Raw genomic sequence first — 144,179 nt, forward strand, 5'->3', positions numbered from 1 at the left:
TCTGTGTGTGATTGTGTGTTACTGTGTCTGTGTGTGATTGTGTGTTACTGTGTCTCTGTGTGTGATTGTGTGTTACTGTGTCTCTGTGTGTGATTGTGTGTTACCGTGTCTGTGTGTGATTGTGTGTTACTGTGTCTCTGTGTGTGATTGTGTGTTACTGTGTCTCTGTGTGTGATTGTGTTACTGTGTCTGTGTGTGATTGTGTGTTACTGTGTCTGTGTGTGTGATTGTGTGTTACTGTGTCTCTGTGTGTGATTGTGTGTTACTGTGTCTCTGTGTGTGATTGTGTGTTACTGTGTCTGTGTGTGATTGTGTGTTACTGTGTCTGTGTGTGATTGTGTGTTACTGTGTCTCTGTGTGTGATTGTGTGTTACTGTGTCTGTGTGTGTGATTGTGTGTTACTGTGTCTGTGTGTGATTGTGTGTTACTGTGTCTCTGTGTGTGATTGTGTGTTACTGTGTCTGTGTGTGTGATTGTGTGTTACTGTGTCTGTGTGTGTGATTGTGTGTTACTGTGTCTGTGTGTGTGATTGTGTGTTACTGTGTCTCTGTGTGTGATTGTGTGTTACTGTGTCTGTGTGTGTGATTGTGTGTTACTGTGTCTGTGTGTGTGATTGTGTTACTGTGTCTCTGTGTGTGATTGTGTGTTACTGTGTCTGTGTGTGTGATTGTGTGTTACTGTGTCTGTGTGTGTGATTGTGTTACTGTGTCTCTGTGTGTGATTGTGTTTTACCGTGTCTCTGTTAGGAGAGGGGTTGATAAAGCTATTCCTCACACAGCAGCAGCAACAGGGCTGCTGTGTAAATTCTGCTGAGCTCTGAAATCACTCAGGAGAATAACAAGCTCCCAGGGGCACTGAGAAACAGAGCTGACATTTATAAAGCTCACCACCTGCGTGTGTGTCTGTGTGTGTGTGTGTGTGACTCACTGTGTGTGTACCAGTGTCTGTATTTTGTAAAGTGTATCTGGGATCTAAATAAAGTAAAAAAGAAAAAAAAATGCCCTCAGGGCGAGTCTCTGTGGCTCGGAGTTATGAATCACGAATTCTGATATGAGTGGAGTCAATGCAGTGTCTCTAGAGACAGCAGTAGAGACGCGTGTGCATGTGCATGTGCGTGTGCGTGTCATGATCTTCAGTGGCAGTGCAGACAGAGGCACTGCAATCCAATGGGACGGTTCATTACCTACAATGGGAGGCTGCCACTGGTAGAATGGGACCACAGCAGCAACACTGGTGTAGCAATACTGCAGTTCAGACAGACAAGAAGGGACCGGTGTCTATACTGTCCTTTATATTAGTTTTCATTGCTGTGGTCTGCTGCTGGCTCTCCTCAGAGTCTGTCTCAGTGAGTGCATTTGCGTGTGTGTCTCGGTGTGAGTCAGTGTTTGTGTGTTGGTGTGTGTAAGTGTTTGTGTTTCCAGTGCAACTACACAATATCTTAAGGGCCTCTCTGTCTCTTGGTCTGATGGCTGTCAGTGCAAGAGGAGCCTCCAAGTGTTACAAAGAGCACAACACGGGAACACGGGAACACGGGAACACGGGAACACGGGAACACGGGAACACGGGAACACGGGAACACGGGAACAAAAGCTGCTGCTGAATGATCCAAACACAAAGCAGGAGGAGGAAGCAGAACCAAACATTGTGACAAGTGTTCCGTTACTAGAGAGAGAGAGAGAGAGAGGGAAAGAGAGAGAGAGAGAGAGAGAGAGAGAGAGAGGGAGAGAGAGAGAGAGAGAGGGAGAGACGGAAAGAGAGAGAGAGGGAGAGAGAGAGAGAGAGAGAGAGAGAGAGAGAGGGAGAGAGAGAGGGAGAGAGAGAGAGAGAGGGAGAGGAGAGAGAGAGGGAGAGGGAGAGAGAGAGAGGGAGAGAGAGAGAGAGAGAGAGAGAGAGGGAGAGGGAGAGAGAGAGGAGAGGAGAGAGAGAGAGGAGAGGGAGAGAGAGAGAGAGAGAGGGAGGGGAGGAGAGAGGAGAAGAGAGCTCAGAACATCAGTGGCTCCTGTCAGGATGATCAGGGGATAATTATAGGACTTTTCATTCTTTATTATTTTTTTAGCACATTATTTCATGTGCATCTCAGAATGGAAGATGTTCCTATTCTTGTTTTCTTTCTGCATTTGTACTATGGGGGCACAGAGGGGTACACTGAGGGGCAGCCCTCCAGGAACAAAATAAAGGACTAGAGAGGAAGGGGGTCTGGAGGGGGTACCAGCATAGAAACCTGAGCAGGGCCATGTAGCACAGACTCACACAGAGGCGCGCTGGGTTTATACTGGGGTAAGCACTGGTTGCCCTATAGACTGTTATAAAAGTTTCCCAGTAAAAGCACAGCACAGGAAGCATTGTAAAGCACAGAGAGGAATGGTAAAGCATAGGGAAGCATTGTAAAGCATAGAGAGGTCTGGTAAAGCATAGGGAAGCATTGTAAAGCACAGAGAGGTATGGTAAAGCATAGGGAAGCATTGTAAAGCACAGAGAGGTATGGTAAAGCATAGAGAAGCATTGTAAAGCACAGAGAGGTATGGTAAAGCATAGGGAAGCATTGTAAAGCACAGAGAGGTCTGGTAAAGCATAGGGAAGCATTGTAAAGCACAGAGAGGTCTGGTAAAGCATAGGGAAGCATTGTAAAGCACAGAGAGGTCTGGTAAAGCATAGGGAAGCATTGTAAAGCACAGAGAGGTATGATAAAGCATATTAATAAACAGACTGTGGTAAACCCTTATAAAAGCAGGACTGGGCTGCTGGTTTCTCGTGCCAGTGACACACAGTCGCGGTGCTGGAGGGACTCGGCGGTAGGGGGCAGTTATTCGGGGCGGTTTGGTGTTTTTCAGGAATGTTCTGGAGTTCACGTGGTGTTTAAAGTGTTCTGTACCTCCGCTCAGAGACTCTCTGTGCTGCTGTGTGTCTTCAACAGAGAATCCAGCGAGTCTGGAAGAAGCAGGACGACGGAGCGCGGGGCGGGGCGGGGCGGGTTTTTAATAACGTTCGGTAACGTTCCTTCTCATGTTGAGACTCCACTGGAGTAAACGAGGGCACGGACCTGGGTGCAAAGCAACCCTCTTAAAGCAGATTAGAATGGAATTAGTCCCGAGTCCCCAGGGGAGCATGGCAGGGCCCTGAGGGTAGGTCGAGCAATGCACCCTCCCCTCCTCCATCTATCCCTCTTCTCTTCCTCTCTCTCGTAAAGGGATTTTATAAATCTGCTTATCAGACAGAAGCAGCTTCCTTCCTGACTCTGTGACACTGTGAGCGCAGAGAGGGATTAAGCACACAGAGAGTGTTTAATGAATTTATATCAGTTCTTTTTCCCTTCTTTCTTCTCTTGAACTGATTGTCAGAGAGAGCCCTGAAACAGATTGTGTGCCAGAGTGAGAATGTGTGTTTGAGTGTGTGTGTGAACGTGTGTGTGAGAGCCAGTGTGTGTGTGTGTGTGTGTTTGAGAGAGTTCCTTTATAATCCCCACAAGGCAGGAAAACCCGCCCAAACCTACTTTAGGACAAGGAGGACACAGGCCATGTCCCTGCCATATTTAAACACATTTCAAACATAAACAATCCCTCCAAAAACAAACTTTCAATGCAGGAGTTATTCCTTCAGCTCCTGTAATTTTCATTAAAATTTTGACCCCCAGGCCCCTGTGGTGAATAGGTAATCAACACTGTACGGGAGTCAATGCAAAATCCCCATAAACAAACGTGTGTGTGCGCATGTGCGCGAATGCATTAACCCTAACCCATTGAACCCAGGCCTCCAGAGAAAAGTGACACGCTGGTCTAGTGCATTGACAAACAACCAGATTTAATTAAAATCATTTTCTAGATGCAAAAACAAAGCGATGTGCGCGCTACAGCTCAACTGTATGACGTGTGAGGAGTGGGACTAAATATAGCAGCAGCTCTCCGCCTGTAAACAGCGCGCCCGCACTCCAGCGCTCCTCAAATTTCATTTCATATAAATAGTTTAAAACTAAAATAGCTCTTATGAGATTACAGCCTTCTCGAGCAACGAAATGACAGGCAATTAACAATGAGTCCCTAGCGACGGAGCGGCGAACTAGGACACGCCTACCTGCTTACTGGTTTCTGAACTGGGACACGCCTACCTGCTTACTGGTTTCAGACGCGGGTACACTAACTGGACCCCTTGCAGGTTCCCAAACTCTTCTGGGTCGGGATAGTAGAAACAGGTCCTTACTGACAGTGTGAAATCGTGAGATTAGGTCTGATACTGTTTATGAGATTACCTGTGACCATGTATTTATATCAGTCTGTAACAATATTCAAGAATTCGTGAATTAAGGTGGGGGTGGAGGGGAGTGTAATAATTGGGGGGGGGGGGGGGGGGGCGGGGTAAGTCTGTCACGATAAAGGGGGGGGGGGGGGTCTTAAAATTGGCCAAAATGTGCCGCTGTTTCACAACCCCCTCAACCCGTACCGGATTTATCTTCATTGCTTGTGAATCAGACTGCAGCGCCGCTCCAATATATAGAATCGCACAAGGGCGCCACCTGCTGGACAGATCAGAGACTTTCCTCCCTAAGAACATCCCCCAAACGAGCTCGCCCGGTTCCGAGCAGCTGGTTGATCTCAGAACTTTATCAAATCCGGTCTTAAAGGATCCCAGCGATTCAGACTCAACGTGGCTAGGTAACCCTTGGTAACCCATTCCATCCCCTCCCCACTCTCTGTGTGAAGAAGTGTCCCCTTCCCTCTGTCCTCAGTCTGTCTCCTCTTAATTTCCACACTGCGTGTCCTCTGCTCCTGGTTTCTGTGCTGCGCTTCAAGTATTTTAAGATTTTAAAGACTTCTATGTCCAAGTCGTCGTTACCGTCGTGTGCCGCCCCCTCCCTCTGTTCCAGGCTCAATGGACTCCGTTTCCTCGATCTCTCTTCGGAACTCAAACAGAATCCTGCATCACAAAACTCGGTTTCTTTTCGTTCTTTTTACTTTTTTCAGAAAAAAACCCCAAATAATGAAGAATTTAAAAGTAAAACAATGATCTTCATAACAACAACAACAATAATAATAATAATAAAATAATAATAATAGTAATAATATAGTTATATATTTATATATTGATTAATTGTAATAAAAAAACAACACATTTACAATAACAATAGTTGTCTTTGCATCGCGCTCATTCTCAGCCCCCAGTTCCAGTATGCACACTGAACCAGGCTGCACTACTCCTTCTGACCCGATAGGGGGCAGTAGTGAGACTGAAGCACATTGCACCTAAAGTTAATTTTCCCTCAAAACAGATCATTGGACCATATTATCAAAGCGTTTCCTCCCTTCTTTAAATTAACTCGTAGCTGTTCCGAAATTAGATAATGAGGGCTTAGAGCAATATATTATATTAAAGACTGGAGTAAACGCTTTAGAAATATGGCTGGTTGTGTTTTACCATCAGAGACCCACATTTATTCATTCATTCAGTCATTATCATTATGATTATTCTGGGTTTGGATTCCTTGATTGAGTGTGGTTGTGTTGATTTCCTTTTACAGTGAGAACAAGGGCTATACTATGGGAGACAATGATGAAAGTGCATTCCCTGTCTGCAGTTTGGCATGAGTTTCACAACCTCCTTCCCTCTAGGGTGGCAGAGATTACCGCTGCCTGCATTTATTAGACCGGACCGGTCAGCAATCAATGTTCACTGATAAACAAAATGAGGAAAGAACATCCAAGTTCGTTTCAGGGGTCAGTGGGAGAATGGAAAATATTATTCCTATTGCTTGCTCCCCTAGTAATAGCATTTATGAGCCGGCCGCTCTCTCTTCTATCAGGGGACCCCCCAAATACTATATTATTGGGGTTCGGCAGGGGGTGTACTGTGGCCTAATCTGGGAGTTGATTCTGTCAGCACCCAAAATACATAGAAGACCTAATAAAAAACAAAAATAGAGGCGCCTCCTTCACTGTGGATTTGTGTTTTCTTAGTGAATAGCGCCCTCTGGTGGCCTCACACAGTCACACCCACATGCCTCTCAGTTAGTGATATTCTTAGTGAATAGCGCCCTCTGGTGGCCTCACACAGTCACACCCACATGCCTCTCAGTTAGTGATAAAGGAGGTGTTTTGGGCCCCATTCTTGTGCCTCTCAGTAGCTTTCATCTTTCTGCTACTTCTTAAACTTCTTAGACTCAAGTCCACTTCAGTCGAACTGCAGCTGAATTAAGGAACGCAACAAGATGGAAATCTATACTTCTGTTCCTCCTCCTAAACCCTGGACATTGAAGCAGTGTGGGTTTGACTGTGGAAGCACACAGAGCTTGTCACATTCCTATAATGTTATTCATTCAAGAAGCCTGGACCAGCTGTCTGAATCAGTGCAGCTCTGCTTGTCAGTCAGAGTGCAGGATGTGAAACAGCGACCATTGTGGCTCTTACACGAAACCAGCCTCCTGTATACACCACAGAGGACTCGGAGCCAAGATGGGAGCCCCAGGGGTGCAGTTTTTCACAGAGCGCTGAAGAGGCTGGTCTGAAAGACAGTGTTAAAGGCAGGTATTCAAGCCTGGACGCAGGAGTCTCCGCTCTGTGTGAGTACACACAGTGACCTTTGAACTCCACTGACCTCCCTGGGGTCAGAACCAGGCATGCTCAGTTCAAACTCCATGACCTATGACCTTCCAAAGAAACTGGGTACTCCGTGACCCCTTAACTCTTGTCAGTTTGTCTGTCCAAAATCCAAAGACTGCTCACTTTCCTCCCCAGTCTGTCTGTCTGTCTGTCTGTCTGTCTGTCGGGGTGCCAGTGTCCAGGGGCACCCCTTCTCCCAGAGTGCACTGGGGCTGGGCTTCTGGTCTCTCTCTCTGCACCTCTACTTTTGAATCCACAGACGTGTGTGCGTGTGCGTGACATGCTGACCCACGCATGCGTGCGCCTGCGTGTCTGTGTGCCAGAGACATTAACCCAGTCCTGAGAGGAGCACACAATCCCAGAGTCTGCCTCTTCAACGCTGTGCTCAACCAGGTCTTTAACAAGAATGCACAGAGCAAAGTGAGAACGTGCTGGGAACTGCGAGTCGAACCCAGACCTGTGCCAGTGCTGCTGGAACCACAGTGGGACAGACGCATCATACAACACACACATGCACACCGACACAAACACTGACACAGACACACACACACACTCAGAGTGGACTAATAGTTGTAGTATATATATATATATATATATATATATATATATATATATATATATATACACACACACACACACACACTATCTGAAACATGCAAAATTTGGCTTTTTTTCTTCTTTGATTAAATCTGCTCTTTCATAAAAAAATATATTCATTTTCACAAGTAGTGTGGAGGTTAGGGAGGTGGATATGAATATGAAGAGCTTGCTAGACCGTTTCCAACACGGTTATAAACAGGCTGCACACGAGAGCTTCAGCTTGTCATGACTACAGGCGACGCACAGCAATGCTGTTTTGTATTCAGTATGTTTTACAGCTTCACAGATCTGCTGCATATTGAGACTGGTCTTAAATGCACTTTTTTTTTTTTTTAACTGCGTGAATTCTTTGGGAATACAATGTCTGAATGTACAGTGTATCTATAATGATGAAAGAACTACACTGAATACAAAAATATTTCTTATTTAAAAGGTACGTCACGGTGAACTCGCACTAAAACCTGCAGCGGCTCAAGCTTCAACGCAATGAGGGAGTCGACATGCTGTATACAGAGACAGACAGACACGCACACACACAGACAGACATAGACAGACAGACAGACAGACAGACAGACAGACACACACTCACACACAGACACAGACAGGTAGGCAGGCATCTGTGGAATGGTGCGTTCGAGGTCCAGACTTGCACAGCTATACATTATTTCTAGATATTGTATACAAAGTCAGTGTTGCTGCTCTGACATCATAGCAGGACGCAGCAGCGGCAGAACCTCTGACGACTTCCTCCCACAGAGGGGGGCGGGGTCACTGGAGCAAAGTAGGCGTGGACTTTGATATTGGGGAGGTGTGTCTGAAACATAGAGAGAGAGAGAGCGTGAGAGAGAGAGAGAGGGAGGGGGAGTGTGAGAGAAGGGGAGCGAGAGAGAGCGAGCGAGCGAGAAAGAGCGAGAGGGGGAGTGTGAGAGAGAGGGGGAGGAGGAGTGTGGGAGAGAGTTAGAGAGATGGGGAGGGGGAGAGAGAGAAAGAGACAGAGAGAGAGGAGTGAGAGAGGGGGAAGGGGAGTGAGAGAGAGAGAGAGAGAGAGAGAGGGTGTGTGTGTGTGTGTGTGTGTGAGTGGGGGGGGGGGGCGTGTGTAGGTACCCTAAGTCTCTTGATCCCCGCTCTGGTGATCTGCTGGCAGTCATACAGCTCGATCCTCTCCAGGCTGTGGCAGCTCTTGAGATGCTCCAGAGAGGCGTCTGTGATCAGGGGGCAGTTGTCCAGCTCGATGACCTCCAGACGGTCGTGAGCGCAGGGGCCGCTGCCAACGTGCCGGATCCCATCGTCTGTGATGAGCTCACAGTGAGAGAGGGACTGCAGGGAGGAGAGGAGAGAGGGAGGTGGGGGTGAGGAGAGAGAGGAGAGCCTGACTGGAGACAAGCTAGAGCTGCCATGCCTTCAATCACGATGAAGTGAAACCCCACCGCAGACTCACCAGGACCTGCAGCCGTGGACAGTATATAGAGAGCTGGATCAGGGTGCTGTCTGTGATCTGAGGAGAGAGGGGGAGAAAGAGAGGGGGTTAGAGAGGGAGAGAGAGGGGGGTAGAGAGAGAGGGGGGGTAGAGAGCGCGAGAGAGAGAGAGAGAGAGAGAGAGAGAGAGAGAGAGAGAGAGAGAGAGAGGAGAGAGTTCAAGTGGTGGAGTTAGAGAGACTAATACATGCTTTTATTTCATCATGGCTGGACTATTGTAATGCTCTGCTTTCTGGTGTCTCTTCAAAACTAACTCATAGGCTGCAGTAGCAAAATAGTTCTGCACGGGTTCTGACGAGAACAAGAAAACATGGTCACATATCCCCAATCTTAGCATCTCTTCATTGGTTGCCAGTACAATTTAGAATTGATTACAAGCTCTTGCTGCTGATTTTTAAAATCTTACACGGCCTTGGTCCAACCTGTCTGAAGGACGTGCTCTGTGTTTATGTGCTGCAGCGGAGTCTGCGGTCTGCTAGTAGTGCTCAGCTGCTTGTGCCGAGGACACTGTGGGCGATCGGGCCTTTTGTTCTGTGGCCCCTTGTCTCTGGAATAACCTGCCTGGACATACTGTGAAACTGCTGAGGCTTTTAACTCTCGACTAAAGATTTTACAAGGACACGGTGGATCAGGGTCTGACCTGCACACACTCTTCCAGGTCCATCTTCTCCAGCTCGTGACAGTTCTGACCGAGACACAAAGAGAGAAAACTCTTAGCAAACACACACACAGACAAACAGATGCACACAGACAGAGACAGGATTCACACAGGCATATGCACGCAGACAGATGGACACAGAGACAGATGCACACAGACAGACAGACAGACGCACGCAGACAGACAGACAGACGCACGCAGACAGACAAACAGACGCAGACTCTGTTTCTGTCGCTCCAGTGATGTGTGCTAATCAGAGACTCACCCGGGCCAGAGAGGTGAAGCCGAGGTCAGTGAGCTGCGAGCAGCGAGCCACCTCCAGGATTCTAGAGAGAGAGAGACAGTCAGCACCTGAACACCACACAGCAATACCAGGCTAGAAATAGAGTCTGCATTGCCCCTCAGCCCCCTCACCTGAGCCGCGGGCAGTTCTGCCCCAGGGCGTTGAGGTTTGCGTCGGTGATGTTGGCACAGCCGGACACACACAGGGACTGCAGCCGGGGACACCCCCGGCAGATAGTGAGGAGACCCTCGTCTGTGATCTGCTGCTCGGAGAGAGAGAGAGAGAGAGGACGAGGGAGAGGTTAGCTAGCCACATTCACAAAGCATTCACCGTAGTGCTAAGGTTGCAAAACTGTTTCTCAGCGCATCGCTGAGTTTGAAAGTCCTGCGAGTTTCTCCGAATGTCTCTCAGAGTCTGTCTGTCTGTCTGTCTATGAGTCTGTCTGTCTCTCTGTGAATCTCTCTCTGTGTGTCTCTGTCTCTCAGTGTCTCTCTCTGTGAATGAGTGTCTGTCCGTGTGTCTCTCTGTAAATCAGTCAGTCAGTCTGTCCGTGTGTCTCTCTGTGAATGAGTGTCAGTCTGTCCGTGTGTCTCTCTGTGAATCAGTCAGTCAGTCTGTCCGTGTGTCTCTCTGTGAATCAGTCAGTCAGTCTGTCAGTCAGTCTGTCTGTCTGTCTCTCTGTGAATCAGTCAGTCAGTCTGTCCGTGTGTCTCTCTGTGAATCAGTCAGTCAGTCAGTCAGTCAGTCTGTCTGTCTGTCTCTCTGTGAATCAGTCAGTCAGTCTGTCCGTGTGTCTCTCTGTGAATCAGTCAGTCAGTCTGTCTGTCCGTGTGTCTCTCTGTGAATCAGTCAGTGTGTCTCCCAGGTACTCACGGAGCAGGTCTGCAGGTTCAAGGTGAGCAGTTCTGGGCAGTGAGCGCCGATATGTTTGAGAGCTTCATCTTCCAGCTGAAAAAAAGAAAACTGTTAAGAACATTCATTTATGTGTGGATATGTGTTTAAACAAAAAACAAAAGAAAAACTGCAGTGTGTAGGGGATGGTGTGTAGTGTGTAGTGTGTAGGGTATGGTGTGTAGTGTGTAGTGTGTAGGGTATGGTGTGTAGTGTATAGGGTATGGTGTGTAGTGTGTAGGATGCAGTGTATGGTGTGTAGTGTGCAGTGTGTAGGGTATAGGGTGTAGTGTGTAGTGTGCAGGGTATGGTGTGTAGTGTGCAGAGTGTAGGGTATAGGGTGTAGTGTGTAGGGTATAGGGTGCAGTGTGTAGGGTGCAGTGTGTAGGGTATGGTGTGTAGTGTGCAGTGTGTAGGGTATAGGGTATAGGATGTAGTGTGTAGGGTATAGGGTGTAGTGTGTAGGGTGCAGTGTGTAGGGTATAGTGTGCAGTGTGTAGGGTATGGTGTGTAGTGTTCAGTATGTAGGGTATAGGATGTAGTGTGTAGGGTATAGGGTGTAGTGTGTAGGGTGCAGTGTGTAGGGTATAGTGTGCAGTGTGTAGGGTATGGTGTGTAGTGTTCAGTATGTAGGGTATAGGGTATAGGATGTAGTGTGTAGGGTATAGGGTGCAGTGTGCAGTGTGCTGGGTACCTGAGTGCAGCCCTTCAGGAACAGGCAGTGCAGGGCAGGGCAGCAGCGCACCAGAGCCTGGATCCCGTCCTTGGTCACCTGATCACACCAAGAGATGTTGAGCTGCTCCAGCAGGGGGCACCCTTCACTGCAGACAACACAGTAAACGTAAGCAACACAGCATAACGCAACAAGAAAACATAATGCAACACAAGAGGGACAGCGATGAGCGGGACAGCGCAGAGAGGGACAGCGATGAGGCTCACCTGAGCGCTTTGAGGGACAGGTTGGTGATGGAGGTGCAGGAGGCCAGGTCCAGGTGCTTCAGCTTGGGACAGAACTTACTGAGACTGCTGCAGGTACTGTGGATAGGAGAGAGAGGTAGGGAGAGGAGAGAGAGCGAGAGAGACAGCAGTAAAGAAAACAGGGGTTTTGACATTTCAAGTGAGAGCCACCCCCCCCCCCCAATTCCCTCCCTGCCCTCCCCCTGGTCACACTCACGCGTCCGTGATCTTGGTGCAGCCGTTTAGATTCAGCAGCTCGATGTTCCTGCAGTTCTGAGAGAACGTCCTAGAGAGAGAGAGAGAGAGAGAGAGAGAGAGAGAGCAGGTGAGCAGTGAGGTAGTAATCCTGATAGACTCCAATGGAAAATATCTGGACCAGAGGTGGCTGTTCCCAGGCAGGAGGGTGACCAAACTGCGCTGTCCCACCACAGAAAGTGCCCTAAAGATCCTGTCAAAAGCAGAAACTTGGGAGCCCGAAGTATCTCATCATACACACGGGCCCCAACAGCTTGGGCTCCCAGGGAGGCAACGTGGCTTCCGTGCTCCAAGTTCATGATCTCCACCCTGCTGCCCAGAGTGGACGTGCCCCAACGCATTATCAAGGGCATCAACGCAGGAGGTGTCCCAGGGCATCGCCCCGCTGCCCAACATGCACCTGGCACACCACCGCACCACCAGGTGCACCTTATTAAAAGAGGGAGTGAGGGGGTCCGGTATACAGAAGTCCAGCCAAGCGTGTATAATGCAGATGAAACAGGACTGTACTGGAGCAAAACACTTGCATCCAGAAATGAAAAGCATGCCATGGGGTACAAAAAGTGCAAGGATCGCGTTACTTTGCTGGCGTGTGCCAATCCTGCTGGAACACATCGACTGCCTCTGATGTTGATAGGCAAATCCAAAAATCACCTAGATGTTTTAAACACGTGAACATGAAAAACCAGTGGCGGAGATATGCAGCCCAAAAAAAAAAAAATCAAGGATGAATAAATAACTTTTTAAGGACTGGTTTCACAACAATTTTGTGTGTGCAGTACAAGTTAATCTAAACCCACTTAAACTGGATAAGAAAGCTGTGCTGCTGCTAGATAACTGCCCAGGACATCCCGAGGAGCTTCGATCACGGGATGGGAAGATTCGCTGCATGTTTCTTCCCCCGAACACAACCAGTAAAATTCAGCCAATGGATCAGGGAGTCCTACCAGCTTTGAAAACGCTGTACAGACGCTCAGAGCCCACACCAGACAGCAGTTCATCAGAAAGCAGATCACTGCAAAGTGTTACCTTACGTGATGTGGTCTACACTTGTACTTCAACATGGAGTGAAGTGAAAGCCGCAGGCCTGGCAAACGAGTGGAAGAACGTGTCAGTGCACACGCTATGGAGAATGATGATGATGATGATGATGATGAGGAGGATCCACCGGTGAAAACCACGTGGGTTTGTAGTGGGAAATGATGTTGATGTGGCTGAAGTCGATGAATGGATAAGGTCTGGTGACAATTTAGACGGCACTTATTTAACTGAAGAAGAAATTGTGAATTCTGTTACGCAGCCAGCTGTAGAGAACAACGATGACTCCAGTGTTGAAGAGAACGTTCCAATCCCAACTCATGGAGAGGCAGAGGTCATGCTGGGAAAGTGTTATTGCCGGCAGAATCCCAGCCGGACACTTCTGATGGAACCTTTGCTACTTTGAAATTTGCAGCACAATGCTGCATCAAAGAGAACGTCCTCACTGACACAAACATCTATAAAAGGACACTTCTACCCTAGGACATGAAAACAAGGTACGTGCTGTAGTGTTGTTTTTCTAGCGGACTGTACTGTGTATTAGGCCTTTTCTATTTTTATTCTGAGTGATGTAGCCTGCTCCTATAAACTCTGAAACAGTTTCAATACTGTTTTTATCTGTACTATGTACTCAATCGTATTGTTGTTTTTAACTTAGATAACTGTGTTAAATGTGCAGTACTGTTTCTTTCTTGAATAAGTACGATGTGTTGTAAAGAAAATACACATTATATATATATATATATATATATATATATATATATATATATATATATATATATATATATATATATATATATATATACACACACACACACATATATACACACACACACACACATACACTGCTGTGCAAAAGTCTTAGACATGTTGCATTGTTCTACTCTGATGCATTATGAGCATCAACAATTTACTCAAAGCCTCCACTAGTGTTTTCTACTATTATAACAACCTTGACTTGCATAAAGAAGGAAACACATTGAGTGAAATCGCTCGCATCACTCGATTTTCAAGGTGTGGAACCCGAAGCATAATCAACAAGTACAGAGAAACATCACCTGTAATTGACAAACCCAGGACTGGAAGACACAAGAAAGCTGTCTAACAAGGATGAGCTGTACCTGAAGATTCCTTAAGGAATAGGAAGAAGACAAGCGTTGAATTGACAACAGAACTGGCAGAAGGCACAGGTGTCGCTGTCCATCAAATCAACAGTCCAAAGCACCTTTGACCATTGTTCCATAGTCCAATGTCTGTGTTCTTGTGCATATTTTAGCCTTATAGTCTGGTTCCCCTTTCCTAACAGAGGTATTCTTACTGCAACACATCCTTCAAGTCCTGATTTCAAGAGTGACCTTCGTACTGTTGATTTGATGGACAACGACAAAAATAAGCCAAATTGAGGAATCCATTGACCAAAACTCCTTTTGAGAACTATGGAACAAATTAAATACAGTACTGGAGCTGAAAGATAAACTTCAAGCCCTCAAGCCTGCGGGTCTGACAGCACCAACAATGAAATGCTGAAACAGCAGCCCCGGGCTTCAGGAGGCCCTGCTTAAATTATTCAACCTCATTGAAACAGCAACCCCAGGCTGCTTCCCTGCCATATGGAACCAAGGGCTTATAACCCTAATTCACAAAAGTGGAGACAAACAGCAGTACTGTCAGAACTGGGCACTGACAGTAAAGCTGGACAAGACCAGAGTTATGGTATTCCAGAAGAAAGCCAGATCTGTCCCCCACCCCAGGCACTCCCTCACCTGAGCGCGCTGTCCCCAACCCCCAGACACCCCCTCAGGCTCAGCTTCCTCAGGAACCCCCCGCAGCGTTTTGAGATGTTCTCCACGACACGCCCCTGAAACAAACAGACAGACAGACAGAGAAACAGCTGTTAGGGAAAAACAGAGAGGAGCAAGGGGAGAAAGAGAGGGGCGAGGGGGAGAAAGAGAGAGAGATGGAGAGGGGAGGCAGGGATGGAGAAGGGAGGCAGGGATGGAGAAGGGAGGCGGGGGTGGAGAGGGGGGGCGGGGGTGGAGAGGGGAGGCAAGGTTGGAGAGGGGAGGCGGGGCCAGGCTCACCTCGATGTCTCTCTGGAAGTCAAAGAGGTCGATCCTCTGCCAGTTACTGCCGTCCAGCGCCAGCACATTCCAGGCCTGTGAGAGACAGCGAGAGAAGAGACACAGACAGACAGAGAGAGAGATAGAGAGAGCATAGAGTTACGTCACTGGTTTCAGAGCAGGGATGATGTTAGATTATGTTTAATTTCCTAAACATTGTTCTTTAACATGTTAAAGTTTAAATCACTTTATAAATGATGCACCACTTACTAAATACATATTGAATAAATAACCCTGCCCTGCTGCCCCTATCCCACTGCACAGCTGATCTCTGTATACTTGAAGGCACCATTCTAAATGTTTAACACATTTAATCAATTAAGCTATTAACTTCCCTAGTTCAGAGAGAGAGAGAGAGAGAGAGAGAGAGAGAGAGAGAGAGGAGAGAGAGAGGTTCTGCAGGATTCTGAGACTCACCCTGGAGACCTGGGCACATCGGCAGAGAGTCACCACGTCCAGGAAGGAGAATATCCTGAGAGAGAGAGACGGAGAGGGACAGGGATCAAACGAGGTATCGTCAAAAGCTCTGCCTCCAGAGCAGCAGCTGCAATTCCATGCAGCTCTCCCAATCGTTGTGCTGCTGAAGCGTTTGTTTTTTTTATTTTCATTTGAAGGGCAGTGTAAAGCTGAGGGAACACGGGGCCATTGTGGTTTGAAACTTGGCTTCAGGAGACTAGGTTTCAGCCCCCTGCACGACACACCAGGGGAGACTTGGGGTTTCATACAGCCACCTCAAACTAAGTCTCCTGGAACCAGGTTTGAAGCCTCTGTTCCTGAAAAAGTGGCTTTGTGTCCCCCCAGCTTAACAGCATCTACTCACATGAGAAAACAAAGACACGCACGCACACACAGACACACACACACCACTGTACTAATAAACACATACTGTATGGGAAGGAGGTCCCACAGATACAAAGCAGAGCGCTCCATCACACACACACACTCTGTACATCGACAGACTAGAAACCATGCTGGGTAAACCCCTGTTAATAAAGGTATGAAACTAAAAAGCCAAATCACATAATTACTGAAAACAACTGAACGAAAGCGTGCAAAACAGAACATACATTTTAGTGGAAAAGCAAAAAGGAAAGCTGAACACGTTCTAGAATTCTAAGAGAGCAAACTGAATCCACGTTTTGTAAATACCCTCCATGGTGTGGTGTACTCACTGTACTCTCTCTCTCCGTCTCTCTCTCTCACTCACACACACACACACACACACACAGCAGACTCTCTCTCTCTCTCACACACACAAAGCACTCTCTCTGTCTCTCTCTCTCTCACACACACACACACAGCAGACTCTCTCTGTCTCTCTCACACACAGCAGACTCTTTCTCTGTCTCACACACACACACACACACACACACACACACACACACACTGACTGACTGTGTGAAGGTTTCCTGCGTGTGGTTTCTCAGTCTCCTGTCAGCGTTGTTAATTACAGCAGCACTTTAAACTCTGCAGAACCCAGAGACCTGCACCTATTATCTTGTTACCCTACAGCAGGGATCACCAGCCCTGGTCCTGGAGAGCCCCTGTCCTACAGGTAATATAGGTGTCTTTACATCATCAGTGGCTAAAGATCTGGAACACCTGTTAATCTTGACTAATTAAGACAATAATTGGTTCAATTGAGTAACTGAGAGATTGGTTGAAACGAAAACCAGCAACCACAGTACCTCTCCAGGACCAGGGCGGGAGACCCCTGCCCTAGAGTGTGTGTGTACAATAGAGTGCTCCCTGTTGGCGTGTATGTATAGCGAGAGAGAGGGAGAGGGTGAAATTTGGGGTCCCCATTCTAAATTGAGAGTACAGTAATCAGGACAAAAGTCCAACAGAAATCTTACACGTAGAATTGTGCCAAAACATCCTGCAGTTGCACAGAAATGCTCCAAGCAATGCTTGTGGAGCCGAGCTAGGATGTCTTCCCTCACTGCTCACTGTACAAAAGAGAGCTTTGAGGTACTGGAGACACCTGAACCAAAGCAACCCCGACTCCACCCGTTTCAAAGCTCTGAAGAGCCAGGAGAGCTACTCAAATAAAAAGACCATCAACTACATGATGGAGAAGCTCTGTGAGGAGAACCAGATCAGCATCACAGAGCCTCACAACAGCTGCTCTAATCAGGCCACAGTGAGATCTAAAATAGCCACTGCCTTGAAAAACAATACCAGATACCAAAAACAAAAACTGACCAAATACAGATTGAGCGACCACACTTTAGCAATTGAAAAGGGTCGACACAGAGCCACCTGAAGACCCAGAGAGAGGAGACTGTGTGAACACTGTGAGCCAGGTCACATTGAGACAGAGCTCCACTTCCTACTGCAGAGAGAGGAGAGAGAGAGGAGAGAGGAGACTGTGTGAGCACTGTGAGCCAGGTCACATTGAGACAGAGCTCCACTTCCTACTGTAGAGAGAGGAGAGAGGAGACTGTGAGCCAGGTCACATTGAGACAGAGCTCCACTTCCTACTGCAGAGAGAGGAGAGAGAGAGAGAGAGGAGACTGTGTGACCACTGTGAGCCAGGTCACATTGAGACAGAGCTCCACTTCCTACTGTAGAGAGAGGAGAGAGAGAGAGAGGAGAGAGGAGACTGTGTGAGCACTGTGAGCCAGGTCACATTGAGACAGAGCTCCACTTCCTACTGCAGAGAGAGGAGAGAGAGAGAGGAGAGAGGAGACTGTGTGAGCACTGTGAGCCAGGTCACATTGAGACAGATCTCCACTTCCTACTGCAGAGAGAGGAGAGAGAGAGAGGAGACTGTGTGAGCACTGTGAGCCAGGTCACATTGAGACAGAGCTCCACTTCCTACTGCAGAGAGAGGAGAGAGAGAGGAGAGAGGAGACTGTGTGAGCACTGTGAGCCAGGTCACATTGAGACAGAGCTCCACTTCCTACTGTAGAGAGAGGAGAGAGGAGACTGTGAGCCAGGTCACATTGAGACAGAGCTCCACTTCCTACTGCAGAGAGAGGAGAGAGAGAGAGAGGAGACTGTGTGACCACTGTGAGCCAGGTCACATTGAGACAGAGCTCCACTTCCTACTGTAGAGAGAGAGAGAGAGAGGAGAGAGGAGACTGTGTGAGCACTGTGAGCCAGGCCACATTGAGACAGAGCTCCACTTCCTACTGCAGAGAGAGAGAGAGAGAGGAGAGAGGAGACTGTGTGAGCACTGTGAGCCAGGCCACATTGAGACAGAGCTCCACTTCCTACTGCACTGCCCCAAATTCACGAGTCACAGAAACTGAAAAATTACAAATATTTTTAGGAGAGGTGGGGACATGTGGACTAGCTGCAGAATGTGACTGCCTGTCACAGTCTAAGAGACAAAAACTAATCTGCACTGAAAATATGTCTTTTCATTGTGTCTGTTTATGCATTGCGACCGTGTTTGTTTTTCTTTCTCATACATTGTAATTGCTTTGGCAAAACTTGTTTATTCTTGTCATGCCAATAAAGCTTATTGAATTGAAATGAATTGCGAGGTAGATGTGTGATTGAGTGAGCCAGTTAGGGAGTGTGTGATTGAGTGAGAATGCATGAGTGAGTGCATGAGTTAGGGAGTGCGTGAGTGAGCGAGTGATTGAGTGAGAGTGCGTGATTGAGTGAGAGTGCGTGAGTGAGCGAGTTAGGGAGTGCGTGATTGAGTGAGAGTGCATGAGTGAGTTAGGAAGTGCTTGAGTGAGTGAGAGTGCGTGAGTGAGTGAGAGTGCATGAGTGAGTGCATGAGTTAGGGAGTGCGTGATTGAGTGAGCGAGTTAGGGAATGCGTGAGTGAGTGCGTGAGTGAGTTAGGGAGTGCGTGATTGAGTGAGCGAGTGATCTTCCCTGTCGGTGTGAGTGGCAGATGCGAGAACCACAGATAGAGAAGGATTTTCCCGAGTTGCTGGTGGGAGGGTCTAAATCCCAGCTTTACTCTATCTATCAGCTGGATGAGCCCCAGACGGACTGAACACATGACTCCTGTCCTTGCGTGTTTGCATTGGCTTCCTGTCTGTTCCCGTGACACTTCCAAGATTCTGCTGCTGACATACAAGACCCTACATGGTCAGGGTTCTTCTGACATCACGGACCTTCTGAGCCCATACATCCCAGGGAGACGGCTCAGGTCTTCCGATTCAGGACTTCTTCAATGCATTTCACCCAAGCCTATTCCTCTGGGTGGGCACAGCTTTTAACAATGTAGTTGGATAATTCTACTTTTATCTTGTTTGTATTTAAGTTTACAATGTTTATAAATGAATTTGTATTTTGGACATTTTGATTGTGCAGCGCCTTGGGACACTTCGCTGTGAAAGGCAAATATTTAAAGTTATTATTATTGTGTGAAGAGTGTGCGAGTGTGTTAGTGAGCTCGTGTGTGACTGATTGTGTGTGTGTGTGTGTGTGCGAGTGTGTTAGTGCAGTGGCGATGCTGCACGCTGATTGTGTGTGTGTGTGTGTGTGTGCGAGTGTGTTAGTGCAGTGGCGATGCTGCACGCTGATTGTGTGTGTGTGTGTGTGCGAGTGTGTTAGTGCAGTGGCGATGCTGCACGCTGATTGAGTGTGTGTGTGCGAGTGTGTTAGTGCAGTGGCGATGCTGCACGCTGATTGTGTGTGTGTGCGAGTGTGTTAGTGCAGTGGCGATGCTGCACGCTGATTGTGTGTGTGCGTGCGCGAGTGTGTTAGTGCAGTGGCGATGCTGCACGCTGATTGTGTGTGTGTGCGAGTGTGTTAGTGCAGTGGCGATGCTGCACGCTGATTGGCTGTGTGTGTGTGTGCGCGAGTGTGTTAGTGCAGTGGCGATGCTGCACGCTGATTGTGTGTGTGTGTGTGTGTGTGTGCGAGTGTGTTAGTGCAGTGGCGATGCTGCACGCTGATTGTGTGTGTGTGCGTGCGCGAGTGTGTTAGTGCAGTGGCGATGCTGCACGCTGATTGTGTGTGTGTGTGTGTGTGTGCGAGTGTGTTAGTGCAGTGGCGATGCTGCACGCTGATTGTGTGTGTGTGTGTGTGCGAGTGTGTTAGTGCAGTGGCGATGCTGCACGCTGATTGTGTGTGTGTGTGTGTGTGTGTGCGAGTGTGTTAGTGCAGTGGCGATGCTGCACGCTGATTGTGTGTGTTTGTGCGAGTGTGTTAGTGCAGTGGCGATGCTGCACGCTGATTGTGTGTGTGTGCGAGTGTGTTAGTGCAGTGGCGATGCTGCACGCTGATTGTGTGTGTGTGTGCGAGTGTGTTAGTGCAGTGGCGATGCTGCACGCTGATTGTGTGTGTGTGCGAGTGTGTTAGTGCAGTGGCGATGCAGCACGCTGATTGTGTGTGTGTGCGAGTGTGTTAGTGCAGTGGCGATGCTGCACGCTGATTGTGTGTGTGTGCGAGTGTGTTAGTGCAGTGGCGATGCTGCACGCTGATTGTGTGTGTGTGCGAGTGTGTTAGTGCAGTGGCGATGCTGCACGCTGATTGTGTGTGTGTGCGAGTGTGTTAGTGCAGTGGCGATGCTGCACGCTGATTGTGTGTGTGTGTGCGAGTGTGTTAGTGCAGTGGCGATGCTGCACGCTGATTGTGTGTGTGTGCGAGTGTGTTAGTGCAGTGGCGATGCTGCACGCTGATTGTGTGTGTGTGTGTGTGACGGTTTTCACTTTTAAAATTTAAATTACGCTGCGTGTGTTAAAGATCCGAGGTTGTCTGTTCTTGACTTTTCCTAAATACATGTATTAAACATACTGACAGCGTTTGAAAGTCAGAATCAGAAAGTCAAAAGTTATGATCACTTCTATCTAGAACCGCCAAAAGTAGTAATTTTGACAGCTTGTTACAATACACGCTTTTATTGTTACTATAACCTACAATACGCTATTTTGTATATGTATACAAGCCAGTTTGTTATCTGTAGCTACGCTGAGTTTACAGCAGTATGTATTTGAATAGAATATTGCTCTTGACGTCTAGATATGTGTTATCCAAATATCTATTGTGATCCTATCAATTCCTTGGAGAACTGCTGTCTGGCTGTCTACATGAGCATATATAGTCTGCTGTCTTATAATATTACTATTACAAGAATATTTCGAGAAATCTTGATTTTTTTGTGTTTTGATTTGAGAGCAACTACAGATATATTTGCCTTGGCATCAGAAATTTGGAACGACTTCATTGCAAACAGCATTGTCTGCTTCAAGCTAAACATAAAACATTGCATGAACAAGCAGCTGTTTCCGACAAAAGCAGGGTGTCAAACAAACCTGTCAAATTTGGGATCAAGTTTTGGCTGGCAGCGGACCCTACCCCAGCTGTGCAAAGATGAAACTCGCCCAGCTGGTCAGAGACTGGGTGACAATGTGTTAGGCTGATGTAACCGTGTTTAGTAAAAGGGATGAATGTTACCAATGACAATTTCTTATTTCACTGTAATTAGCAAAACAGTTGAAGAAAAAAAACAAAAAAACACACAGCCTGGTTGGAACAGTAAACAAAGCGAGAAGTGAGTTTCCACCACCTGTGCAAAACTTAGTACTCTGTGAAAGCAATCATCTGTGTCCAGTTGCTGTATTTTACAATGTACTGGACATGGCAGCCATCAATTCCTTCGTTTTGTACAATGAATGCACCGGGGAAAACATCAGGAGGAGAGATCTCTTATGATGCGAGCCACAGAGCTTTGACAGAAACATTTCGATCAGAAAACTGCAAAGTGGTAGGGAAACGCAGCTCAACCTGGATACAGTGCGCATCAAGTGACACACGCAACAGAAAATGCAATAAACTTCTGATATCTGTGCTCAGTGTGAAAGAGCAGTATGTGGTAAATGCACATTACTTTGAAGTATGTTTCCCTGAATGCGCATTCCCATTACACAATGGAAAATGAGTTATTTTCTTTTTTTAATGTTATTTTTTATAAATAATTATTTCGATTTTACAATTGCGTATAAAGGCCTACATATAACCCGTTTACAGCTGGATACACAATATCTTCTTTTGAAATGTTTATTTTATTATAGTTTTTCATTATTTAAAAAATAGCCTTTTATGTTCATTTTTTTCATTTAAATACAGTGTTTCTGCTATGCAAATGTTAGCTATGATGTTCACAAATAAAACTTGAGTTGTATCTGACAGTTTGTGTTTCATTTTCATATCGAAGCTGTTTAAAATGTACCCGTCAAAATGATTACCGCTGGCGGTTCTAGGTAGTCGCATAAACCCAATGGTTCTAGTGTTAAAAACAGGTTTGTCTCAAAATGTAAACGGACGGATACGAGAATTCTGTGCTTCAGTGCGTAATTTGGCCGGTCAAGAGTACTCCCCAGGAATTCTGTATAGCCGGGAGCACACTTCAACAGAAAAATAAAATGGTCTTACCTTAAATATATAATAAAACAAAGAATTTGAATAATAAGAAGGATTTGAATAATGAAAAATAACCCACCTTAATTCATACCCAGGCTACACGGCTCCATTTACCCCCTGATCCACTGCGATCTTTTTTGTGTTTCTTGCACACCAAACTACCCAATTGCCACATAACATCATACCCACTAGAACCTTATTTCAGAGACTATTCTTTCTCCAAAGCAGAAGGATATATAATAAGATTGTTAGTTTAAATATATATATATATATTTAAATTGTATCCGTTTTATCAGTGGGATAACACACTCTAGGGCTTGTGCGTGGTGTTGCATGAACATATGGCTTTGTTGGTTGAAACTCAGCTTCGCTTCGTGCCTCCAACCCAACTACAGCCCTATGTTAGTGCAACGCAACCCCTCCCTAGCAAATAACATGTTGCAGACACTTCAAAACTATATATGACGGAGAGTTTGGACCCTTTTTTTTTTTTAACTTGGAGATATTCTTCATGTATGCATTTCCTTCCTGCTTCTGTAGCCGAGTGTTTAAGGTTTGCAATGGAATCTATATCAACTATGCTGCTGCTTCCTTTCTGTAATTATGTAACCTTTCCATGGACCACCTGAAGGGAGCGCGCGGACCACAGATTGAGAACCACTGTGTTAGTGAGTGTGTGGTCCTGTGGTTTAAGAAAAGGGCTTGTAACCAGGCGCTCCCCGGTTCAAATCCCTCCTCAGCCACTGACTCACTGTGTGACCCTGAGCAAGTCACTTAACCTCCTTGTGCTCCGTCTTTCGGGTGAGATGTAGTTGTATGACTGTGCAGCTGATGCATAGTTCACACACCCTAGTCTCTGTAAATCGCCTTGGATAAAGGCGTCTGCTAAATAATAATAATATGAGTTTGTATGAGTGAGGGTGTGAGTGAGTGTGAGTGAGGGTGTTAGTGAGGGTGTTAGTGAGTGAGGGTGTTAGTGAGGGTAGTGCCCCCTAGTGACCGGGTATCACACTTACCGCAGCAGCAGCTCTTTTGGCAGCTTTTTGTTGATGACGGCCTCGTCACTGTTCGAGAACATCTGAGAAGGGAAAGAACAGCAACATCAGCAACACTGAACACGAGACTGAGGGAGAGACCAGCAACACTGAACACGACACTGAGGGAGAGACCAGCAACACTGAACACGACACTGAGGGAGAGACCAGCAACACTGAACACGACAGAGGGAGAGACCACAACACTGAACACGACACTGAGGGAGAGACCAGCAACACTGAACACGACACTGAGGACGAGACCAGCAACACTGAACACGACACTGAGGGAGAGACCAGCAACACTGAACACGACACTGAGGGAGAGACCAGCAACACTGAACACGACACTGAGGGAGAGACCAGCAACACTGAACACGACACTGAGGGAGAGACCAGCAACACTGAACACGACACTGAGGGAGAGACCAGCAACACTGAACACGACACTGAGGAAGAGACCAGCAACACTGAACACGAGACTGAGGGAGAGAACAGCAACACTGAACAAAACACTGAGGAAGAGCCCAGCAACACTGAACACGAGACTGAGGGAGAGCCCAGCAACACTGAACACGAGACTGAGGGAGAGCCCAGCAACACTGAACACGAGACTGAGGGAGAGCCCAGCAACACTGAACACGAGACTGAGGGAGAGCCCAGCAACACTGAACACGAGACTGAGGGAGAGCCCAGCAACACTGAACACGAGACTGAGGGAGAGCCCAGCAACACTGAACACGAGACTGAGGGAGAGAACAGCAACACTGAACACGAGACTGAGGGAGAGCCCAGCAACACTGAACACGAGACTGAGGGAGAGCCCAGCAACACTGAACACGAGACTGAGGGAGAGCCCAGCAACACTGAACACGAGACTAAGGGAGAGCCCAGCAACACTGAACACGAGACTGAGGGAGAGACCAGCAACACTGAACACGACACTGAGGGAGAGACCAGCAACACTGAACACGACACTGAGGGAGAGAACAGCAACACTGAACACGAGACTGAGGGAGAGACCAGCAACACTGAGGGAGAGACCAGCAACACTGAACACGACACTGAGGGAGAGACCAGCAACACTGAACACGACACTGAGGGAGAGACCAGCAACACTGAACACGAGACTGAGGGAGAGACCAGCAACACTGAACACGAGACTGAGGGAGAGACCAGCAACACTGAACACGAGACTGAGGGAGAGACCAGCAACACTGAACACGAGACTGAGGGAGAGACCAGCAACACTGAACACGAGACTGAGGGAGAGAACAGCAACATCAGCAACACTGAACACGACACTGAGGGAGAGCCCAGCAACACTGAACACGACACTGAGGGAGAGCCCAGCAACACTGAACACGACACTGAGGGAGAGAACAGCAACACTAAACACGAGACTGAGGGAGAGACCGCAACACTGAACACGAGACTGAGGGAGAGAACAGCAACATCAGCAACACTGAACACGACACTGAGGGAGAGAACAGCAACACTGAACAGTGAACATGACAGCATTCTGTGAGCAAATGTAGCAGGAATGGAAATAAGACTCCTATAGCATAGCAATTTCACCCATTCCAGATTTTACTGCAAGCTTGATTAGCCACAGTGAGTATGTAACAAGCTCAGGTGTGTCTTACTAAAAACTCTTAGTAAAACCAAGAATGGCTCAAACCGCTGTGTTCGTATTTCCAACCCTGGGCCACACAAAAATGTAAATATATCTAAACACAACCCAGTTCAATATGAAAACCAACGGTGACAGTGTTGTTGGTAACAACTGAGCCGGTCATTATCGCCCAGCATCGAGCCCCAGACTCCATGAAAAGTACCCTCCCCCTCCCCCTCCCCCTCCCCCCTCCGCATTCACCGAATTAGACACCTGTGTCTTTAATGCCTGCAGTTAGTTACCTGGCAGTAAACAAATCAACACACAGCCCAGCTCCCCCTCCCTTCTCACAAATAACACAAGCACTTTATCAATGTTAGCGAGGAATGGTCACTCCCTTCAAATCCCCCCCCCCCCCAGTAAGAAAAATCATTAAAAAGTCCGGTTTGGTGCGGGAGTAGCGTGTTTGTAATCAAACCAGCAGCCCGGATCTACCGACAGAGGAAACGTCTTACCAACATTATTCAAACATATATATTATGATATACTCCATATGGCTAGGAACTAAGAAAGCCGCTTCTTCTAATACAACAATACTTAGGTGATAAAAAAAAACAAGTCCAGACTTGTCTTAAAAAACAAATTGTTCGTTAACACAGTATACAACACAGGTTATGCCAGACTCTTGGTAACTAATACCGTATTTAAAAATGCTTTTAAATGTGTCTTTACCAAAATGTCAAACGTTTTAAAAGGGGCGAAACCAATGGTTAAGAGCAACCAAACAAGACAGGAATGAGGCGCATTATTGTTGGTAAAGTGGGTTTATTAATGAAACGTTACAGAGGTTTGTGTGGTGATGAAGCCCCTGGCACGGCCTAGATCCTGACCTTATATCAGCTGTTGCGCCGTTAAAAATAAATAGAAACCGCATAAATCCCACACAAGCCAGGGCCTTCGGAGGTTAATATAAAACCACCGAGAACCACACACTGCCTCCTTGACACCATAACACAGTGCAAAATGTACTGCCACCCGCTTTGTAACGATTTACGGAACTACCACCATTACACTAAAACCAAAACAGTGAAAAGTTTGACAACCCAGAAACAAAAACAAACGCACTCAATACAAAATATAAACTACGGCAGTGGACTTGTAATGGTATTCTTTTTTTTATACGCGTAAAACTGGTGCGATTATGATACGGGGTATTCATTTTCATCTTGAAAAATCACCCCGGATCGTGAGAGAAGTTTATCAACGTTGTCACCGTCAGCTGTGCAGCCTGTGTGTGGCCCAGCCGCCGCCATTATCCATACAGCTCTGCCGATGCAACGCAAATAAATAAAATGCAACGAATTTGCTGTGCAACTAAACAGAAAGGGACCCACTCGCTTCGTTTTATTTCATCTAGTTTGTTTTATTGTGTTAATTACAAGCTCGGCTGGAGAGTGTCGTCCGCAGGATAGACAGTACTGCGTATTTTTTTTTGTTTGTTTGCAAGAGAAAGAGTTCTAAAGGGGAAATGAATGGCCTTTTAAAACAGAACTGCATTAACAATACGATACTAAACAAAACCCTCCTGTCAAAATATTAATACAAAAAGGCATGCCCCCGGAAAATAATATTATTGCGTTTAACTTTGTCAACTGTAAATACATGTTATTTTAATCTCTGCGACATTACAATCAGACGCGTCTGTTTCACGAGCATGCATAACTCCTGCATTTATTTATTTTGCTAACACACTAATCCGAGTCAGTATTTTGGTGTAAAAATACAACTGTGTTAATTTAAAAAAACAAAACACACACATTCGTTTGGATCCCCACCCCCCCCTCTTGTTTCCTAGTATTTCAACCAGCCCCATGTCGAACCTAGAGACACGGTTTTGTTTTTTATTTGAGATTTCTGATCGTTTTAAGAATCAATACCGACCTCAAACCGGCTCCGCGACACTCCGTTCACCTCCTTCCCCATCGTGGACCAGGGTATATCCGAGATATTCCGGCGGGGTACGGGGTTGAAAACGGAGGAAAGTGTAAAATATGTGTGCTCGTTGTGCGGGTCTCCCGTCGGCTAAATACAACACACACACACACCAGCCTGTCGCGCTCAGGCACACTCAGGACCGTAGAGACTAGTTTGAAAGTATTTCAGTATAAATTACATTGCACCAAGGCCAAGCGACACCACCGCATCCACCCCTATTTATTTTAGTTCATTAATACAATTATATTCCATGATACACCGCTATAGTAAACGATCATTGGCTAATAGACACACAGATAGACTATTTTAAAACATGACTATTTTAGTTTTCCATCAGATGTGATTTCAGTGCTTATATAGATTCAGCGAAATGCTGTATAAAGTTATTTTGTCTGTTTTTATTTATTTATTTATTTATTTATGTATTTATTTAGGCCTGTTTAGTTTTGGTTAAAAAAAAAAGACTCGCCAACCTTGATTAATATAACTGCTCATATGAGATGCTACGGGAAGTTTTCATTAAAATAACCCGCATTTAATAAAGCATTATTATAATAGTTGAATGTTTTTTTTTTAACTTTTAGGCTGAGATTATGGGGTTGTTTTCATCGGCCCAATTAGCGATACAAAATGTGTGCCACATATCCCAGATGTATTGGGCTCTGGGTTCTTACAGCACGTTGGGCCGAAACACAAAACAAAACTAGAGTGTGTAGCCCTCCCCTCCCATCTCCGGTCCCGGTGATTATAAACGTGGGGGTAAATGCTATTTTTTAACTTTGTATTATTCTTCAATGCTTCAGGACTTCCGTCTTTGGTCATCATCCCGCCCCCTTAAAAATCGCCGTCGCCAATCAGAACACAGGTAGCGTGCAAGCTCCGAGACGTCATAGTTGCGGGAGAAACAAGCATGGAGCTGCCGCTGTTCCAAGGCAGGAATTCCCAGTTCCAGTTTTCTCAGCTTTTAAACAGTTGGAGATTTCAAGTTAACTGTACAATTTTATAAGGAACTTGAAATCAGCAACTTTTTAGGAGCTCAGAACAGTTATAAAAAGGTTTAATTAAGCACATTATCAGTTCAATTAAGGGTTTGATTAAAACTGAGATCTCAGTTGGAATGAAAACCAGCAGACCCCCCCCCCCCCCCGGACCAGGGTTGGGAAACCCTGTTATAGGAGCCAGACGGCTCAGTGGTTGCATTTACTCAAACGTGGGACCCTCGCTGTCTGTGTCAGTCAGGATTGAACTTGCTTTGTGGGCAAATCCAGTGCAGATTTTTTGTTCCAACCAGTCCTTAACTAGATACACATCTTTTAAATTCACCTTGTTGCCTAATGTTGCTATAAAAAGTGCAGATTTAGGGCCAGTTTGGAGCACAATCCCTGGACTGCAGCACGGGATCCCAGCGATCTGAAAGGCAGTACATTTGACAGCAGAGAGAAAATTTACAAAAAATGATTCCATCCAATTATAGATAATCACAGCCTGATTTATTTTAAACACATTGAAAAAGACACTTTGTCGAAAGCGTCTAACTTCTTTTCATATGAATATAACGAGCAGCACACTCACACACTAACTCTCACACTCACCCTGAGCGGTTTGATCGCTGTGTTAATGTGCTGGGCTCGGAGGGATTCACTTCAGGGAAACACTGCTGGGACGTTGAAGTTGGAAACAAAACTGGACTCTGGGTGTGATAAAAGAGTCGAGCCAGAGGAAAGGGGAGATCACTCTGAACCCAGGAGCAGGATACTGGACCTGAGGAATGGGGATCAGTACTGGGCAGAAACCTCACCAGGGACACGACTCACTCTGTAGAAGAAGCCCCAGAAAGAAGATCAGAGTTCTTCTTAATGTATTAGCAACCCTTACTTCTGAGCTTCAAGTTGGAATGAACACAATACATACAGTGAGCAGGCCCAAAGGGAATGCAATAAACAGATATCGACACACACACACACCAAACTGCTGTAAAGTAACGGATGGACACAAACTGCTTACTTTCAACGGACTGGACTGGATTATGACTCTCGAAATGCACAGATTAGAAAACGTCACATACTGCGAGAAAAAGGGACCCTTAAATAGTTCGATTTTTGTGTTTAACTGCTGTCATTAATGATTAGTCATAGATTTGTATCTGAATCTGGGATCTGAAGTGGTGGTGGGGGTACCCTGTCCAAACTGGGGGGGCACGGCCCCCTAATTGGGGCTGGCCCTTATTCCTAGACCATGTTCCAGAGCAAGCCACTCCCTGTTGGCTCTAATAACTTATTATAAATCAAACAAATGAAGACGGTCCTCAGCAACTAGTATCCCAGTAAACATAAAAAATATTGTTTTGTTTTGCTATGTTTCCTATGCATGGGATGGCACTAGTACAGTACTAGTAATGTATTATTATAAAATTATTAACAGAGAGGTTTAGTGGAGTCTGGAAAACTAAACGGTTTGTCAGCTGGCTTCTAAACACACAGCACAGGGCTAGTTCAATAGCACACTTTAAATGAGCGCTGGTCACTGCTGGAGATCTGAACAGGGTTATCTGTATGTTCTGTAAGACAACCCTGCTTGTTGTTTAACAGTTTGCTGCAGTCAGTTTGCTTTCAGTGCTAATCTCACACAATGAGAAAGAAACAACTTGAGAGAACTACTGAGGACTACTGAGTTGTTTTGTACTAAGTTTACAAGGGAGACTCCGTCCAGTTATTTTCCAGAACATTTAAGGCTCTCTCACACCCCACAGGTTAATACTGTTCCAGTCCCACTCAAACAGAACCAGTCCCCGAAGCGATTCAGAACAGCTCTTTCAGGAGTGATTGTCTCCATATTGTAGATCAGTGTAACGGTGGTCAGTGCCAGAGGTTCACCTGTATGGACTAAACTCCAGGTGCCGGGGTAGAAACTGAGGCTGAGCCCTCCTTGAAGAAAACTCAGGCATTAATGTGTCTGCTTAATCAAACCACAAGCAAAGTTGCAGGAGTTCAAAACCTTGCCTGCAAACTCAGTACAATCCCACCCACTTGAGGAATCTGCAACTTGAAATACAGGTATGGCATCTTTTTTTGCTCATTTTCTATCAGCAGCAAATGAAAGTAAAAGGATTTGAAAGTTCTGTGATTTTGACATACGCCATTACAGAGAGCAAGGCAGGCTGCTACCTCCTGAATTCATGAGGGTATGGCAGGAATATTCAGGAATATGTTCAATCCCTTCATTAATGCACCCCCTGGAGTGCTCTGCAATCTGCATAATGAAAAACTGAAGCTGTTCTGTTTGGACGACAAAGAGGTGATCTGTCTCGTGTGTCAAACTTCAAGAAAGCACGCAAATCACAGAGTCTGCCCAGTGGAAGAAGCTGCCGTGGATTACAAGGTTTGAAAATAGAATATACTATCTATCAATAATGAAATATGTAGTGTCTGGCAGTATACTGTAATTAACATGCACGCAGTTTCCTTCTGGTCTTTCACTGCAGAGTATGGCTGCTGGTACATTTCTGTTGTGTTGGTAAAGACTTCAGCAGTTGACTTACTCTAGATAAAGACAGTCATTATTGGTTTGCCCTCTAGGTCACAGGTTGCCAATCCTGGTCTGCTGGTTTTCATTCCAACTGAGCTCTCAATTACTTAATTAAACCCTTAATTTAACTGATAATTTGCTTAATTATACCCTCTTACTTGTTTTCAGCTCTTAAACAGTTTCAGATTTCAAGTTGGCTACAACATTTTATAAGTAACTTGAACTCTGCAACTGTTTAAGAGCTGAAAACAATTAAAAAGGTCACATTAAGCAAATTATCATTTCAATTAAGGATCTAGTTAAGTAATTGAGAGCTCAGCTGGAGTAAAACCAGCAGATAGGTGACTTTTCAGACTTACTCCAGGACTGATAGCTCTAATAACTGAATCTATTACTTCTGATTCGATGTAGCAAGCCACTCTCAATGTATTATGTGCAGATTGCTACGAGGTATACACCATTAAAGAGTAAGTAGCGAGGTTCTGAAAAATAAAGCCTTACACGTCCCACGTGCTGCTACAACAGCCTGATAACATGCACTTAGAACTTTAAAGTCTGTTTCAAAGCTCTTTTCAAAATGTCCGCTCTTGTACACTGATAGTGTCAGGATTGTTACCCACATTGTTAAACAGGTAACACAGCGATAACGATCCATGATATGGCACGGAACAGAAAAGCCAGAGCACTTGTTGTGATTTTTTCCCCACTCTATTAGAAGACAGATCTCAAACCCCAGTGCACTAGAGCAGACATTCTGAAAAGAGCTTTGAAACAGACTTTAAAGTTATGTGTAAAAAGTTGTCAGGATGTTACAGGTTCGTTATTTAAACAGTTGTAGCAGCACCAGTTTAACCAATTTACTCACTAGCTTGTTATGCTTAAATAAACACACTGGAGGCAGAGCGTCCCCATAGCATGAAATATCTCAAGTAGAAGCATCAGCAATCTTCAAGCCATGACCTCTGCTCATCACTGCAAGGGAAGTGCTTCCTGTGTCCTCAATGTAGATGTGTTTTCTGCACCGTGAGCGCTCTGCCATTGTGCGATTGCACACGGTGGTTAATTTATAATTCTATTCACATTTCCTTTAAATATTCCAGTATATTTTAATTTACGCTTCACTGAGTGTATTTGTTATATATATTTTCACTAATTGACTTATTTAGGTGTGCCACTTCTGTATCTGTATGTGTGCGCCTGTCCTTCCTCTCCCTGGTTGTTGCTAGTGCTGTGTGTGTATACGAGTTAACTGCTGTGTAAACTTGGCACAATGTATTTGCTTTGTTTCCGTGATTGAAATAAGTCACTACTATTGGCAGACCTGAAACAAGATATCGGTTTGGTTGCCTGAGAACATACAAGCTTAACTAGTTTGAAACATGATAACGAATTTTAGTTCTGGACTGAATGGCCTGATTAACGATTATAACACTGTCGACACTAGTTTATGAAAAAAAACAAAACATTTTATATTCTTTATTTAGCAGACGCCTTTATCCAAGGTGACTTACAGAGACTAGGGTGTGTGAACTATGCATCAGCTGCAGAGTCACTTACAACTACGTCACCCGAAAGACGGAGCACAAGGAGGTTAAGTGACTTGCTCAGGGTCACACAATGAGTCAGTGGCTGAGGTGGGATTTGAACCGGGGACCTCCTGCTTACAAGCCCTGTTCGCTAACCGCTGGACCACACAGCCTCCTATAGTAATTTGTGAATCTAAAACTGAGAATGCAACACCTGTCTTTTTATAGCAATGCAGTTTCATTTGTCAGGGCGCCATGTTAGATTTCAGGAGGGGGTCTGGTTAGGCCCCTGGAAGCTCTTGGTTTTATTGCAGACAAAAAACTTAAAAATCAGTTTATTACGGGAAGCATTTTCTGTGATTATTTCCTATATTCTTTTTATAAATCATACAATAAGAAAAATTATCAACACAGGACAAACAGACAACTTTTAAAGCTAAGCAATATGCAGCTGTGGCTTGCAGAACCAGTATCAAATACAGCCTTATTTAAGCTTGTATATAAGTTCAGAACACACGAGATAATAGTCATACATTACTGATCCCACAGCCTTGAGGCACCAATCTTGGAGTCCTAGCACAGAGATCAATCACACAGTTTGATGCATTGCGCACTATCCTTAGTAGAGAGAAACCATTTTGTTTTATAAAATAAAATCTACTTACCCCTGCAATGACGTCCCAAATTGAAGCATTTGTGTTCATCTCATGCAAGCTCACCCCTCCCATTGGGTAAGTTATTTTGTTAAACTGCTGCAATAGAAAGTGTTTGTTGTCTGGTTTCAAAAGTTCTCCTGACAGGACATGTTTTTTTTCAGATGAGGCTCGAGGTCATTAGGCTACTGATGTAACTTAAAACGTGAGTATCGATGTTTCTTAAGAAACTGCACAGACGCCATTTCTTAATCAGTGTTAAGTTTATTTCATACATGCAGGGAAACCAGTCCAAGTATAGAACTGATTACCAGTTGTTACATCTTTTACATGACATTAAATACCCTTCTGCATAGGTGTCTCTCTCCTCCTCTTCCTATAACACTCAACCAATGGCAAAGGGACAATGCATTATTCCGGTCACTATGTACCATGTGCACTCCAATCAGGAAAAAAACAAGTTTCTCTTGATTAGTTTATACAAATCTACAAATCTCTTATCAGCCCCTTTGAAGTGTCTGGCTCCTTCCAGATCCCACTGAAGACTAGCTTTATGACCCCCCTCATAAACCAGCTGTATATTCTAAGTTTTATACCCCACAGTGGACTCCCCAAAGGGCAAACGTCTTTCATGTCAGGGCTGGAGGTCAAAGGACTTGTTTGTACAACCTTGTGCTGCTGGATAGTCATTTGCTTTGACACAAAAGAATCCTTTTCAGTTGTCATAACTTCAGGGTGACTTCTCTACCATTTTGCCTTCAATTTACTTCTAATGTGCGGTTGTTTAAATATAGTTAAATATATGTTAACTTGGTGTTTTTCTCAGCTCTCTGCTACCATCCATTGCTCAATGAAGCTGCTATTATTTCTTGCTTGCTCGGAGTCAATGCAGTGCAAGTATCTCTATACCCAGAGTATATAGCCAGCCTTCATCTATTACAGCAGTGCTTGCATTTTTGGAACTAACGGTTTTTTCTATCCAATGTTAAATCACTTTTCAGAAAAATAACATGAATACAGCCCTGTCATTCCTCATGCGTAGCAAACTGCTATTCAATACTTGTTCCATGTTTTCCAACAGCTACAAATACAGTTTGTATTAACAAATAATTCTCTCAAATGGAAGTTTTTGAATTTTATTTTTTCTGAAACAAAAAGAAAACCGTTACAGTTACAAAAATGTAAATAAGCAGATTGGTTAAGAAATATATATTTTTTAAAAATTTTTAGATCTGTATTAGTTTGTTCTTTCAAAAAATGAACAAAACACCGGGAAGCTTCACACTTTAGTTAATACTTAATGGATTATCTACAAGTAGAGTTAACATACTGTGATGGGAAACACAGTAACTGTCAGTAACACTTCATTGTCAACTATCTTCTAGTTTAAACACACTATTGCTGTATATGAACACATATCATCAATCAATCTGAATTTCTAAAGCAATGCTGATGCTGAAATTCTAACAGAAATGCTCTTTCACTATTTGTGTGACTTTTTCCTGCAGAATACTTTGCAGTTAGTGAGTGTGGGAATGTGCCTACTGCAGATTTGCTGAACCAGTCACAACATGTAAAAGTCTCTTCATGTGTAACGTTGTTGATCTCTGTTATTCCTTTGACAACGAAAGATGTTATTGAAGCGCTGGTTTTCCGAGCATCGCTGGCTGCTTGGTGTTTTTGTGATCTCTCGTGCTTACCACAAACATCATCATTCTTGCTCCTATATGTAACTGAGATGGATTTACCAGTAAGCATGGATGATCAACAGTCCAAAGCACCTTTGACCATTGTTCCATCGTCCAATGTCTGTGTTCTTGTGCATATTTTAGCCCTTTAGTCTTGTTCCCCTTTCTTAACAGAGGTATTCTTACTGCAACACATCCTTCAAGTCCTGATTTCAAGAGTGACCTTCGTACAGTTGATGGACAAGCGACACCTGTGCCTTCTGCCAATTCTATTGTCAATTCAACGCTTGTCTTCTTCCTATTCCTTAAGGAATCTTCAGGTACAGCTCATCCTTGTTAGACAGCTTTCTTGTGTCTTCCAGTCCTGGGTTTGTCAATTACAGGTGATGTTTCTCTGTACTTGTTGATTATGCTTCGGGTTCCACACCTTGAAAATCGAGTGATGCAAGCTATTTCACTCAATGTGTTTCCTTCTTTATGCAAGTCAAGGTTGTTATAAGAGTAGAAAACACTAGTGGAGGCTTTGAGTAAATTGTTGATGCTCATAATGCATCAGAGTAGAACAATGCAACATGTCTCTCTCTCTCTCTCTCTCTCTGTGTCTCTCTCTCTCTATATATAAGCGACATTGGAAAAATACATACTTTCTGTAAAGTATGCTTACTGGTAAATCCATCTCAGTTACATATGTGAGCAGGAGGATGATGGGAAATGTAGTTCTGAGAGGTCCGTTCAGGTACATGGGAAGCCATCTTGAGGTGGGGAATGCAATTTAAAAGTTTAAAAAAAGTGGTCCAAATGTTAAAAGAAAAAAACAATTAAAACAATACACACGCCTTACATAAACAGTTGTAGCAACACATGGGAACACGTAACACAATAAACTTACTAAATAACATCAGCATTAATATTATTAACACAATATAATGCTTTTGTGGTTCAGAGCTTGCTATAAACATCCTCTTTGATTTGATAAGGATCATACTTTTCTACCATATATTAAAAATATGTTTTTTTCCATATTATTGTTATTATTTATTATTTATTTCTTAGCAGACTCCCTTATCCAGGGCGACTTACAGTCGTAAACAAAAATACATTTCAAGACTCACAGTACAAGTAATAATACAATTAAGATCAAGATAAAATGCAATGACTTCTTGTGATGGGGTGTGCAGCCTATTTTGTGGTGGTTCTGTGTTTTTTGTATTGTTTAGAGTGGATGTGAGTGAGTTTGGGGTGTGGTTCAGTGAATTTATGTGTGAGGAATGTGTGGAATGTGCCTGGGCTAATGAGGTGCGAATTGCCCAATTAGCCCAGGCACCTGTATAAAAGGGAGTGGTTGGGTATGTTAGGAGGAGAGTGTTTGTAACTGTGAGACGACGTGTGTGAGAGAGAGTGTGTGAGAGGTTCTTTTTGATTTGTTTAAAGCCTGTTTTTGTGTTTGTCTTTTTGGTTGGCCATCGTGCCTTTTTATTTTGTGTTTTGTTAATTAAAATATTTTGGTTTCACTGCACTTTCTGTCTCTGAGTCTTCCTTCTGCTGCTATCCTGCCACACTTCTGTTCTAGCAAGAACAAGTATGTGACAAAATACGATTCAATAACGGAGCAGATAACAGTGTCAGTGATAGTTACATCAGGGAAGGGTTAGCGCTGTGCTGTTGAAAGCGGCTTTCAAACAAGGCGTTTCAAACCAGGAATATTGCTTATTTCAGTGAAGAATATTTTTACTGCACACAGCATTCTCAGGGCTGAGGGGATTTCTCACTCACTGCATTCATATTGTTACTAGCCAGGCATGTGTTAGCAGTGATGTGCAAGCTCAGGGAGAACTCAAGACTGCGCTGGAGCCCTTGAAGGACAAGCTGAAAACCTTCAATAAAGTTAAAGAAGGATGTGATGAAACAGCAGAGCGCATCGAGGTAAACTAACTAGATTACTGATTTACAAAAATACAGAACGTACAATTTCACTGGACACCCAAACAAATTCTAAAGCGTCCTCTTTCTTGTTATAGACACAAACATTGCGAAATCTCATCCCTTTCAGACACAATCCGAGTGATAGAACAGGAGATGGAAGCTGAAGGCATCGTATTCCTGCAGGTAGGGATTGATTAACTGTGTGTGGCATGCTCTTATTGTGAATGCAAAGGGAACAGATGATTATACATGTGCCCACACAATGTGTTTGTGCAACGGAGACTGCCAAGACTGGCATGAGGCATCAATATCCCTCCAGTCGCTCAGGTGTTTTTGTGTTGCTCAGTCTTAGATTGCTTCGGCTGGCTTAAAGCAGACAAAATTCAACTTGAAGCCTATTAGTAAGATCTGACTGGTACTATTATTATTATTATTATTATTTATTTCTTAGCAGACGCCCTTATCCAGGGCGACTTACAATCGTAAGCAAATACATTTCAAGTGTTACAATACAAGTAATACAATAAGAGCAAGACATCCAATAACTATTGTTCAAGTGTGACAAACCACAATTCAATAATAGGTCGAGGGTAGGTTTTTTGAGGAGGGGAGTGATAGAGGCTTTTTTGAAGGCAGAGGGAAAGATACCAGAAAGTAGAGAGGTGTTGAGGAGGGAGGAGATGAAGGGGAGTAGAGCAGGAGCAGCAGCTTGAAAGAGGTGAGTGGGGAGGGGGTCCAAGGCACACGTGGTGGGTTTGTGACCCTGGAGCAGGGAGGAGAGGTCAGAGTCTGAGAGGGGCAAGAAGGTGGAGAAGGAGGGCGAGTAAGTAGGGGATGTAGTGGGTGCAGGGGTTGGAGCAGGAGGGGGTGCGGGGGAGGGAGAGGTGTTAAAGAGTTTGCGGATATCTGAGATTTTAGAAGAGAAGAAGGAGGCAAAGTCATCAGGGGAGATAGAGGAGGGAACTGAAGAGGTCCGGGCAGGGTGTTTTGCAGTAGTATAACATTTATATATATATCTATATTTGCTGTCAGTTTTTTTTTCTTACTGGTATGCATACCAGCGTATATCGCCCGCTTTACCCCCATGCCAGCCACATTGTTCTTGTGATCCAGTGCTTGTGCCGCTCATTCTACAAATAAAACAGTAGTGCAGTGTGTTATATGCTGCTGAAGGAACTGGAAAGGATATGTTTCTGTGAATATTCAAAATACTAAATGAAGGAAAGTAGCCCAGAGTTCCCTCCTCATTCCCATATATTCCTGTGCCACCTGAGATTCACTTTAATGCTCTTTGGTTTTGTTTTCCTTTGTTTCAGAAGTACACAGACACACAGAGCAGGTATGTAAGACCTAGCCTGTCTCCCTCTCTTGTATTGTATTGAAACACAGAGCAGCACTAGCTCCTGAATATGATTGCAGAGCCGAGTGCACGCTGCAGGATCCACAGTGTGTTTCAGGAGCGCTGATAGATGTAGCCGAGCACCTGGGCTCTCTGAAGTACAAAGTATGGCAGAAGATGCTGGAGATTGTTGAACACAGTGAGTCCTGTGGGGCAGTTGCTCTTTTTGCAACTCCTTGTTAAGAAACTCCTGCAGTAGAACTCTGAGTTCAGCCCATTGTCTTGGAATGCTTCCAGAGCTCTAAGAATGTTAGTGCTGAGCAGTGTCACAGTGTTCTGTTCTAGAGCTTTGTGATAGAACTCTGGGAGCAGCTACAATTCTCACAGTTCTACTCAGATCATTCAGCCTGACATTATTTCAGTATGTATGTACTGTACAGCCTCTCAGCCAATCAGGGCTGGGTTTTTACACACTGTGATTAAACAGGTTCACATTTTGGTACGGGCACATTTCTGCTTTTTAAAATTCTTTGATGTTGAATAATAATACCTGAAATGACGCTTTATAATTAAGTGGAATATACAGCTCCTGCCTCCTAATGTATTGCAATGCTTTAGTGTGCAGGTAGGTGTTTCTAACTCTGTCTCTCGTTTCCTCTCTCAGCTCCAGTGGCTCTGGATCCCAACACAGCAGCACCCGGGCTCGTGGTGTCTGAGGATCTAACAAGTGTGAGAGACAGAATGAGAGACAGCAGCTTCCTGACAACCCAGAGCGGTTTGATCCCTGTGTTAATGTGCTGGGCTCGGAGGGATTTACCTCGGGGAAACACTGGGATGCTGAAGTTGGAAACAAAACTGACTGGACTGTGGGTGTGACAAGAGAGTCGAGCCAGAGGAAAGGGAAGATCACTCTGAACCCAGGAGCAGGATACTGGGCTGTAGCCCTGAGGAATGGGGATCAGTACTGGGCAGGAACCTCACCAGGGACACGACTCACTCTGGAGAAGAAGCCCCAGAAGATCAGAGTTCAACTGGACTGTGACGGGGGGAGGTGGCGTTCTTTGATGCCAGTGATATGAGACCCATCTACACTTTCAAAGAGAGATATACTGAGAGAATATTTCCATATTTCTCACCTTGCTTAAATCAAGATGGGGAAAAAACCTGCCCCCTCTGAATCTGCCCCATGAATGCAGTTATAGAAGTGGACTAGCCCAATAATATCTCTCATTGGTATAATATCATGTCACTCTGACTGTAGCCAATAGAAACACAGTAAATACATCATTCTTGCTGACTGCTCAACACATCCTTGTGCAGTAACTCAAATTACAAGGACGCTGGCTGTCACTCAACTCTTTGTAATTAATGTCAATGTTATCCATGGAGTAAAACTATGACACCGCATTGTTCATGATATTATTAATGTAAATCATTGCATTTCTTCTTTTCGATTTCCAGTGGTATTAGGATCCCACCTGAAGCTTTAAACTCCCTTTGCTGCACGCAGGACTGTAGGAGGAGTCAGCTGCTCACAGAGTTCTATCACAGAGCTCTAGAACAGAACCCTGTGTCACTGCTCAACACCAACATTCTTAGAGCTCTGGGAGCATTCCAAGACAGGACCACGCCCCCTGACGGCATTATAGCAGAGAGGTTTAGTGACGTCTTGAGCACTAAATGATTTACAGGGAAATGAGAAGAGGCTGTCAATAAGAGGGAAGAACGTGTATTACCCTATTATTATTATTATTATTATTATTATTATTATTATTATTATTATTATTTGTTTCTTTAGCAGAAGCCTTTCTCCAAGGCGACTTACAGAGACTAGGGCGTGTGAACTATGCATCAGCTGCAGAGTCACTTACAACTACGTCTCACCCAAAAGACGGAGCACAAGGAGGTTAAGTGACTTGCTCAGGGTCACACAATGAGTCAGTGGCTGAGGTGGGATTTGAACCCGGGAGCGCCTGGTTCCAAGCCCTTTTCTTTAACCACTGGACCGCACAGCCTCCTATTACCCCTTTAATAGGATCTGGAGTGGATCAGCAACTGCATGGTACAATTACAGAGCAAATTCACCCGGTGTGTATCTTCTTTACAGTGTGAAACGAGTGTTTTCTTCTATACTCTGCATTTATCACCAGGGCAGTGAACAGGTGTGCTTGTCAGGGTTTAAAACAATAGCAACACCTAATAAAAATATTTGTGTTGAAATGCCCTAGGTCATTACCTAGCTGCTCCCAAACTCACAGCTGAAGCAGGGAGCCGTCCTGTGTATTTCACTGTGCAGGTGTGTGCTGCTGTGTGACTGTGAGACTCCTCAGTGCTCCATGTGCATTGAGCTCCCCTGGCTGTCCCAATTCTTCCAGACACAGAATAATACTCTAAATAACAATAAAAGGGATTTCCAGTAGGCTGATCTGCAGTCGACCTGGTCTCTTCTGGTATCTTCTCGCTCCCACTGTGGGTGACAGAACCTCTCAGCTGTTGTGGTCCTCTTGTCTAGCCTGCTCCTGAGGAACTGAGCTGTTACCTCAAGGGCAGAGCAGGGTGTGACACAGCAGGATGCAGCAGAGTGTGGGCTGGGCTGCGCTACACAGCAGGGTCCTGACGGAACACAGAGGACTGTAGACAAGTATCTCTGAGGCACCAGGAAGTCTGGAGCACATGGAGCCAGTCGTGCAATGAGAGATTACTTTTACAATTAGCCTGCTTTCACTCAGTCAGTGATGTTTCCCGGGACCGGAGTTGTTTCGTTAGCATTTTGTACTGAACTGCTGGGAGGTGCGTCAATGATTCTAGAGAGACTGAGGATCCAAGCCTAATCCCAAGAGACCAGCGTGCTGTCTCTCACTGTGTGTGTGTGTGGGCAGGTTTATAGTGCTTGCTGGATCAAAAAGGTCTCCTGACAAAACCTACCTTATGAGGACACAGGCCTCACTAAACACTACAAGTCAGATATTAAACAGTTACAAATAAAAAATAAATACAAATAAATAAAAAATGTATTTCTACAAGTTGTAGAATGAAGCAGAAAGGTGCTCCATGAAAGCAGAATCGACACTAGAAGCAACAGATATTATTCAACGTTTTCTGGCAACATGTAGACTAGCGTCCCCTCGGCTTAAGGAGAAATCCTTCCAGTTGCAAGATAAAGAATCCCAGTTACTTTCCAGAACCTTCAAGACAATAAGGCTCTCATACCCCCCACCTGAGCTGTGATGCCTGGCCCCTTGTGTGTACTCAGTCTATGCTAACATAGCTTTCATATCTTCTTTTAATATGTATGCTTTGTAAATGTCATTGTAATACTAGTTCTATTTAATTACCTTTCATGTATACACTTGTATCTGTTCATGTCTTCTGCGTAATAATTCTTCAGCTTAATAAAGGACGCTGGCTCCAGAGTGGTGTAAGTCTTGAGGTGCTTCATGGCTGATCAGTCCTTACCAGGATCTCTTGTTTTCTTGTGTATTTTCAGTATTTCAGTGCTCTGATAGATTTAATTTGCTGATAGTTTACGTGTGCTCACATGAAAATCAGTTTATAATATTTTTTTAATCACGAAAAGAAAGATAAATTCATGCTCAAGCTACTTTTTGAAGAAACAGACAGTACACTGTTATCGGTAGGCTAAAAAAACAAGCAGCTCTTGTGAAAATGTGATAATCTTTTCATTTTGGTATTTGATTAATTTTACTTCAGCAATGCAATCCATTAAATTGACAGTTACATTCCATTTCTTAATGAAAAGCATCACATTAAGGTCACCACATTGGCTGTCTTCCACCTTACTTAATGCATGCTGTATAATGAGCCGTTATACTGCTGATTCGTGTTCATTCGCAGCTCCTTACAAACAGCAGGTACAACAGATGGCAGGTTTATACACATACAAACACATCCACACAGCCCCTTGGACTGTAAACTCAGCACAACACCCGTCCCGTGAAATACACGCAGGCACAGGAAGAGAAAGGGAGCGTCTCTCTCTTTAAACTTTAATTAGGGAAAGACGTTTCAATTCAAAGAGAAAGGCAAACATGACAGAACAGAGAGGAAGCCGCTGTGATTCGTTTAGAGACTGGTAAAGTATACCTTCGTTACTCAAATATTTTTATATTTCAATAACAGATTTTTTCTCTTTCTGCTTGTCTTTTTTTTTTGTACTGAACATTTTATCCGTTAGTGCACGTTTGTGAAAATATACCAAAAGAAGCAACTAGTCAGAAATTTGTCCACAAAACATTTATTTAAAAAGCATCACAACATATTTCCCGTCCGTTCATTTTTGCGTTGTTGTAGTTTTTAAACATTGCAAAAAAAAGTGTCAGCTCAGCTCCAAAAAGCAACCGAGCATTACAGCAAAGAGAATAAAACATTTCAAAAAGAACAAAAAGTATTAAAATCTCCAGTCTGGGTTATATATAAAAACAAAACATGACAAACTATAAAAACACAGATTACATATTCTTTGTTACCCAGCAGGATAATTTGCAGATGGCTGGGCACGCTGCTAGATAGCTCTACATTGGTGCAAAACATCAGCCTACGTGTGTGTGTGTGTGTGTGTGTCAGCTTCCCGTGTAACCCCATCACTCGATGCATGAAGCCTGCCTGGGCAAGCAAGACTCTTTGAACCACAGCATTCACAAACACAACTTCTCAGCAATGCTCACAAGCAAGGCATCTGTACAAAAGCTATACTTTAATAAGGTAAAAAAGAAGTACTTTAAAATGCTAACGAGGCATGCCCCTCTTAAAACTCCATCTACATTCAGTAATTTGTTTGCTGTTACCTTACATCCTCAGCACAGATCTTATTATTATTATTCAAAGCACTGGGATATTGGGTTACAGCAAAGAGAGGTTTTCAATAAATTCTAAGAAACAAGCCGGCTTGTGGCTTCTTCAGTGCACCAACTGAGTATATGGGGGGTGTTTCAACAAACTCAAAAAAGGGATAAACTGGAAAAGCGGTCATGTTGCGTGACTCGCAGGCCCAGTACAGATCTCACGATCCTATTATTCACTGGACTTCGGCTCACGGTTGACAGAATTGTACCAGCCTTAAATGTTACTGTATCAGGTCCCTTCACAGATAAAGATGCCCCAGCCTGGCTGCTGCGGGACTGGCAGCTGTTTAAAGCAACCCGGCCCGGCCCGGCTGCGTGTTCTACTTGTTCAGGAAGGGCTCCAGATTCCCGGTGAGCGCAGAGTCCATGAGGTCATCGTCCTCGCTGCGCAGGTACCCGGGGGAGGGGCGGGCCTGGCGGTCGGGCCCCAGAAGGGTCAGTGCAGACTCGGGGGCCACAAGAGGAGACTTGGACCAGCCGTCCGCCTTGAGGGCATGAGAGGCTGAGGAGGAGGAAGAGGAGGACTTCTTCTTCTCCCTGTCCTTCTCCCGCTCTCGCTCCCTCTGCTTCTTCTTCTTGTGCTTCCTGTGCTTGTCGCTGCTGGCTGTGAACTCATGCTGCTGCTGCTGCTGCAGGGGCCGCAGGGAGAGCTGCTCTTCCTCAGAGCTTGGGCTGTTCTGGTGGGACCTCCCTGCCACAGAGCTGCTGCCGGACTCGCTCTCGCTGTCGGGGTTCTGAGGGGTGTACCCGGGGGACTTGCTGTGGCTGGGGGAGCAGCGCTCATGCTTGGGGGTGGAGCCGCTGAAGAGGGGGGACCCGTACGCCTTGGACCCCGATATCTGCGCCCTCAGCCCGTCCCCCGAGCCATCGCCCCCGCCCCCGGGCTTCTGCAGGGTAACCTTGGCCTTGATGCTGGGGGAGCCGCCCTCCGGCTTGCTGATGATGATCTTGGCCACCCCAGTGCTGCCCCCCTTGCAGTCCGCGTTCTTCTTCTCCCCGGAGACAGGCACCTTGGACTTGCCCTCCTTGTCTCCTTTCTCCCTCTTCCCGGACGAGTACTCCCCCCCACCGGGACCCCCAGACAGGTGTTTGGAGCCGTGCTGGGGCTGGGACCCCATGCCGGGGTGCCCCCCTCCCTCGCACCCTTCCTCCGGGCCCCCCCCGGTGGTCCCCACTCCGTGCTTCAGCTTGTCGATGACCGCAGTGAGGGAGGGCTTCTTGTTTCTGCTGGGAGACTTGCCCTTGGCGTTGGGGTTATTCCCTCCCCCACCCCCCCCACCCCCTCCTCCTCCTCCTCCCCCGCCCCCTCCCCCATATTGCGACTGGGCGGCAAAAGAGCCGGAGGAAGAGCAGGAGCTAGAGGAAGAGGGGTTAGATGAGGACACCCCTTGCTGTTTCTGGGACCCCATCCCTCCACCCCCGCCCGAGAAAGATTTGGACCCCCCTCCGGACATGTGTGAGCCCCCCGAGCCCATGGGGGACTTGGCTTTCGAGGAGGGGGGTGTTCCGGGGAGCTGCTGCGGCTTCATCGGGGAGCATAGCTTCTCCGAGCCGCCAGACCCCCCACCTGGGCCCCTGGAGTGGGAAGGGGAGATGTTGGGCTTGCCCAGGCCAGGGTTGAGGAGGGACCCAGGAGGTTTGCCCCCCTGCGGCTTCATCTTACCCCCTCCTCCTCCTCCTCCTCCTGCTCCACTGCTCAGGCCGTGCTTGGAGATGGGAGAGGAGCCAGGCTTCCCCCCACCTCCACCTCCCAGGCCCTGTGTCTTGGACTGTACCCCCAGGGGCCCCCCTATGGCCCCCCCGGCCCCCAGCTTTGAGCTGCCCTGGCCCATGGAGCCCTCCCCCTTGCTGCCCTTGGTCTTTGATGAAGAGGAGGAGGAGGAGGAGTGGGAGTGGTGGCTCTTGCTGCCTCCCCCCGTGCCCCCGCCACCCCCCGCGGAGCTGCTGGAGGTGTAGCCCCCATGGGAGGAGGTCTTACCCCCGCTCAGCGTACCCTTGGGGATCTGGATGGTGATTTTGGGGATGGGGGGTGTTGCGCCCCCTGCGGGGGGTGTCTGGGATCGACCCGAGGAGCTCCCTGGGGATTTGGAGCCCCCCCCGGCAGCGGCTGCGCTGGAGGGGGGGGTGAAGGGCCGCCCCCCTGAGCTGTGGGACGGAGACTTGCCGTCGGGGTCCAGCTTCTTGCGCTTGGGGGGCTTTTCTTTGTTCTTGCCATCGCTGGAGGGGGTGCGGCTGCGCTTGCCCTGCTTGCCTTCCGAAGATCCCATACCCGCCCCTCCTGGGCCGGAGCCAGCCCCCTCTTTACCCCCCCTCATCATCTGCTGCTGCTGCTTGGCAGCCTTGGCGGAATCTCCCTTCCCATAGTCGCTGCCTCCCATCGGCCCTCCACCGCCTCCCAGTCCCATCATCAGGGGGCTCTGGTTGCCCCCTGAGTGAGTGGAGTGAGAGGAATGGGGCTCCCCCAGGTCTGAGCTGGGCAGGGGACCCCCCATCAGAGGCTTACCCCCGCCCGCGCTGCCCCCGAACATATTCATCTCAAAAGGGTCTTTGAGCCCCGAGTCCGGGGTGTGGTGGGGGTGCGAGTGGGGGTGTCCCTGGCTCCCGCTCTGGGGTAAGGGGGTGATGGCTTGCTGCTGGGGGACCCCGGCCCCGAACCCCTTAACCAGGTCGAGGTCCCCGTCCGCACTAGGGCTGCTGTCTTCGAAGTAAGAAGGGGGGAAGCCCTGGCTGGTGAGCAGCTCAGGGTTGAAGTCCACTGCGTCGGGGAAGAAGTTGTTGGACGACGAGTCGCTGTTGGGCGTGGCCCCTGCCGTGGCATTGGCCTCCGCGATCAGGTCAGCCGGGTCCGTGGAGAAGGGGTTCTCGTTGCTGCCGGCGTTGAAAACATCCGGGTCGAACAGGGTGCTGCCCTGCCCCGAGCTGGAGGAGTCGCGAATCGGGGTACCAAGGCTCCCCAGGGCTCCCAGACCCCCGTCATCGGGGCCCAGCCCGCCCACCTGCTGCTGGTGGAGGTGCAGCTGGTGGCTGGCCAGCTTGCCTGCCTGCTCAGCGATGTCTGACAGGATGTCTGTGACGTCGGCACCAATGCTGTCCGAGCTGGAGAGGCGCACCATCCTGCCGCTGTGCTGCGGGTGGGGGTGGGAGTGGGAGTGGGGGTGGGAGGAAGGGGCTGAGCCAGAGGCGGACTGGTGGTGATAGGGAGCTCCCGTGGGGGGCGTCCCGCACTGGCTGGGCGCCGGGGTGAGGGTGTGGGGGGTGTCCAGTCCGTCGCCCGGTAGGTTCACATCGAACAGGTTCTGCGAGGAGGCGTCGGCGTCCATGGAGAACAGCTCTCGGTGGAAATCCTCCTCTGTCTGGGGCTGCCTGGTCCCCCCTACGCCCCCGCCGGGCCTGTCTGAGGGGCGGGGGCGCTTCTTCTTGGATTTGCCCCCCGAGGAGGAGGAGGAGGACCCCCCTCCACCGCCCCCCGGTCCCCCAGAGGGGTCAGTCCGGGGCGAGGAGGAGTTCTGCCTCTCCAGGGGGCTGGAGCCGTACAGAGTGCAGAAGTCCTGGGGCGGGTTGTCCTTCAGCAGGTTCATCAGCATGGGGTGGTTCTTGGTGTTGCTGGCCGGGGAGGAGGCTGTGGGGGGCGTGTGCTGGGGCTGGCAGGAGGAGGATGAGGAGGAGGGGGGGCCGTTAGGGCCGGGGGGCGGGGTGGAGCCGGGGCCCACGCTGCCGGTGATCTGAAGCAGGCTGGTCAGAATGGGGTTCTGGGTCACCTTGCTGAAGTCGTCCCCGCCCTGCTGCTGCTGCTGAGACCCCGAGACCCCCATGTTTGAGGGGTCCCCCCCTGCCACAGGTGGCCTGTCCTTGTGCACCATTCCCATTCCGAACAGGGTGTTGATGGGCCCGGGCTGGTAGGAGCTGCCGCACCCACCTCCTGTCGGGGTCATGCCCCCCGCACCTCCTCCGGGGGTCCCCAGGGGGTTCCCCCCCACGTTGCCGGTGCCCATGCCGTACCCCGGGCTGCCAGCAGGAGGCAGGTTCTTCTTCACCATGTCCTCCACAGTCTCGGCGATGAGGGACAGAGCTGGCGTGTCAGCCTGGATGGTCTCAGCCTTGCGACGGATCGCTCTCATTGTCACCGGGATAGACATGCACCTGGGAGGAGTAGAGAGAGGGAAAACAAAGGAGGAAGGGTGAAGGAGGAGGAAGATGGAGTGAGGATGAAATGGGAGAGAGGGTGTGGGTGAATGTAGAGAGGAGGAGGAGAGCGAGAGAGAGGTGGAGCGCATATTAGCGTAACATTTTTAAACACAATTGTAACTGTGGCAGCAATCGAGGTAGACAGCTAGAGAAAGGGGCAGGGTGGGAGTTGCAGCCTGTACCTCTGCACCACCTTGGTGATGAAGTCGTCAGTGCAGATCAGTGCGTCAGACAGGCCCTTGTACAGCTTACAGCAGACCTGCCGCGAGTCCACCACGTCCATCACCACTAGAGGGCAGCAGAGAGGAGAGAGTCTCAGTTAAGCAGGGGACACACAGCCGACGCGATTTTTCAGTCGCATTGGGCAGTGTGTTATGCTTTGCGATGCGATTTTAAATCGGCTCGCAAAGTTTAAACAGGTTTAATATTTTGCGATGAGATTTCCTCGCATCAGGCAGTGTGTCATACCCACTTGCAAGTCTCAAAGTCAGCAACCAATGAGTTCACCGCGTTCAGTCACATGGCTGGAGACACGCATGTATGCTCTCTCTATTAATATATATACACACACACAAGATATTTCATTGGTTTGCATATGATGTATACTATGATGTTAACTATTAGACTAAATATTTACAGAATACAGGACTTAAACTGGGGCTACAACCATTGGTTTACTTATTAATAGCGTTTTAATTAAATTATACCAAATAACGTTTTACAATGAAGGGAAAACAACACGTTTTCATTCTAAGCATTTGTTCGACACAGTATGTTCCCTACATTGTAAATAAAAACGTGATTAGGTACAATTTAATTAAAATGCTATTAATAATAAATGAACCATGGTTGTAACAGCAGTGTAAGTATTCTGCAAATATTTACAGAAAGTTTTCTTAAAAGATTGTTGTCACAATATAGGTTTTCCTTATTTTTTAAGCCTTTTAAAGTTGGTTTAAACCAGGAGGCTGGGGAGACTGGGGAGGCTGTTTTACTCACCGCAGACCAGGGACTCGTTGACGGGGTGCTGGAAGGAGACGCTGAAACTGGTGTCAGTGAGGGGGCAGACCTCAAACTGGAGCAGGCCTGGGGTGTCTGAAACACAGGGAAATACATTACAGCAACCCGGGAGTCTGAAACACAGCGAAATACATTCCAGCAAACCAGGGAGTCTGAAACACAGCGAAATACATTCCAGCAAACCAGGGAGTCTGAAACACAGCGAAATACATTCCAGCAAACCAGGGAGTCTGAAACACAGCGAAATACATTCCAGCAAACCAGGGAGTCTGAAACACAGCGAAATACATTCCAGCAAACCAGGGAGTCTGAAACACAGCGAAATACATTCCAGCAAACCAGGGAGTCTAAAACACAGCGAAATACATTCCAGCAAACCAGGGAGTCTAAAACACAGCGAAATACATTCCAGCAAACCAGGGAGTCTGAAACACAGCGAAATACATTCCAGCAAACCAGGGAGTCTAAAACACAGCGAAATACATTCCAGCAAACCAGGGAGTCTAAAACACATTGAAATACATTCCAGCAAACCAGGGAGTCTGAAACACATTGAAATACATTCCAGCAAACCAGGGAGTCTGAAACACAGCGAAATACATTCCAGCAAACCAGGGAGTCTGAAACACAGCGAAATACATTCCAGCAAACCAGGGAGTCTGAAACACAGCGAAATACATTCCAGCAAACCAGGGAGTCTGAAACACATTGAAATACATTCCAGCAAACCAGGGAGTCTGAAACACAGCGAAATACATTCCAGCAAACCAGGGAGTCTGAAACACATTGAAATACATTCCAGCAAACCAGGGAGTCTGAAACACATTGAAATACATTCCAGCAAACCAGGGAGTCTAAAACACAGCGAAATACATTCCAGCAAACCAGGGAGTCTAAAACACAGCGAAATACATTCCAGCAAACCAGGGAGTCTGAAACACAGCGAAATACATTCCAGCAAACCAGGGAGTCTGAAACACAGCGAAATACATTCCAGCAAACCAGGGAGTCTGAAACACAGCGAAATACATTCCAGCACGTTTAATCTGACCAACCCCCGGTTAAATCTGACCAATCCCTGTCCACAGAGCTTGTGTCGTTTCAGACCTATATAGTAGCTCAGAGACTCTATCGCCCAGCCTGCCTTCATTTGAAAGTGCAGCGGCTGGGGTTTTTATTATCAGATACATTTTGTTCACAAATAAAAAATAAATAAATAAAAATAAAAAATAAAACACTAGACTTAGATACACCTGCAGTTTATATATAGGGGGGGGGTCTTAGCTTTTAGTTTAATTGACGAGTTGTGCTGCGTACAGATTGTAGAAAACAAACAAACAAGGGTGCAAAATTATATTTGTTATAATAAAAAGATTATTGTTGTTTCACAGTAAAACAGCGTAAATTAAACTGATTTGATTACTATTATTATTGTAGTATTTTTAATACAGTATACCTTGTATTTCACAAACATAAACACATTGAAATTTGAAAGCGCTAAGGGCGTTACCACTAGTAAAACCAGACCCTGATCGACACAAAAAGGTCAACTGTAATAACTGTAATAATAATAATAATAATAATAATAATAATAATAATAATAATAATAATAAAATCATGTTTAATTTACAGGGTTTGGCTGTGAAACAATTAAATGGGTTTTTATATTCTCCACGCCCTTACTTTCTCATTTAAATGTGGAATGAACAACAAGAATATGTGACTGTATTGTTGTTAACAGAATTACGAATAGTGATTGTAATAAAGTGTATCCATCTTAAATCTATATTAAAACTTTTTTAAAGATTAGTCGCTTATTTAAATGTTGCACCTTTGCCGCTGTCCCAGCTGCACTGCATCCTGGTAGGCTCAATGCTACAATATTGTAACGACCGTCGATTTCCATCGGTGCAGGACTTATTGACTGTCCTGTTTGTTTGTCTTTTATGTTTCTGTATTGCATAATGTTTTGCTGTGTCATGCCACTAGCTAGCAGGGGGGGAGTGTTGGTTGCCAGTCTGTCCGTGTTCACCAGTCCTGGACATGCATCTGTACCCCCAGAATGCTGGCGGGAGTTTGGGGTCTGAATGCCATGCCTGGGATTGGTGAATGCGGACGGAGGGCGTGGTTTAACGCGAATGAGCGCAGTTGTGCGAGCAAGCGACAGAGGCTGTCTCAGTGAGAGCGAGAGAGAGACAGGTTATTATTATTGTGTTCTGCTTTGGCAAGGTCCTTAATTGTTCATATAAACTGCTGAATTTGAACACAAAGCTACTGCCTGTGTGGAGCCGGCTTTCATTTTACACGTAACGTTACAACATGTGATTTTAGGAACATCATATTTTTCTAAATATTGTAGTGTTTACTAGAAGAGGGGGAGGGGGCGCAGCAAAATAAAAATCTCTGAAGGGGGGCGCAGCAAAACAAGTTTGGGAACCCCTGCTTTAGAGGGATTGGTCCGCACTCCGAACCGTACCGAGTCCACCTAAAGATGGGGTCTCCGTCCCTTTGGCAAACGCTCAGAGTCTGGTTCGCCAAAAACGAACTATACAAGGTAACCCGACTCGGAGGTAAACATTTCAGGGTTTAGTTCATATTCTGAGGAAACAAGTACAGCAAAAAATGTAACGTCTCGGGGGAACTACATCAGGGTTTCCCAGCACCCCAGGAAAACCGGGATTGTCAGTTTCCAGCATCCATTTTTTTGTCCCGGTCAGAAACAGTGAAATTGTAATCATCCTGTGTTTTTTTATTTTTTTATTTTTTTTAAGTACAAAACTTTACCAGTGTGCTCAGCAAGTTAAAAGCAGAGTAATGTATTAGGTTGTGTGTCATTCAAAAAGAAACTACCTTCTGGATTATTTGTTTAATCATTCTGATTATGTGGATCACGTGTTTAAAAGGTAATAGCTGATCTATTTTTTCAGTCTGGCTTTCTGTACATTTAACATGTGTTGACTAGATGACAACATAAAAGAAAATAACGAGTTGTTTATGATCTGCAATAAATTCACCAGGCGTTTAATTTTTAAATTACGATTGTGTTATTATATACTGTTATTTGAATGCCGTCAGTGAACTGAAGAAACAAAAGCCCGTTTTCCACTATGGAAATCTACACGGACAGTGCGAGAAAATGACTTTGTTTAATGCCACCAGTAGGAGAACCATGCAGAACTGCATGAACCACATTATTCTCCTACTGTTGGCATTCAAGAACTGTGTTCATTAAATTAGTGAAGTGCTCCCCCAGTGCTTTCTTCCACAGCAATATGAAAGAATCTGAAACATGCTGGATTAAAGTAATACCATGGACTTGATAGCTTTCTTGTACGCTGTGCCCCAGGTAGCTCTTGTTTTCCTTACTCTCCCTCGTGATGCAGCTCCCGATCATTCTCGTTAGTTCTCAGTAGCTCCGGTTCACCCTAGTTAGCCCCCTTAGCCCTGTGACTCACCCTCCCGGAGCTGGGTTCTCTTGACGCAGCTCCCAATCAGCGTGTTGTACGCAGCCTGGTGGCGCAGCAGGTCCAGCAACGCGGGTACCTGGGCGGGGTGGCGGAACGGGATCTTACTCAGCAGCGCCCCCTGCAGGCTCCGGCCCTCGTGCACAGGGGCGTCACGGTTCAGGAAGTAGCAGTGCTGCTGACCAGGCAGGGACTGAGAGAGAAAACAGCAAAAAAAAAATAAAAAATCATTGCTACACATTCCAAACAAAAACAGCATTTAAAACAATGGAAAACACATTCAAATTAAACCTACAAAAAAGCTTTCATACAGTTACAAAACTCTCAAGATTGTACGTATGTCAGTATCAGTGTGTCTGTATGTGTGCGTGTCAGTGTGTCTCAGTATCAGTGTGTGTGTGCGTACGTATGTATCAGTGTGTATGTATGTGTCAGTGTCTCAGTATCAGTATTGGGGCAGCAGTGTGGAGTAGTGGTTAGGGCTCTGGACTCCTGACCGGAGGGTTGTGGGTTCAATCCCCAGTGGGGGACACTGCTGTTGTACCCTTGAGCAAGGTACTTTACCTAGATTGCTCCAGTAAAAACCCAACTGTATAAATGGGTAATTGCATGTAAAAATAATGTGATATCTGTATAATGTGATATCTTGTAACAATTGTAAGTCGCCCTGGATAAGGGCGTCTGCTAAGAAATAAATAATAATAATAATAATATCAGTGTGTGTGTGTGTGCGTGCCTGTCTGTATGGGTGTGTCAGTATCAGTCTGTGTGTGTGTGTGCATGCGTGTCAGTATCAGTCGCTGTGTGTGTGTGCGTATGTGTCTCAGTGTGTCTGTATGGGTGTCAATGTGTCTCAGTATGTATGTATGTATGTATGTGTCTCAGTGTGCGTCTGTGTGTGTGTGTGTGTGCGTGCGTGTTGGTACTCACAGCATAGAAGCGCATGGTGTGTGCGTGTGGAGGCAGCGCAGCCCCACCCTCCTTCTCCTGCAGCTGGCTCCGAGTGATGAGCTCGTACAGAGGGGCCAGGGGAGGGGGGGCGTCGAACACAGGGATCCCTGAGAGGGGGAGACAGAAACATTTCAAAATTATCCGTACAGTTGCTGACAGTAGGTAAGCTTGTTCTCTCAAACCCTTCCAGTACAGAGCCAGGTCTTGCACAGTGTATCTGATCTGGAGGTGTGCCGACTCAGACTCACGCGCTGAACCGCAATATTTTTCTTGACGATATGATTATCGATACAGTGACCCCTGTATCGACATTTTTTAATGTAAAATTTTATCTGCTAATACAAACATGCGCATGCATTCATTTGTGTCTACACTGATAATTAGATAATATTATTTATTAGCATGTACTCTAGCAGCCTCACCTACCAATCACTGTGTTCAGAGTGTCAAGTCCACCCGCAGCGGAACGAAACAGAAGCAGAGTGGAGGAGTGTTATTAACGTTGATAATCTCACCAGGGTGACGGCGAAATTCGACCTGCGCTGGCTGGTTTAAAATCCAGTGTTTTTTTGTGAACCAGAACATGTAGATCACTTAGTGTTCCTCAAGAAAAAAACTCAATATAAAATAATGATATTTGTTTTAAAAACAATGTGCATTTAAGAGAACTGTTTTTCTTTTTTGTCAGGATTCAGAGCTTTTGAAAAACATTTGTTTCCAAGAACTGTGCACATTTTTATTTTAGTTGTATTATTATTATTATTATTATTATTTATTTATTTTATTTACAGGACTCCAGACTCCAAAAGGTTGCAAATGCATAAAAAAATAATTGCACACAGTTTTTAATATTAATATTATACCAACAATATGTTTTTTGCTTTAAAAAAAATTGCATGGGGTTGGTCAGGCTGCAGAAACAGATCTTGATACAAAATATTAATATACCAGCTAACAGTGGTAACTCAAAAACACTGCCTCTCCCTTTAAAAGCATGTGTCAATGTTTATGAATGTGCGATGACGTGGGTCTGTATGGGGAAAAAACGCATTTCATCATGTGTTAATATAATGAAAGCAAGAAGGACGGTAATAAGTAAACTAATAATAAGAATTTCATTGAATACAAATGCTTGTAAGCACAGACAGGTGCTGTATTAACACCAGCAGAATACAGGAACCCCAGTTTCATGCAGCAGTGATGGCGACCAAGCGTGAACGAGTGTGGTGCGGAAATGTATTTTACAATATCGTAAATAGCTGAACCAGCTCACTGCAATTTAAACTCGTTTTTACTGAAGAATAAACGATAACATGTAATCATAAGAGCTGTCTGTGTTACATGCTGTCAGATCTGGACTTCACTGACACCGAGCATGGGAGCTGCAGCATGCTGTTTCACATGTTACACTGCACACAATCAGAGGTGCCGTCACCAACTCCAGACACAACACTTGCAAAATATTTAAAATATAAAACATGCTGGGTTCTTTGCAGTAATCAGCGTCATCGATTAACCATTCAGCAGAACGAGGCAATGAACAAGTGAGTACAGACATGAAGTTACTGTTTTAGTAGCACTTTAGTGTCTTAACAAGCTGTTGTATTTTAAGCAGTTGAATATGACATGCTCCTGAAGTGGCTCCATTAATTGGATTTGACCGAGGAGCAATTGGCTCCTAAGGCAACAACTGTGTCTGGAGCCCTGATTTGTAATTTTGTTTTAAAGAAAATACAGTTTAAAGAATAAACAGGAAACAAAATCGAAACTGACCAAATGTGCTTTACTAGTGTTATTGCAAACACTTGCGCAAGCAAATGAGACAATTGTGTGATTTGTACGTTTCATGCTTCATTTACTGTATTGTGAAGATACTGCTGATACCCAGCCCTAATCTCAACCCAGGGAGGGTTCAATCCAGTATCTACTAGAGCCACAAATGCTAAAAGAAACCTAATGCATTTAATGACAAATGTTTCGACTAGAAGTCTTTTTAAATATATATAGTTTCCCCCAAATCTTCCTGTGTCCTCTACGTAAATATGCCCCCCACCAAACTACCTCCCTGTGCTGTTACCCCTGCCCGCTCTGTGTGTGTGTGCTGTTGGCCCTCCCAGCCCCTGGGCGGCGCTCTCACCGGTGCAGCTGTGCAGTCTCTGTATGAAGGAGAGGCAGACGGGCATGGGCCGCTCCAACTTCAGGAAGAAACAGGCTGGCAGGTCCACGCAGTTTGTATTCGTTACCGAGGAGAAGGACGGCGTGCTGGGGGAGGCGAACAAAGGGTTAACAACGACAGACAGCGATAACCACTGCATCAGTAACTGCGATTGTGCAAATAACACTTGGGTGCTGTGTGCAGTGTTTTCTGTGAGAGTGCTGGCTGTGCAATGGATACGAGGCTGAGCGGTGCACACGTCTGCATTGCTGTACAGCAGCTCTACTGAAACAGTCTGGTATACAAGCACAGGCGCCTGCTTGTGCAGCTATACAGCACCTGCCCACTGAAGCAGCTATATCTGAGCAGTAAGGCCCCATTAAAAACGCCAGGGTCCAATTAGCACTAAACACACCCCAGACTCTGCTCTGCTACAGGGACTCCCAGGCTCTGGGTACAGCACTGGGTTATTCCCTGCTTGCATTCTAGCTCCTAAGCACCCCCTAGATTGCTGTCCTGGTCTGAATGGCTATATGCACCGTGCTGTGACTCCCTGCATCCCCTGGATTGCTGTATTTGTTCCAGAGGCACTGCAAGGGCATTCTTACCCCTTGCTGTCGACGGGGTGTGAGCCGGTGACCAGCGGCGCGATGGGCAGCTTGTACAGGGAGACGGTGCCTTCGATCGTCACGGACACGTTCAAACCCAGCGAGCGCGGGACTGCAGAAACAGGGGACAGGCATGAGACAGGGGCGGGACAGGGGACAGGCATTAGAGGGGAGGGGAGAGCACAGCGGCCTCACCGTTGCTGTCGTTGAGGTTGAGCAGGGTCCCCGTTCCCTCCTCGAAGATGTCATAGGGAGACACGTAGCACTTGAGATTCATCAGGTGACCTCCGCTGCGCTTGGTGAGCAATCCCACGCTGCCGTGCAGGACAGTCTCCACAGTGTTGGCGTTAGTAGCAGACCTGAGACACAGCAGCACCTCCAGAATGAAAAGCTGCAGTACAACACCATGTACACACCACCACACACACACACACACACAATACAATACATACGCTGCATTACAATACATACACAGCTGCTGCCCTTACCTGAACATGTGCATCATCTTACTGAGATCAATCTCCAGAGACTGCAGGGATAGGTACATCTTTGTCTTGAGCTTACTGCAACACAGGAGCGGGTGGGACAGGTAAGGAGGTTACACAGCATTCAAACACCAGAGGGAACAGATGAGCGTGATACACAGGGGGGACAGGAGAGCGTGATACACAGGGGGGACAGGAGAGCGTGATACACAGGGGGGACAGGAGAGCGTGATACACAGGGGGGACAGGAGAGCGTGATACACAGGGGGGACAGGAAAGCGTGATACACAGGGGGGACAGGAGAGCGTGATACACAGGGGGGACAGGAGAGCGTGATACACAGGGGGGACAGGAGAGCGTGATACACAGGGGGGACAGGAGAGCGTGATACACAGGGGGGACAGGAGAGCGTGATACACAGGGGGGACAGGAAGACAGAACTGAGGTTTACACAGTTGTTCAACCCCCATCTCAGTGAGACAGACACAGAGACACACACAGACTCACTCGTCCCCCGGCAGTTTGTACAGGTTGACGAGACCCTTCAGGTGCTTCGAAAACTCTTCAAAGTTCCTCTCCCTGGAGGAGAGAAGGGAATACAATGAATACAAACCAGTTGAACCAACCACACTAATACTGTGCCAGCGCTAGGGTTTACTGGGGCCTGGTGCAAGACTGGGAAGTAGACACCCCCCACCACCACAGCGCTGCCCCAGCACAACCGCTAAAGAAAACCTTGTGAAAATAAATACATCACCAGCAACAAAACAGTCTAACGTTATTATAGCATGACTGTGAACAAGACCGTAACCAATCAAGTGACAGTATATCCAAACCTTTAAATAAATCAATTATGTAACAAGATGAATCAATTTCATTAATAACTCGATTTAGTTAATATTGAAACACTTAGAAGTCACAGAGGCATTGCATTTTAAATGTAAGATTTCTTTAAAAATCTGCTGCCCACATCAGTGTTACTTCAGCAGTGAGAATCTGTTTCTTCTCGTGGATAGAGATGCTGTAAGTATTAATACAGGTCACATACTCTCAGTTATAAAACTCGGAGGGCAAGCTGACAAAGTTTCAACCAGTGCCTTCATCTGTGTGGCTGAGACTATACACACTCACCTGAGGTGCATTACCAGCTCCAGACAGCTCTGAAACGAGAGAGAGAGAGAGAGAGAGAGAGAGAGAGACAGGTAGAGGGGGAGGGAGGGAGAGAGAGAGAGAGAGAGAGAGAGAGAACGGGGAAGAGACAGAGAGAGAGAATGGGGGAGAGACAGGGAGAGAGAGGTAGAGACAGAGAGACAGAGGACAGGGAGAGAGGACAGAGAGAGGTAGAGGGAGAGATTTCAGATTTCAGTGCTACATTTTTTCGATTTTTTTTGTTTCTGTAAATATTTGTATTCAATTTTTAAACAACATACATGCAATCTTAAAATAAATATAAATATATAAAACTTTAACATTCATACATGTCTAAATCTAAACCTGGCCACAACCCCCACACACACACCTGCAGTGATAATAAGGATTACATAACAGGAACAGTATGATAATGTTCAAACGTTTGTTAAAAGTCACTGTGTTTTAGTTTAAGAATATAAACAAGCTGTTTTGAAATATAAAAGTCGTAAAAAAACACTGTCCCCACCATGGCCCATCACTCAGCATTGTTGTTTATTAATTTATTTTAACCTTGAACCCGACGCCAGGCAGCGTGAACTCATTACTAGAGATCTCCGGCGGATTTGCCCGGCTCAGTAATTCACAAATCCGCTTATCTGATGGACAGCAAGATGTGCAGCTACTCTACTCTGCTGTATAGCGGCCCTTCCTCGGATTCACTGTTTTCAATATATTTTCTGATGTGTGAAGAAGACCTGAATAAACACAGAGGGAAGCTCTGTATACAGATTGACTGTGCTGGATCCTATGAAGCTCCTCCAATCCCCTCACCGCTGGGTTCTCCCCGTGATGAGCCACCTTCACATCCAGCAGCTGCCCCCCTGAGTCCAGCTGCACCTCCACATAGAACATGTCTGAGGTGATGTAGCACTCGGTCCCTGTGGGGCTCAGGTGAGAGCCCAGCCTGGGGGAGAGGGAGATGGGGAGATGGGGAGAGAGGGAGGGTTACACAGTGAGACACACAGCTAGAGTCTCAAAGCTCTTTACTCAACACCACAATTTACCAAACCAAGACACACCCTTTAGCCTCACACACACTCACACAGACAGAGACAGCACTCACATAGACACAGCACTCACACAGACACAGAGACAGCACTCACACTCACACAGACACAGAGACAGCACTCACACAGACACAGAGACAGCACTCACACAGACACAGAGACAGCACTCACACAGACACAGAGACAGCACTCACACAGACACAGAGACAGCACAGACACAGCACTCACACTCACACACAGAGACAGCACGTACACGCTAGGGTGACTCACCCATTCTGTCGTGCAATTGACTCCAAGCGGTCAGTCATCGAGGGAAGCGAGGTCACTGTGAACAGGAGAGAGAGAGGTTAGTGTAGGGCACCACTAAGAGTGTACGTGCTCATCCCCCCAGCTCAACATTCATTGCCAGTCTCCACTGCACACTCACCCTTCAGTGCTTTCTGCAGAATCTCCAGACAGCTCCCCAGGTGCTGGTGTCCTCCTACATTCAAGACAGCCCGCTTCTCCTGCAGAGACAGAGGGAGGTTTGGAACACATTCCCGAAAGAAGGTTCGAACCTTCAATGGTACTCATTTGCATAATTTACTGGTGACGTCACCACAGCTACTTGTTTGTACTGGACTGAAAATCCTGTTAATTTACAGGTAATCCATATAAATGGAATAAAACATTTGCATGTAGTTTAAAAATACATTACACCGAACAATAATGATGTTTTTGTAAATTAAATAAAAATACATGCTGTTTATTTTCCAGGTAATTGATGCTGCTTGCAATATAAAGTAGCGTGCATTGCAGCAGCACCAACTGCAGCAGACTTGCAAAACAAAGCTTTATTTAACAGTGACCGTTCCAAGCAGGGTATCAGTCACACTATACTACTACTAAAAATCTTATTATTATTATTATTATTATTATTATTATTATTATTATTATTATTATTATTATTATTATTAATAATAATATGAACTTATGCTTGTCAAGTGACCCTAGACATTGGTTGTGCCTCCATGATACATCAACAGTCGCAAGCACAGATGGCATTCAACTTTTTTTTTTGGTCTGTGGGCGTTTAACCAAAAAATCCCAAACAGCAGAGGGGTTTCGAGACATTTCTTTCACTACAGCTTACGCTATACAGCGCTTTGCTGTCAAATGAAGAAATGAAAGGTTTGCCTCTGGATAACATGAGCTGGAGAGGGGAGGGGCGGACAGTGCTCAGTTTTCGAAATTAAAACGATTTGTGTTAGTGTATATTTTGTATGTTTCAAACATATTCTACCATATCACTTCTCTTACACTGTCTTGTACACTGGGTGTTCAGTACATATTTTACTGAAGCACTACAACCGCAAGAGGTCCCGCCCCAGTGCTTTGGATACTGTACCCTGCTCCATACACCGCAGCGGCTCCACATAGAGTTGCTGCTGCACGTATAACGGTTTGGTACCATGGTAGTGGATTTTAATATAACAACTTTTGTTTAAGTTATATGCATTATACAAATCAAATGATCGCACCCCTGCACCCCCATACCCTCCCAGCATGTACCCCTATACCCTGCACCCCCATACCCTCCCAGCATGTACCCCTATACCCTGCACCCCCATACCCTCCCAGCCAGTACTCACCATGGATTGCCGCACCAGCTTCATGGTCTCCTGCCAGGGCCGTGCCGCTGTGTACTTGCTGTGGAGCCGTTCGAGCAGAGCATTCACCCGGCTCAGCCTCTCCATCTCTGAGGAGACGAGAGAGAGAGACAGTGCTGTAACACTGAACTATACAACACTGCGCTATACAACACTGCACACACACAGCTATACAACACTGCACACACACACACACACTGCGCTATACAACACTGCACACACACACACAGCTATACAACACTGCACACACACACACACACACACTGCGCTATACAACACTGCACACACACACACACAGCTATACAACACTGCACACACACACACACACTGCGCTATACAACACTGCACACACACACACACAGCTATACAACACTGCACACACACACACTGCGCTATACAACACTGCACACACACACACACCGCTATACAACACTGCGCACACACTCACTGCGCTATACAACACTGCGCACACACTCACTGCGCTATACAACACTGCACACACACACACTGCGCTACACAACACTGCACACACACACACTGTGCTATACAACACTGCACACACACACACAGCTATACAACACTGCACACACACACACTGCGCTATACAACACTGCACACACACACACACCGCTATACAACACTGCGCACACACTCACTGCGCTATACAACACTGCGCACACACTCACTGCGCTATACAACACTGCACACACACACACTGCGCTACACAACACTGCACACACACACACTGTGCTATACAACACTGCACACACACACACTGCGCTACACAACACTGCACACACACACACTGCGCTATACAACACTGCGCACACACTCACTGCGCTATACAACACTGCACACACACACACTGCGCTACACAACACTGCACACACACACACACTGTGCTATACAATACTGCACGCACACACACTGCGCACAGTGGTTCTAGGGTCAAGTACCACAGACAGCACTCAACTCCCAGACAGGGCCGGTGTCGGTGGGGGGGGTGCAAGGGACGCACCTGCACCCGGGCTCAGCCTTTGGAGGGCCCAGCCCAGAGTCCATTTCTTTTTTTTGCTGAGCCCACTTTAATGACTAGACGTCAAAAATATACAGGTGCCGTCTACTCCACTAGGATTAGAAAACAAACAGAAAACCGTGGCGAGGTAGTATTGGCGGACTGTCAATCAAAACACAAATTGGCAAATCACAGCTGACAGATTATCTGGAGGCGGGACGCAGAGCTAGCGCTCTGGCAATTGGTCAGTGTTAAGGTCATGTGATTTCTCTGCTTGGGGGATGTGATACTAACTAACGGACGGTAAAAATTCAGTATTTTAAAAAATGACATGCTTTTGGGATATTAATTTGTCAAGTGTGTTACTAGAATATTGTTTTCGCTTACAAGTTGTAACAAATGCATTTTGGCTAGGTGTTGAGATGCACATGTTTTTTATAGAAACGTTTTCATACCAACTTTTGTACTTGATAACATTAATTTAAAAATCCAACTGATTAATATGTTTTGTGACTAACTTGAAGCTATTAATATGTTTCAACATTAACCAAGTTGAGTTATTAATGAAATTGATTCATCTTGTTACATTGATTTATTAAAAGGTTTGGATATACTGGCACTTGATTGATTGCTGTCTTGTTCACAGTTAGAATGTTTTGTTGGAAGGTTGTGCAACCCCAGTTCTTGCACCCCAGTGTCTTCTGGTTTTCATTCCAACTGAACAGGGTTGCCAGATTGGGGGAAATCAAAGCCATGGGGGGGGGGGGGGGGGGGGGTGATGTTGCATGGGGGGAAAAGTACGGGGAAATATTTTTCAAATAGGGGGCTATTCAAATAGTACTTTCCATATAATAGTACCGAAGCGCTGTGGCTAGCTTCAAGATGAAATCTCTCCTACTGATATTTTCCCTGGTGCATTCCTTGTACAAAATGAAGGAATTGATGGCTGCTAGGTCCAGTAGAGATATATATAAAGAATATTGTAGGTTATATTCAAAATAAAAACATGTATTAAAGTCTGTCAAAATGACGGCTTTGTTGCCAGGTGCCGGCTTATAACGTCCTTATTTTCGTGATCCTGCCTTTCAAACCCCTTCAGGGTATTTATTTAGGAAAAGTCATAAACGGACAACCACATAACTTTCAGACATGCAGAGTCATTTAAATTTGAAAACCTCAAACCGTCAGAATGACTTCTGTGGCTAGTGTTAAGGTGGTATACGTGAATAACAAAACTACATTACTAATTAAACAGGTCCGTGTTTGGGTCAGGACCACACCACAAAAACAATAAATCCTTCCTCCTGTCTCTAACCTAAAAACTCGCTCACTTCCACACACACAGAGAAGAGAGCGGACCACTACTCTCATAGGGGGGCAGAGCAAGGGTGTCTAGATGACATGGTCTGCACCCTACAGCGGCTCACACACACACACACCCATACTAACGAAACTAGTGGTATGGTCCCACCCCGGAACAATACAGATAATGTGAATGCACAGGACCAGATCAAACAAAAGTCTGCCAACCTGAACTGACCGGGTCGCTACAGTATATTGAACTTACGTTCATGAAGAGATATGATTTAATTTTTGTTCGAGTACTCCAGTAATAAATTAGTGTGAGTAATTATAATTATTTAGAGTACTCTAACCCAGGGGTAGGCAACCCTGGTCCTGGAGTGCCACAGACACTTCTGTTTTTTGTTTTACCCAAGCCCTGATTGACTCAATGATTGGCTTATTTGGTCAGAATTACCATGTGTTCCAGGTATTTAGCAATTGATGATTAAGAGATCCCTACAAATCCTGCAGGATCGTGGTGCTCCAGGACCAGGGTTGCCTACCCCTGTTCTAACCTACCCCTACTTAATGACAGTGATGGCCTAGTGCAATAGTACATGCCTTTTACCATAAGTCCCGCCTTACACTTAACTCCTCCACCATCCACACTCCTCCACTGCATTAAATATAGCAGATAGGTAACATGTACATTTTAGATGGCTCTCGGATTTACAGAAAATATTTTCAGAGAAATTCTGTACTACGTTATGTAGCATTTTTTTTTATTTTTTTATTATTATTATTATTATTATTATTATAAATTAAAAGTCGTGTGGAGTAGTGGTTAGGGCTCTGGACTCTTGACTGGAGGGTCGTGGGTTCAATCCCAGGTGGGGGACACTGCTGCTGTACCCTTGAGCAAGGTACTTTACCTAGATTGTTCCAGTAAAAACCCAACTGTATAAATGGGTAACTGTATGTAAAAATAATGTGATATCTTGTAACAATTGTAAGTCGCCCTGGATAAGGATGTCTGCTAAGAAATAAATAAAATAAATTAATTGTGGTAGAGAAGCAATGGGATTTAAACGAAAATCCAAACTAAAACTTTTTAACAAATCAAAAAACATACGGTATACGTAAGGAGTCTGGAAATGGGGGGTAATTGGTTCAATGAGTAGCATCTGGCAACCCTGTATCTGAGCTCTCAATTACTTAACTAAACCCTTAATTGTACGAATTAATTCCTTAATTAGGTCGTTTTAATTGTTCTCAGCTATTAAACAGTTTTCAAATTCACTATAAAATCGTATAAATAACGTGAAATCTGCAACTTTTTAGGAGCAGAGAACAAAAGGATCTTATTAAGCTAATTATTAGTTCAATTAAGGGTATAGTTAAGTAACAGAGCTCAGGTGGAATGCAAACCAGGAGACACTGGGGGTCCCCAGGACCGGGGTTGGGAAGCCCTGGTATGACAAACAATATTTCGACTTGCCATTATCCAACTCCAGACTGCGTGTTCACCACAATACAAGCGCCTACCTGCATCACTCCATTACTGCTTTCCGTGTTTAAAACAGACAACCGCTCTATTGAAAAGCCCCCCCCCCACCCTCGTCCTGCTTTTATCTCACCTGTGGCCGCATCCTGCTTCGCACGATCCCCGTTCGCCATTCCCCCCGCGCTAGAGGCCCCGGTCTGGCTCGCACCCTGTGTCCCGGGCCCCAGCTCTCTAGCCGGGCTGCAGCCTGGCGCATAAACACCCGAAACCGCCGCCATCTTCACAACAAACCTCCAGTCCTGCAGACGCGGAGAGCGGCGCTCCGGAAGAGGCGGGTCACTGACGCCGTCAGTGCGCGTCTAACAGGACAGAGAAAAAGATGAAAGAATAAAAAACAAGAAGTAATTGTTTGAATTTTTAGAAGCGTCATTAGGCAGTATTAAAAGACCCTAAAACTTACTTTGATGAATCTTAAAGAAATCTTCCCCCGAGATGGAAATAAATACAACACAAAATGATTGATAGCGATCCTATAGAACCAATTTTGTTTTCGCATTTAGATTAGTATTTATATTAGTAATTAGTCTGTCAGTATTGTGACAAATTACATTGACGTCGTGCTATATTATTAAACTAGTGAGTTTTGAGTTGTCAATCACTTTTTCTTTAGAGAGATAGATATACACGTTTGAAAGGAGGTATAACTGCAGTGTACACAATGAAAAGTACACAAAAGGTTTAAATGCTGAAATAAATTTATATATATATATATATATATATATATATATATATATATATATATATATATATATATTTAGCTCAAAGAGCCAGCTGCCCAACGTTTCGATATGTTGTACATATCGAAACAAGGGATCTTGTGTTTGAATCCAAACATTGGAGGTATTTATAGGTTTTTGACGGCATGACAACTACTTATTGTTTACATTCAAATTCATGATTTATTCTTACATGATGTAATGGTGTTCTATATATTGTGACATCATTTTTACTTCTATCTTTGAATCTGTATTCATTCTAATTAACACTACTTTATATAAACTTATATTTTTATTATATCATGCAATGCTGGCTCTGAGGATCAGTCTAGATTTGGCCTCCCCAGCGCATCAGCCTGCACAACTTTTGAATGAATTTTGTTTATTTATTTAAATGTTATATATTTAATAAAAGTTAATTAGTTCATTCTTTTCTGTTGAGTCCCGCTGGCATAATCGTGTTCAGCCTATTTACTTTCTTTTATTCTTCTATATGTTGCATTGTCTAATTTGAGCTGTTCTAATACTACAAACTTTATTTATGTCATGTCCCTGACTGGTGAAGTGCTGTACTATTGGTTCATTCATTTTTTTATTTCTAATTAATGAAAGGTGGTTCTGAATTCTTTTATATAAAGTAGTTCCAGTCTCTCCAACATATTTGATTTCATCACATTATATATAAATTTTAAAAATATTTTTTCTGAGCGGTGCTGACACCTGTCGCTTGTTTGTCTCCACTGCAGCACGGGAGGGCGAGGGGCGGGGCTCCGCTCTGGAAAGGCAGTTGCTTGGTTACCGTGCGAGTGACAGCGCGAGACACTTCCGGCTGCGGCTCGGGTTCAGAGAGGGAGAGCAGAGACCAAAGCCGTTGGAAGGAGCCGTAATGGCGTCAGTCCTCTCTATTTAGCAACAGGGGCAGTAGCTGTTCTTAATCCGCAAACATCGCCCTAAATATAGGCCTGATAGGCTCCCAGGGCCACTCAAAATAAACTAGAACATCTACTGCACACGAATATACTGACATTTCTGACCAATATCAAAAAACAAAGAGATAAAATACTGTATTATAAAAACGACCATGTAAACAGTATCAACCGGTTCACGTTTTCAGTTTCAGTTTTGTGAAACAATATCGCCCATTCATCATGGACTCTGGTTGTTTCTGCGTAAACAGAAGGAATTAAATACATTTCCTTTAGCCTGCAACCGGGCTACGCGATAATAAAAAGGTGTTGAGATTAGACGTTTCTTTTACAAAAAGAAAATTAAAGATCTCCATTACTGCTGCTGCTGCTAGCGGGGGGAGAAATGAGCAGGATGTAACGACTTCAATACACAGCAGTGTGCTTTCAGAAAAAAAAAAAACAACAAAACAAGATCCAATTTCAGACGCTCTATTTTTTTATTCTATTTTTTTTTCCACCTTGTAGGTCAGTGAGGGAGAGAGACCTGGAATGAATCGAGAGAAAGCATAAGCAGGCGAGAGAACGTGGGATACTGCGTGTTTTTTTTTGTTACATTCATTGTTATTTTATTTAAGATTACGATATTTTTTTTTTTTTTATGTGTGTGTTACTTTAATGTTTCGTTGTGGTTGGAGAGGCCCGGCTTTGGCAGGAGGTGCGTTACCGTGAGGAATGCCCGGTTCTGAGAGACAACATGGAAGAAAGCCGGATGGAGGCATTCCCGTTCAGTTACAACAACAGCCAAGCAACAGCGGGGCCCTTCAAACCGCGCAGCCACAACCTTCCTCGGCTACAAACATGACCAGCAAAGACGGTAAGCAGAACCTAAAGGCCTCCTTGTCTGCCTCCACAGCTAAGCACAAGCGCCACAAGTCGTCCAAGCATAACCGCCAAGCAGCGGCGCTAGACCACAGGCCCGGCACCACCACAAGCTCCGTGGCGCCCCCAGCGGTGAGTGCTATTAAACCTTTAGTGGAGTACGACGATATCAGCTCTGACTCCGACACGTTCTCCGACCCTCCGGCCAGGAGATCTGACAAGACCGGGAAAGGGGGAGGCAGCAGCGTGGAAAGTCGGGGTCACAAGCACAGGCACCCCCACAAGAAGGCCAAAGACCTGCACAAGGTAAAGGAAATAGGGGGTGGGGAGAAGAAGAAAAACAGCAAGGAGCGAGAGAAGGAGAGCGAGGGGGCCAGGGGCAAGAGCAGCAAAGACAGGTCCTCGGGCGCCAGGAAGTTTGAGGACGGGGCGACTGGTAAGCGGGGCGAGCCCGCTGTCTCCTCATCGTCCTTCGCACCAGGACAACCAGCAGGTGCCAACCCCGCTCCCTCCAAGAGCAAGGAGGGCGCCCGGGCGGCCAAGCCCCGCAAGGACAGCAAGCAGAGACGTGACAAGGGAGACTCCCGAGGCGCCTCCTCCCAAAAGGACAGGGGGGACAAGAGCCATCGCAAGAAGGGGTACAAGGGGAGCCCCCGCAGGAAGCAGAAGGGCTCCCCCAGCCCCAAACCCCGAGGCGGGGGAGCTGATGACAGCCCTGGGGCAGTAGGGGGTGGGTATGGGCAGGACAGCGAGGACAGTTACCACTACCACCACCGGAGGCAACAGAGCCCCAGCCCTCCGCCCTGCAAGGAGCCCTCCGGGAGGGGCAGCCGGCACCGCTCTTCCAGCTACGAGAGAGACAGCAGCCCTGGCTACTCCAGCAGGAGGCGCTCCCTCAGCCCCTATACCAACCGCAGGTCCTCCAGTGCCAGCCCGGTGTCGCGGTGAGTAGCAGTTCTACCAGGGGTGGGGGGCAGTAACATACTGTTCTGTTGTACCAGGGGTGGGGGGCAGTAACACACACTTCTGCTCTACTAGGGGTGGGTGGGCGAGGGAGTGCCAGGCTGTTATGGTATGGGGTAGGGGGGTGTCATGCATTGGAGTTAGCAGTCAGTTAGAATCGTGTGCATGTTTTCGTTCATCACATTGTCAGTATTGTATTGTATTGTATTGTATTGTATTGTATTGTATTTTATTGCATCAGGTATGAAAACAGCAAGTGGACGCCCAGTCTGCAGGGAGAACGCTGCTGAGGCACAGGCCTGCTTCACAGACAGCAGCTGCTCGGTGCTTTTGGAGCAGATCTCTATTTTGCAGTGCATGTTTACAATAGGACTCCTCCTGCAGACTGTGGCAATTGTATTTGGCCCCGCAGGCATCTGTGGCTCATAATAAAAACGTAGACTGGCTCAGTCTGCTGTGCAGTGCTGTGCTGGAGGAGTCTGCACAGCAGGTTACTTTTGAGCTTAATTAGGCAACACTTGAACTTCAGACACACTTGTGCAATGTTTGCAAAGGTCATCTTCAAACTAAATGCGAACTACTGCAAAGGCTGCTGCATGCGGGAGAGGCTCACAGTAAAACCTGGAATTGGAGCTCACGTCGCTGTGCAATTCTGATAAGACTCCCATTGCATAGCAGTTTGAGCCATTCCTGTTTTTACTATGTTTGGTAAGACGCACCTGAGCTTGTTACTTATATGCTGTGGCTAATCAAGCTTGTATGAAAACCTGGAATGGTGAAACTGCTATGCATTAGGAGTCTTCTTTCCACCCCTGGGATTACTTGTTAGACTTTAGCAGTCTCTCATCAGAACTAAAACTAGAAATGTGATTTTTGACCCTGATCTATCATTCGACTCTCATATTAGGAAAGTTACCAAAGTATCATTTTATCATTTGAGAAATGTAGCGAAACTTGGACCTGTTCTTTCTGTATCTGATACTGAAAGAATAAAACAGGGCTCTAAATTGGCATAAGAAAGGATAAGGCCAAAATTGCCTTTCTGCTTAAAAATTTGTAGCAGGTACCAAGGTCACAACTGTTTAAATAACTAACCTGTCATTTTTATTTGTGTTGTTAACATCCTGACAACTTTTTACACAAAAACTTTAAAGTGTGTTTCAAAGCTCTTTTCAGAATTGTTACCCACATTGTCAAACACAGCAGGAACGATCCAGGATGTGGTACGGAACAGAAAAGCCAGAGCACTTGTTGTGATTTTTTCCCCACTCTAAGACAGATCTCAAATCCCAGTGCACTAGAGCGGACATTTTGAAAAGAGCTTTGAAACAGACTTTCAATTTCTAAGTGTAAAAAGTTGTCAGGATGTTACAGGTTCGTTATTTAAACAGTTGTAGCAGCACGAGTTTAACCAATTTACTCATTAGCTTTTTAACAGTAAGTATTCATTATTATTATTGTGTTAATTGCAAAATAGTTTTTATTAATGTTGAATATTTTACATGAATGATTAATTTTGTAAATATAAATGTTAACCTAACTTTTAAATACTTACTGGTCCTGAATGTATTGGTCCTAAGCTACAACAAATCTTACAATAGCCTGTATTATTCTGCTCGGTTTAACAAGCTCAGAAATCTCGTTCCCACGTGTGTCATACAAATTGCAGAGGTGCTGTGGTGCATTGGGATGAGCTGAAAAAAACCAAAAATCCTCCATCCTAAGATGGATCCATAATGGTGATAAACACTGTAGCGTTTCCTGCTGGTTTGATTTCATAGTGGTAACAAATAAGGAATTTAAAAATAAGAGGATGACAATAAAACCTAAGCTATTGATTCGATCTTGCTAATTTCTTTGCAGAATGTGCAAGACTGTAATATTTTTTTTCTGGACTCTCTTGTGAGATGCTTGTTTTATTTGTTCCCCGCTGATGTGATTTAATTACGTCTTCATGTTATCGTTTGGACCCACGCCCTAATGCAGGCGTCTCTAGTTGCTGTAGCTGAAAGGGCACTGCAGCCACATTTGCAGCGAACAGACGTACATTTTGAGGGGCTTTGCAGCACTTCGCAGCTTGCCTTTGTTTCATCTAGATTGAGGCACATTTCCCTGGGATCCCAGAACGTGCGACGTCTCGCTTGCAGCTCTTTCAGAACACAAGGAAACACAAAACCAGGAAAAGTGAACATGTATTACTCCTGCTGTGGCCTCTTTGCACGCGCTCCCTGTGCAGTTTAGAATTGATTTTAACATTTATTTAATTTTAAAGTTATAACTTATTTCCCTGTGAAATTACTGAAAATCTTGCGTCCCAGCCATCAAATATACATTTTAACACAAAGGCTAAAACTCCAGCGATGTGCATTTGGTACGTTTTTATGAATGTTTAAACTCTATGGCATGTAGCAGTTTAAAAGATGGCTGTCTGTGTATAGATATACATATAAACACACACTTTTTTCTTTGTTATATATACTAACAGTAGACCGTTCGCATGACAACGAGACGGGATTCTAAGCACTGTTTGTTGCCTTCATCTGTGTTTTGGTACACAGCAGTTTTCCTTTTTCTCAAACTTATATATATAACACAGAAATGTCTGAAACAATGACATCATTAGTTGCGCAGAAATCCACTGAGCACCAGCTGCAGTTGTGTTAGTGCGGTTGTAATACACACACACACAGTTAGTGCGCATTAACTAACCCAAATAAATTAATAACCGCACTCGATAAGGTTTAACTAGTGCGGTTGTCGCTGCCCTTTGTAACCGAACTGTGTGTGTGTCTACAAACCGTATTGAGAGCAAAAGGTGAACTCACAACCGCATGTAGCCTGTGTGTGTACGTAGCCTTCGATCACAGGATGTGGGGCTGCTGGTTATTCCAGGGTGAATAGAAATAATACGGGAAGGAAGGTCCTTCTTGTAACGCTCCTACATCGTGGAATGCTCCAGCTTCTCTGATAGAAGGCGGCAGGACTCTTACTGTTTGCAAGTCAAGATTGAAAATGTAGTTTTCTGAAATAGCTTTTCTGTTTTACAATCTAAATTGCATTTTCTTTTTGCCGTTTTTTTTAAATTCAATTTATTACGGGTGTGTTTAAACTCTTAATTGTTCTATTAATTGTACAAACTAGCTTTTTATACAATTAAAAGCAATTTTTAAAAAAATCTCTTAATTGCTGTTTTCAACAGATTCTGCATTACTGTTTTTAAGTTAATGGTTTAATTGTACATTTGTGTGTATGTGTGACATGCTTTGGGATCTCTAAACGGATGTATTTTATTGTGACTCCCTGTGTTTTGTCTTGTACAGTGCTTTCAGATACTTTTTGTATGAAAGGCGCTATATAAAAATAAAAAAATAGAAATTTGACTTTCTCTCCCCCTGTCCCCCCCCCCCCCTCTCGCTCTCTCTCTCTCCCTCCCCCCCGCAGACGGTCGGTTCGTTCGCGCAGCCGCTCCCCGCCCCCCTTCTCCTCCTCGTCCCGTCGCTCCTCGTCTCGCTCTCACAGTAAGAAGCGCTCGTCGGGGTCTCGGAGCCGGCAGTCCAGCGTGTCGCCTCCCCCTCCTGCCCGCTTCCCCCTCAACTCCAGCCTGGGGGCTGAGCTGAGCCGCAGGAAGAGGGAACGCCAAGCCGCTGCTGCTGCTGCAGGGGCTGCCAGGGGCTCCCCGGGGCCACGGAGAGAAGAGCCCAGGGCTGCACCTGCTCCCCTGACAGCCAACGCCAAGAGAGGGCCAAGCAAGCCTCCTCCAAAACCAGCTGAGAAGCAGAGCGAGGCCGAGACCAACTCCATCACTGCGGCCGCTACTGTGGGGGTCAAACCAGAGCTGGAGGAGGTGTCCCCCCCAGACAGGAACACAGCCCCCCCCTCCGTCACTCCCACCCCAGCTCCCGAGGACCCCCCCCAGCTCCCACTCCCCTGCTCTGAGCCCCCCAGAGAGGAGAATGCCTCACTGTCTGCTCCCCCTCCTCCTCTCCCTGTCCCCCAGTTCTCCTCTCCCCCTCCCCTGCCCTCGGCCACCCCTCCGGCTCAGACCCCTCCCCTCCCCCCTCTCCCCCCTTCTCCTGCCACCCCCCTGCGCCAGCCCCCCCCTCCCCTACCTGAGTCCTTCTCCCCCAGACCCCCTCCCCCCTCCTCTTCACAAGGTAAATCTCCAGCCCCTCCCCCCTCGCGGAGCCCCGCCCAACCCCATCTCCCCACGCACCCCCTGCAACTCCACCCCAAGACCTCCACCCTGCCCCCCCTCCCCCTGCCCCCCATGCTGCTGGGAGAGAACAGCTTGGGCAGGTGAGTGCTCTTTAATATTGCGTCTTTATTCGTTGTCTATTATTCCCTGTTCGCATTAGTGCTGTGCACATGGAGTTTCATATGGAGTAAATGAGTGGAAAACAACCAAATGCTGAAGTTTTAATCTTAACTCACACTGCTACACACACGCGCGCACACTGCTACACACACACTGATACACACGCACACACACTGCGGAATTCTGTCAAAATGGCCTCTCCCTGTTCCATTCCTGTGATTCATGTAGAAATGCCAAACAAATTGTGTGTTGGGGTGGGGGTGGGGGTGGGGGTGGGGGGGGTGGAGTATATCATGTTTTCGGACGTACTTGATTTTGGTGACTTTGGTGTTTTCCCCTGTTTAACTGTAACTTGATTGAGACCATAGGTGCCTAACCCATAGATTTTGCCCTTCTGCTTTTTTTGGCTCAGTGTGTACACACTGTTCTATGTTTTGTTATGGTTTTATCTTTAAACGGTTTAAAATGTAATGAGATCAAATTTAAAAAAGGAGTCATTCAGAAGACACCAGCGGGCGAACATTGGTTTGACCCATCGTCTGCACTGCACTGTTTACAACAGCGAACGTTCACAGTGGTGTGACTGCGACAGAAGTGCATCCAATCAAACCAAGGACGAATTTGCTTGCATCGTTTAAGACGTTTTTTCAAGTCAATATTCTTATTTGTGTATAAAAAACCACAGTAGAGTCGCAGTCCTTGTTTCGCAGCCAGTGTCATCTTACTTAAAGGCACGTACCTGAAATCGTAAGGGAATGAAAGTATTGTTGCTTATATTCCTTTCCCCTTTATAAAATGAATACTATGTGAATTGGACGTACATGTAAAAGGTTTGATGAGCAACATTTCAAAAACTCTTAACTCATGTGTTATTTATCAGGTCAATCCATCGGGTAAAATGACAAGTTGTAAGTGAAGTCATTTCAGAATTTCTTCTTCTACAAAGTCAAGTTCAGATTTGCTTCTGGAAGTGGTCCAGAATGGCTCAGAATGCAGCTGAGAGCATGTGCAACCCGAGAGCTTCGGGGGGCCTAGGCGGCCCAGGGTTTTCAATTAGTTTTGAAGTATGTGGCACTTGCAGGGTCGTAGGGGGCACCGATGTCATCGAGACGCATTGCGGCGAGGGGGAGGGGGGTGTCCTGCGAAAATCTTGACAAAAAGAGATAAAAATGGTGCATTCTGACACTTTGCATGGTTTAGCAGGTGCTAGACTTGTAATGGTCTGCTTGTAGTGTGTGACAAAGTACTCCATTAGTGCAATGAAGGAGCTTTATTTCAGCCCGGCTCACAGCAAGGCAAGGATCATCAAGGCCCCTGCAATGGAAGACTGAAAAAAGAACTAATTTGCTAGAAAATCAATGAAATACTCTGATGCAAAATATTCTCTTTCATGCAACTTAAATATACCCCTACTGCTTTAAATCACACATGTTATACAGAGCAGTGTGCAAAACTTTGGGTCCACCCCACTAAAAAAAGTACCTTTGGAAGCTATAAACAAACTGGAATGTATGCAAAGTCTGCATGCTGAAGAAGCTGAGTGCACAGATAGCAGAACTATAAGAATGCAGTAAACATCCACATATAATCAACAGTAGTTTTTAAATATTGTCTTTCAGAGGTTGTCCCTTCTATTTCGTTTAATATCTTTCGATACTCTCTTGTTGTATATTGTAACGTGTAACTTGACATTATTATTTATTTAGCTGCTGCCTTTATCCAAGGGGACCCAGCTGTTTGATTATTTATTTATTTTGCTTCAATCTCAAGTAACTCAAGCTTCTGAACAAAATAAATACTGTTAACAGGAAGAAAAAAAATAGAAGGAAAAAACACTGTGGTTTAATAATGCAAATGTTTGATTTGCAACAAGTAAAAATTCAGAACCCTATCCAGACCTTACTCCAGTACCGACTGGTGTCACAGGTGTCTTGTCTTTCGTAATAATACATCAAAAGCAGTATTTGTAACCATGTGAATTTAATGAAGACAATAGACTTTGAAAGTACTGTTCTCTTTTCTTGTCGACCTGGCATAACAAAGGTACTGCTGGACACCAGCGTGGAATATGCAGTTAAACAGATTCCCACATCGAGTCAGTATTACAAAGACACAAAAAAAAAAAAAACTGTGGCGATTATCGGAAAGTATTGGATTACGGTATTAATGAAAAGTTCTGGACATTAACACACACTGCGGTAGGGATGTATCGTATTCTGACATACACTCAAACAGGGAGTAGTTAATTAAAATGTTATTTTAGATATAAATAACATATCTTTAATTAGAGCGCAACAATACACATTTACACACCTTCATATATGCCAGTTTTTTTTCATGACTTTTTAAATATACTTAAAGTAAAAATACTGTAATGCATTTGTTTGTGTGCGTATAACGTACCAAATGTGAAATAAAAAAATGACCTCAATAAAATAACTTTTCATAACAAAGATAAACTTGAACAGATCTTACAATGCCTCTTGATACCGTGTGTTGTAGTCTGACCCAAATTTATTTTTGGCCCTCGCTGTCTCTACAAACTCTCTTCCTTAGCTCTCCTGTTCCCATTCGACTTCTGCAGTCAGCTGATATTCCAGCATGCACTTCTTCTTAAAGCCTCTGTACATGACATAACTCTCCCAATATCTCATAACAAAACTGGAATACGCTTATTTATTTTATTTGGTTACACTAATATCCAGAAATATTCTATCAGTTTAGACGGTGGATCTCGCTGGTCAGCGGCTTATTTTGAAAACCCACACACTGCTACACACACACACACACGCACTGCTACATACACACACTGCTACACCTACACACACACAGAGACACTGTCATTAGCCATCTTGCATGTGTGAATGATCTTTTCTGTCCCCCCTTCTCTTGTAGCCCGAAGGAATTGCCCCCCCATCGCTCTCACAGGAAGGAGAAGGAGGGTCGAACCCGGCACCTGCTGACTGACCTTCCCCTCCCACCCTCCCTGCCAGGGGGGGACACTTCACCCCCCCAGTCTCCTGCCCAGAAGACCCCCCCACAGCCACAGTCTGCCTTCAAGAAGAGACCAAAGTGAGTCCCGTTGCTAGACCTGCACCACACAAGGGATCTGCAGAGTTTGGAGTGGAAATGTTTTCCGAGCGTTTCTGATCGCTGCCGAGGGCAGGCGTGTCTGCTCCAGACAGCAGGATGTGTGCCGTGTTACCAAGTCAATATTTATTCAAGAGTTTTTTTTCCATGGGCACATAATTGCTGTACACATATAATCTCGTCCACATTAATCTTGCAGCACATTATAAAACAAAAGTAACAGCAGGCTGCTTCCGATGGCTTCTCTGATTGGTTACAGAAATTCCAGGTCTGTGAAAGCTAAACGTTTCCCATGTGTTTACACCAGGTTCTGCTGCCCGCGCTACGGGGAGAGGAAGCAGACGCAGAGCGACTGGGGGAAGCGCTGCGTCGACAAGTTCGACATCATTGGCATCATCGGAGAGGGAACCTACGGTCAGGTGTACAAGGCGAAGGACAAGGACACAGGTGAGCCGGACTTGTGTTCCAGTAGCTGCATGGGTTACCAATCTGAGATCTGTTGCTGTAATGGTCAAGGACTCTGTCTAGTGGGATCTGGGATTGAATATTTATATTATAAATAGCGCTTCTGTTTTTCGGTTTTTATTGTCATTTTTCAGTGCTTATTTGTTTTTAGCTGTTTTTTTCTGTCATAATGTACAGTAGTAACTTGACAGTACTTGCACACTTCAGTTCCCTTCTCTCCTTTGCTGTCTACCACAACTAAACCCTTACAGTCACAAGCACATTCTTCTGGGGTTTTTGTGTGTATGGGGAAAGGGGTGGTCAACGTGAATTGAGTAACCATTTCCAGTGGTTTTTCTGGTGTTTATTGGCTATACACTGATTTCTTTTTTTGTATGGGGCGGGGGGTTATCGGTTTTTATTGGTTAAAACCGAAAATCAGAAGACCTAATTACAGATTAATTTGTGGTGATGACCCAGTAGCGGTGGGTGATGTACCTCATATAATGATATATAGCAATGATATTTGAGTATTATTATTATTATTATTATTATTATTATTATTATTATTATTTATTCCTTTGCAGATGCCCTTATCCAGGGCGACTCACAATTGTTGCAAGATATCACATTATTTTTACATACAATTACCCATTTTATACAATTGAGTTTTTACTGCAGGAGTGTCCCCTACCTGGGATTGAACCCACGACCCTCTGGTCAAGAGTCCAGAGCCCTAACCACTACTCCACACTGCTGCCTGAGATGTTCAAAATGAGATAAATAAATTATATATATATACTGATGCACAAAAGAAACGCAACACTGGGGTCTAATGGATTTAATCAAATATTTTAAACATAGATGTCAAACAAAATTACAGAAAATGTGAACAAAAAATACAAAGAATCATAAGTTTCATTATGAAACGTGACACACTGTCAAAATGAAAACATTACAAACTTAGTATTGGGTATGACCTCCCAGAGCATTAACACAGTCCTGGCAGCGTTGACGTAAAGACCTGATCAGCCTCTGGATAGATTGCTGTGGGATGTTCCTCCACTCTTCCTGTGCAGCTGCAGCCAGCTGGCAAAGGTTGGCTGGTCACGGTTGTCTCCTGTGGATGGCGCTGGCGGGTTGGTCCCACAGATGTTCTATTGGACTCAGATCAGGAGACAAAGCTGGCCACGGCAAGACCTCGACATTGTTTTCTTGAAGTCGTGCAATTGTAATCCTAGCACTGTGTGGTCTTGCATTGTCCTGCTGGAAAATCCACACTTCCGGATTGGCTTGCAGGAACGGAAAAACTGTTGCCTCAAGGACTTGCACACCTTTGCCGTGGACTATATGTATATACACAAACTACGTTTATTAACTTACAATAACAGAAATGTTGGGCAAGTAAATATAGTTTCATATTCAATATTAAAAACAAGTCATTTTTAATATAGCTAGTGTAACGCGGCGCACCCTAGGGCAAGTGACAGCGAAACACCACAAGGCATTTGGTCTGCAGGCTGCTGTACTACAACAGAATATAACACTAGTTTAACAAACTCATTTCAATTAACCTTGTTAAACGCTTAATGTGACGCCTGATTGATTAAGTGGTTGGCTTGACATTTCAAGAAAATGAGTTCTGTAATTACAAATTGAACGTGTACTGTAATACAAATATGAATCTGTACTACCTGTTGACCTCCCTATGACGTTCAAATGGATCGCGCCGAAGTTTAGTACTTTCACTTCGCGTCATGCACAAGATAAGGGTTGACAAACAAAAAAAGGAACAATATGTTTATTTGCGACCGATTGGATTTTATCGTAATTAAAAAATAACGGTATATCGCCCAACCCTCCGAGCCAGTCTCTTATGTTATATGAATGTCTTCTTGTGAGCACTTTCACTCTCTCTGTTTGTTCAGGGGAGCTGGTGGGGTGACTCTCTGTGTTTGTGTTCAGGGGAGGTGGTGGGGTGACTCTCTGTCTGTGTTTGTGTTCAGGGGAGCTGGTGGGGTGACATTCACACTCTCTATCTCTGTCTGTCTCTCGCTTTGTGTTCAGGGGAGCTGGTGGCCCTGAAGAAGGTGCGTCTCGACAATGAGAAGGAGGGGTTCCCCATCACCGCGATCCGAGAGATCAAGATTCTGCGGCAACTCAACCACCGCAGCGTGGTCAACATGAAGGAGATTGTGACGGACAAGCAGGATGCGCTGGACTTCAAGAATGACAGAGGTCAGGATCGGAGTCCGGGGGGATTGGGGGATTGGGAGGGTGAAGGCTTCTGCTAACTCCCTCTGCCGTCTTTGCTTGTATGCAATGCTACACAGTGTTTTAGTGTTGTGGGTGTGTCAGCCTCTCTCTTTACGTGTCCTCAGGTGCGTTCTACCTGGTGTTCGAGTACATGGATCACGACCTGATGGGCCTGCTGGAGTCGGGGCTGGTGCAGTTCTCAGAGGAACACATCAAGAGCTTCATGAGGCAGCTGCTGGAGGGGCTGGAGTACTGCCACAAGAAGAGCTTCCTGCACAGAGACATCAAGTGCTCCAATATACTGCTGAACAACAGGTACTGAGAGAGGGGAAGGGGAGTGTGAGTGTGTGTGTGTGTGCGAGAGGTAGGGAGAGGGGCTGTGTGTGTGTGTGTGTGTGAGAGAGAGGGGCTGTGTGTGTGGGAGTGTGTGTGTGAGGGACAGGGGCTGTGTGTGGGAGAGGTTGTGTGAGAGAGAGAGAGAGTGGCTGTGTGGGAGAGGTTTAACGTTGGAGTTTAACTGTTGCCTTTTGTGTCGTTTCAGCGGACAGATTAAACTGGCAGATTTCGGTCTGGCTCGACTCTACAACTCGGAGGAAAGGTGAGATAATCGCTCCTATTATCGATTCTTGGTCTCGTGTCGTACACCCAGAGCGAGACCGCTGTGTGCAGCAGTGTGTGTCTTGCTCTGGGGTTTCCTGTCCCCCTGAGTGGCCATTTCTCTGACTTCCTGTCTGTGCGTCCCCTTCCTCAGCCGTCCCTACACCAACAAGGTGATCACGCTGTGGTACCGGCCGCCCGAGCTGCTGCTGGGAGAGGAGCGCTACACTCCAGCCATCGACGTGTGGAGCTGCGGGTGAGTCTGGATCAACCTTGTGCCCAGACTGAAAGGAGTGCCAAACAAGGGGTTCAAATCCTGTCTGTCTGTCTCTCCGCAGCTGCATTCTCGGGGAGCTGTTTACCAAGAAGCCTATCTTCCAGGCCAATCAGGAACTGGCTCAGCTGGAGCTCATCAGGTACTCCCTAGACCCTGTGCCTGTCCAGTAGACAGGCAGCTCTAACAGTGTGCCACTGGCACTTTGTTAAAAACATTTCAATAGCAATACTTCCAACACTGATATTACAGTAACTAACGCAGTGGCTCTTACTGAAATTATGATGGAGTTTATATGCACCGTAGTTTTTTGACAGGAGGGTGTGTTTGGTTTGTCACATGCCTAACCCAGCCTCCCCCTCTCTCCAGTCGGCTGTGTGGCAGCCCCTGCCCGGCGGCCTGGCCCGATGTCATCAAGCTGCCCTACTTCAACACCATGAAGCCCAAGAAGCAGTACCGGCGCCGACTGCGCGAGGAGTTCGCATTGTGAGTGGAGCGTCTCTGCGGGTCTCTGTCTCACTGGTCCTCGCTTCATCCCTCCGTCCCTCCGTCTCACTGCTCTCCTTCACTGTCTGTCTCTGTATGTGTGTGTGTGTTTGTCTCTCTCTCTCTCTCTCTGTCTGTCTCTCTCTCTCTCTCAGAAGAGGCTTTTATTGGCATGACAATAAGTTCAGTTTTGCCAAAGCATTTAAACAATAAACATCAACACAACTCAATACAGACAACCCCTGTACCCCCCTCCTCCGTCCCCCCCCCCCCCCATCTTTACAGTAACACAAGAGCAGTTGTGCCTGGTCCCAGTGCAGAGTGGCAGGCAGCTACATACTGTGCAGCTAGTTCTGCTGTCTGCTGCCCCTCTGCTAATGGGCAGTGTAACAGGAAGTGCAGCTCTGTCTCAACCTCTCCGGTTCACAGTGACAGCACATCCGGTTTTCTCTGGCGCTCCAGGGTTTATGTCTGCCAGTTTCAATGGCCAGCCTGTGGTCACTGAGTCTGTACTATCAGGATTTGCTTCAGTTTTGTGTCAGGGTGAAGTCTCTTTTTATGGCCCGATGGCACTGTAGTTTATTCTGTGTTTCACAGTGGTCACTGATGAGTCGACTGATGCCCAAGGTCAGTATGGGTTACACGTTTTGACCTAAATGGTGAACATGCATCTGACGTACTAGAACTGAAAGCTGATACACTTTACCTACTGGCTGTTAATTACAACACTGTTTCACAAGCTATTGTAAAGTGCTTGAATAACTTTGACTATAATGATGATAATCTGCACGCCATGATTTATAAAAAACATTCTGTGAAATACGATAATTCACCTGTGACGCTGCCGTGAATTTTAAAGAAAATTTCCGCGATTCACAGGGCCTTGCACGTAAGTTGTGGCAAGCGTCATTGTTTTCAGCACCTTGATAAAATCTTCTGTGCAGGTTATGTCTGTTTCGTGAGGGAAGGAGAGAGCGAGCGAGACGGACAGTGAGGGAGGGAGGGAGTCTGATATCTTTTTTCACTTTTTCAAATTTCTTTTGAGAGTAATGTGGCATATACTGCTGGCTGCTGCTCTAAAAAACCTTTCAGCCGTATCAAAGGCACTGTTCCACCTGGTAACATTGTTTTTCAGCTTGTGTTCTGGGAGGGCAAGCACTTTTTTGCTTCTCTTTCAGCATGTTACTTGCTGTTGTGCTTCCTCTGAAGAAATTTACAATTCGCTTAACTCAGCAAGCGAGCCACAGAAGGTATTTTCAGTGCACGCTGAGATGCCAAATTCAAAGTATGAGCAAAACACTTCATGTGTGTCATATTAGCTTCACGAGGCATTATCATTCACTGTTGCAGGGTTCTTGTCTGCAATGCTCCATTCTTTGATAGCTGATTTTAGCAGATCTGCAATATTCTCACCGGTATGGCTTTCCAGTAAAGCCCTTGTCTGGAGAACCATTCAAGACCAGTGTCCAGTCCGCGGATATGTGGTGACGGGTAACTGTCACGTATGATTCTGTGGCTTGTGACGTCCAGCTATCCCCTCTGCCCATTTAACATGCCGGTGTAAATCAGCAACAGCAGTTTCTTGGCTCCAAAGTATTTATTTATCATATTTCGTAAACCTTTTTTCCATACTATAGTAGAGACGCAAATCCTTGCAAATGCACTGTGGTCCGGGTTACATTTTTAGCTCGCACTGATGTTGCAGATCATTTTGAATGACTACAGTTTTCTAGCGTAGGCTGTGCAGAACGAGTGCTCGTACTTTCCTTTGCCGTTGCCATCTGTAACTGCGATGATGATGATGGTGTGCCGTCAGTCTGATGGTAGCGTTTTAAGTGACTCAGATTGGTTGTGTTGCCTGAATACTTGCATGTTGTACGCACAGCTCGAGTCTTATCAAGAACTTGAGGCGAGTCCTTGACGCATCTAAAACCGAAATGAATCTAGACTGTAGGTTTAACAGAATGGAGCAGGTCGAGTGTCCCCACCTGGAATTGAACCCACGAACCTCCGGTCAAGAGTCCAGAGCCCTAACCACTACTCCACACTGCTGCCCTGTTCTATCAAATTTATATGCACATAAACAAAACAAACACAATATGGGTCACTGTATCGATAATCGTATCGTCAAGAAAAGTCTTGTGTGTATCGCTGTATTGGCACACCCCTACTGTAGAATCATTTTTGTAATTTCTAGGTGTAATGATTCAGTTGGGCTTTTGTCCCATTTTTTTGTGGTCTGGGTTTGTGTAATCCCCATACTTCACTGCTATAGAGAATAATCGCTTCAATAATACTGCCAGTAATTGAGCCACATTTTTACTGGTGCTTTAATTTTGTAAAGTTGATTCTTCATGGCGTAGAAAGCCCTTCATACCTTGTCTTCTAATGCTTTTATAGCCAGGTTAAAGCTCCCTGACGCACTGATGGTCAGACCCAGGTATGTATAGCTGGTGCTGTGCTCCAGTGTGGTGTTGCCAGAGTGACACAGTACCTGTTTCCCTGAGATCTGGCTTTCTTCTGGAAGACCATAACTCTGGTCTTGTCCAAGTTTACTGCCAGTGCCCAGTTCTGACAGTACTGCTCTAGCAGTGACAGGCTGTGCTGCAGACAATGTCTGTGTTGTGTAGAGTGAGGCCAGGGACTGCAGACTGTTCCAGCACTGGCCAGCTCGTTGATATAGATGTGGAACAGTGTTGGGCTCAGACTGCAGCCCTGTCTCACTCCACGCCCCTGTGTGAAGAATTCTGTTGTTTTGTTACCATTTATTTTCTGAATACATTGACTTTACAATGTCATATACTTTTCCACCTACACCACTTTGAAGAAGTTTAAAGAATAGTCCTTTCTGCCAAATTGAATCAAATGCCTTTTTAAAATCAATACAGCAGGCCAATTAGTTTGGTGGACGTGTTTGTTTATTAGGATGTTTCGGGTCTAAATTGTCTGACTCTTACTCAGGAAACTGCTCTGTAAGGAAGGCCAGTATTCGGGCATTAGTAAGGCAGAATGTCTCTCTACCTCCCTCCCTCTCTGTCTGTCTCGCGTTCTCTCTCCTTCCCTCACTGTCTGTCTTGCGCTCTCTCCCTCACTCTCTCTCTCTCTCTCTCTCTCTCTCTCTCTCTCTCTCTCTCTCACTATCTCTGTCTCTCTCTGTCCAGTATCCCCAGCCCTGCTCTGGACCTGCTGGACCGCATGCTGACCCTTGACCCCGGGCGGCGCTGCACAGCGGAGCAGGCCCTGCAGAGCGACTTCCTGAGCAACGTGGAGCCGAGCAAGATGAGCCCCCCCGAGTGAGTGCAAGGCTGAGCCTGTGTGTGTTTCATTGTGCAGTGCATTACAGTACAGTACACAGCATTCACGCCTCTCCCTCCCCCCAGCCTCCCTCACTGGCAGGATTGCCACGAACTCTGGAGTAAGAAGCGCCGGCGGCAGAGACAGAGTGGGGTGGCCGAGGATGTGCCTGTCAACAAACTGCCCCGCAAGGACCCGGCGCCCCCCCCCGCGGGCAAAGAGAACAGCCGCGCCCTCCCCAGCCCCGCGGGCACGCAGCCCCCCGGCCCCCCCTCCAGACAGGGCCCCCCCGCGGAGGAGCTGCCCAGAGGGTCCGCCACGCTGAGAGGTGCGGTGCAGTGGTGTTCATTCAGGGGGTCTGTAACCTTGTACAGTCCTGTTAAAATCTCTCCAAAACTGAGCCTCCTGTCGCTGTGGTTTGCAGAGTGCTAACCCTGTCTCCCTCTCCCTCTTCTCTGCACATGTCTGGGGAAGCGGTGGTTAACCCCTTGCTAACCGTGCCTTTCTCCTCTGCAGGTCTCGGTGAGGCCGCAGAGCAGCTCAATCAGAACGAGATGGCCGTGCTGCTCAATCTGCTCCAGAGGCAGACGGATCTCAGCCTGCCCCAGATGGCTCAGCTGCTGAACGTGGGTTCGAACCCGGAGACGCAGCAGCAGCTGGAATCTCTGACCCAATCGCTGTCCGCGCTGACAGAGGCGTCCAATCAGCAGCGAGGGTACCAGAAGGAGGAGGAGCCTGCCTCTGCAGAAACTGTTGCAGCACAGCCTCGTCCCCCCGAGCCCGCCCCATTGGCCGACCTGCCTGCCAGTCAGGAGGACCTGCCCAATCTGCTGGCTCTGCTGCTGGGGCAGCTCATCAAGCCACAGGAAGGGGCGGAGCAAGCAGACGAGAGCAACGGCGTCCAATCAGAGGAGCCGCTGGCAGCCAGCAGCAACGAACGCAAAGGCAAGTGCAACAATGCCCCCGGTCTGTATTGGGGTTTGACCCACTCTGTACATGTTGGTGTGTCGCGAGAATTGGTGTTTTAGATACCCAATCCAAGGTCATTCATTACCGTGTGTAATGGTGTAATTCAGTTAGCACTGTTGGTTACAAAGTTGTCCAAACAAGCTCATGGTCGCAAAGACTACGCGGTGATCTGATTCAAGCATTCAAAATCCTAAAAGGTATAGACAATGTTGACCCAGGGGACTTTTTTGACCTGAAAAAAGAAACAAGGACCAGGGGTCACAAATGGAGATTTGATAAAGGGGCATTCAGAACAGAAAATAGGAGGCATTTTTTTACACAGAGAATTGTGAGGGTCTGCAACCAACTCCACAGTAATGTTGTTGAAGCTGACACCCTGGGATCCTTCAAGAAGCTGCTTGATGAGATTCTGGGATCCATAAGCTACTAACAACCAAACGAGCAAGATGGGCTGAATGGCCTCGTCTCGTTTGTAAACTTTCTTATGTTCTTAAAAGTTGTGAGTAAAATATGGAACAAAAGTAGAAAAGAAGTTTAATATCAAAATAGCATAAATCAGCACATTAATGTCAGTAGGCAATAATAATAATCAGATAATCCCTTTTCTTCAGTGCAAATGACAATTACATGTGAATTACAGGTCAGTAAATATAATACGAATATGCCAGCAGACTAACTAACTACTGGAGTAAATACATTAATACAAAATGGATTCTAATTAACAGGATATTGTGAAATTGTAATTAGTTCTTTAATCGGAATCACTGCTCAACACCCATTCATTTGTTCCTTTAAGAAATAAGATTCAGCTCCCCTTATCAGATTCATAACCGCCTTGTCATGAAAGATTAAAACTAGCCTTTCTTTTGTAAGAAAACAATATAACTAGTGCTTCTGATTTTTGTTTTGAATGGATAAAAAACGATAAAACACCCCCGATTGGGGGGGGTGAAATCAGTATATAGCCAGTAAACACCGGTGATTAATCAGTTCACGTTGAACACCCCTTTTCCATTAAAAAAAATAAAATCTTTCCCAGTGCAGCTGGGCAGTGTCCGTCCTTCCTGCCTTGTATCTCTCATTGATTTGTTCTGAATACTTTGAACCCGCCCCAACTACCGACTGGCAGCACATTCCTACATTTCTATTGGAGACTCCGCTTGCGTATTGCAGTTAAGATACGGAGGATTTAAAATAATTGCAAATTGGGGCGACATGTAAAAAAATGCTGTCTCCACAAAAACCCCAGAAGAATGTGCTTGTGACCGTAAGGGTTTCGTTATGTTACTACTGTACATTTTGACAGAAAAAAAACCCCAAGCGTTTTGGAAAGTAACCGAAAACACTCATTTCATACAGTAAATAAAAAGCGAAAACCCTGAAAAAAAACGATTTACATAAGCTCAAAAATAGCTAAAAATAAATAAGCGCCGAAAAATGGAATTAATAAAAACCGGAAAACAGAAGCCGCAATATAACACCCCCCTCCCCCTTTACATCACACAACTAACAACTTTTCTGCAAATACTTTACATTCCCCAATTATAGTTCCTGTAATTTTTGACTTTCGTTTAATTGGAGGAAATGGTTCAGTGTGTGGTGACTTGCAGAGCGGTGTCCATCTTCAGACTTCTTTTAACAAAAGCAGAAATTCTTCCAGTAAAATTGACCGATTCCTGGTAGGTCAATTGAGTCTTTCTCATTAGTGGTCCTCTTCTTTAATGCCTAGCCCAGGTAGTGAAGTTCTTTGTATTTTAAGTCGGCTTTCCTTCAGTTGTAATTGAATCACTCTGGGTGCTTTCTTGGTGTTGTTTGAAGCGGACAGGCCCAGTTAGTCATATACTGCTGGTCTTTTTTTCTGATTGCAACAAATATTAATTTATTGTATGTTTTCTAGATCTTATTAGAGCTGTTGGTTAAAGGTGTAAGTTAATTGCTGCCTTCCATTTTCTCACTCCTTTCATGAGCGTTTTCTGGTTGATATTAACAGCGGTTAGTTCCAGATGTTATAGCCTGCTCTTCTCCTTTGACTGACCTTAAAAAAACACCTCACTGAAGCAAGACAGGTTCTCTTAAGCTTGAAGTTTTTTTCAGACTTAAAATACCTCTCAGTACTCGCAAACACATTTGCAGAATCAATACAATTATAAATAAGTTTAAAACACAAAGGACAAAAGGGAGACGAGGCCAGCTGCCTCCAGGTGTATTAACAGTTTCCTTTCCTGTCCGACATCATCAAAAAGACGTCAAGCGCAGGTCACTAGGCGTTTTTTTTCTCCGGACAAAACCGAGAAAAGCGGAGGCGGATCTGAGCAATACGCATCGTCCCTGCACCACAGACCTAAACAGACAAGATAGCTGCTTCCGCATCCAGCGCTCAAAGAATATCACGGACATTCGCAGAGCTTTGAGATGTTATAGTAATAAAATAACGACTTGGATAGCATTATTGAGGAGGTGATAAAACGAGTGATCAGGAGATGATTTATCAGTATGCACTACTATGAAGAGATATGTTATAAATACAGCGAACAAGGAGTGGGGCGGGGCTGGAGATGCAGTACTGAGTGTCCTGTTGATGTGCAGTGCCTGTTAAACCTGTTTTACTGTGAATAAAATTATTTTTTAGCAGAGCGTGTAAAATAAACAGCTCGTGTGAAAGTAAATTGGACCTGACGCGCCTGACAGGCGCTGAATAAATGGACCGCAAAGGGTTAAGACACTGGATATTTATTGTTCTAAAACCCATTTTTGTTTTTTTTGTTTTTTTTCCCGTGCAGAGTCGGGTGTCGGCCGACGGAAGGCACCGGGTTCAAGTCCGGGTATGGTGCCCCCTGAGAAGAGGCCCCCGGAACCCCCAGGGCCCCCTCCCCTTCCCTCCAGTGAGGCCGATGGGGAGCTCCCAGTCTCCCAGGACCTGAACCCAGCGGTGGCCGCGGCCCTGCTGCAGCTCATCACACAACAGGAGGCGGGGCCAGGCCAGGAGAGGGTGGGGCCAAGGGGGCGGGGGGAGGAGCCCCAGCACAGGAGGGTAGAGTCGCACAGAGGGGCGCGCTCCTCCAGCCAGCAGAGAGCAGCGCAGCCAGCCTGGAATAGCACTGCGGGCGGGGGTCATCCCTCCGAGCCCCCCCCTCCTGACAGAGCCCCCCCCGAGCCAGACCCCTCCTCTGGGAAGGCACTGCTGGCTCCCCCCTGCTCCACGCAGTTCCCTGGGGATCAGGACCTGCGGTTTAGCCGTGGCGGGCCCCTAGGGAAGCAGCATGCTGAACCAGGGGCCACAGAGCACAGCAATTCTGGAGGGGGCTCGGAGTGGGAGTCCAACAAGGGGTACAGGGGAGCTGGCCGCGCAAAGCCCAGGGGAGGCAGGGGGAAAGGGGTGCCCTACTAAACCCCAATCCCCCATGCAGTGACAGGATAGGGGCCTCACTCACTGCTTCTCCAAAACCGATACCCCATTCAGGAGATGGGAGGGAGGCAAGTGAGCCTTAACTGAAACCCTGGCTGGGGCCCCTTCTTGTGTGAACCCAAACACCCCCGCACACATGGAGGGGGGGAGGCACCCTCATACTGTATTTAGGGGACTCGGAAGGGTATTTTTTGGGCTTTTTTTTTTTTTTTGGTTGCCCCTTCCATGGAGGGTTGAACTGCAGGACTGTCAGTCTGGGAGGTTGTGGAATTTCCTGTGGAATTTCCTGTGGAATTGAAAGTGCAGGACTGATGGGCTGAACAGTGGAGCAGCAATTCCAGGGGGTGGGTGACCTGCTGTTTTCAGATATTATAGAGTGTGGTTGTCGAGGGGACCTGTGGATTGAATGGATCAGAATGTGTGACGCGGTGCACACAGCAACACACTAGCTAGCTGACGTGATGGAGAACGCTCGCTGGACTTAATGTGAAGTATTGAATTATATGTGAGAAGCAACATCTAACAAGTGAAGAAATGAATTAACAAGAGGGTGCTGCTGAAGTTTTAAAGACCTGCGGCCCCTGACCTTGTGCCTCGTGCTCCTCTTTCAGTGCCCCCCAAATTGACCTTGCCCCCGAGGGGAGGGGGGCTGTAAGAGGAATGCACCACTTTGATTTTTTTGTTAGTTTTTTAAGCAAAGCTTTTTTTTTGTCAGACTGTGCAACATTGATTTAGAGATCCACAATGTTGCAGCACTCAGACTGACTCTCTATTTCGGGACTGAGCGTAGCGATTCCTGTGGGGCTGCTGTCTGTGTCTTGTATCTCTGTGGAACATGAATCACCCCCTCCTGTGCTGGAGACGGGCTTCAAGCTGGATTGCAATCTCTCTAACTCGCTTTCTCCTGGGAGCTGAAATCTCCATGGCAACAGTGGCAGTGTTTTTCTAACTCGCTGGCTATGTGACCCCTGTGCTTTTAGCTGACAGTGCAGACTGCAGCCCACCCAGGCGTGCAGAGGGGAGGCTGTTGTGAAACTGGCACCATTGTGGATCCAGAAGGGCATCGGCGCTGTGCAGGAACCGAGAGAGCGACTGGGTCAAAATGGCAGACATAGGAATGCAGCTTCACCACACCCTTCTTTACTCTCTCAACACACACCCCCTCTTCTCTGAAACTGCATCAAGCGATCGCACACAGCGCCCTCTAGCGTTTAGGCTGTTGTACCTCAAGGAATTCAGTGTTTCAGTTTAAACTATCCTGAAATAAACCTTTGTTTGAAAGCTTTAAATATAAATTGTCTTCCACTTAGTGTCATTTATTTGTCGCCCCCCCCCCCCCCCCCAAATCCTGGCTAAGTTCTGTTCTCCAGCGCTCAATAACAGGAGCTGAAATAAATGGGTACTGATGGTATATTTTCTGCTTGCTCAATGTTTAGCAATGTAGAATTAATCACACAATGTTTTGCTTTTTCTTTGGTTTCTGGAAGTTGGTCCCAATATCGGACTACAGCTTGGTAGGGTGACATTGTACAGTGAGCTTCTATGCAGCCCTCGTGTTTGCTTCCGGACTCTGCTTTGAGCCACAATGTGAAAAATCAAAACAAATTTCCATCCAGCTCTTCAGGGCGAGTTTAGTGGACCTGGTGGGTGCGGAGGCAGATTGCTGGGGCTCACAGCAGTGTGCAGACAGCGAGCTCAGCATGCTGTGTGATCCGCAGCACATACAACTTGAGTTCAGTTTCATTGCTTTGTAATTTTAAAGACTACAGTTTTTGTTCCTCTGGCACTGGGATGAAAGGAACCCCTTTGGGCTGTGCCTGTGTCTTGTACAGATATTTTGTAATATATAAAAATGTCTTTTTTCGGTTTTTTTTTTGTTTATTAAATGCAATCTGAAAGTTAGAAACACACACAGTGTTTGTCTCATGATTTCTTTTTTTCTGATGAGTAAAAGCTACACTTCCAATGTTTTGTTTGTTTTTTTTATTTAATATGCAACTTGCTAAAGAAAGAGCAGCAGAAGTCAAACAGTAAACAATGTCTTTTTTTGTCATGAAATGAATGTAAAAAATAATTGTGAAGTAAATACTGTAAGATATATTTAGCCAGTGATTGTCCAGTTCATTTATTCAGTACTGATCTGGCTTCAAAAACCCTGGTTGGCACGAATCTCAGGCTACCTTAATCAGGGTCTGTGTTAGCCTAGCTCGCTGTGTAGGGGTGCTGAACTGCAGTGTGGACGGCTGTGGGTTTAAGTATCTTGGGTGTTGGAGGAAAGTGGAAGGTTGGGTGTTTCTGGTTGGGGTGAATCAGCTCCTGTTTCCTGAGGCTTCACAGATTGCTCCAGATTAAGGGGGGTAGGGGGCTCACCAGATGGTGATTCTCCGAAACAGTACTGCAGACATTAACCCCTTACATTCCCTCATGGCCTACATAAGGCACCAAACGGACTGCAGATCATGCAGTGCTCAAGTTAGTGCTGCTTAATCTAGTGTTCATTTAGTCTGAGACTTCAGTGAAACGAGCGTCGCTGGTTCTGTCTCTGAGTTGGGGGGCACTGGGGGTCTTCTTTGCAGTATTCCAGTGTGCCCTGGGGAGAGGGAATTCCGGGGCTGCATTTCAGGCTTCGGGGAGCAGGATCCAGCCCAGCCCAGGGGTCCTGCAGCATCGATGGTTTGTAGAACTTGCACACATCCTCTGAATCCCTGCTGTACCTTCCTCTGGAGCCCCGAGAGTGGTGAGGTCTGGGGGAGCCCTGCAAACAGCGGAGAAGAGCGTCAAAACACTGGACGGCAGACACAGCGGTCACAGTTACTGTATTACATTAATCTTGAAAATGCACAATAGTAAACTTTCTTAAAATAATTCAATCTTGCCTGCTGTGCTGCAGGAGCCTCATAGCCTGGGCTGTGCTGGTTGCTTCTCCAAATGTGGTGCGGCTGAATGGGGGACCGCATGTTCGATCCCCAGTTTTTATAGGAACTCCTGCCCTGAGTCGACCCCTGAGCGCAGTCGAAGTGGCGGTTCCGATCCGTCGCGGGGCTGGAATGCCAGACCAGGGGTGAACGCGGCCAGGACGGGCGCCCGGAGTGCACTGCCCCCGGGACCCAGTGCGGGCCAGGGGTGCATCTATCGCTGGGGGAACCGTGCGGGAACGCCAGGAGGGGTTGCCAAATGGATGATGGAGAGCGCTGGGACATCTTTCAGTAAACTGAGTTTAAAAAAACAACGTTATCTTCTCGGCAAATATTACTTTTTAATTTAACTACGGGATTCTACATTAATCTGCTGCGTGAGTCTGGGTAGAGCATCATTTAAAATGCAACATATCGTGTCCTTAGCTGAACATTACTAAAAACTTCCAGTACTTTAAAAAACAATAGCTCAGCCTACTACTTTAACATGAATACTCTCATGCTAAAGTGGAGTATCCTAGAGTAGTTTTTGATTTTACGCACAGAATTACACGTTTTTGTTTGTTTCTTACCTGTGTCGACCCCCTCGGGTCTCGGTTCGGATGCAGGTTCTGTGTGCGGTGAGTTGTACTCGATAGTTCTGATGTAGGTATGTGTGCGGTGTGTTCTAGTCGATGCTCTCGGGTCTCGGTTCGGATGCAGGTCTGTGCGGTGTGTTCTAGTCGATGCTCTCGGGTCTCGGTTCGGATGCAGGTCCTGTGTGGTGTGTTCTAGTCGTTCTCTTACGTCGCTGCTCGCTGTGTCTTTTATTACTATCCTGCCCAGCTGTGCGCTTTCGGTGAGGTGACAGACTCATTCACACGCCATTGTCTGAGGGTGGGGTCCCAAAAAAGTGATAATGTCCCGATCAAAGACAATGGGGCCGGGGGGAGGGGGGAAGTTAACAGGGTTTTACAAACTCAAACCATTCGCTTTTATGCGAGACGCAGTAATCCTGCATTGATTAAACATCTATTTTAAAATATAATCACATTATATTTGCATCGATTGCGTAATGTTTACATACATACATACATACATACATACATACATACATACATACATACATACATACATACATACATACATACATACATACATACATACATACACACACACAGACGTTTTCACTTTGAATCACGGGACTTTTACATTTCTTAAACGATCCAAGATCGACGGATAAACAAAGCTACAATATTCAGCGCTGTTTGGGCTCGTGTATCTGAGAAATCGTCTAGACTCCACGGGGGACCTTTCAGAAGTCTGGCAGTATTTCTAAAAACAGTAAAACCGGACCTTGTTAATGGACGGATCTTGCCACATCTCACTTGTTCCTCCTCATATGTACTTCTTCCGAGTCCAATGCGACAGTTTTGTGAACAGCAGTTTATTTTTATACTTGTCAAAACATTGCAGTGGAAAATGTTTTATGTATGCTGTAGTGAATATCGCCGAATGAACCACAATTTACATCGATGTACCGATTTGAACACGAGCCATGAAACACGCGAGAGACGCGTCGATTGTTTGAGATTTATATTTCTGGTGCATCTGTAATATCTGTTGCTCACATTTAAAAATAAAACGAATCGATCCTTAAAACCCGATGAACACCCAGGGTAGTGACACGTGAAAGAAACACCTTCCATTAAGTATTTCATTTCTGACTGTTCCTTTAACTGTCGCTGCAGTTCACTTCAGCCTTGCCAGCTACAGCACTGTTTCGAAAATCCTCTGAAACAGATTGTAAAATGTCACCTCGCTTTCCTCCTCCTTTGCATGGCATTATCTTAATAATACCAGGATTGTAAAGGATTTAAGTATCTGGTACCGTGATGTTCAGATATCATGAGTAATTTAAACCTTCGGGATAAAAGCTCGTGTTTAAACTTTCTGAGAAAAGTTCGTGCACGGAGACAGTAAACAGCAAGAGGGCGCTCCAGTCTCTGGTCAATTCCTGCTCAAGTCCTTCTCCTGTCTGGTCATTCCTGCCGGGCTGCCGCTGTGTTGGAACCCCATACGATATGGATGGAATTGGCATTTCCTGTGATAAAAAAAAAAAAAAAAAAAAAAAAATCAAAATCGATACATTGTAATAATATTTTTAAAAAACAATCTTAACCTTTTATTTTAAATTGGTCATCATCATCAATGTCTCTCTATCGCCACTGTACTGTTATAATGTACCTGCTCGTGTCATTTCAACGTGCTTTGAGGAAAGCTTTAACACGACTGCAGCTGCAGGGTTGAGAATCGCACCCTCGCCCTACCTCTGCGTCTGGGGCTGCAATCCGCGCCCCGGGGTTTGATTGAGGATCCTGGACCAGTGCAATATGTTGTCGATGTAACATGTTACACGGCAGTCCCAGAAGAAAGACTAAAGTTGAAACATCTGCTGATTTCTAAACCAATTTCACCATGGCTGGGTAATAAATAGCCAACAGCTGCCGGTGCCACTGCAGGCTGGGCACAGGGGCACTGTGCCGTGGGGGGGGGGGAGGGCATATCCCAGCATACACCAGCCAGGCAGGGCCTTCCCAATTGTGATCCTAATGCTCGTTATGCATGGCTACAGCTTGAAAATGAACTCTTTACTGTGGAAGCTGTTTCACCTTTAATGGAAGCACCATACAGGGTTGCAGACACGTCTAGTGTCGATTGACACATGAATTAGTTCACTTCCATGTTGAATCCTATGCAGGCTGACTTGCGCACATTTTGCTCATTTGAGGTATTCCCCCCCCCCCCCCCACACACTTTGAATTTAAGGTGCTGGATGTGATCTGAGGGTATTGTTTCAGTATGGTTCTCATACAAAAAAATAGTGGATGCAAAGTAGGAAAATAAATCATATTAAGAAAAATTGAGCGTAGGTGCGTCAGTCAGCCTCCTGTCCTTCTCGGCATCTGCAAGTTTCAGCAGATCGTGTAAACTGCTCCACAAACATACATTTGTTTGTATGTAAAATGCTTGAGAGGATCCTATTTTAATAATATAAATGCCAGTGGTATTTAGACGTGCCTCTGGCTGAACCACAGGAGGTCTCTCTGGTGCCTCCCCCAAAATCAGGGCCTTTTTCCTGGATGTGTCGGCGAGGTCCCTCCCTTTGCTCGCCCCACTTAAACTGCAGTGATAATAACAGTAATGCAATTTGTAAATGGAGATAGGGGCAGCCTGCGTTTTGATTTAATTACCGCCTTCTCTGCAGCCCCAACGAACCCTTCTTCATCAATAATGCATGGCTTCTTGTTTAGCTGCCGTAATTAAATGGTTACCATAATTAAAAGCCCAAAATCCCACAAGATGGCCCCGTATAGACCTGACTGTTGCTGCTGCTGCTGGTGGTGGAAACACACTGTGCCTCACCCTGGCTAGGTGAGAGAGCCTGTCTGCCTGCCTCTCCCTCCATCCCTCCCTCCCTGCCTGCCTGCCTCCCCCTCCCTGCCTACCTGCCTCTCCCTCCCTCCCTGCCTGCCTCTCCTTCCCTCCCTCCCTGCCTGCCTGCTTGCCTGCCTGCTTGCCTGCCTCTCCCTCCATCCCTCCCTCCCTCCCTGACTGCCTCTCCCTCCCTCCCTCCCTCCCTCCCTCCCTGCCTGCCTCTCCCTCCCTCCCTGCCTGCCTGCCTCTCCATCCATCCCTCCTCCCTGCCTGCCTGCCTGCCTCCCCCTCCCTGCCTACCTGCCTCTCCCTCCATCCCTCCCTGCCTCTCATTCCCTCCCTCCCTCCCTGCCTGCCTGCCTGCCTGCCTCTCCCTCCCTGCCTGCCTGCCTGCCTGCCTGCCTGCCTCTCCCTCCCTCCCTCCCTGCCTGCCTGCCCTTCACCTAGAAGGGACAAATCCTGTAAATAAAGCAAAATAAACAGAGAATCTTCATGCATGGTCACTGATGACGATAAATAATGCATGACTGCTGGAGCGGAATAATACACAAGCCTCTTAGAAAGAGGATCAATGGTATTAAGAAAAGACTGTGTTGAATCCTAGTACTATAAGAGATTGACTGAAGTCATGGATAGACCCCTGTAGACGAATGCAAAGCCTTGATCCAACACCTGGTCATCAGTCAGCCAGCAGGTGCCCCTGATGCCCCCCTGCCTGCAGTGTTCAGTGGAGATCTGGGGATAAACTCTGTTTCTCATTTCGGGGGATGCAGCACGAGGTGGAGATGTTTAAAGCTGCAATTAGACTGCCACTGGCTCGGTGCGCACACAGGGAATTCATATTTCAAATCTCTTTGGACACCTATGCCAGGAGCTTGTCGTACATACTCAGCAGTGTAACACAGTACACACCATGTTTCCAGTAACGCTATTACTGTTACAGTGCATACCTGCTTAAAATGAATGAAGCTTACCTCTGCTTCATTCTCAGATCTCTATTCACTCTTGAAGCAACATGCAGCGACACAGGCAGACTGTAGCCTCGTAGTCCTCCGCACAGACAGACAGACAGAAGCTTCTTAGCCCTGACTTTTCTCAGATTTGCAGACAGAATATAAAAGCCTCTTTGGTCCTGCCTTGTTCTCAGATCTCTTGTTAAATTTTTAATTCAGAGTGCAGTGGCCTGGTCTCCTGTATCCTCGCCCCCACCTTCACATGATTTATTGCTCACAAATACCTCAGCACTAATTAGCCTAGTAATTAATTAATAGGAATTTGCATATTTGCATGTGCAATTAGTACGGTGGAGTGAGACTGCTGCAGATGGGTACAGCGGGCAGAGGAGAGAAAGAGCGGGAGAGAGAGAGGGGGTGAGGGCAGAGAAGATTATTGCCCCAGGGGAGGGGAGGGTCATTTACCTGGGTGTCATTGTTAAGGGCAAAAATAGCCCAGCTGATAGTTACTCCAATATAAACATTTCCATTCGTATTTTTACAGGGAGTCTTGCATAGCAGACAGTGCCAGTGCAGAGTACAATGAGAAATGCTCCCCACTGGCTCCCCACTCTCAGCCACACACCGCTAACTCTGCACTACTTGAACAATATTCCACAAACTGTTAAGAAATGAACACATCTCGTTGAATTGAGCTGGATTGGGAATGTGATAATTAAGCAGGAGAATGGGAGTTTGCCCACCAGGTGGTGCTAAGCACCAAGCCACTTCCTATACAAAGCATCCTGCATTGATTAAACATCTATTTTAAAATATAATCACATTATATTTGCATCGATTGCGTAATGTTTACATACATACATACATACATACATACATACATACATACATACATACATACATACATACATACATACATACATACATACATACATACATACACACACACAGACGTTTTCACTTTGAATCACGGGACTTTTACATTTCTTAAACGATCCAAGATCGACGGATAAACAAAGCTACAATATTCAGCGCTGTTTGGGCTCGTGTATCTGAGAAATCGTCTAGACTCCACGGGGGACCTTTCAGAAGTCTGGCAGTATTTCTAAAAACAGTAAAACCGGACCTTGTTAATGGACGGATCTTGCCACATCTCACTTGTTCCTCCTCATATGTACTTCTTCCGAGTCCAATGCGACAGTTTTGTGAACAGCAGTTTATTTTTATACTTGTCAAAACATTGCAGTGGAAAATGTTTTATGTATGCTGTAGTGAATATCGCCGAATGAACCACAATTTACATCGATGTACCGATTTGAACACGAGCCATGAAACACGCGAGAGACGCGTCGATTGTTTGAGATTTATATTTCTGGTGCATCTGTAATATCTGTTGCTCACATTTAAAAATAAAACGAATCGATCCTTAAAACCCGATGAACACCCAGGGTAGTGACACGTGAAAGAAACACCTTCCATTAAGTATTTCATTTCTGACTGTTCCTTTAACTGTCGCTGCAGTTCACTTCAGCCTTGCCAGCTACAGCACTGTTTCGAAAATCCTCTGAAACAGATTGTAAAATGTCACCTCGCTTTCCTCCTCCTTTGCATGGCATTATCTTAATAATACCAGGATTGTAAAGGATTTAAGTATCTGGTACCGTGATGTTCAGATATCATGAGTAATTTAAACCTTCGGGATAAAAGCTCGTGTTTAAACTTTCTGAGAAAAGTTCGTGCACGGAGACAGTAAACAGCAAGAGGGCGCTCCAGTCTCTGGTCAATTCCTGCTCAAGTCCTTCTCCTGTCTGGTCATTCCTGCCGGGCTGCCGCTGTGTTGGAACCCCATACGATATGGATGGAATTGGCATTTCCTGTGATAAAAAAAAAAAAAAAAAAAAAAAAATCAAAATCGATACATTGTAATAATATTTTTAAAAAACAATCTTAACCTTTTATTTTAAATTGGTCATCATCATCAATGTCTCTCTATCGCCACTGTACTGTTATAATGTACCTGCTCGTGTCATTTCAACGTGCTTTGAGGAAAGCTTTAACACGACTGCAGCTGCAGGGTTGAGAATCGCACCCTCGCCCTACCTCTGCGTCTGGGGCTGCAATCCGCGCCCCGGGGTTTGATTGAGGATCCTGGACCAGTGCAATATGTTGTCGATGTAACATGTTACACGGCAGTCCCAGAAGAAAGACTAAAGTTGAAACATCTGCTGATTTCTAAACCAATTTCACCATGGCTGGGTAATAAATAGCCAACAGCTGCCGGTGCCACTGCAGGCTGGGCACAGGGGCACTGTGCCGTGGGGGGGGGGGAGGGCATATCCCAGCATACACCAGCCAGGCAGGGCCTTCCCAATTGTGATCCTAATGCTCGTTATGCATGGCTACAGCTTGAAAATGAACTCTTTACTGTGGAAGCTGTTTCACCTTTAATGGAAGCACCATACAGGGTTGCAGACACGTCTAGTGTCGATTGACACATGAATTAGTTCACTTCCATGTTGAATCCTATGCAGGCTGACTTGCGCACATTTTGCTCATTTGAGGTATTCCCCCCCCCCCCCCACACACTTTGAATTTAAGGTGCTGGATGTGATCTGAGGGTATTGTTTCAGTATGGTTCTCATACAAAAAAATAGTGGATGCAAAGTAGGAAAATAAATCATATTAAGAAAAATTGAGCGTAGGTGCGTCAGTCAGCCTCCTGTCCTTCTCGGCATCTGCAAGTTTCAGCAGATCGTGTAAACTGCTCCACAAACATACATTTGTTTGTATGTAAAATGCTTGAGAGGATCCTATTTTAATAATATAAATGCCAGTGGTATTTAGACGTGCCTCTGGCTGAACCACAGGAGGTCTCTCTGGTGCCTCCCCCAAAATCAGGGCCTTTTTCCTGGATGTGTCGGCGAGGTCCCTCCCTTTGCTCGCCCCACTTAAACTGCAGTGATAATAACAGTAATGCAATTTGTAAATGGAGATAGGGGCAGCCTGCGTTTTGATTTAATTACCGCCTTCTCTGCAGCCCCAACGAACCCTTCTTCATCAATAATGCATGGCTTCTTGTTTAGCTGCCGTAATTAAATGGTTACCATAATTAAAAGCCCAAAATCCCACAAGATGGCCCCGTATAGACCTGACTGTTGCTGCTGCTGCTGGTGGTGGAAACACACTGTGCCTCACCCTGGCTAGGTGAGAGAGCCTGTCTGCCTGCCTCTCCCTCCATCCCTCCCTCCCTGCCTGCCTGCCTCCCCCTCCCTGCCTACCTGCCTCTCCCTCCCTCCCTGCCTGCCTCTCCTTCCCTCCCTCCCTGCCTGCCTGCTTGCCTGCCTGCTTGCCTGCCTCTCCCTCCATCCCTCCCTCCCTCCCTGACTGCCTCTCCCTCCCTCCCTCCCTCCCTCCCTCCCTGCCTGCCTCTCCCTCCCTCCCTGCCTGCCTGCCTCTCCATCCATCCCTCCTCCCTGCCTGCCTGCCTGCCTCCCCCTCCCTGCCTACCTGCCTCTCCCTCCATCCCTCCCTGCCTCTCATTCCCTCCCTCCCTCCCTGCCTGCCTGCCTGCCTGCCTCTCCCTCCCTGCCTGCCTGCCTGCCTGCCTGCCTGCCTCTCCCTCCCTCCCTCCCTGCCTGCCTGCCCTTCACCTAGAAGGGACAAATCCTGTAAATAAAGCAAAATAAACAGAGAATCTTCATGCATGGTCACTGATGACGATAAATAATGCATGACTGCTGGAGCGGAATAATACACAAGCCTCTTAGAAAGAGGATCAATGGTATTAAGAAAAGACTGTGTTGAATCCTAGTACTATAAGAGATTGACTGAAGTCATGGATAGACCCCTGTAGACGAATGCAAAGCCTTGATCCAACACCTGGTCATCAGTCAGCCAGCAGGTGCCCCTGATGCCCCCCTGCCTGCAGTGTTCAGTGGAGATCTGGGGATAAACTCTGTTTCTCATTTCGGGGGATGCAGCACGAGGTGGAGATGTTTAAAGCTGCAATTAGACTGCCACTGGCTCGGTGCGCACACAGGGAATTCATATTTCAAATCTCTTTGGACACCTATGCCAGGAGCTTGTCGTACATACTCAGCAGTGTAACACAGTACACACCATGTTTCCAGTAACGCTATTACTGTTACAGTGCATACCTGCTTAAAATGAATGAAGCTTACCTCTGCTTCATTCTCAGATCTCTATTCACTCTTGAAGCAACATGCAGCGACACAGGCAGACTGTAGCCTCGTAGTCCTCCGCACAGACAGACAGACAGAAGCTTCTTAGCCCTGACTTTTCTCAGATTTGCAGACAGAATATAAAAGCCTCTTTGGTCCTGCCTTGTTCTCAGATCTCTTGTTAAATTTTTAATTCAGAGTGCAGTGGCCTGGTCTCCTGTATCCTCGCCCCCACCTTCACATGATTTATTGCTCACAAATACCTCAGCACTAATTAGCCTAGTAATTAATTAATAGGAATTTGCATATTTGCATGTGCAATTAGTACGGTGGAGTGAGACTGCTGCAGATGGGTACAGCGGGCAGAGGAGAGAAAGAGCGGGAGAGAGAGAGGGGGTGAGGGCAGAGAAGATTATTGCCCCAGGGGAGGGGAGGGTCATTTACCTGGGTGTCATTGTTAAGGGCAAAAATAGCCCAGCTGATAGTTACTCCAATATAAACATTTCCATTCGTATTTTTACAGGGAGTCTTGCATAGCAGACAGTGCCAGTGCAGAGTACAATGAGAAATGCTCCCCACTGGCTCCCCACTCTCAGCCACACACCGCTAACTCTGCACTACTTGAACAATATTCCACAAACTGTTAAGAAATGAACACATCTCGTTGAATTGAGCTGGATTGGGAATGTGATAATTAAGCAGGAGAATGGGAGTTTGCCCACCAGGTGGTGCTAAGCACCAAGCCACTTCCTATACAAAGCATGCCTATGTTATGGGAGCCAATTCCCTCATAAAAAGACAACTGTGTTTGTCAATAACTAGATCAAGCAGGCATGTCTTAATGCCTTTAAAGTAAATATGTTAAAATCATTGTACAGCATCGAGGAGCAATGCAATCATTTTCAATTAGCAAAAGTGTATTTTTTGTGCTACCATAATTAATTAGTCATTTAGCTGACTTTTATCCAAAGCGACTATGGAGATTAGCAAAACTATGCATCACAACTGCTGCTGCAGAGTCACTTCCTGTAGGAGCTCGTTTGTCTTACGTCTCAGCTGAGCACAAGGAGGTTAAGGGACTCATTCAGGGTCACACGCAGCGGCTGAATCAGCAACCTTCTCGTAACTGGCCTCTTTCTTAAACCACTGGACCACCAAGCGTCAATAACTGATAATTCATTTGGTATATCAGTGTATCAATATTATTATTATATATTATTAGAGCTGCTGGATTATGTGTCGCGCTCTTGTAGACGGAGGGGCTGCTGTGTGTACAGGTGACCGCCCAGCATCTGATTGAACCAATCAGAGCTAAACCAAGGAGAACAACAGTAATTTATCAACAGTAAAAACCCTCTGTACAAATAACATCAAAACATAATTTGTGTAGTTCTTGAATAGCACCATAAAGAATAGTAAAATATCAGATCTACAGACGTGCTCAAATTTGTTGGTACCCTTACAGCTCATTGAAATAATGCTTCATTCCTCCTGAAAAGTGATGAAATTAAAAGCTATTTTATCATGTATACTTGCATGCCTTTGGTATGTCATAGAATAAAGCAAAGAAGCTGTGAAAAGAGATGAATTATTGCTTATTCTACAAAGATATTCTAAAATGGCCTGGACACATTTGTTGGTACCCCTTAGAAAAGATAATAAATAATTGGATTATAGTGATATTTCAAACTAATTAGTTTCTTTAATTAGTATCACACATGTCTCCAATCTTGTAATCAGTCATTCAGCCTATTTAAATGGAGAAAAGTAGTCACTGTGCTGTTTGGTATCATTGTGTGCACCACACTGAACATGGACCAGAGAAAGCAAAGGAGAGAGTTGTCTGAGGAGATCAGAAAGAAAATAATAGTCAAACATGGTAAAGGTAAAGGCTAGACGACCATCTCCAAGCAGCTTGATGTTCCTGTGACAACAGTTGCAAATATTATTAAGAAGTTTAAGGTCCATGGAACTGTAGCCAACCTCCCTGGGCGCGGCCGCAAGAGGAAAATCAACCCCAGATTGAACAGAAGGATAGTGCGAATGGTAGAAAAAGAACCAAGGATAACTGCCAAAGAGATACAAGCTGAACTCCAAGGTGAAGGTACGTCAGTTTCTGATCGCACCATCCGTCGCTTTTTGAGCGAAAGTGGGCTCCATGGAAGAAGACCCAGGAGGACTCCACTTTTGAAAGAAAAACATAAAAAAGCCAGACTGGAATTTGCTAAAATGCATATTGACAAGTCACAATCCTTCTGGGAGAATGTCCTTTGGACAGATGAGTCAAAACTGGAGCTTTTTGGCAAGTCACATCAGCTCTATGTTCACAGACGAAAAAATGAAGCTTTCAAAGAAAAGAACACCATACCTACAGTGAAACATGGAGGAGGCTCGGTTATGTTTTGGGGCTGCTTTGCTGCGCCTGGCACAGGGTGCCTTGAATCTGTGCAGGGCACAATGAAATCTCAAGACTATCAAGGCATTCTGGAGCGAAACGTACTGCCCAGTGTCAGAAAGCTCTGTCTCAGTCGCAGGTCATGGGTCCTCCAACAGGATAATGACCCAAAACACACAGCTAAAAGCACCCAAGATTGGATAAGAACAAAACATTGGACTATTCTGAAGTGGCCTTCTATGAGTCCTGATCTGAATCCTATCGAACATCTATGGAAAGAGCTGAAACTTGCAGTCTGGAGAAGGCACCCATCAAACCTGAGACAGCTGGAGCAGTTTGCTCAGGAAGAGTGGGCCAAACTACCTGTTAACAGGTGCAGAAGTCTCATTGAGAGCTACAGAAAACGTTTGATTGCAGTGATTGCCTCTAAAGGTTGTGCAACAAAATATTAGGTTGGCGGTCCCATCATTTTTGTCCATGCCATTTTCATTTGTTTTATTATTTACAATATTATGTTGAATAAAAAATCAAAAGCAAAGTCTGATTTCTATTAAATATGGAATAAACAATGGTGGATGCCAATTACTTTTGTCAGTTTCAACTTATTTCAGAGAAAATTGTGCATTCTTCGTTTTTTGTGGAGAGGTACCAACAAATTTGAGCACGTCTGTATTTTATTACAAGATAATTGGTTTTGAGGACCTGCTTTATAATCCGAACAATGAACTGAAATATTATTATTATTATTATTATTATTTGGTGCTAATTGTGTGTGTGTTTGTCTGTGTCTGTGTGCCCATTAAGATGGCACGCGCTGGCAGCTGCTGGTATCATGCACGGGCAGCACTTGCTGTGTTGTTGGGCAGAGAGATGAAATCGACGGGTTTGCTCTCCTGGTACCAAACAATGGATTAGATATCCAGCACATGGGCTGCAGGTTGAGTGAAGAGAGATCGCATGTTAGAGCTACACAGTATATGCTGGCTGGTTGGCAGTGACAATCTGTCTGTGTGTCATGCAGCGCAGTCACGCGCACACACACACACACACACACACACACACACACACACACACACACACACCTGGGTTTCTCTGTGCTGCACTGTATGAACCTGCATTGCCATGCATCCCAATAAACCTCTTCGCTTATAGTGTATCTGCCCGGTTTCAATTCACACTGCATGGGGGTTAGATGTTAAGCACACACTAAAATACTTTCTTTCTTACACACGTCATTTTGCATGTTCCTATACAGTCTTCCCATATCTATCTATCTATCTATCTATCTATCTATCTATCTATCTATCTATCTATCTATCTATCTATCTATCTATCTCTCTGTCTATCTATCTATCTATCTCTCTGTCTATTTATCTATCTATCTCTCTATCTATCTATCTCTCTGTCTATCTTGTTCTCTCATTTCATAGCCTTTAGTCAGTCCTGCACTCGCCCGGTTCGGTTCGGTTCGGTTCAGTTCGGTTCAGTTCTCTTATGCCTCTCCAGTAGTAGCACTCGTAGTAGGCCGATCTGTCGATTACACTTTCTCTTGCTCGGTGTTTCAGAGGAGCGCTGAGCGGAGTGATGACAGATGGCGAGTCCTTCTTCCTCGGGGGAGACAATCTCTCCGAATGCAGGCGCATGTCAATCACCGGCTCTCATGTGATGGCTCCTGCCAGTGACGTGCCAACCATATGGCCTGGCATCATAGCTGGTATGTAACCCTGGCTGGTGGAGATGCCACTCTGTCTCCGCGCGCCTGGGTACCACTCGGAAGACGGCAGCCGCAGCTATTGGATCTGTAGTTGCGCTTTCCCTGAAGATGGTGTAAAACGCGCATAGCACCCCTCCAGAGCTACATTGGAGGTAAGTCATGCAAATAAATCATATAAAAAAGGGTTAATATAATTTTATTTTTTTTAAAAACCCTTCCTTTATTTAAACAGAATTTCTTTTTCTTGTAAGTTTGAATACACCTCGCTTTCTCGTGCCCCTTACGGTGTCTTAGAAGCAGACAGTCAGGGATTTCATTTCACGAGAACGCTGCCGCGCTGCTCGGCCGAAGAAACGGATGTATTTTTATTAAAACGAGGCTTATATTATTCATTATTAATATTATTTTTAATTTATATATATATGTATATTTAAAAAATATATATAAATATGTTCTACTTCCCCAACGAGTGTTTAATGTATAATTATAGCTGCTACTTAGAAATAAATAAACGAGGCGTTTCTTACTTTGTAACCGTAAGAAACATGTCTGTGTAATATCAGGCTGTGATGTGAACGCGATTGGGAAATGCTCTGGCTCATGTTTATCCGTGTGTGACCGTTATTTATTTTACATTGAATGGTTTAATATTGAGGCAGGCGATTTGTGGAATGTGCCTATAATCTTATTATAATGTAAATACTGTATTTACACAACACGAGGCAGAGTGTGTTTTAAATGTGGGGTTCGCTCCTGGCACAGCTCGGAGTCAAGGAGCAGAGTGTGTTTGAAATGTGGGGTTCGCTCCTGGCACAGCTCGGAGTCACGGAGCAGAGTGTGTTTGAAATGTGGGGTTCGCTCCTGGCACAGCTCGGAGTCACGGAGCAGAGTGTGTTTGAAATGTGGGGTTCGCTCCTGGCACAGCTCGGAGTCACGGAGCAGAGTGTGTTTGAAATGTGGGGTTCGCTCCTGGCACAGCTCGGAGTCACGGAGCAGAGTGTGTTTTAAACACAGGGAATGATAAGGTGCCGTGTGATGGAGCCCTTGTAGCTTGCTTCCTCTGTGAGTCGATATGTAACGATTCTCTTTAAAAATGGTTTGTTATTTTATACTGCTTTTATATTTTATAATGTCTGTTTTTTTATCTGTTAGCACTGTATTCCTAAGAAGTGTGTTCTGAACATCCTTTGAAAAGAAACGATGGCAGTAAAATTAATTTAACGACATCGATGCGTATACAACTGTTTTTAAAAAAAATAATTTCAGTAATTTTTGTAAAAGCATTCTTACATATTACAACGAATATATCTATACACCTATATATATATATATATATATATATATATATATATATATATATATATATATATATATATATATATATTGTACTTGTAGATGATTTCAATTTATTTATCATTAATTATCATTTATTCGTTTATATTTTAAAATATACAAATTGTGTGTATTGTATTTATGTAGCCATCTATATATCTATATATCTTGAAATCGCACATTGTTTAGAAGATTTTGAAGAATGGTTTATCACCCGATACACTGGCATTGGGATACTAATTTTGTATATTCATATTTGTGTATGGTGTACGCGTGTTGCCTTCATCGTGTACATATATAATTAAAAAGTATCTCAATGCAAAGTGTTTTTCGGGTGTTGCATCGGCTGCGGTGTTTAACGCGTGCACGGGGAACGTGGAAGAAGCAACACGGGGGGGGGCGGGGGGGGGGGGGGGGGGGGGGGTAATCAATGACACCTTTTTCAGAAAATCAGAAAGCAGGCGATTGTGTGTTTTTGTTTGTCTGTCCTGCACTGCAATATGTAGATATTATAGAACTCCTTAAGCAGTTAATGTGCTTGTTTGTCGTTGCAGTGCAATCATGTTGACGAGGCTGTTCAGCGACCCCTCCCTGCTCCCCGAGGGTCAGAAGTATTCGGGCTGGGCGGAGGACAGCGAGAGCGAGGACTCCAAGGCGAAGGAGGATGACCCGGACCAGGGCTGCGGCCTGCAGGACGAGGAGATGGAGGAGGACGAGCTCCTCGATGACGACAGCCGGGCCGCCGAGGATGAGGAAGACGATGAGGGGGAGGAAGACGAGGGGGCTGACGAGACTGAGGGAGACAGGCCCAAAAAACGGGGTCCGAAGAAGCGGAAAATGACCCCAGCCCGGGTGGAGCGCTCCAAGTTGCGCAGACAGAAGGCAAATTCCCGGGAACGCACCCGCATGCACGACCTCAACTCCGCCCTGGACAACCTGCGCAAGGTGGTACCCTGTTACTCCAAAACGCAAAAACTCTCCAAAATCGAGACACTCCGACTGGCCAAGAACTACATCTGGGCCCTGTCCGAGATCCTGCGCTCGGGGAAGAGACCGGACCTGGTGGCCTACGTGCAGACTTTATGCAAGGGCCTCTCGCAGCCCACAACCAACCTAGTGGCCGGATGCCTTCAGCTGAACTCCAGGAACTTCTTGACGGAGCAGTGTCAGGAAGGCGGGCGCTTCCCCGGCCCTAACCCGTCCTTCTCCATGCACCCATACCCCTACCAGTGCTCCCGGCTGTCCAGCCCGCAGTGCCAGTCCAGCTCCATGCCCAATTCCCACACGTTAAGGACACACGCCTATTGCTCCACCTACGAGTCTCTCTATGCCGGCAACGCGTCCCCAGAGTACAACAGCTCCGAGTACGAGGGTCCCCTGAGCCCACCTGTGTGTGTTAATGGAAACTTCTCCCTCAAGCAGCAGGACTCTTCTTCCCCGGACCACGATAAGAACTACCACTACTCTATGCACTACCCGGCCCTGCCCAGCTCCCGCCCCCCGGGACACAACCTGGTGTTCGGCTCCAATGGAATGCGAGGCGGGGTCCATTCTGAAAACGTGCTGCCTTATCACGACATGCACGTGCATCACGACAGGCCGCCCATGTACGAAGAACTCAACGCGTTTTTCCACAATTAGCTAACCCTTTCACACCGACTGACACCAGCAATTAATCCGATTCACAGTATACTGTAACTGGACTCTATTAAAATGATATAATTATATACAGCCCCCCCCCCCCCCCTCCAGACGCGCGCGACACGCACACACACACACACACACGCACACACACACACACACACACACACACACACACACACACACACACACTGTTGTTTTTATAGTGAAACCCCACGTCGTGGTGTATAACGTTGAAAGGGTTCAGCTGGTATATACAAACACAGCTACTAAAATGAAACAAATAAATATAAAATGTATTTGACAAGATAGCAAAATAGACATTTATATACGTGTCTACTTTTAACATATATTAACAGAGACACTGTTAAAATCTATACCCATAAACATCATCATCATCATCATCATCATTATTATTATTATTATTATTATTATTATTATTATTATTAGTAGTTTAGTAGTCGTATTATTATTATTATTATTATTATTATTATTATTATTATTATTATTATTATTATTATTATTATTCGTTCAGTATTTTAAATGTATCATCAGTACAGTTTTAGTGTGAATCTGTCTGCAGTCTCGTATTCACAGCATTAATTCAATAAAGGAATAGAACAAATCTATGCAAGTAGAAATTTAACGGTAACACTTTTGTATATAATCGCCCAGTTTAGGACCAACCATTATTCTTTATGGCAAAATGTGCACTTTTTCAAACCGGGATGCTAAAGATTCCCTTAAAAATTACAAACACAAATATGCAAACCAATTGGTGTGAGCAACTGTATTAATTACCCTTAATTATGTGGACTAAGGAAACCCCAAACATAGAAACACGTTTATATTAGAGCATCACAATGAATATCGATAATAATTACATATTACCGCACTAAGATGTTTACCAAACATTTTCATTTATCATGTAAATGTTCGATTTTCTCTGCAAATTAATGCAAGTAATTTAATTCCATTCATATAAATATATAGGTTATTTATATAATCTATGATCATGTTAACACGTTTCTTTCTTTAATTTTTTTTTAAAAATCAAAACCACACGCCTTTAAATATAATGACCAGCACTAAGAGGGAGATTTGCTTTGCGAAGATTTGCAAAAATGAAGCTTGTAGAAAAAGATCTACCGGCACCTGAAGTGCTTTTGTCTAATGATGCATAAACCATCTATGCGTATTGATCTATATATCTATGCGTGCGTGCGTTTGTGTGCATGCGTGCGTGCGTGTGTGTCTGTGTGTGTGCGTGCGTGCGTGTGCGTGCGTGCGTGTGTGTTTGTGCAAAGTGAATAAGGTATCATTTCGTCTGCTTCTTACGTTCGCTTTGCCGGCCTCACAAGAGAACTGTCTGGAACTCGGGCAGCGGTATCACACGCATGTCGACACGTTGAAAAGTGGCACTTGACAGCCTACCCCAAACAGCATTCGTTTTTTATATAATGTTCATCATTTCAAAGAAGCCTTATTGTGATAAACATTATCGACAAAAAAAGGTCCATTTCATTTTGAGCATTTTGATCAACTGTTACGCATGCGCGCGCACGATTCTATTCCCAATTCCAAACAGACTCCGAGGTAAACCAATATATGTTGTCTTATCATAAAAGGTGCCTGTTTTTTTTTTCTTTGTATCAAAAAAACGACCGAAAATAAACGAGTTTTGATTACATTAAAACAACACACTTCTTAATTTTCTTGGAGATACTTCTGCATGAAAAATTAAACAAACTCGTTTAGAGATAGTTGGCTGTAGATGATATAAAACGAAATTAAACCGTTTTTTTTTTTTCAAACTAAAAAGAACCTTTCTTCCTGCGATTCTTCTGCCGCCCAGGTGTAAATATGCGACCGCTTCTCGTGGATAGTTTTTATACACTGAAACAGTAAGACGCGTTTAAAAGAAAGCTCGAGCATTGACTTTTGAAATGTTTTCATCTCACAGGTGGTGTTAAACCCGTTTTATTTTCATGCTGAATAACCCAGTTGGGCATTTTTTTTCAAGTACAACCAAAACTAATTTACACTATAAATACTTATTTAAAAACGATTTTTTTTTTTAAATTTGAAATCTCTAGCCTATATTAAAAAATAATAATAATACAAAACAAAAAGTTAACGGTATAAAATTCAAACAAAAGGTCCGACTTTCTTTGAAAACGCTTTCTCTGTGAAGTATTAAAAATGTTACCCACGTCATCCTTTCCGCACCATGATGTATAGGCTGCTTAAAAGCCACATAATGGCAAATGTCTCATTAAAACGTCTTCGAACTGGATGGATGTATTTTTGTTGTATTTTATTTTTGGTGTGTTTGATTAGGTTGTCTTCTTCCAGTAAATCTGCTGTAACGGGTTTGTGGATGCTGGGTTTGGTGAGCGCTAGTGAGCCGAGGTCCAAAAGCTCTGTGACTGGGGAGCAGAGCGGAATGAGGGACAGTGTCCTGCCTGAGTGTGTTGGACTAACTCGTTTCAGGATTGGGACTGGGTTTCACTGCTGCACAATGGGAGCTGTCTGGCGGAGTGGTGCTGAATCGCTTACTGTCTGGAAAGGGTTAGACTCCCACACGGTTTGCTGTGAATTATAGCCGCTGAAAAAGCGACAAGAAAAAGTGACAAGAAAAAAAGGACTTGAATTAATGGTGATACAAAACTCACCCACAGCTACAGTCTCACTAAGGGATCGCTGGTGCGTTCGAGTCAGAACCTTCTGGAATTCCACGCTCCGCCACACCCCGGGCACGGGACGCGTGGATTCGGGTCACGGCATAACTTATTTCAATCCACATGAAGTCAAAACATCCAGTGTGGTGTGAGTAATGATGAACAAGCACTATTCCATCCATATAGTAGCCTATGTAAAATCTAATAATGTTGTATACTGTTATGTGAATGTACAGTTTCTGCTTGAGCATTGTGGACAGGTTCCGCCTGGCCTTTTGATTGGTAAAATGTAATAATAGCCTATATGTAATAATTGAACAGAATTGAAGGTATGAGCAGACAGGATTCATCGCTTTCCCCGGAAACTCTGCGCTCCACGCCGTCAACAGTTAACACGAGTTGCGGAACATTCTTCGACGAATTCTCGTTTTAAATTCTCATTGCGTAGTGGTTTTGCACAGAGAAATACAACATCATTAAAACAAATTCGCTGGTGTAGAGTCCAGGTGGTCGTGTAAGTACACGGCCTTTCCATGAACAAATGAAACACGACAAGCAGATTCACAGTTTAAGAGAATTCTGAACGCTGATAGCGGATTGCATTGTTCTTAAAGATGGAGTTTCATTTATTGTAAAAATTATGAGACGGCGTACACAAAAACTGCACATAAAACATTAGGAAACACTGCATCGCAGAACTAAAATATGAATAATATGATAAATCTGTAAAAAAAAATACACATAGCATAAGTACATTACATTTATACGCACACTTGGCAAACGTTACATTCTGTGCCACTGAACTGCAGCTCCGAGCCCTTAAATCCAGTTGATCTGTTTTGAGACTATCGGTATATTTTGAGTGGATCTAATCCAGATTCACATTTACTTTCTTAATGTGCTATTTTTACTTGTGTGAATTATTTCTGTGAATTGCACTTTAACCCGAATCTGTACCCCCCCATCCTGTTGCATCGCCTCTGGTGTCCTAGATTTGATGTTTTTCTGTTTCTTTTTTCATAAATGGAAAAAGCTAAACAAAATAAAATAATGAATTCTAAAGTTTTTGAAGTATTGTGTACCATGTCATCTGTGGTGAATGAATATATAAATACGTATTCATGTTTGATTGCATTTTATATTCAATTAAAACAAAATGATCTTCTGTCGCATATCGATTTGAACACTGTGCTTCTGAATTCTGGAAAATGTTAAAAATTAAACTTCTTTCATTGTGATATCACTGTGGCCCTTGTTACTTACTTAAACATAAAGCATGCATGTTAAATTGATCAGATATTCAAATGAATTCACACATTTGAGTTTCAAGCACCCTGCTTATAAAATGGGACGAATAACGCTCGTATTTTTATTACGAGTTCTCAAATTGAAATCAAAATATTTTAAACTCTGTATTTTAGAACGATTTCACGAAGAACGCGACACAAACGTGAATGTATTTAGTCATAAAATTCGCTATACTACGAGTTCATTTAGAACCCAAACTTGTTTCTAATAACAAATAGCCTATTTATTCGAATCAATATTTTAGGTAAAACATACTGTACCAAAATATGTTAAACTTAATTAAAGGACAGAAAAAAACCAACAACATACACGTTCTATAAATTACCCTAAACCTGTACAGTGGACCCGTGTTCTATTTTCTGCAATATTTCGTTTAGAAAATACTGCTTCTCAAATATATTTCACCAGTTCCATTGATATTCACAATATCTATTAAAATTAATACATTCTTTGTATAGACTACATTTTAAAATGTAAGTGTACGTTTCAAATGTATTAAAACGCTCTAGCCGTGAGCTGTATAAATACCTTAATTTAAAAACTATATCAGCGGCACTTGGTGTAAATATACACGCACCTTTGTTAAATAAGTATATTTTAAATTGAGATTTATAATCACATTATTTGAGTGGAATAAAGGTTTTGTTTTCATGAATAGTTACTTTATTAAGCTGTACTTTCATCTGCGTCGTGTGCGTTCAGTTTATTAATCTGTTTGAATATATTCCGAAGAATTTGGATGTGTACCATGAAGACAAAAACAGAAATGACAATTACAAAATAAACAGACTGAGGAGGCGTCTCATTTTTCAAGTATACGAACACAAGTTTTCTTTCTTTGTTTTTTTCGTAGAGAGGTATTTTTCGGAGTCAATAAAATAAAAATAAAAAAAACGGTCGATAGAGATCAAAAGACTTGGCGCTTTTAATATATATATATATATATATATATATATATATATATATATATATATATATATATATATATATATATATATATATATCATTTGGTGTGTGTGTGTCAGTGTGGGCAGGTATTACTAACAAGTGTCAAAATATTTAGTTTGCTGTAGACTTGCACCCTGTGTGGAGTTTTGTCTGACGAGTTAGAAACAGCAAATAGAAATATAGCGAGAGTCAATGAGAAGTCCCCACAAATATAGGAATGCAAACGTGTGTGTGTGTGTGTGTGTGTGTGTGTGCGTGTGTGTGTGGATGTGTGTATGTGCGTGTGCGTGCGTGTGTGTGTGTGTGTGTGTGCGCGCATGTGTGTGTTGTGTGTGTGTGTGAGTGTGTGTTGTGTGTGTGCGTGTGTGTGCATGTGTGTGTGTGCATGTGTGTGTTGTGTGTGTGTGTGAGTGTGTGTTGTGTGTGTGCGTGTGTGTGCATGTGTGTGTGTGCATGTGTGTGTTGTGTGTGTGCATGTGTGTGTTGTGTGTGTGCGTGTGTGTGCATGTGTGTATGTGCGTGTGCGTGCGTGTGTGTGTGTGTGTGTGTGTGTGCGCGCATGTGTGTATGTGTGTGTGTGTGTGTGTGTGTGTGTGTGTGTGTGTGTGCGCGCATGTGTGTATGTGTGTGTGTGTGTGTGTGTGCCACATGGAATTATATTACATCCTCATGCATGAAATGCACGGGACGGGTCCCGGGAAAGGGAACACAGAGATTGCCTTGAAACACTTGAAATGTATTTGCTTATGATTGTAAGTCGCTCTGGATAAGGGCGTCTGCTAAGAAATAAATAATAATAATAATAATAATAATAATAATAATAATAATAATAATAATAATAATAATAATAAATGTTATTCAGAAATTTTCGGCAGATAAGCAGTTTGACTTCAGATTTAACCCCAGCGTTATTAAGGGTAAACCCAAAGTTAGACTGCAATTTAACCCATGAAACAATATAATAATTAAAATAAACGTTATGAGTTTTCTAATTGATAAACTACATATACATTGTATGCTATTACCTAAAGAATAATGCTACAACTGTTATAATGAAATGATACACTAACTATTAACGATATATTTTAAAATACAAAGCACCCACTTCCAGCATAAGACACATTATCAGGATACAAATTAAATCGAAGACCGCACAATCATATACGCAGGAGAGTTTCTTCTGCTGCAGTGTCTAAAGCTCAAAGGAGCCGGGTACAGTTACACGAATTGTTGCTTTTAGTTTTCTGAGGCATCGAAAAAAAGCGATTTCAACAAAATGGCACCCGGAAGAGAAGACCAATCCTTCACGTGTCAGCGGCGTCATCACATGCAACTCTACGCGTGGACACCTCTATTAGCATATATAATAGGCATAATGATGCAGTCTTTAAAGTTGTAACCGAATCAGCAAAAGTTTGAGGATGCACATCAAGATTAAGGGCAGGCTGAGGGGAGGGGAGCAGGGGTGGGAGCACCTAACGACATATTCCCAGTCTGACGATAGGTACTCGGCTTCCAGAAGCTTAACTTGGCAGCTCCGGGCTGAGAACTGTGCCAAGTCCCGTAATGTCTTTGCACCAGTAATAGAGGCTCCGGAGCAGAGACGCTGCTGTCAGCTGCACAGTGTGCCAGCTCGGGCGCTGCTGGGAGGAGTCTGTATTTCTTTCCTAATTCAGCGGCATCTGTTCATTATCCCGGGGTTTTAAAGGGGAAGGATCCGCGCTCCCTGCCGCAACCTCGCTTTGCTCCGGTCAGCGGGATCCGAACCGCGGACACGACTCAGGGCCGGAGCCGCTGACAACCAGTCAATGCCAGGCACCGTGCATTCTTATTAAAGGATACATCCCCTCACTTAATCTAGTATTTACAACAAAAAATAAATTAGCCTACACTACAGTCATTTTAGACAATGTCCAGCACGCAGGGCAGTCCTTGGCTCAATTTTGGAAGCTACAGGTAACTGGATAGGCTTATGGTTAGATCTGAAATGCAAGCTCTGAATTCAATATTGAAGAGCTCTTAAAGAATATAGTAACTTCCTTCTCCAATGTATGGGTTGCGGTATTGTTATATTTCACAAAACGGAACCAGCATTCTTCCCGCGTGTCGGTGGCAGTGGTTATATATTATATACAACGAGTTTTGCATCATACGGAATTAACTAATTTTGCTTCATAAAGTCGATTGAAACCTGTTGAAAAATGCTTTGTAGTCTTCCATATACTTAACAAAAAACTGACAATAACTGAAAAATGTGACATTTCTAAATCTAACATGAAATACTGTACTACTATTATGGCTTCCGGTAGACTTTTGCGATACCATTTTGTATTTATTTTTTTTATTACATGACGTTAAATAAAAAGATCTAAATTAAATTCATATCGTTTTGATTTTTTTAAATTATGTCTCAATCCTAATATTCTAGGTGACGCAAAACTTTTGTCCAGAGCTGTAAATATATAAAGATAAAAATGGCCTTATAATAAATTTTTTTAAGATAACAGGCATATAAAGGATATAGCGTTGACAGCCTTTAATAAAAACTGAATTTCTGGAAAGGTAACGACCAACGTAACGTGTACAGTGTTAAGTTATTTTGTGCGCTATGCACAAACGTGATTATTACAAATAGATATTTTAATAAATAGATATGAAGCGCCTATTAATTTGCTGGTTGTTCCTATACGGCGTATCCAGGAAACCAATCGCTCATCCCCGACACTCTTGCATTAATCGATTATTGGAAAACAACGTCTTAATTAAAGTATTATGATAGGGTGATGCTCCAGGTTTGTTCTCGACTTATCTTTGTCATCCAATATTTCACGAACAGGGTGTTTTTACTCTGCGCGGCTTTCTAACCCCCCCCCCCCCCCTCTCTCTCCCCCTCTCTCTCTCTCTCTCTCTCTCTCTCTCTCTCTCTCTCTCTCTCTCTCTCTCTACATGGATGAGGATGAAGGTTATATTTGCATCCTGAGCCATTCGAAAAACGGCATAATACCACACTAGTGACGTCAAAAAGTGATAATTCCTCTAGAGGAAAATATACTTGAACTGGTGCATTCGTATCTCAGAGAAACTGGAGAAAGGGATAACGACATAGAATGTCTGTACAGCACTTAAACACAATAAAAAAACCAAACTGTACTGCTGAACCTCGTCTTATTTAATATTAGCATCACAAGGGTATCCATATATTACATAAAAAAATAACAGATGGGCCTCTTCAGTGAGTTACAGGAAAACAATTTTATCCTGGGTTTCTGTGACAGTTTATAAACTCGACCTTCGGTCTCGTAATGTATGACGTCACAGAAACCGTAGATGAAATGTAACTCACTGAAACCCATATAATATTATCTCTCTCTCTGTCTTTCTCTCTCTCCCTCTCTGCGTGTATGTGTTGATAAAAGTTTGGGTCGAAATGCAAACTATACTATTTCTGATACCATATTTACCGTAGGAATTATGAAAATACACTCCGGGTAAACTAAATGGCGAGTATTGATAAAACGCACCTTTTGTCCATGGGTCTTGAATTGCCAGTGAAGTCAAATGAAACAGACCTCGGGCGAGTGGTGGTTGTGTGACAATCACGAGTCGACGTGACAACGTTGCTATAGCTACTGTGTATTCTGACCCACATATTCTGTTTTCAAAAGTTCCTAATTAATTTATTAAAACGTGTTGAATATATTTATCATTTATATGATTTAATAATAAGAAAAAAACATTTGAAATATAATTATTAAACGCATATTACTCATACATTGTTTTCTTTTATGTAGGCTAATTTTTTCCCCCTGAATTGTTTAAATATTAAAATGGTTTCTGTTTGTACTAGAGCCAAAGCTTAGTAAACAGCAGAAGAAAGTAGCTATAAGCTTATTTTGATATAAAACCTTAATAAATTATCTTAGGTTCGAAACACATTACCAGTCCTCTGCTGAGGACAATTAGGTTGTCAAGATAAACAGCGCGTAATCTTGACTTTATGAGTGCGTTTTATAACTATGAACCTGCGTTATCTACACTGCCTAAAGCAATATATGTGTTCAGTAATCTGCAGACTGACGTACCCAGCAACTAATATAGCGAGTGCTCAGGAGGGTTAGCGTGAGATACAGACCTAACGCATGAGGCCAGGCAGCGTATTGTGGTGAGCATCCACTGTCCTGGCCTGAGTCAGCAACTGACAGCTGGCACTGTGAGCCAATTCCCAGAGCAAATGTCCTGACTTTGGGGTACTGGTGGCTGCCTTCCTCTCTGGGGTCGGGTTCAAATCCAGCCCAGGGTTATGGTGGTTAACGTTGTCGTTCATGGCGCTATATAATGATATATTGTTGTAGTCACTGTGACAGTGAGGCCAGGCTGTCTTACTGTACCTATTACCCCCCCACCCCACCCCCCTCTCACAGCGACAGGGCTCCTGGTAGAATTCCGCGCCAGACTGTAAACTCTACCTAATGCCAGCCAAGGGGCAACGCCGGCAAGGAGCTGCGATTGAGCTGAAATTCCACAACATCTGCTCATTATCACACAATACTTCTTCCCTGGGCAGGCAGGCAGGCAGACAGACAGACAGACAGACAGACAGGCAGGCAGGCAGGCAGGCAGACAGACAGACAGACAGACAGACAGACAGACAGACAGGCAGACAGGCAGACAGGCAGGCAGCCAAAATGGAGCTGAATATGTGTCTCCACCACCAAACTAGCAGCAGCAATGCCAGAGTAAGAAGAGAAAAGAAAAAGAAAACTCCACTGCTAATGAGTGCAGATAATATCAAATTAATACCCCAGTCAGACACTTACTAATATACCAATGACTTACTAATATATATATATATATATATATATATATATATATATTAAAATGTGTCACCATATGTAGTGAAGTGGTCGTGTTTATACAAGTCTTTTCTCCTATACAACTCAATAGCCAGTCTTTGAATCCAGAATAAGATGAGACCACTTTATTCCCAGTTCTAAATAACCCCAATGTAGCTGCTGCAGGATTAAGTTACTGGCATAGAGCATCTATTAACCCTTACCATACCACACTTTAAGAAAACACACAGAAGACATTGAGCAGGTTCATTACATCATCATTTCTTCAAGATGAGTCCACTGAGATACAAACGCCTCGTTCACAGGGCGTCACAGCACAGTACAAAAAAAAGTAGTACCATGGTTTTCTAAGGGCTGTTTAACATGGTTTAGGTTTGTGTGTGTGTGTGTGATGGTTTGGGAGTTGCTGTGCTGTTAAGGGATTGCAAGAGTCTGTTTTCTTTAATCACACATATTACTGTGTTAATTACAAGACATTTAATTAGTGTAAGAGAGTACAGAGTGAAGCAGGTACTTTAAATGTGTCCAAATTCCATCACATACACCCTCCTCACAGTACAGGGTTGTGTGTGGGGGGGGGTTACCTTCAATTTGGGACACCTGGGAAACTTTTCTGTCAGTGTAGTCTCAAACTTGCTTTAAATATCTACAAGCAGAAGTTTTGAAGGGACCACACAGACGCACACACACTGAACACTGTGGTTCTGTTAATCGGGGAGGCTCTGTTAAGGAAAGGCTTGTTCTTGTGAGGGCTGTGGCTAGTTTCGAAGGGGAGGCAGTGAGCTGGACACAATGCTTTCTGACATGTCCAGCTGGATGCACGCTCTGCCTGTAGCACTCACAAACTGGTCAATATGGAGGCTAATTACTTGTGGGTCATGTGATCACAATCTCATCAAAGCTCCCCAGCTCCCTGACAGCACCATATGCCCAAACTAGCAACCCTCCCCTTCACTAAAACTACTAAAATAAACTACACTTAACCTAGTCCCTGTAAAAACAAATCTTTCTCCTGATGTGCCATTGAAAGAGACCTCAGCCTAAAGACCGAATTGATCTCTCCTTCATCCCCTTTGTAGAAAGGGACACGCATTTTAAATAAAACTAACAAACAGAAGAAAAAAAAAGACTCTTGCAATTAAAGGAGGTCTAAATATGGGCCATTTCCCAGGTCCTTGGAGGGAAGGGTAAGGCTGGCAGACGCCAAGCAGAGTCACTGCCAGCAAAAGGGCAGAGAGTGGGGGCTGTGTGTGTGTGCGAGCGAGAGAGCGAGTGTGTGTGTTTAAATTCAGCGACATCTGTTCATTATTACTGGAGTCTGTTTTTATACAGCCAGCTACAACCAGACAGCTAAACTGGCATTCCTGGTTAATGTACCAGCTCGCTTGCTCTGCTCTAGGAATTAAATATTTAAAGCAGAGAACAGAATTGTACCCTTTTAATGATGTTTTAAAATGTGGGCTCAAACTAACAACACCCATTGTTTAAAACACTAATGCAGGAGACTTTCCACAAGAGACCAACTCCAATATGAAGGCTGCACCCATCAAATGATGGCTGACTCCAGCAATACCACACGCTTCTGTCAGTCTGACCGGGGCTAAGTAAACTCAAGCAACCCCCTGCATTTGAAAAACAGCACCGTATCGTTCATGCTCGGCTTCTGAGCTCTAGCAGCATCCCATTTGTAAGCATTTGGTTGCTTTATTAGCTCAGGGGATACAGATCGATTTCTTCATGCAACAACCCTTCACATATTTGGAGCAATTTTTAACTGGGCTGAATGAAGGCATCTCCAGTGATGTGTTAATCAAATCAAAATAAATATTGCTCCCCATTTGCTCTGTTTATTGCAATTTATTTTTTTCCCAAACCACTTTTTCCAGCTAAAAAGTTAATTGAATTGGACCCTGGGGCTAGATGAACGCCAGCATCACCTCAGACTGGGTCTTTAACTCTACACTAACTAAATTCTAGCAGCTGCCCTGTTTAAATGATGCATCCTTTGTTTGCTGACTGATCAAACTGTAGACACATCTATTTTTTCCCCCAGCAGATTTTATTCAGTTTCATTCTGAATGGATGTAAGATTCAAACCTGAACAGCAGGTACCTCTCCCCTCACCACACACCCACACCCACATATTACAGGGGTATTGAGACATGCAGCTTCTAACGACCCCCCCCCCCCCCCCCCACCCCCCAAGAATGCAGTCTGGATCCCCGGAGAATCGCGCCTCTGGAATTTTTATTTTCATGTTAAATTTCACTCATGGGGAAGAATCTCCCCGCAGGCAGTAAATCTGTCGCCAGCCTCTGAGTCGTAAACACATTAGAGCTCTCGATTGAACCCGGACCAGTGGGCAGCTATAATGTGCAAACTGCATACTAGTGCTATAGGAGATACAGAGAGGCTATAAACCAGTGCTCTGTATTACACACAGCGAGATTATAAACCAGCGCTCTGTATTACACACATCAAGATTATAAACCAGCGCTCTATATTAAACACAGTGAGATTATAAACCAGTGCTCTATATTAAACACAGCAAGATTATAAACTAGTGCTCTGCATTAGACACAGCGAGATTATAAACCAGCGCTCTATATTAAACACAGCGAGATTATAAACCAGTGCTCTATATTAAACACAGTGAGATTATAAACCAGTGCTCTATATTAAACACAGCAAGATTATAAACTAGTGCTCTGCATTAGACACAGCGAGATTATAAACCAGCGCTCTATATTAAACACAGCGAGATTATAAACCAGTGCTCTATATTAAACACAGTGAGATTATAAACCAGTGCTCTGCATTACACACAGCGAGATTATAAACCAGTGCTCTGCATTAAACACAGCGAGATTATAAACCAGTGCTCTATATTACACACAGCGAGATTATAAACCAGCGCTCTATATTAAACACAGTGAGATTATAAACCAACGCTCTATATTAAACACAGCGAGATTATAAACCAGAGCTCTGTATTAAACACAGTGAGATTATAAACCAGTGCTCTGTATTACACACAGCGAGATTATAAACCAGTGCTCTGTATTACACACAGCGAGATTATAAACCAGCGCTCTGTATTACACACAGTGAGATTATAAACCAGCGCTCTATATTAAACACAGTGAGATTATAAACCAGCGCTCTGTATTACACACAGTGAGATTATAAACCAGCGCTCTGTATTACACACAGTGAGATTATAAACCAGTGCTCTGTATTAAACACAGTGAGATTATAAACCAGTGCTCTGTATTAAACACAGCGAGATTATAAACCAGCGCTCTGTATTAAACACAGTGATATTATAAACCAGTGCAGCAGTGTGGAGTAGTGGTTAGGGCTCTGGACTCTTGACCGGAGGGTCGTGGGTTCAATCCCAGGTGGGGGACACTGCTGCTGTACCCTTGAGCAAGGTACTTTACCTAGATTGCTCCAGTAAAAACCCAACTGTATAAATGGGTAATTGTATGTAAAAATAATGTGATATCTTGTAACAATTGTAAGTCGCCCTGGATAAGGGCGTCTGCTAAGAAATAAATAATAATAATAATAATAATAATAATAATAATTACACACAGAGAGATTAATAAACCTCTTCTCACACAGTCCTCTTCTCACACAGTCCTCCTCTCACAGATAGTCCTGTTCTCACAGATAGTACTCCTCTCACACAGTCTTCCTCTCACAGATTATAAACCAGTGCTCTGCATTAGACACAGTGAGATTATAAACTAATGCTCTGTATTAAACACAGCGAGATTATAAACCAGCGCTCTGTATTAAACACAGTGAGATTATAAACCAGCGCTCTGTATTACACACAGCGAGATTATAAACCAGCGCTCTGTATTACACACAGCGAGATTATAAACCAGTGCTCTGCATTAGACACAGTGAGATTATAAACCAGCGCTCTGTATTAAACACAGTGAGATTATAAACCAGCGCTCTGTATTAAACACAGCGAGATTATAAACCAGCGCTCTGTATTAAACACAGTGAGATTATAAACCAGCGCTCTGTATTACACACAGCGAGATTATAAACTAGTGCTCTGTATTAAACACAGCGAGTGTTTATTCAGTGTTTTGAAATCACCATAGCAACAGATTTTCAAGAACTTTCCCTGCATGCTACAGCTATGTAAACAGTGGACACCAAAACGAGAACTAATATAGAAGATCAAACTGTAGATTACAACAAAAAAGTTATAAATCCGTGGAATGTGTGTGGTGAGTGAGTGCTGGAGGGAGGGGCAGGACATGGCAGGGACTGGAGCAGCAGGCAGCGTGTCTCACAGTGCACAGAGGCAGGGGGCAGGGTGGCATTGCTGGTGCATTGGACAGCACAGAGATGCACAGAGATGCACAGAGACGCCAGGCCAAGGCATTGCAACAAATGTCAGGGTCTTGGGGCAGATTATGGCAGCCGAATCTCCAAGCCTGGTGGTTCTGTGATGTGTCCTGTACACGTCACATTCCCCTAATTTGCATTTCAATCACCACAGGCCATTTGGACATCGAAAATGCTTTTGGAAGTGCTTCCCCCCCTCCCTTAATTGCGTCTGTGTGCTTGTGTGTTACACACACCTACTCAGGTTCACTATTATGTGAATATAGGGGATGTTAAAGCTTTGTTATAGCTGCATAGCAGAAGGTGAGTGGGAATTATGGATGTATGTGAATATATAAAAACAACCAACCCTTATTTCAAACAATTTCTGTTAAAAAAGATTGTGAACAGAAAGCAGACGATTTGATGCTGGCACAGTGGTAGCGCTGTGCCACAGGGAATTGAGTGCCACATGGTACCCTGAGTGCTGGGCAGCCGGGGGGTGCACGCAGGGAGGAGCCGAGCTTGCATCTTAAATTCCACAACATCTGTTCACTGCGAGCGAGGAGCTCCATTAGTTGCAGGCACTTTAATTAGGAATAGATTGAGACTAACTTTTAACAATAACTCAGGTACAGACCACATTTCCCTACAGTACACCATGAAGCCAGACCCCTGCCAGAGCCATAATCGGCTTGCTTAATCGCAGTATCTGAAACCGTTTTTAATTAATGTGGCTCACGTCACTCTGCGATGCATGTGTGTGTGCGTGTCAGTGCGTTTCCTTGTGTCTGACTGCATGCCTGAGTGTGTATGTGTTTCGGTGTGATGCATGTGGGTAGCAGTGTGTGTCTCTCTCAGTGTTTGTTATCTCTCCAATCTCATCCACCCCCCGCCTCAAATTCACCCATCTGTGGTGATGGAGTGGTGACAGTGACATGATCAGGACCCTGTTCTTAAATCACACATGTGTTTGTGTGTGTAGTTATGTGTTTGTGTTTGTAGGTGTTTGTGTGTGTAGGTATGTGTGTGTGTGTAGGTGTGTGTGTGTGTGTAGGTGTGTGTGTGTGTGTGTGTAGGTGTGTGTGTGTGTAGGTGTGTGTGTGTGTGTAGGTGTGTGTGTGTGTGTGTGTGTGTGTAGGTGTAGGTGTGTGTGTGTGTAGGTGTGTGTGTGTGTAGGTGTAGGTGTGTGTGTGTGTGTAGGTGTGTGTGTGTGTGTAGGTGTGTGTGTGTGTGTGTGTAGGTGTGTGTGTGTGTAGGTGTGTGTGTGTGTGTAGGTGTGTGTGTGTGTGTGTGTGTAGGTGTAGGTGTGTGTGTGTGTAGGTGTGTGTGTGTGTAGGTGTAGGTGTGTGTGTGTGTAGGTGTGTGTGTGTGTGTAGGTGTGTGTGTGTGTGTGTGTGTGTAGGTAGGTGTGTGTGTGTGTAGGTGTAGGTGTGTGTGTATGTGTGTGTGTGTGTGTGTGTAGGTGTGTGTGTGTGTGTAGGTATGTGTGTGTGTAGCTGTAGGTGTGTGTGTGTGTGTGTAGGTGTGTGTGTGTGTGTAGGGTATAGGCTGTGTGTGTGTGTGTGTGTGTGTAGGTGTAGGTGTGTGTGTAGGTAGGTGTGTGTGTGTGTAGGTGTAGGTGTGTGTGTATGTGTGTGTGTGTGTGTGTGTAGGTAGGTGTGTGTGTGTGTAGGTGTAGGTGTGTGTGTATGTGTGTGTGTGTGTGTGTGTAGGTGTGTGTGTGTGTGTAGGTATGTGTGTGTGTAGCTGTAGGTGTGTGTGTGTGTGTGTAGGTGTGTGTGTGTGTGTAGGGTATAGGCTGTGTGTGTGTGTAGGTGTGTGTGTAGGTGTAGGTCTGTGTGTGTGTTTATGTGTGTAGGTGTATGTGTGTGTTTATGTGTGTGTAGGTGTAGGCTGTGTGCAGGCTCTCACTCATCTGCAGTTCTCTAGGTCACTGCTAGGAGGTGACACTGTGCTTTTTCACAAAAATCACTAAAAAGAGGCACTGGAAGTTCTGTGGTGTCAAGAGGCATCACAAGCAAAGCTTTAAAACCACTGCTACTAATATCATTACACAGAAGATGATTTTAGTCTTCCCTTGTATAACGCTGGTAACTCATAGCTGTTTAGCCTCACTCCCATCCCCTGCTAGACCTTCAGTGCACACTCTGCGGTAACGTATGAACTGTAAAGGGCAGCAGTATTTAAATTTGCAGCTGTTTACCATTAAAATACGTGGTGAACGAAAGTGAAAAATTACTAGCTCTGAATGCCGGAACGTTTGGCAACGTAGTATTTTAGATTTTAGGTTTAGTGGTTTTTCTTATATATAAAATATAACATATTACCCTATGTGAAATATATATATATATATATATATATATATATATATATATATATATATATATATATATATATATATATATATATATATATATATAATTTTTACCCCCCCCCATTCCACCCCTGCCTGCCGGCATTCTATTGCTATTAGCCCCCCCCTCCTGAAATGCCAGGATAGGCAGTCGACATTCTTCCTCCCGCAGTGTGGCATACCATCTGGTGCCATCTCGAAACTGTCTCTGCAGAAAACTACCCACAAGACACCTCTCTCTCGCAGCACAGCACAGCACACACACATGCAGGCAGCACCAAACAGGAGGGTTTAGCGTGGATCACTTCATCTCTCAATAAGCCTGCCAGAAATAGGGAGAGAGCTGCCTCTACCGCTGCTATACCACTGACACACAGTCCTCCTCTCACAGACACAGTCCTCCTCTCACACAGTCCTCTTCTCTCAGTCCTCCTCTCACACAGTCCTTTTCTCACAGTCCTCCTCTCACACAGTCCTCTTTTCACAGTCCTCTTCTCTCACAGTCCTCCTCTCACAGTCCTCTTCTCACACAGTCCTCCTCTCACAGATAGTCCTCCTCTCACAGTTCTCCTCTCACACAGTCCTCTCACACAGTCCTCCTCTCACAGATAGTCCTCCTCTCACAGTTCTCCTCTCACACAGTCCTCACACAGTCCTCCTCTCACAGATGGTCCTCCTCTCACAGATAGTCCTCCTCTCACACAGTCCTCTTCTTACACAGTCCTCCTCTCACAGATAGTCCTCCTCTCACACAGTCCTCTTCTCACAGTCCTCCTCTCACACAGTCCTCTTCTCACAGATAGTCCTCCTTTCACACAGTCCTCTTCTCACAGATAGTCCTCTTCTCACAGATAGTCCTCCTCTCACACAGTCCTCTTCTCACAGATAGTCCTCTTCTCACACAGTCCTCTTCTCACAGATAGTCCTCTTCTCACACAGTCCTCTCACACAGTCCTCTTCTCACACAGTCCTCCTCTCACACAGTCCTCTTCTCACAGTCCTCCTCTCACACAGTCCTCTTCTCACACAGTCCTCCTCTCACACAGTTCTCTTCTCACAGTCCTCCTCTCACACAGTCCTCTTCTCACAGTCCTCCTCTCACAGTCCTCTTCTCACAGTCCTCCTCTCACACAGTCCTCTTCTCACAGATAGTCCTCTTCTCACACAGTCCTCTTCTCACAGATAGTCCTCCTCTCACACAGTCCTCTTCTCACAGATAGTCCTCTTCTCACACAGTCCTCTCACACAGTCCTCTTCTCACACAGTCATCCTCTCACACAGTCCTCTTCTCACAGTCCTCCTCTCATACAGTCCTCTTCTCACACAGTCCTCCTCTCACACAGTCCTCTTCTCACAGTCCTCCTCTCACACAATCCTCTTCTCACAGTCCTCCTCTCACACAGTCCTCTTCTCACAGATAGTCCTCCTCTCACACAGTCCTCCTCTCACACAGTCCTCTTCTCACAGTCCTCCTCTCATACAGTCCTCTTCTCACACAGTCCTCCTCTCACACAGTCCTCTTCTCACAGTCCTCCTCTCACACAGTCCTCTTCTCACAGTCCTCCTCTCACAGTCCTCTTCTCACAGATAGTCCTCCTCTCACAGATAGTCCTCCTCTCACACAGTCCTCCTCTCACACAGTCCTCTTCTCACAGATAGTCCTCTTCTCACAGTCCTCTTCTCACACAGTCCTCCTCTCACACAGTCCTCCTCTCAGACCTCCTCTCACACAGTCCTCCTCTCACACAGTCTTCTTCTCACAGTCCTCTTCTCACAGATAGTCCTCCTCTCACAGATAGTCCTCCTCTCACACAGTCCTGTTCTCACAGATAGTCCTCTTCTCACACAGTCCTCTTCTCAGTCCTCCTCTCACACAGTCCTCTTCTCACAGTCCTCTTCTCACAGATAGTCCTCCTCTCACACAGTCCTCCTCTCACACAGTCCTCTTCTCACACAGTCCTCCTCTCACACAGTCCTCTTCTCACAGATAGTCCTCTTCTCACACAGTCCTCTTCTCACACAGTCCTCCTTTCACACAGTCCTCTTCTCACAGATAGTCCTCTTCTCACACTGTCCTCTTCTCACAGATAGTCCTCTTCTCACACAGTCCTCTTCTCACAGATAGTCCTCCTCTCACAGATAGTCCTCCTCTCACACAGTCCTCTTCTCACAGATAGTCCTCTTCTCACACAGTCCTCTTCTCACAGATAGTCCTCTTCTCACACAGTCCTCTTCTCACAGATAGTCCTCTTCTCACACAGTCCTCTTCTCACAGATAGTCCTCTTCTCACACTGTCCTCCTCTCACAGATAGTCCTCCTCTCACACAGTCCTCTTCTCACACAGTCCTCCTCTCTCACAGTCCTCTTCTCACAGATAGTCCTCCTCTCACACAGTCCTCCTCTCACACAGTCCTCTTCTCACAGTCCTCCTCTCACACAGTCCTCCTCTCACACAGTCCTCTTCTCACAGTCCTCCTTTCACACAGTCCTCTTCTCACAGTCCTCCTCTCACACAGTCCTCTTCTCACAGATAGTCCTCTTCTCACACTGTCCTCCTCTCACAGATAGTCCTCCTCTCACACAGTCCTCTTCTCACACAGTCCTCCTCTCTCACAGTCCTCTTTTCACAGATAGTCCTCCTCTCACACAGTCCTCCTCTCACACAGTCCTCTTCTCACAGTCCTCCTCTCACACAGTCCTCCTCTCACACAGTCCTCTTCTCAAAGTCCTCCTCTCACACAGTCCTCTTCTCACAGATAGTCCTCTTCTCACAGATAGTCCTCTTCTCACACAGTCCTCCTCTCACAGATAGTCCTCTTCTCACAGATAGTCCTCTTCTCAGGATTCAGGGTTGTTCGTGTTTTAAAAATTCAATTCAGGGGTGCGTCCTAAAACAAAATGGTCTTCAATAATAAGACTATACAATACAAGTGATACTCGCTGCTATCTAACTTCTAGTACCTAATAAAATGGATCTCTCCCTGGCACACTGTGAGGCAGAGATACTACAGCTCTGGTCAAAAGTGTTGCATCCCCCTGTAGAATGAACTAATTCTGCTTCATAAAGTCGAATGAAACCTGCTGAACAATTACATTAACACATTGAATTACACACCGCTTTGTAGTTTTCTATATACTGACAACAACTGAAAAATATGACATTTTGAAATCTAACATGGCTTACTATACTTCTATTATGGCTTCCGGTAGACTTTTTGCGATATCATTTTGTAGTTTATTTGATTACATGACGTTAAATAAAAGATCTAAATTATTTTCATATAGTTGTTTTTTTTTTAATCATGTCTCAATCTTAAATTAGTAGGTGATGCAAAAACGTTTGGCCACAGCGGTATATTTTTTTATTCAAGGGTTCCATTGCTTTGATTTTATGACGTGCATTATCTCTGTTGACATTACAGATGTAGCAATCATCCTTTGAAGACTTTCCCAGAAAAATATAATAAGGTTAGAGAAATGACAGAAGAGAGGAGGCCGTTTGGCCCATCAGTACTTACCTGGTTCCAAATATTTAGTATCCTGTTCCTATTAAAACTACTTAGACATTCCTTCTTAAAGTATTCTCATCATCTGTCTCGTTTCAACCTCTAGCCCACACTGCGCCCCACACTCCAAGCCCCCTAGTTGTATAAAAGAAAGAAAAGGAATAGAACATGTTTTGTAATTAATTAAATTCATTTCTATATAGAATTTTAACAGCCAGCATGCACTGCATGATTCATACAGTACATACCTGACAGATTCAAATCACAAATGTTTAACCTGAGACAGAAAAGTACTAATGACGTTTCAAATGCTATTTACACTTTTGAGACAAAAAAAATAAAAAAAATAATGAAGAGCAACATGTAACTGAATGGTAAACGCAAGCCAGGTGCTGAAAATTCAATCAGGATTGTCAGTGTGTGTGTTTGTGGGGGCGTGGAAGAATTACTTCTAACATTGTTATCAGTTATTACACACGACTTACAAATTTAATAAGACAAATTCAGAACAAGATTCGTTTGTGCATGTTTTCATTAAACATTTGCTCCAATGGGCTCCTGAGTGGTGCATCCGGTAAAGGCGCTCTATAGCCTGGACGTCGCTGGTTCGAGTCCAGGCTATTTCTATTCCATTGGACGGGAGCTCCCAGGGGGCAGCGCACAATTGGCCAAGCACCACCCGGGGGAGCTTAGGTGGGCCAGGGTGTCCTCATCTCACTGCGCACCAGCGACCCCTGTAGTCTGGTCGGGCACCTGTGGGCTTGCCTGTAAGCTGCCCAGAGCTGCGCTGTCCTCCGACGCTGTAAAAACATTTTCTCCTGAGGCATCTGCATTACACGACACACACACCAGCAGATTTTTAATATATATATATATATATTTAAAAACTTTGAAACAAATAACCCTGCAGAGCACTGTGAAGCATATTCCTCCATATTCCTCAAATGCTTCCCGTTCACAAGAAACATTTATATTTGTATCACTGATCCACAACAGCACAGATATCTCACAATAGCAACACAATATGGGAAGGCAATGCAAAAAATACTATAGCGCCCGCACCGCTTTATAAAATAAGACCCAACAAACTAATAACACGAAAACAACGGAGAGAGCAGCGGAGCTTGAGAGGGACAAGTTGCCAAGTTGCTGTAATTGATTCTTAATTGTGGATGGAGTGAGGGAGTGAAGCGATGCTATTTATCTTGCATCGGTTTGAGACTGCAGCTGACATCCAATCGATCACCGTGCGCAACATTAACTCTTTGGAGCCGAACCAAGCTCTGCGGCGGTGGCGGCTCTGGCTTTTAATAATTTAACTGCTTTGCTGCTGGAGCCTGGCACCTTTCCCAAACGTCCTTTGTTCAGCTGCACCGTCCCGGCGGATCCCTGGAAGCAAGCTGAGCGTGCCCCAAAAGACAACACGCTTAAACCTAAACCACTTGGCATATTGTCGATGACTGCCGTGCCTTTCCTAGTGGACACTTACTGCTCTCAATGCTGCTCGTTGTCTGTGATTGGCTGGTTGGACCATGTGCTGAGGGTTCTACTTCGGGTCCTGTTTATTCCAGTCCAAGTCCAGATTTAGGTGCACGGGTGGCGTATGCTGGTGTGCCAAATGTTACAAACGTGTTGTAAGCACATTTGCACTTATCTGTTGAATACCAATGCTAGACTGTGGGGCTTGTATTGATCAGCCAGGACTGATTTAACCTGAATGATCAGGCCAGGGCAATGATCAGGGAGCTCCCTGAGGCTGCGTCTCCCACATCCTGAATCCTTGATCATGTTGACTGTGGTGCACCATAGAGAAAGCAAAACAAAGTGCAGAGTAGTGATAAAACAGCCTTTTCAGGAGAAAGTTTGTGAAGATCTATTTTTAATGTACTTTCCATATTGTTTATAACATCTTGAATTTTTGCTCGTTGACTTCCTGTGTTTCTTTCGTGACATCTGTGTCTCCTTCTTTGAGGGAGGAGGAAACGACACAAGACAGAGCCCTAGCCTGTCCTCCCTGAGGCTCATAATAATGTCTCTTAGAGGCGTGGCCTGGAGAACGCTTCATTTTCAGCTGGGAAATGCAGCACCTCCCTTGTTCCAAATTAGCCTCCCCCTTGTGTGCATTATTCATGAACCACTTCTCCTCTGAGCCAGTCGTGGGATACCAGGGCGGGGCTCACATTTTCTTTGAACTTGAAAGCCCCTGCTGGTGTGAACATCTCAGTTACGACTTGAAAGATTCATTTAGCTTCAGAAAGGAAATTCAAACTGTTGACTTCAGAGCCTTAAAATGGGGAGTCAGCCGTAATATCAGAGACCTCTTTCCCCCTTTCCCCTTCGCTTCCTCCTTCCTCTCTCCTCTCTCCCCCTTCACTTCCATTCTCTCCCATCTCCCCCACCCTCCCTCTCCCCTGTCTCCCCTCCCTCTTTCCTTTCCTCTCCCCTCTCTCCCACTGTGCAGTGTGAGCTGGAGGAAGCTGGAGGAATTAATCACTCTAATGAACCCGCAGCCTGCCATGCATGGCACCTCACAATGGGGCACTGGGAGGTACGAAGCTCTGCCAGCCCCTCCGGAGGGCTCAGGATCTGGGAGCTGCTCGGCGCCCATGAATACTGATATAGCTGATATACAGCATGGCAATGCTGCAGCTCATATACCCAGAGAGAGAGAGAGAGAGAGAGAGAGAGAGAGAGAGAGAGAGAGAGAGAGAGAGAGAGAGAGAGAGAGAGAGAGAGAGAGAGAGAGAGAGAGAGAGAGAGAGAGAGAGAGAGAGAGAGAGAGAGAGAGAGAGAGAGAGAGAGATGATGGAGGGTCAGTGTCCAGGCCTCCAGCCCCTATGATGGCAGGTCAGTGTCCAGGCCTCCAGCTAATCCAGGAAGCTCACAGTTCTACTGCATGCACTGTCCCTGCCCTGGAGTAACAGCACTGCCAATCCAGCACTTTTTATGTGCACCAAAATGTAATCATCGCTAACAAATACCTCCATCAACAACTTGTACTAAACAATGTCCTTCTCAAGTTTCAGCAAAATTGGATACAGTGTTCTTTATACACAGCTGTGGCCAAAAATTTTGCATCACCTAGAATTTTAATATGTAGCATTATTCATTCAACTATATGAAGCAAAATTAGTTAATTCTACAGGGTGATGCAAAACTTTTGGCTGTAGTTGTACATATATTAAAAACCCTAACTACTTTATTTGCAATCTGAGAAATGCTACTTTCTCAGGGAATTATCCAGATGCAATGAATATTGATCCTTAATAAGTCTAATTAAAAAAAAGAAAGATAAACAAACAAACCCATTAAGAAATAATATAAGCTGCTGAAATCAATCAGTAGTTTTTTGTTTTGTTTTGTTTTTTTTTACAGAATATTGCCGCGTTGACTACGAGTCTTGATTTAAAATTCTGAGCTAGGCTTTGAAATTGGGCATTAGCATTCTGCATGCAGCGGGCACAGCTCAGCCTGGCATCACAACCCACCTGCCCCCCTTCCCCACACCCCCCACCTCCCTACCTCCCGAACAGGAAAGCCAACCCACTGCAAGAGAATGAGGCCGGGCAGGACCGCAGTAATGCCACCCTTTCCACAATATCTTTCATCAGGAGTAAACCAACAGAGAATAAAGCAGCTCATTTGAGAAGGGTTGCAGAACTGGGCAAAGGGTTTCTTATGTAACATTGTGAGCGTTGTGGTCCCACAGTTACAGAACAATAGAAATGTGTAATTGTGGCATGATACCATGCTTTATCATAGCTTTCTGTTCTTTACTATACTTCACTTAGCTTTACTACACTTTGCTATGCTTTTACCAAGATATACCACGGTAAACTTTTAGTATGGACTAGAATGTTAACACTAACTGGGAAGCTGTATAAACCACTGAGGAATATCAAAGAACCTGGAAAACAAAACATGACGCAGTGCTAAAAAATCTAATATTGGCACTATAAAGAATGTCTATGAATAATGACCTGTACATGACCTGCCTTAATTCTGCACAGCTGCTGTGCAGTCAACTAACAGGTGGAACTTTCCTTAGGTAATATGAAAGGCTGATATACAGAGGAAGGGTGATTGAACATTACAGCATGATTGTAGGTGTTTTCTGTACTCACCCTTAGAAAGTTTACAAACGAGAGGAGGCCATTCAGCCCATCTTGCTCGTTTGGTTGTTAGTAGCTTACAGAATCTCATCAAGCAACTTCTTGAAGGATCCCAGGGTGATCAACAACATTACTGGGGAGTTGGTTCCAGACTCCCACAATTCTCTGTGTAAAAAATGCCTCCTATTTTCTGTTCTGAATGCCCCTTTATCTAGTCTGCATTTGTGACCCCTGGTCCTTGTTTCTTTTTTCAGGTCAAAGAAGTCCCCTGGGTCGACATTGTCAATACCTTTTAGGATTTTGAATGTTTGAATCAGATCGCCGCGTAGTCTCCTTTGTTCAAGACTGAATAGATTCAATTCTTTTAGCCTGTCTGCATACCACATGCCTTTTAAACCCGTGATAATTCTCTTTCTAGAGCAGCAATATCCTTTTTGTGACCAGAACTGAACACAATATTCTAGATGAGGTCTTACTAATGCATTACTTGTTTCTTCAGTCAGACCCCTCCCTAGTTATTCAGAGCACTATGATCAGAGCATTTATGTTACAGAAACTAATTTCCCTCCACTTTGTGAATGACAAGCTGTCGCTTATGGCTCTCACGAAATAGAAGATAACACCGCAAACATCTCTAATTATTAACATTAATAATTCACCATCGTTAAACATTAACGTTTCATTATTAGAAAGACTGCTTGGTTCTACAGCACACTAAAAAGAAGATTGGGCGTGTTTTGTTCCCAATTCATTTTATATAGTAGGCGATTAATCAAGTGAGAGGCAAAAACTTCTCAATTCAGTTCTAATCAAAGACTGATAACGAAAACTGCTATCACTGTTCTGATATCAGAGGGTTACCAATTCACTGATTCAAACAGATTATAAATACATTTGATGCACTGAAATATTATTGGTGCTGTAAGTGTAGCAAGCATTATGCTGCAATAATGATTCTCAATAGATTACAGACTATACCACAATATTTTCTAAAGATCTATACTTGTATGTATAGTGTTATATTAATGGACACTGCAAACTTTATAACACATTTCTACTAAGTGTTCCTAGCCTGGATTCCAGGGCGTACGTAAATCATTACCAAACTTGCTGTCCTCTGTGCCCTCCAGCCCCCCTGCAGCACTGTCAGTGAGTGGGTTGTGTCTCTGTGTGTCTGGATTACCTAGCCGAGCCTGGCTGGTAGCACTGTGTGTTCCCGGGATGCTGCGATTAAGATATAGAGCATTAGCTAGTGTCAGGAGTAAATTAGGGGCCAGATCTGTTTTCTAATCAGAGCACAAGCGGCGTGTTAGAGGAATTAGGTCGACAGCTGCTGAGTTCTTTTTTAATTTCTCTCTCTCTCTCTCTCTCTCTCTCTCTCTCTCTCTCTCTCTCTCTCTCACACTCTCTCTCTCTCTCTCTCTGCCTGATATAGTCAGACCTGAGCTCAGGGACCCCCTCTTTATAGAGACCACCTGTCAATGATCGTGAGAACCCCATTCCCCTCATCCCTCCGCACACACACGGGGGCTGAGGGAAGGGACAACCAGGGAGAACGAGTCTATCCCAGAGCCAGAGCCAGGGGGAAAGAGTCTAACTCAGAGCCAGGGAGAACAAGTGTGGAAAGAGTGAGGCAGGGGGGCAATATATTGTTTCTCTGCAGCAGGGACTGGTGTTGACTTATTGTCCCTCATCATCTATTTTGGCGCACAGTAACATGGGGCAATGTCCCTCATTTTGTTGTTCATTATAATACAGTAGCACTCTGGCCAAAAGTTTTGCATCCCCTTATAGAATTAACACACTTTGCTTCACAAAGCCAAATGAAACCTGCTGAATAATGTTAGGTTAACATATTGAAGTGCACACTGCTTTGTAGTCTTTCATGAATAAAAAATGTGACATATCGAAATCTGACTGAAATAATCCGAAATGCTAATATGCACTACTATTATGGTTTCCGGTAGACTTTTGCGATATCATTTTGTAGTTTCTTTCATTACACGATGTAAAATAAAATATCTAAATTCGTTTTTTTTTTTTTTTATTGTGTCTCAATCCTAAAATTCGAACCTTTGGCCCCAGCTGTAGAATTAACCAGCTAAGAAATCGAATGCACGTGTACAAATAATATTGTGACACCTTTAACAGCGTTATCACTTACCGATTTAATTTTTTCCTATTCATCATTTTATTCTATGTCATGTTCTATACATTCATATTTCAAGTTTATGATACTTCAGCTGTATATAAAAAAAAAGACCTTCAAATGATTCTTGGTTTTTAATAATTCTACTAATTGAATGGTTTTCTGGGTGGTATATGAGTTTTGTGAGGACGATCATGAAAGTGCACAGAGAAACCATTATTTTTAACAGTACTCTGTGTTATTGTGGAGACTGCAAGCAGGGGGCGCTGTGAGGCAGTGAAGTTCAATTAATGAGCTCTGAGGATGACAATACAAGTGGATTCCCTGTCCTTACAGCTGGGGGAGCTGAGGTGTGTGGAAAACGCTGGGGGTGTAACTGCTGCCCCCCATGGGGGAGGAGGAGGAGGAGGAGGAGGAGGAGGGGGGGGGGGGGTATGGTCTTGTGCAGAAAGGGGGAAGGGTTAGGGTTACTGTTTCGTGTGTGTAGGCAACGGGAGCTGCAGAGAGAGAATGAAAGTGTGGAGTTGTGCCAAGTGTGTCCCACGAGAGAGATTGAGGGGGACAGAGGGAGAATAAAAAGGAAATAAAAAATGATTTCACACACACAGCCTAACAGAGAGATACACACAAACACTCTCTCTCTCACTCCCACACGCTGACTGAGAAACACACACACACACACACAGACACAGAGGAGCAGCAGCTATAAAAGTACAATTAAGCACAGCAAGGATAGAGGTTCAGAGCACACTCCACAGTGAGGAGTTGTGTGTGTGTGCGTGCGTGTGCGTGCGTGTTTTATGTTATTTGTATTTTGTTCTTTCTTGAAAGCAGTGTGAATATGGTATGCAAATGATATGGTTATTACCACATTGCTCATCAAGCTCAGCTGAGGAGACATTAATAGGCTGATGAATATGCATGTGAATTTGTTAATTAAGTTAATTATTCTGCTGAAAATGCATTCGTCTTCCAAGGACATCTTCCCTAGGATTTCAACCTGCTTCACTCATTAGTCATGCAATATTTTATATGGGTGAAAAAAAAAAGGTTTGTTTAAGTTATTAAAGAAAGAAAGAAAAAAGATTTAGAGAGAAAGGACTGTTGTTGTTGTTAATATTAAAAAAAAAGAAGTTTTTAAATACCAGCCTTTACTTTTTCTAATTTAAAAAAAAAGAAAAGAAAAAAAATCCCTGTTTTGGCTAATTGCTTATTAAACCTCTCAAATTAACTTTTTGTGCCAACTTTCCAACACATTAATTAATTGTTGTAGCCAATTAACTGTAGTTGTGCAAATGAGTTTCAGCACAAATGGTCCTGCAGGGCCGCGAAGCAGGAGCCAATCTCCCTGCAAGCGAGGGAAAAAAAACTTCCCAGCAGCCACTAGCACTTAAAGAGGCAGTAACACCACTGAAATTTAAACATGCGGTACCTGACAGTAAAACCACTGCCATTTTAAAAAGTATCCAATCAGTTTGAAGAACCGTATTAACTACCTACTGCTGCATGTAGTAGCTGGAAATGGCATGGATTTTTGAATATTATTTTTATAGATCGTTTGAGAGGGATGCCTCCTGGTTTGGGTGAGAGTGGTGCTCAGCAGGCATTGCCAGGCTTGCCCAGTGAAGTGAAGTACTGTTTGATTGATAGCAGCTCTCTGGCAGTAAGATGTCCTGTAGCGTCCAATCCCCTGTACTTCTCCGTTCATCCCGTGTTCTTTGGCACGCGCCAGTCATTGTGTCCCCCCCGTCTCGCCCCCCCTGCAAGCTCCCTGGGGGCTCATTAATTACTGATACCCCCCCCCAAAATGCTCATTCACACGCTCTTAGACAGCCACCGAGGCGGAGAGCAGGTGAGGCAGGCTTTGCAAAGGGTCCCCCAACATGGGCTCAGCTGTGGTGGTTAGCAAGGGTAGGGAGGGAGGTAGGAAGGATGGAGGGTGTGTGGTAACCTCAGAAATGTTGTGCATAAGTATAGGAAATATAAAACCAGACTTTTTTTTAAATTTAATTTTAATACAATGCTTGGGGTCACTGAATGGCCTCACGTAATAGTGTTTAGCTTTTGGTAAGGGGATAACCTAAATCCCCTTTCACGCACAAATGCCGCTACTGAACCGTTTCAGAATTCTTTAAAAATACCCATTCACACAGCACAAAATGCCGGTATAATACTGTCATAATCCTCAGCCAAAGGGATCATGAGAGTACAACTTTCAAACCTGTCAGAACAGATTGTTTTCATGGTGACGGCGATTCGTCCATAAATGACAGCATCACGCACCGTCCCTTCTATTTGAGAATTCGCCTCCTCGTCAGCCCGTAAAGTTAACAATTCCTTAACATATTCCAGACTGCAATTTCTACCTCGTTCTTGATCAGCCATTGTATTTGAAAAAAATGAAAGCGTGTAACACCGACGACAAAAATACCCAACACGTCCGGTATACAGTCACGTGAGATGTTGACTTTCAATCCACACGCCCACTATAGCGCTTCAGTGTCCGTGTCATAACAGTACAGTGGATCCCGGAGTCATTATAAAATAGAATAAACACATCCGATCCGCCCCCCGTATGATGATACTGCCGCCCCATGCATTATATTTAGGTTTTATTAATTGTATTAATTGTACTTTTGATAACACCAAGTTATCATAAGTGCCCAGTCATTTAAAGTGGAGATATCAAAAACACAAGCCAAGTATCAAGAAACCATTGGGGCAGCCTTGCCCAGCACAAAGCAAATAGGCACAACCATTGGGCCAAGGTTGCCCCAATGGTTTCTACTAACTTGGCTTGTGTTTTTCAGAACAATAAAAGCGGATCGAACTTGCATCAAATTGTGTGGGGGTACGGGCTGGTGTATGTGTGTGTGTGGAAGGGGGGGGGGGTAAGGGCTGGTGTGTGTGTGTGTGTGGAGGGGGGGGGGGGGATAAGGGCTGGTGTGTGTGTGGAGGTGGGGGAAAAGTGTGTGTTAGTGAGGGGAGGGGATTACATTTGAGCTGAATCGCTGCCTGTGCCAATCTGCCAGTTGGACGCGTCAGCCGTTCTCACTGATTCCTTTCATACACGAGCCACACAGCGGTGGCTGAAACGTTCCCCTCTCCCTCGTGCTCTCTCATTCCCTCTCCCTCGCGCTCTCTCATTCCCCCTCTCCCTCGAGCTCTCTCATTCCCCCTCTCACTCGCGCTCTCTCATTCCCCCTCTCCCTCGTGCTCTCTCATTCCCCCTCTCACTCGCGCTCTCTCATTCCCCCTCTCCCTCGTGCTCTCTCATTCCCCCTCTCCCTCGCGCTCTCTCATTCCCCCTCTCCCTCACGCTCTCTCATTCCCCCTCTCCCTCGCGCTCTCTCATTCCCCCTCTCACTCGCGCTCTCTCATTCCCCCTCTCCCTCGCGCTCTCTCATTCCCCCTCTCCCTCGCGCTCTCTCATTCCCCCTCTCCCTCGCGCTCTCTCATTCCCCCTCTCCCTCGCGCTCTCTCATTCCCTCTCTCCCTCGTGCTCTCTCATTCCCCCTCTCCCTCGCGCTCTCTCATTCCCCCTCTCCCTTGTGCTCTCTCATTCCCCCTCTCCCTTGCGCTCTCTCATTCCCCCTCTCCCTCGCGCTCTCTCATTCCCCCTCTCCCTCGCGCTCTCTCATTCCCCCTCTCCCTCGCGCTCTCTCATTCCCTCTCCCTCGCGCTCTCATTCCCTCTCCCTCGCGCTCTCTCATTCCCCCTCTCCCTCGCGCTCTCTCATTCCCCCTCTCACTTGCGCTCTCTCATTCCCCCTCTCCCTCGCGCTCTCTCATTCCCCCTCTCCCTCGTGCTCTCTCATTCCCCCTCTCCCTTGCGCTCTCTCATTCCCCCTCTCCCTCGCGCTCTCTCATTCCCTCTCCCTCGCGCTCTCATTCCCTCTCCCTCGCGCTCTCTCATTCCCTCTCCCTCGCGCTCTCTCATTCCCTCTCTCCCTTGTGCTCTCTCATTCCCTCTCCCTTGTGCTCTCTCATTCCCCCTCTCCCTCGCGCTCTCTCATTCCCCCTCTCCCTCGCGCTCTCTCATTCCCTCTCCCTCGTGCTCTCTCATTCCCCCTCTCCCTCGTGCTCTCTCATTCCCCCTCTCCCTCGTGCTCTCTCATTCCCCCTCTCCCTCGCGCTCTCTCATTCCGCCTCTCCCTCGCGCTCTCTCATTCCCCCTCTCCCTCGTGCTCTCTCATTCCCCCTCTCCCTCGCGCTCTCTCATTCCCCCTCTCCCTCGCGCTCTCTCATTCCCCCTCTCCCTCGCGCTCTCTCATTCCCCCTCTCACTCGCGCTCTCTCATTCCCCCTCTCCCTCGCGCTCTCTCATTCCCCCTCTCCCTCGCGCTCTCTCATTCCCCCTCTCCCTCGCGCTCTCTCATTCCCCCTCTCCCTCGCGCTCTCTCATTCCCCCTCTCCCTCGTGCTCTCTCATTCCCCCTCTCCCTCGCGCTCTCTCATTCCCCCTCTCCCTTGTGCTCTCTCATTCCCCCTCTCCCTTGCGCTCTCTCATTCCCCCTCTCCCTCGCGCTCTCTCATTCCCCCTCTCCCTCGCGCTCTCTCATTCCCCCTCTCCCTCGCGCTCTCTCATTCCCCCTCTCCCTCGCGCTCTCTCATTCCCTCTCCCTCGCGCTCTCATTCCCTCTCCCTCGCGCTCTCTCATTCCCCCTCTCCCTCGCGCTCTCTCATTCCCCCTCTCACTTGCGCTCTCTCATTCCCCCTCTCCCTCGCGCTCTCTCATTCCCCCTCTCACTTGCGCTCTCTCATTCCCCCTCTCACTTGCGCTCTCTCATTCCCCCTCTCCCTCGCGCTCTCTCATTCCCCCTCTCCCTCGTGCTCTCTCATTCCCCCTCTCCCTTGCGCTCTCTCATTCCCCCTCTCCCTCGCGCTCTCTCATTCCCCCTCTCCCTCGCGCTCTCTCATTCCCCCTCTCCCTCGCGCTCTCTCATTCCCCCTCTCCCTCGCGCTCTCTCATTCCCTCTCCCTCGCGCTCTCATTCCCTCTCCCTCGCGCTCTCTCATTCCCCCTCTCCCTCGCGCTCTCTCATTCCCCCTCTCCCTCGCGCTCTCTCATTCCCCCTCTCCCTCGTGCTCTCTCATTCCCCCTCTCCCTCGCGCTCTCTCATTCCCTCTCCCTCGCGCTCTCTCATTCCCTCTCTCCCTTGTGCTCTCTCATTCCCCCTCTCCCTCGCGCTCTCTCATTCCCCCTCTCCCTCGCGCTCTCTCATTCCCCCTCTCCCTCGCGCTCTCTCATTCCCCCTCTCCCTCGTGCTCTCTCATTCCCCCTCTCCCTCGCGCTCTCTCATTCCGCCTCTCCCTCGCGCTCTCTCATTCCCCCTCTCCCTCGTGCTCTCTCATTCCCCCTCTCCCTTGTGCTCTCTCATTCCCCCTCTCCCTCGCGCTCTCTCATTCCCCCTCTCCCTCGCGCTCTCTCATTCCCTCTCCCTCGCGCTCTCTCATTCCCCCTCTCCCTCGCGCTCTCTCATTCCCCCTCTCCCTCGCGCTCTCTCATTCCCCCTCTCCCTCGCGCTCTCTCATTCCCCCTCTCCCTCGCGCTCTCTCATTCCCTCTCCCTCGCGCTCTCTCATTCCCCCTCTCCCTCGTGCTCTCTCATTCCCTCTCCCTTGTGCTCTCTCATTCCCTCTCCCTTGCTCACTCTTTCCCTTGCGCTCTCTCTCCCCCTCTCCCTTGCTCACTCTTTCCCTCACGCTCTCTCTCCCCCTCTCCATATCTTCCTTGCTATGTTCAGCTCCACAGTGACTGCTTTTTTTCCTTAATTTATGTTTTAATGTAAAACTGAGATTAACAAGCCACCTGTCTATAAAGACAGGATTCCCAGTCTCCTCGCTGCTCAGTGCTGTTTGATGTTTAATTGATTGGGTGAAGATTGCTGTAGGAGAGGACAGTAATCTCTCTGCCTCTCTCTGTAAAAATGGGACTTGAACTTACAACGTGCAACCCAGTCCACAGGGCTTAGTGGAGACCAATACCATACCACACAATTATTTACAAAGATTACCTCAACAAAATATATAGATATAGATGTAGGCGTATTACCTATGATTTATTAAAGAGAAAGATTGGTTTATCATGTGTAAATAGCCCAGTAAACTAATATCAAATAATTAGTCAATTCTATAAATCAGTACTTTACAGTTTGAATTAAATTAGTTATTGGTGGCTCACCAGAAATCTACAGCACATCTATTCGGAGAATAAGTTGTAAGTAAACCAGACGACCCCAAAATAAGATCATTGTGTTTGTCAAAAATAAAGTTGGCCCACTGCTTCTAAAATATACTAAAGAGGAAGGAAAAGTGGCTATTTGAAACATTTATAAATAAAATGAAATGTGGCATTCCAGGCAGAACACGGTACTTGACTCTAGCTATTGTGGCAGACTGTTTCCCTCTCATGTCAATTATGAAATTGTGTTGCAAAGTGGAACACTGTGAAACACACACACAAACTATCACTAGAATGCAGAGAGGCTGTCGTTTTCCCTGAAAAGCGTCTCATTGTGTGTTTTATTTTTACCTTTTCGTCTGCCGTCTCCCTGTCAAAGCAGTGCAGAGAATCACCCACTGTTCCCAGTATAAGAGCTTAACTTCTTGCTCATTGTAAACACACACAGTTAGGCTGGTGAAATGTTCAGTATCTGCTGCATTTATGAAGAGACAATTCATACAAGTAGCAGGAAATCCAACTTGAAATAATACCAAAAGCACACCATGTTAAGTCATATTAGTATGCTGTTTGCGACTTTTTAGGGAATGCTGTGCGGCAGCAGTTTCTGTTTGCTGTTCAGCCTTAGATGAATATATAATTATGGGCGTTCCTGCATAAATTCTCAAATGAGGGTTCTCAAATATTATAACAAGATGCGACACTTACAATTGCATCAATTTGTTAAGAACTTTTGAAAGCAATGAGCAAACCTTTAAAAGGCAGTCTGAAAAACACTATCCCCTAACCACCGCGATTGCAGCAAGAAGGAGACATTGTCTTTGGCAAGAACGAGTGATTTGCAGGATAAGAGAAAGTGTCTTTCGCACCCGCATTGCCCTCTTCGATTTAAATGAAGACCAAATTAAGCGCCCTGCATTATCTTGCCTCGTGGTCCTTTCAGGGGACTGTGGCAGCTGTTGCTGGCATTTCCAAGTCTGCTTTTTCTTGTGCGTTGCTAGTTGTGCTCAATGCAATTTCGGAGGTGAACACCCAAGGCTACTCATGATACTGTAATACGAATTGGTGGTATAATGCAAAATGTGTTGCTGGTCCCTTGAAATTCGTGTTAATGGGAATGACTGTCCTCCTGTAAGTCTCATAACTTGTCAATGCAGCAGCATGATTTATTCTGTGTTCATTGTCTATGCTACTAAGTAGGCTAAGTTAAAAATGTATATATACTGATGCACAAAAGAAAAGCAACACTCAGGTCTAATGGTTTTAAACAAATATTTAAAACAGATATCAAACAAAATCACAGAAAATGTGAACAAAAATACAGATCAAAGAATCTGATCGGTTCGTTTGTGACGGTCCTGGGCCGGTGTGGCTGGTAACTCGACTCCTGTGCGCCACGCAGCTTGTTCATAGGGTGAATCAAAAGAACCGATTCAATGGGGACTCTGATCCGAGTCCCATCGTTCACCTTAGTGAACCTGGATTTATTGAGACGCCGGGAACCAACACAAGAAGCTGGATAACAAGCGAACTCAAGCAGCGCAACTAAATTGCAATGCTTATTCTTTACGTATTACATTTAAATGTCAAAAGGGTTTCATATTCATATTTCAATGCCTAAAACAACGACTATATAAAATCATTTAAAATTAAAAATGTACCTTAATAAAAAAACAAAACAAAAAAATTGTCGATTGTTCCCTCCACGTTGCCCTGGCCAAGAACATAAACATAAAACGCTGACCTTTTTCAGGTAAGGTCGACTTTGATTGGCTTATTGAAACTTGATGTAGGCTATATACTAAATCCATTCATGCCACAAAAAACCCATTTAATACCAAATAATAATAATAATAATAATAATAATAATAATAATAATAATAATAATAATTAAATCATAACACAAGCTGTACATGTGTGTAATTTGATGCATTACATTTAGACTTAGCCTTGGCGGTTATCAAAATGAGAGTAGGCTATCATAACAATATAGTTAAAAGAGAATTAAAATAACAGGTTAACAGCTTCTACAAAAAATGACGACTTGGCCTCTCCTCAAATAATGGCGCTGAATGGGTTAAGCCAGTCCAGCAGCGTGTCGGTTTTACACAGAAGCAAAAAATCTCACGGGAATGCTGCCAGTCTGCTTGAATTCCAGCGTAGCGGTGACACCTGCTGGCTTAAATAGGTATTGCAGTTCTGCTCGCTTGATTTTAAACAGTCCACGTGGGCACGCTTTGTTATAAGTGACCAATAACTCCAGGGTAGATCTGTCAATAAGTCAGGCCATCTTTATTGACTTCACAAAACAAAAAAGGAAAACTTGATCGGAACCCGTTGCGTATAATATTATACTTTAATTTTACTGCGCTAAAATGGCAATACTCAGTTATACTATCTGCTGCACACACTTGCCCTTTTTAAAGCAGTGGTGACATAATTTTTTTTTTTTTAAAAGCATTACATACACTCGCTGTAAAGAGCCGAACTGAGATTCAAGGCAATGACCGTGGATAAGCAGCGGTAAACGGTAAGTGGGCGGCAACAGAACCGTCTGACTCAACACAACCTTAGAAAAATGACTCCAGCCCGCGTATGTTGGTTAGTTTCATTGTTCTGCCGCTAGAGGTCACCCAAAGCACACGCTATAATTGGGAGATGAAGATTCTGCGAGTCTGAATGTATTTGCAGTAGGGATGACAGTACATATTATAGACACAAGAGCCCTGAATGTCAAAAGTGTCTTCCGACAGTCCGAAACTCGCCGTCTCCGTCTGTTTTAACTCGACTCTTATCCCGAAAGTTGTAGCCATCATAAAATGAAACGCTTTTCTGCGGGTTTCCGACAGGTGGGATGGGTGCAGTTTACATAAAGGTGGCGGAATAACTATTCAGTATGTAAATGAGAAACCTCTATGTTAATGACGCAAATGACCTTTTTTGAAGTCATTTCAATTAATGGACAGACGGGATTGAAAGATAATAAAAGGCGGAGAAAAACAAAACAGGCGCGTGTTTCAGGAGATAGGGAGAAACGAGAGAAGGTACATTTAACAGAACACAACAATACAGCGAGTGCGTCATGTAACCGGTTTTTGGCGTGTATTGTATGCCAAAATGAAAAAGAAATGAATACATAAATAGAGAAACGTGTTTATTTATTTATTTATTTATGATGATGACATAAAATGGCCTCCACTTTATGAACATTAATAACCCGTGAGTGTGTAATAGGACATCAGGCAAGCAACCGTGGCAAAGAAAGACAGCAGGGCTCAGTGAGTGATACTGGCACTGCAGGACAGGGTGCTCGACTCTAAATCCTCTAGTTCATCATTAAATACAGTGTGGCAGCCTTCTGCATTCGTTATCTTTGGAGCAGTTGTGCTTCTGTTAGGTCTGTTTGAAATAAGTTCCATCTCCATTTGGGCGCTTTGAAAGAGGCGGAACCTTTTGTAATAAAAGTGTAATAAAGCACAGTGAAAGCATGGTAAAGCACTGGCAAGCATTGTAAAGTGCAGAGAGGGGTATGGTAAAGCATTTGTAAAAACGTGACAAAGCAGGGTAAACTACTGTGAATGGATAGGTTAGGATAACCAAGAAAAAAAACAAAAAACCCAAAGACAGGATGCAAACTCAAAGCTGAATGTTCTTCCCCCCACAGGGATCAGTGAATCTGACCTGTGTGACCCTGTCTGTGAGTCAGTATGACCCTGATGATTACAGACGCGTCTAACTGGACTGTCTACAGGAGGCGTGCTAGTCCAGTGGTTTGTCTACAGGAGGCGTGCTAGTCCAGTGGTTTGTCTACAGGAGGCTTGCTAGTCCAGTGGTTTGTCTACAGGAGGCTTGCTAGTCCAGTGGTTTGTGTACAGGAGGCGTGCTAGTCCAGTGGTTTGTCTACAGGAGGCGTGCTAGTCCAGTGGTTTGTCTACAGGAGGCGTGCTAGTCCAGTGGTTTGTCTATAGGAGGCTTGCTAGTCCAGTGGTTTGTCTATAGGAGGCGTGCTAGTCCAGTGGTTTGTCTACAGGAGGCGTGCTAGTCCAGTGGTTTGTCTACAGGAGGCGTGCTAGTCCAGTGGTTTGTCTACAGGAGGCTTGCTAGTCCAGTGGTTTGTCTACAGGAGGCGTGCTAGTCCAGTGGTTTGTCTACAGGAGGCGTGCTAGTCCAGTGGTTTGTCTATAGGAGGCTTGCTAGTCCAGTGGTTTGTCTACAGGAGGCTTGCTAGTCCAGTGGTTTGTCTACAGGAGGCGTGCTAGTCCAGTGGTTTGTCTACAGGAGGCTTGCTAGTCCAGTGGTTTGTCTACAGGAGGCGTGCTAGTCCAGTGGTTTGTCTACAGGAGGCTTGCTAGTCCAGTGGTTTGTCTACAGGAGGCGTGCTAGTCCAGTGGTTTGTCTACAGGAGGCGTGCTAGTCCAGTGGTTTGTCTACAGGAGGCGTGCTAGTCCAGTGGTTTGTCTACAGGAGGCGTGCTAGTCCAGTGGTTTGTCTACAGGAGGCTTGCTAGTCCAGTGGTTTGTCTACAGGAGGCTTGCTAGTCCAGTGGTTTGTCTACAGGAGGCGTGCTAGTCCAGTGGTTTGTCTACAGGAGGCTTGCTAGTCCAGTGGTTTGTCTACAGGAGGCGTGCTAGTCCAGTGGTTTGTCTACAGGAGGCTTGCTAGTCCAGTGGTTTGTCTACAGGAGGCGTGCTAGTCCGGTGGTTTGTCTACAGGAGGCTTGCTAGTCCAGTGGTTTGTCTACAGGAGGCGTGCTAGTCCGGTGGTTTGTCTACAGGAGGCTTGCTAGTCTAGTGGTTTGTCTACAGGAGGCGTGCTAGTCCGGTGGTTTGTCTACAGGAGGCGTGCTAGTCCAGTGGTTTGTCTACAGGAGGCTTGCTAGTCCAGTGGTTTGTCTACAGGAGGCGTGCTAGTCCGGTGGTTTGTCTACAGGAGGCTTGCTAGTCCAGTGGTTTGTCTACAGGAGGCGTGCTAGTCCGGTGGTTTGTCTACAGGAGGCTTGCTAGTCTAGTGGTTTGTCTACAGGAGGCGTGCTAGTCCATTGGTTTGTCTACAGGAGGTACAGCAGCAGTTGTGATGCATAGTTCACCCTCTAGTCTCTACAGTGCCTTGCGAAAGTATTCGGCCCCCTTGAACTTTGCGACCTTTTGCCACATTTCAGGCTTCAAACATAAAGATATGAAACTGTAATTTTTTGTGAAGAATCAACAACAAGTGGGACACAATCATGAAGTGGAACGAAATTTATTGGATATTTCAAACTTTTTTAACAAATAAAAAACTGAAAAATTGGGCGTGCAAAATTATTCAGCCCCCTTAAGTTAATACTTTGTAGCGCCACCTTTTGCTGCGATTACAGCTGTAAGTCGCTTGGGGTATGTCTCTATCAGTTTTGCACATCGAGAGACTGAAATTTTTGCCCATTCCTCCTTGCAAAACAGCTCGAGCTCAGTGAGGTTGGATGGAGAGCATTTGTGAACAGCAGTTTTCAGTTCTTTCCACAGATTCTCGATTGGATTCAGGTCTGGACTTTGACTTGGCCATTCTAACACCTGGATATGTTTATTTGTGAACCATTCCATTGTAGATTTTACTTTATGTTTTGGATCATTGTCTTGTTGGAAGACAAATCTCCGTCCCAGTCTCAGGTCTTTTGCAGACTCCATCAGGTTTTCTTCCAGAATGGTCCTGTATTTGGCTCCATCCATCTTCCCATCAATTTTAACCATCTTCCCTGTCCCTGCTGAAGAAAAGCAGGCCCAAACCATGATGCTGCCACCACCATGTTTGACAGTGGGGATGGTGTGTTCAGGGTGATGAGCTGTGTTGCTTTTACGCCAAACATAACGTTTTGCATTGTTGCCAAAAAGTTCGATTTTGGTTTCATCTGACCAGAGCACCTTCTTCCACATGTTTGGTGTGTCTCCCAGGTGGCTTGTGGCAAACTGTAAACGACACTTTTTATGGATATCTTTAAGAAATGGCTTTCTTCTTGCCACTCTTCCATAAAGGCCAGATTTGTGCAGTATACGACTGATTGTTGTCCTATGGACTGAGTCTCCCACCTCAGCTGTAGATCTCTGCAGTTCATCCAGAGTGATCATGGGCCTCTTGGCTGCATCTCTGATCAGTCTTCTCCTTGTATGAGCTGAAAGTTTAGAGGGACGGCCAGGTCTTGGTAGATTTGCAGTGGTCTGATACTCCTTCCATTTCAATATTATCGCTTGCACAGTGCTCCTTGGGATGTTAAAGCTTGGGAAATCTTTTTGTATCCAAATCCGGCTTTAAACTTCTCCACAACAGTATCTCGGACCTGCCTGGTGTGTTCCTTGTTCTTCATGATGCTCTCTGCGCTTTAAACGGACCTCTGAGACTATCACAGTGCAGGTGCATTTTTACGGAGACTTGATTACACACAGGTGGATTCTATTTATCATCATTAGTCATTTAGGTCAACATTGGATCATTCAGAGATCCTCACTGAACTTCTGGAGAGAGTTTGCTGCACTGAAAGTAAAGGGGCTGAATAATTTTGCACGCCCAATTTTTCAGTTTTTTATTTGTTAAAAAAGTTTGAAATATCCAATAAATTTCGTTCCACTTCATGATTGTGTCCCACTTGTTGTTGATTCTTCACAAAAAATTACAGTTTCATATCTTTATGTTTGAAGCCTGAAATGTGGCAAAAGGTCGCAAAGTTCAAGGGGGCCGAATACTTTCGCAAGGCACTGTAAGTCGGTTTGGATAAAAGCGTCTGCTAAATGACTCATTAATAATGTGGGAGAGGAATGGAGGTTGTGACCCCCAGTTTAATTGCTGCTCCCCCCCCACAGACCAGCATCCGCTCCCCCTGGAGCTCAATCAATTATTCACGCTGCCTCTGCTCCCCAGTGAAATAATGAAATATTAAAGTAACAGAACAGTATCAGCCTGCTATCGCACCAGGCTCAGGCGTTAGAGACAGATACTGTGTCAACCCCCACATCTCCCTTTTAATCCCTGCGCTTATCCAAGCTGGGAGCACACGAGGGAGTGAGGGGGAGGAGTGCACAGCAGCAGGTAAACTGACCCCTGGTACGGACCGGTCAGGGCCTGGGAAATACTTTATATCAGTGATTATATGGAGAGGAACGGTAGTTCCTGGCTCCAAGTTATCAGCGAAGCACGAGAACTGCCAGACTCTCTACAGCAAGGATATTGATGTGTTTTCAGGGTATTGGCGCAGCAAAAGTAAATCAGACAAAAGCGCCATTTCACTTTTAATTTGTAGTTCCAAACACTCTTAGGTGAAATGTAGAAAAAAAATCAATACATGTCATACAGTAAGAGAAATAAATCGCCAAATTGCAGATTTTTGCAGACCCCATGCACTTTTATCCACTCATATGACAAGACATCCAAGTTTAATATACTATATATACTAACTTATTGTGACATCTTTATCATGTATATTAAATCATTTATTTCTGTTTTAAAATTTATAAATATAAGATTTTTTATATAAATATAAGTTTGCAAGCGTGTTGTGTTATATACTGTCAGCCAGCTGAGAATTCTCGGGACTATATTTTGGAGATTTGAGTCATCCGTCTTCATCATCATTATCCTGAGATTCTGATCTTGAGCTCTGAAAAATGTTGTCAGTGTAACGCTC

General features: G+C 45.2%; 4 protein-coding genes and 1 long non-coding RNA gene across 10 annotated transcripts; 3 read left to right on the forward strand and 2 right to left on the reverse strand.

Moving 5' to 3' along the window:
- Window positions 1-6,011: 6,011 nt before the first annotated feature.
- On the reverse strand, window positions 6,012-27,541 carry fbxl20 (F-box and leucine-rich repeat protein 20). Of its 2 annotated transcripts, none has more exons than XM_034057299.3 (15): window positions 26,790-27,541; window positions 23,216-23,277; window positions 15,283-15,337; window positions 14,827-14,901; window positions 14,509-14,603; window positions 11,670-11,738; window positions 11,435-11,530; window positions 11,190-11,316; window positions 10,478-10,552; window positions 9,736-9,866; window positions 9,587-9,647; window positions 9,304-9,348; window positions 8,626-8,682; window positions 8,292-8,504; window positions 6,012-8,001 (listed from the first exon to the last, which is right to left on the reverse strand). In XM_034057299.3, the coding sequence occupies exons 1-15, from the start codon at window positions 26,829-26,831 to the stop codon at window positions 7,894-7,896; spliced, it is 1,311 nt and encodes a 436-aa protein (XP_033913190.1). In that variant the 5' UTR covers window positions 26,832-27,541; the 3' UTR covers window positions 6,012-7,893. The 2 variants fall into 2 exon arrangements, with proteins under 2 accessions (XP_033913190.1, XP_058859034.1); XM_059003051.1 differs by lacking the exon at window positions 26,790-27,541 and adding an exon at window positions 26,087-26,176.
- Window positions 27,542-29,937: 2,396 nt separating this feature from the next.
- LOC117434479 (uncharacterized) lies at window positions 29,938-40,908 on the forward strand. 5 transcript variants are annotated; one of them, XR_009309226.1, is made up of 7 exons: window positions 29,938-30,221; window positions 31,856-32,752; window positions 34,410-34,555; window positions 36,029-36,158; window positions 36,254-36,341; window positions 37,475-37,696; window positions 38,162-40,908. It is a non-coding gene; the product is annotated as an uncharacterized LOC117434479 (long non-coding RNA). The 5 variants fall into 5 exon arrangements; XR_009309227.1 differs by lacking the exon at window positions 34,410-34,555 and having other exon boundaries at window positions 31,856-32,625; window positions 32,712-32,752; XR_004660977.2 differs by having other exon boundaries at window positions 32,712-32,752.
- An 828-nt stretch (window positions 40,909-41,736) lies between these two features.
- med1 (mediator complex subunit 1) lies at window positions 41,737-63,414 on the reverse strand. The gene is made up of 17 exons (XM_034057878.3): window positions 63,338-63,414; window positions 63,011-63,236; window positions 59,057-59,163; window positions 57,853-57,931; window positions 57,696-57,750; window positions 57,190-57,322; window positions 56,359-56,387; window positions 55,735-55,806; window positions 55,231-55,305; window positions 54,938-55,101; window positions 54,743-54,854; window positions 54,117-54,241; window positions 51,959-52,086; window positions 51,020-51,221; window positions 47,544-47,639; window positions 46,727-46,832; window positions 41,737-46,499 (listed from the first exon to the last, which is right to left on the reverse strand). The coding sequence occupies exons 2-17, from the start codon at window positions 63,153-63,155 to the stop codon at window positions 42,680-42,682; spliced, it is 5,448 nt and encodes a 1,815-aa protein (XP_033913769.3). The 5' UTR covers window positions 63,156-63,236; window positions 63,338-63,414; the 3' UTR covers window positions 41,737-42,679.
- Window positions 63,415-64,371: 957 nt separating this feature from the next.
- LOC117435048 (cyclin-dependent kinase 12-like) lies at window positions 64,372-87,444 on the forward strand. Its single transcript, XM_034057936.3, has 14 exons — window positions 64,372-66,384; window positions 69,845-70,699; window positions 73,614-73,790; window positions 74,116-74,255; window positions 76,320-76,490; window positions 76,634-76,823; window positions 77,050-77,106; window positions 77,260-77,361; window positions 77,444-77,521; window positions 77,749-77,865; window positions 81,027-81,158; window positions 81,246-81,487; window positions 81,676-82,104; window positions 84,909-87,444. The coding sequence occupies exons 1-14, from the start codon at window positions 65,294-65,296 to the stop codon at window positions 85,514-85,516; spliced, it is 4,389 nt and encodes a 1,462-aa protein (XP_033913827.1). The 5' UTR covers window positions 64,372-65,293; the 3' UTR covers window positions 85,517-87,444.
- Window positions 87,445-101,141: 13,697 nt separating this feature from the next.
- Window positions 101,142-108,003, forward strand: LOC117434579 (neurogenic differentiation factor 2). The gene is made up of 2 exons (XM_034057162.3): window positions 101,142-101,261; window positions 102,996-108,003. Exon 2 carries the CDS (start codon window positions 103,003-103,005, stop codon window positions 104,080-104,082), a length of 1,080 nt encoding a protein of 359 aa, XP_033913053.2. The 5' UTR covers window positions 101,142-101,261; window positions 102,996-103,002; the 3' UTR covers window positions 104,083-108,003.
- Window positions 108,004-144,179: the final 36,176 nt, after the last annotated feature.

The sequence above is a fragment of the Acipenser ruthenus genome, chromosome 28 (genome assembly GCF_902713425.1).
Source record: "Acipenser ruthenus chromosome 28, fAciRut3.2 maternal haplotype, whole genome shotgun sequence".
Taxonomy (NCBI): domain Eukaryota; kingdom Metazoa; phylum Chordata; class Actinopteri; order Acipenseriformes; family Acipenseridae; genus Acipenser; species Acipenser ruthenus.

What these genes read in the sequence shown, in the direction of transcription:
- fbxl20 (XM_059003051.1), bottom strand. Translation starts at nt 26,161, where the DNA reads ATGGCGGCGGCTGGGCCACACACAGGCTGCACAGCTGACGGTGACAAC. An exon ending in TGCACCAAGATCACGGACGC is followed by an intron (nt 11,531 to 11,669) that starts GTGAGTGTGACC and finishes TCCTATCCACAG; the next exon opens with TACCTGCAGCAGTCTCAGTA. An exon ending in CTGTCCCTCAAAGCGCTCAG is followed by an intron (nt 11,317 to 11,434) that starts GTGAGCCTCATC and finishes TGTTGTCTGCAG; the next exon opens with TGAAGGGTGCCCCCTGCTGG.
- med1 (XM_034057878.3), bottom strand. Translation starts at nt 63,155, where the DNA reads ATGGCGGCGGTTTCGGGTGTTTATGCGCCAGGCTGCAGCCCGGCTAGA. An exon ending in ATCACGGGGAGAACCCAGCG is followed by an intron (nt 56,388 to 57,189) that starts GTGAGGGGATTG and finishes CTCTCGTTTCAG; the next exon opens with AGCTGTCTGGAGCTGGTAAT. An exon ending in GAGCTGGTAATGCACCTCAG is followed by an intron (nt 55,807 to 56,358) that starts GTGAGTGTGTAT and finishes TCTCTCCTCCAG; the next exon opens with GGAGAGGAACTTTGAAGAGT.
- LOC117435048 (XM_034057936.3), top strand. Translation starts at nt 65,294, where the DNA reads ATGCCCGGTTCTGAGAGACAACATGGAAGAAAGCCGGATGGAGGCATT. An exon ending in GCCTTCAAGAAGAGACCAAA is followed by an intron (nt 73,791 to 74,115) that starts GTGAGTCCCGTT and finishes TGTTTACACCAG; the next exon opens with GTTCTGCTGCCCGCGCTACG. An exon ending in GGACTTCAAGAATGACAGAG is followed by an intron (nt 76,491 to 76,633) that starts GTCAGGATCGGA and finishes ACGTGTCCTCAG; the next exon opens with GTGCGTTCTACCTGGTGTTC.
- LOC117434579 (XM_034057162.3), top strand. Translation starts at nt 103,003, where the DNA reads ATGTTGACGAGGCTGTTCAGCGACCCCTCCCTGCTCCCCGAGGGTCAG.